General features: G+C 52.1%; 1 protein-coding gene across 1 annotated transcript; it reads right to left on the bottom strand.

Annotated features, from left to right (window-relative positions):
• Window positions 1–24941: 24941 nt before the first annotated feature.
• Window positions 24942–84577, bottom strand: LOC140399300 (inactive phospholipid phosphatase 7). Its single transcript, XM_072488800.1, has 2 exons — window positions 83980–84577; window positions 24942–28518 (listed from the first exon to the last, which is right to left on the bottom strand). Exons 1-2 carry the CDS (start codon window positions 84416–84418, stop codon window positions 28148–28150), a joined length of 810 nt encoding a protein of 269 aa, XP_072344901.1. The 5' UTR covers window positions 84419–84577; the 3' UTR covers window positions 24942–28147.
• Window positions 84578–133557: the final 48980 nt, after the last annotated feature.

Raw genomic sequence — 133557 nt, forward strand, 5'->3', positions numbered from 1 at the left:
GGGCCCCGGGCACTGCCCGTGTCGGGGGGGGGGCGAGCACTGCCCCGTGTCCGGGGGGGGGCCGGGCACTGCCCCGTGTCCGGGGGGGGCCGGGCACTGCCCCGTGTCCGGGCACTGCCCCGTGTCGGGGGGGCCGGGCACTGCCCCGTGTCCGGGGGGGGGGCGGGCACTGCCCCGTGTCCGGGGGGGCCGGGCACTGCCCCGTGTCCGGGGGGGCTGGGCACTGCCCCGTGTCCGGGGGTGCCGGGCACTTCCCCGTGTCCGGGGGGGGGGGGGGGGGGGGAGGTAGACAGCACCCGGAGGCAGCAGTGCACATGTTTTGGAAGAGACCAAACCCAAAGTCAGAGGAGGGTCAGCGTCCGGCAGGGGGCAGTGCCCAGCGCCCGCCGGGGACAGTGCCCGACATCCGGGGGGGGGGGGGGGGGGGGGGGGGGGGGGAGAAAGAGTGTCCAGGGGTGCCGGTTCGGGGCGGTGGTTGTGAGGAGGCAGTGTCCAGGGTTTGGGGAGGAGTTGGGGGGAGGGGGGTTGGGGGAATTGGGGTTGGGGGGGGGGGGGAAGAGTTGGGGGAGGGGGTTGCGGGAGGGGTTGGGGAAGTTGGGGGGGGAGGGGGTTGGGGGAGTCGGGGGGGGGTTGGGGAGTCGGGGGGGTCGGGGGAGTCGGGGGGGGGGGTTGGGGGCGTCGGGAGGGGGGGGTGTCGGGAGGGGGGGTGGGGGGGGAGTCGGGGGAGTCTGGGGTGTTGGGGGAGTCGGGGGGGTTGGTTGCGGGAGTCGGGGGGGTTGGGGGAGTCGGGGGGGGTTGGGGGAGTCGGGGGGGTTGGGGGAGTCGGGGGGGGTTGGGGGAGTCGGAGGGGGGGTTGGGGGAGTCGGGGGGGGGTTGGGGGAGTCGGGGGGGGGTTGGGGGAGTCGGGGGGGGGGTTGGGGGAGTCGGGGGGGGGGTTGGGGAGGGGGGGGAGTCGGGGGGGGGTTGGGGGAGTCGGGGGGGGGGGTTGGGGGAGGGGGAGTCGGGGGGGTTGGGGGAGTCGGGGGGGTTGGGGAGTCGGGGGGTTGGGGGAGTCGGGGGGTTGGGGGAGTCGGGGGGTTGGGGGAGTCGGGGGGGGGTTGGGGGCGTCGGGGGGGTGGGGGGCGTCGGGAGGGGGGGTGGGGGGGAGTCGGGGGGGTTGGGGGACTCGGGGGGGGTTGGGGGAGTTGGTTGGGGGGGGGTTGAGGGAGTTGGTTGGGGGAGTTGGTTGGGGGAGTTGGTTGGGGGGGTTGGGGGAGTCGGGGGGGGTTGGGGGAGTCGGGGGGGGGTTGGGGGAGTCGGGGGGGGGTTGGGGGAGTCGGGGGGGGGGGTTTGGGGGGGAGTCGGAGGGGGGGGGGGTTGGGGGAGTCGGGGGGGGGTTGGGGGAGTCGGAGGGGGGGGGGTTGGGGGAGTCGGAGGGGGGGGTTGGGGGAGTCGGAGGGGGGGTTGGGGGAGTCGGAGGGGGGGGTTGGGGGAGTCGGGGGGGGGGTTGGGGGAGTCGGGGGGGGGTTGGGGGAGTCGGAGGGGGGGTTGGGGGAGTCGGAGGGGGGGTTGGGGGAGTCGGAGGGGGGGTTGGGGGAGTCGGGGGGGGTTGGGGGAGTCGGGGGGGGGGTTGGGGGAGTCGGAGGGGGGGTTGGGGGAGTCGGAGGGGGGGTTGGGGGAGTCGGAGGGGGGGTTGGGGGAGTCGGAGGGGGGGTTGGGGGAGTCGGGGGGGGTTGGGGGAGTCGGGGGGGTTGGGGGAGTCGGGGGGGGGTTGGGGGAGTCGGGGGGGTTGGGGGAGTCGGGGGGGGGGGTTGGGGGAGTCGGGGGGGGTGGTTGGGGGAGTCGGGGGGGGGGTTGGGGGAGTCGGGGGGGGGTTGGGGGAGTCGGGGGGGGGGTTGGGGGAGTCGGGGGGGGGGGGGTTGGGGGAGTCGGGGGGGGGGTTGGGGGAGTCGGTTGGGGGGGGTTGGGGGTTGAGGGAGTCCGGGGGGGGTTGGGGGAGTCGGGGGGGTTGGGGGGGGGGGGGGTTGGGGGAGTCGGGGGGGGGGGTTGGGGGAGTCGGGGGGGGTTGGGGGAGTCGGGGGGGGTGTTGGGGGAGTCGGGGGGGGTGTTGGGGGAGTCGGGGGGGTTGGGGGAGTCGGGGGGGTTGGGGGAGTCGGGGGGGGGTTGGGGGAGGGTTGGGGGAGTCGGAGGGGGGGTTGGGGGAGTCGGAGGGGGGGGGGGTTGGGGGAGTCGGAGGGGGGGGGTTGGGGGAGTCGGAGGGGGGGGGGTTGGGGGAGTCGGAGGGGGGGGGGGTTGGGGGAGTCGGAGGGGGGGGGGTTGGGGAGTCGGGGGGGGGTTGGGGAGTCGGGGGGGGGTTGGGGAGTCGGGGGGGGGTTGGGGAGTCGGGGGGGTTGGGGGAGTCGGGGGGGGGGTTGGGGGAGTCGGGAGGGGGGTGGGGGGGCGTTGGGAGGGGGGGTGGGGGGGTCAGGGGGGTTGGGGGACTCGGGGGGGGTTGGGGGAGTTGGTTGGGGGGGGTTGAGGGAGTTGGTTGGGGGGGGTTGGGGGAGTCGGGGGGGGGGTTGGGGGAGTCGGGGGGGGGTTTGGGGGGGGGTTGGGGGAGTCGGGGGGGGGTTGGGGGAGTCGGGGGGGGGTTGGGGGAGTCGGGGGGGGGGGTTGGGGGAGTCGGGGGGGGGGGTTGGGGGAGTCGGAGGGGGGGGTTGGGGGAGTCGGAGGGGGGGGTTGGGGGAGTCGGAGGGGGGGGTTGGGGGAGTCGGAGGGGGGGGGGTTGGGGGAGTCGGAGGGGGGGGGGTTGGGGGAGTCGGAGGGGGGGGGTTGGGGGAGTCGGAGGGGGGGGGTTGGGGGAGTCGGAGGGGGGGGGTTGGGGGAGTCGGAGGGGGGGGGTTGGGGGAGTCGGAGGGGGGGGGTTGGGGGAGTCGGAGGGGGGGGTTGGGGGAGTCGGAGGGGGGGGTTGGGGGAGTCGGAGGGGGGGGTTGGGGGAGTCGGAGGGGGGGTTGGGGGAGTCGGAGGGGGGGTTGGGGGAGTCGGAGGGGGGGTTGGGGGAGTCGGAGGGGGGGTTGGGGGAGTCGGAGGGGGGGTTGGGGGAGTCGGAGGGGGGGGTTGGGGGAGTCGGAGGGGGGGGGTTGGGGGAGTCGGAGGGGGGGGTTGGGGGAGTCGGAGGGGGGGGTTGGGGGAGTCGGAGGGGGGGGTTGGGGGAGTCGGGGGGGGGGTTGGGGGAGTCGGAGGGGGGGGTTGGGGGAGTCGGAGGGGGGGGTTGGGGGAGTCGGAGGGGGGGGTTGGGGGAGTCGGAGGGGGGGGGTTGGGGGAGTCGGAGGGGGGGGGTTGGGGGAGTCGGAGGGGGGGGGGGTTGGGGGAGTCGGAGGGGGGGGTTGGGGGAGTCGGAGGGGGGGTTGGGGGAGTCGGAGGGGGGGGTTGGGGGAGTCGGAGGGGGGGTTGGGGGAGCCGGGGGGGGGTTGGGGGAGTCGGAGGGGGGGTTGGGGGAGTCGGGGGGGGTTGGGGGAGTCGGAGGGGGGGGTTGGGGGAGTCGGAGGGGGGGTTGGGGGAGTCGGAGGGGGGGTTGGGGGAGTCGGGGGGGGGGTTGGGGAGTCGGGGGGGGTTGGGGGAGTCGGGGGGGGGGGTTGGGGGAGTCGGGGGGGGGGTTGGGGAGTCGGGGGGGGTTGGGGGAGTCGGGGGGGGGTTGGGTTGGGGGGGGTTGGGGTTAGGGGGGGGTTGGGGGAGTCGGGGGGGGGTTGGGGGAGTCGGGGGGGGGTTGGGGGAGTCGGAGGGGGGGGGGTTGGGGGAGTCGGAGGGGGGGGGGTTGGGGGAGTCGGAGGGGGGGGGTTGGGGGAGTCGGAGGGGGGGGTTGGGGGAGTCGGAGGGGGGGGGTTGGGGGAGTCGGAGGGGGGGGGTTGGGGGAGTCGGAGGGGGGGGGTTGGGGGAGTCGGAGGGGGGGGTTGGGGGAGTCGGAGGGGGGGGTTGGGGGAGTCGGAGGGGGGGGTTGGGGGAGTCGGAGGGGGGGTTGGGGGAGTCGGAGGGGGGGTTGGGGGAGTCGGGAGGGGGGGTTGGGGGAGTCGGAGGGGGGGTTGGGGGAGTCGGAGGGGGGGTTGGGGGAGTCGGAGGGGGGGTTGGGGGAGTCGGAGGGGGGGGTTGGGGGAGTCGGAGGGGGGGGGTTGGGGGAGTCGGAGGGGGGGGTTGGGGGAGTCGGAGGGGGGGGTTGGGGGAGTCGGAGGGGGGGGTTGGGGGAGTCGGGGGGGGGGTTGGGGGAGTCGGAGGGGGGGGGTTGGGGGAGTCGGAGGGGGGGGTTGGGGGAGTCGGAGGGGGGGGTTGGGGGAGTCGGAGGGGGGGGGTTGGGGGAGTCGGAGGGGGGGGGTTGGGGGAGTCGGAGGGGGGGGGGGTTGGGGGAGTCGGAGGGGGGGGTTGGGGGAGTCGGAGGGGGGGTTGGGGGAGTCGGAGGGGGGGGTTGGGGGAGTCGGAGGGGGGGTTGGGGGAGCCGGGGGGGGTTGGGGGAGTCGGAGGGGGGGTTGGGGGAGTCGGGGGGGGTTGGGGGAGTCGGAGGGGGGGGTTGGGGGAGTCGGAGGGGGGGTTGGGGGAGTCGGAGGGGGGGTTGGGGGAGTCGGGGGGGGGGTTGGGGAGTCGGGGGGGGGTTGGGGGAGTCGGGGGGGGGGGTTGGGGGAGTCGGGGGGGGGGTTGGGGGAGTCGGGGGGGGTTGGGGGAGTCGGGGGGGGGTTGGGTTGGGGGGGGTTGGGGTTAGGGGGGGGTTGGGGGAGTCGGGGGGGGTTGGGGGAGTCGGGGGGGGGTTGGGGGAGTCGGGGGGGGTTGGGGGAGTCGGGGGGGGGTTGGGGGAGTCGGGGGGGGTTGGGGGAGTCGGGGGGGGTTGGGGGAGTCGGGGGGGGGGTTGGGGGAGTCGGGGGGGGGTTGGGGGAGTCGGGGGGGGGTTGGGGGAGTCGGGGTGGGGGGTTGGGTTGGGGAGGGGGGTGTTGGGGGAGGGGGGGGTTGGGGGAGTCGGGGGGGTTGGGGGAGTCGGGGGGGGTTGGGGGAGTCGGGGGGGGTTGGGGGAGTCGGGAGGGGTTGGGGGAGTCGGGGGGGGTTGGGGGAGTCGGGGGGGTTTGGGTTGGGGGAGTCGGGGGGGTTGGGGGAGTCGGGGGGGGGGTTGGGGGAGTCGGGGGGGGGGGGTTGGGGGAGTCGGGGGGGGTTGGGGGAGTCGGGGGGGGTTGGGGGAGTCGGGGGGGGTTGGGGGAGTCGGGGGGGGGGTTGGGGGAGACGGGGGGGGGGTTGGGGGAGACGGGGGGGGGTTGGGGGAGTCGGGGGGGGGGTTGGGGGAGTCGGGGGGGGGGGTTGGGGAGTCGGGGGGGGGGGTTGGGGGAGTCGGGGGGGGGGGGTTGGGGGAGTCGGGGGGGGGTTGGGGGAGTCGGGGGGGGGGTTGGGGGAGTCGGGGGGGGGTTGGGGGAGTCGGGGGGGGGGTTGGGGGAGTCGGGGGGGGGTTGGGGGAGTCGGGGGGGGGGTTGGGGGAGTCGGGGGGGGGATGGGGGAGTCGGGGGGGGGGGTTGGGGGAGTCGGGGGGGGGGGTTGGGGGAGTCGGGGGGGGGGGTTGGGGGAGTCGGGGGGGGGGGTTGGGGGAGTCGGGGGGGGGGGTTGGGGGAGTCGGGGGGGGGTCGGGGGAGTCGGGGGAGGTCGGGGGGGGGGGTTGGGGGAGGTCGGGGGGGGGGTTGGGGGAGGTCGGGGGGGGGGGTTGGGGGAGTCGGGGGGGGGGGTTGGGGGAGTCGGGGGGGGGTTGGGGGAGTCGGGGGGGGGGTTGGGGGAGGGGGGGTTGGGGGAGTCGGGGGGGGGGGTTGGGGGAGTCGGGGGGGGGGTTGGGGGAGTCGGGGGGGGGGTTGGGGGAGTCGGGGGGGGGGGGTTGGGGGAGTCGGGGGGGGGGTTGGGGGAGTCGGGGGGGGGGGTTGGGGGAGTCGGGGGGGGGGGTTGGGGGAGTCGGGGGGGGGGGTTGGGGGAGTCGGGGGGGGGGGGTTGGGGGAGTCGGGGGGGGGGGTTGGGGGAGTCGGGGGGGGGTTGGGGGAGTCGGGGGGGGGGTTGGGGGAGTCGGGGGGGGGGTTGGGGGAGTCGGGGGGGGGGTTGGGGGAGTCGGGGGGGGGGTTGGGGGAGTCGGGGGGGGGGTTGGGGGAGTCGGGGGGGGGGTTGGGGGAGTCGGGGGGGGGGTTGGGGGAGTCGGGGGGGGGGTTGGGGGAGTCGGGGGGGGGGTTGGGGGAGTCGGGGGGGGGGTTGGGGGAGTCGGGGGGGGGGTTGGGGGAGTCGGGGGGGGGGGGGTTGGGGGAGTCGGGGGGGGGGGGGTTGGGGGAGTCGGGGGGGGGGGTTGGGGGGGAGTCGGGGGGGGGGTTGGGGGAGTCGGGGGGGGGGTTGGGGGAGTCGGGGGGGGGGTTGGGGGAGTCGGGGGGGGGGGGTTGGGGGGGAGTCGGGGGGGGGGGGTTGGGGGGGAGTCGGGGGGGTGGGGGGGGGGAGTCGGGGGGGGGGGTTGGGGGAGTCGGGGGGGGGGTTGGGGGAGTCGGGGGGGGGAGGGAGGGGTTGGGGGCGGGGACAGGGGGGGGGGGGTCCCGATGTTTTTTTCTCTCCGGGATGTGGGGGGAAAATGGCGGCCGGGCGCCGCCGGAAACAAAGCGGCCGAAAGCCGCGGGATCTGAACCAAGAAAAGACTTTTTACCTCAGAAATACCGACCTCGGCTCGTTCCCGGGGCTTAAAGCGACACGATCCACACAGCAGGCAGCAACCGGCGCCGATCCGGTGGCCGATGGCGGCGGATGGAAGCGAATTCGGGGCCTACGCGAAAGGATTGAACTGAAACCGACTCCGGCCTCGCAAACCGGGCGCTGGGACTGAGTCGCAGCGCCGGCGCCCCACCTGGCGGCCGGAGGCGGAACTGCAACCACAGCGCCGGAGCCCCACCGGGCGGCCGGAGGCGGAACTGCAACCACAGCGCCGGCGCCCCACCTGCCGGCCGGAGGCGGAGCTGCAACCACAGCGCCGGCGCCCCACCTGGCGGCCGGAGGCGGAACTGCAACCACAGCGCCGGAGCCCCACCGGGCGGCCGGACGCGGAACTGCAACCACAGCGCCGGCGCCCCACCTGCCGGCCGGAGGCGGAGCTGCAACCACAGCGCCGGCGCCCCACCTGGCGGCCGGAGGCGGAACCGCAACCACAGCGCCGGAGCCCCACCGGGCGGCCGGACGCGGAACTGCAACCACAGCGCCGGCGCCGCACCTGGTGGCCGAAGGCGGAGCTTTCAACCACAGCGCCGGAGCCCCACCGGGCGGCCGGACGCGGAACTGCAACCACAGCGCCGGCGCCCCATCTAGCGGCCAGAGGCGGAACTGCATCACAGCGCCGGAGCCCCACCGGGCGGCCGGACGCGGAACTGCAACCATAGCGTCGGAACCCCACCTGACGGCAGGAGGCGGAGCTGCAACCACAGCACCCCACCTGGCGGCCGGATCGGGACCTTCGGTGACAGCGCCTGTGCACCGCCTCCGGCCGCCAGCTGGGGCGTTGTGGTTGCAGCTCCGCCCCCGGCCGCAAGGTGGGGCGCTGGCGTTGCGCTTCAGTCCCTGCTCCGATCTGCGAGGCCGCGGTCGGAGCTACAACCACTGCACCGGCGCCCCACCTGGCGGCCGATGGCTGAACTGCAGAAACTCAGAGTGCTATTTCCCATTGTTTGCTGATATTCCCAGGTTGATATTCCCAGGTTGATATTCCCAGTATTGACATTCCCAGTATTGAGATAATTCCAATGCTGATAACTCCAGTGTTTATGTACCCAGTGTTGATATTCCCAGGTTGATATTCCCAGTATTGACATTCCCAGTGTTGACAATCCCAGTTCTAATAATCCCAGTGTTGATAATCCCAGTGGTGAAATTCCAGTGCTGATATTCCCAGTGTTTATGTACCTGGTGCTGATAATCCCACTATTGAAAATCCCCATGTTCCATATCCAGTGGTGTAATTCCCAGTCCTGATATTCCCAGTGTTGATGATCTCAGTGCTGGTCATCTCAGTGCTGATAGTTCCCAGTGCTGATCTTCCCAGTATTAATAATCCCTGCATTTATATTGTAGCCATGTAAAATGGCTAACTCCCGATCAGAATGGCCAAACCCCGATCTAAAATGGCGAACGGAAGAGGCTGATGGGAAAATCAGCCAACAGGACTCAAACAGACAGCTGCAGGTAAAACAGTGTATTCGCCTCTGGGGAAGTCAGTCCAGACCGATACCTGCAGCCATCAACATCACAACAATGCAGCCATCTGCATTTTAATCAGCCATCCCCGGGAACAATTGATACAAAATAGTCACACAAAGCCGACCCAGACCTTTCGGCGCCAGCAGGGGCTGACACAAAGAAAGGTCAACGACCACCCCTCGATCAAGGAATCGCTCCAGCGTTGGAGAATATCGAACCAAGTGATTGGGACCAAGTCCAATCACTTGGAACCAGGTACAAGGTCCGCCCCGAGAGGCGGGAAGCCCCTGGGGACTGTAAGAATAGGGGCCAAGTTCAAATCGACCCTTCTTCTCCTGCTCGCAACCTCCGAGACCCTTCGACAAAGAAAACCGTAAGTGTTACTCCAGCGATCGCTACCAGATAGGCACTCCTGACTATCGACCTGTACCAGCTTTTGAATCCCGCAGGCTCAGAACCCATTCGAAAGGCCATTCGTTTCCCTGACCTGGTGGGCCATTTCCAAAGTTAAGTATTGGCCTGTTAGTGGTAGGTAGTAGTTTAGAAGTAGAATTAATATATAAGTATTAATTGCTGTATGTAATAAATGAGCGTTGATTTAACTCTTACTAAGCGGTGTGTTGGATTATTAATCATTACTCGGACTTGAACCACGTGGCGGTATCAGAAAGATACCTGGCGACTCAAGAGCAAAGGTGACAGAATTAGAGCAATTAAACTAAGGCTAAAACGAGCAACAATATACCCACAATGATATTCCAAGTGCTGGTATTCCCAGTATTGATAATCCCAGTGCTGATATTGCCAATGCTGATATTGCCAATGCTGATATTGCCAGTGCTGATATTCCCAGTGCTGACATTCCCAGTGTTTTTGAGAGATATATTCAATGATTTGGTGAATTTGTCTGCGCTTTATATTATTCCTTTTGATTATATAGAGCAGAAGCTGCAACAAAATAAATAAAGACGTGTTTAAATTAATTAGATGTCTGTACACATTGTCTTCTAATTTGCTAAGTGTAGCAGTTAGAGGCCGTGGCATTAAGTGTCAATCCCCTCTCCATCAGGGAAACCATCAGACCACTGGTTTCCCGCTAATCATTCCCTCCTCATCCACTGGGAAGTCAGGGGCTGTTCCCACAGGAACTGAAGAACTAAATGGAGAAAGGTGAGAGGGAACGCTGAAGCTACACTGGAGGGCAGACACTGAAATCCAGAGTGGAACCTGAGTCAGAATCGACCCCTCCATTGGTGAGCCGGGAGCCAGTGGCTCACTGGGGTTTCCCCGAGCCTACCCTCTGGAATTCTCCCCACAAGGATGCAAACGCGTTAGAGAGGATGCGGAAAAGATTGAGGAGCGTGGTTCCAGGGGTGAGGACTTTCACTTGCGTAAACAGGCTGGAGAACCGGGGGCAGCTCTCTGAGCAGGAGGTTGAGGGGGGGTTTAATGGAGGCGTTCAAAATGATGGAGGGTTTGGAGCGAGCAGGTAGAGACAAACCAATTTAAGAGATTAAAGAACCAAGCGATTATGATCTGGACTGCTCTGCCCGAGAGCGTGGCGGAGATAGATTGTCAGGTGTATTAAGACCTCACATTCTATATATATCCACATGGCTAATTTCTAAAAGTTCAAAGCTGGACAGGGGCACATTGTAAAATGGCTCAACCACTGCCTGTGACCCTCAAGCAATAAGAGCTAATATAACAGCTTCGCAGAAATTGACATCTCCGAACAGACCCCAATAGCCTCCTGTGGGTGCCAGAGACCAAATTCAAAGGGAACTATAGGGAGGCCATTGGGATGGGATGGCAGCTGATCTGAGTCAAGCTACAAAAATCCTAAATCAGCTGCCAGAATGATTTTTGCAATTTGTGTATTATGAGGAGTTTTCTGAAGTCAAGATAAATAACTCTCAGACCAATTGTGATGATTTTATGGATGAAAGTATTGAACATTTATTCGAATAATAAAAGAAAATAACACATAACAACACAAAAACACACTTACACAGTTAATGATGTATTTCAAACATTCCCGAAAACATTTTGCCTTAAACAAACTCAGAAACAAAACTGATGGCAACAGTCCTTATAGATTTTCTAATCTAAAAATTGCAGTAACTTTAACACACAATGCCCTGCTGCTCTTAGGGTGCTCGCTGAGTGTGGCAGAAAACTGCTGTTCACAGGTTTGGCTTCAACACAAACAATGTCTTGTTCGAGATCTCACAGCTATCACCAACACAGTTCCCTTCAATCCCCTTTGACCTTACCCTCTATTGCTTACTACAACCCTTCATCTCAGAATTGATCAACCCTATTTTGCCTCATCTATTTACAATCCTCCAATTGCATGTGTTCCTTTTTAAATACAGCCGTCAACTTTACATCACGTCTTTTATTTGCCTTTCGTAAAGCCATTTGCCTTCACACCTCCTTCATTGATGTTTGACCTTAGCAGATCACTGTGTCCAATTCAATTAAACTGGTCATGTCTGGGAGGCACGGTGGCACAGTGGTTAGCACTGCTGCCTCACGGCACCAAGTACCCGGGTTCGATTTCGGCCTCGGGTCACTGTCCGTGTGGAGTTTTTTCTTCTTTTTATAAACTTAGAGTACCCAATTATGGTTTTTCCAATTAAGGGGCAATTTAGCGTGGCCAATCCACCCCACCTGCACATCTTTGGGCTGTGGGGGTGAGACCCACGCAGACACGGGGAGAATGTGCAAACTCCACGATCCCGGACAGTGACCCGGGGCTGGGAGCAAACCCAGGTCCTCAGCGCCACAGGCAGCAGTGCTAATTGTCCGTGTGGAGTTTGCCCATTCTCCCAGTGTCTGCGTGGGTCTCACCCCCACAGCCCAAAGATGTGCAGGGTAGGTGGATTGGCCGTGCTAAATTGCCCCTTAATTCGAAAAAAATAATTGGATGTTTTAAATTTATTTTTTAAACGGGTCACATCTACACAAGCTTGTTTCCTTGTATATGACAAGGACATGATATTTCAGAAAATAAATATAAATTTTCCTCATGCCATTTACATTTTATAAGCCAGGCCCGACCAACAGGACACTATCCATCTGCTGGGTCAAAGAGCCCCCACAGCCTCTCTTTAAGAGTTAATGGTTGGAGCATTAACTATCTCAGGGATCCAGACAAAAGGTTATACACCCTTTGTCAAAGTCAAGCTGGACTTTATCCCTGAAGGTGGTGAAACCAGTAGTATTGCTCTGAGAAGCTGAGAGGTTCAGTCTACTATTTTTCCACACAGAAGTAGCGCCACAGAAGAGGAGCTCTGTCTGAAATAGTGATCATTATCACTGTGTCCTTTGCCCCATAAATATGTATTTCTCTATCCCTCTTTTGCTGTATGAGTGCACTGGGAGCCTCATAGCTACACCGCCAACCCACCCTACCCCCCTTTCCACTTTGAGTGTATGCAAATAAACTAACCCTCTGAGTTCATCTTATCTCGAGTTCGCTGTGGGGTTATTAACAGAAGCTTTGGCGTAAAGCATGGCCGGCGGCATGTTTTACGGCGCATGCATTGCCACGGGCCCGGCCATCCTCCAGTCAATTTTGTCATGGGAGCTGGGAGTTTTACCCGGCACAGCTGCCAGCCCCTCACCCATCCCAGGATCGGTGCGGGTTCGGAGCCAATTTTGGCGTCGTAAACGCCACAGTTCCTACGCCGGCGTCGGCACTTAGTCGCAAAATCGGAGAATCCAGCCCATGGCGTCTAGAGTCGATTCAAGGCTGAGTTAAACAGATTCTCGATCTACAGGGGAGCCAAGGATTATGGGGGACAGGAGTTGCGACCTCACTCAGATCAACCAATGTTCTTATTGTATCATGGGGCAGGCTCGGGGGGCTGAATGTCCTCCTTACGTGTCCTAAACTTTCTATGTTTTTAAAAAAACTTTGAACACTTTCGCTCAAACCACAGGAGATAATGGCTGTTTGATTAACAGTCACAAAGCATCCACGGCGCAGCGACACGGTGGCACAGTGGTTAGCACTGCTGCCTCACAGCGCCGAGGTCCCAGGTTCGATCCCGGCTCTGGGTCACTGTCCATGTGGAGTTTACACATTCGCCCCCCCCGGGGTTTTGCCCCCACAACCCAATGATGTGCAGGTTGGGTGGATTGGCCACGCTAAATTGCCCCTTAATTGGGAAAAAAATGAATTGGGTACTCTAAATTTATTTTTAAAAAACAGAGAATTATTTTACCCTCGGGGGTTGGGGGCCTTTAATATTTTTAAGGATGAGTGAGGTAGATTCTCAATTGACAAGGGGGTCAAAAGAGTGGTCAGGACATTGAGGACACAGTCAGATCAGCTAGGGTCTTACTGAATGGTGGGAGAGGCTCGAGGGGCTGAATGGCCTCCTTGTCCTCCTAAAGCTATGTCTACCTGAGAGGCTCCTGGTCAGATGTGGAGTGGAGCCCCTCAAGCAACAGCATCAACAGCAACAGGCTCGACGGGCCGAGTGGCCGACTGCTGTCCCGATCAGTGAGAGATATTTTCGGGCCTGTTTTACCGCGAGGCCTGTTTCGCATCTCATTGCTCTTCAGAAACACTTGCTGAGGTTCCGAAACCCCCTGACTCAACACTGGGCTCCCATTACCAGTGAGATCACCGCACTTGGCAAAGCAGCGAGAGGAGAGTGCGGATCTCCTCCTGTCGCTCGCTGTCAAACTGCGTGGCTATGAGTTACTCAGGCCTGCCTGTTAAACGGCAGTGTTTAACATGTTGTTGTTGATGATGGTGGGCAGTTCATCGGGGAGGGAGGTTTGCTGTTATTTTCCAGCTCGCTTGCCTCTCGTGGCTGACTGTTCTCTCCCCCAGGGGAGCATCTCCCCAAAGCAAATACAATCTCCTGATCTCTGCTCATCAACATAGTCTCTGACTGCGCCACTCCCAAACACAGGCAGAGGGCGGGATTTTCCAGACCGGCAGGATCACCTGGTCCGCCCGTATTGGGCTGTATTGCCTGTCCGATTGTTGACTGATGCGCGATCCCAACTCTCACGCGTGCCCGCCAATCGGAATATTGCGTGAGTCCGTGATGGCATCCGAGAGCGTGCCCAATCTCCTTCTGTACAGTCTCACGTGCTTCTGGGTTGGGAGTGCTGCGGCCTGAGCGACAGGGCCTGTCCTTTTTTTACCCGGTCTGGCCTACACGTGACTCCAGACCCACAGCAATGGGGAAGACTCTGGGTCTGTTCTCATTGGAGTTTAGAAGGATGAGAGGGGATCTCATTGAAACTTACAGGATACTGCGAGGCCCGGATAGAGCGGACGTGCAGAGGATGTTTTCACTTGTAGGAAAAACTAGAACCAGAGGACACCATCTCAGACTAAAGGGACGATCCTTTAAAACAGAGATGAGGACGAATTGCTTCAGCCAGAGGGTGGTGAATCTGTGGAGCTCTTTGCCGCAGAAGGCTGTGGAGGCCAAATCACTGAGTGTCTTTAAGGCAGAGATAGATAGGTTCTTGATTAATAAGGGGATCAGGGGTTGTGGGGAGAAGGCAGGAGAATGGGGATGAGAAAAATATCAGCCATGATTGAATGGCGGAGCAGACTCGATGGGCCGAGTGGCCTAATTCTGCTCCTATGTCTTATGGTCTAATGGACTCTTAACTGCCCCTCTGACATGACCGAGCGAGACACTCAGCTCAAGAGCAGTTAGGGATGGGCAATAAATGAGGGTCTCACCAGCGACACCCACGTCCCCGTGATAGAATTTTAGAAAAAGTTGAGTGTGCCAAAGCCTTGGTCGAACTATAATTGGTTGTCAGATTTTGAATGTTCTTACACTTTCTCCCTGAATTGCTGCAGTCCACATGATGAAGGTGCCCCCCCCCCACCCCTACCCCCACCCCCGTGCCGTTTTCAGGGGGGGGGGGGCAGGATTTCCATCCAGCAACCATGAAGCAATAGCTGGTAAACATCTGAGTTGTGATGGTGTGTGACATGGAGAATAAACCATGGAGCTGGCCGTGTTCTCATGCTCCCTTGTCCTGCTAGACATGTTGATGGTCATGGGTTTGGGAGGTGCCGCTGTAGGAGGCTTGGCTTTAACCCATTCAGTCTACTCCACTATTCAATAACACCAGAGTGGACCTGGGCCTCAATTCTAAGGACTCTTGTCTCTTTCACACGGGGGTGTCAGGGGTTGTGCCAGCGTTTACTGCCCACCCGTAATAGCCCTCAGGAAGGTGGTGATGAGCCAGGTGCCATGTATGAGGGAGGGAGCTCCAGGATTCTGACCCAGCGACAGTGAAGGAACGGCGAAACATTTCCAAATCAGGATTTTTTAAAAATTCATGGGCTATGTTGTGTTACGCTTCTTCATGTAGCATAAGCTGCTTCCTTGATGTATACTCCGACAAAGGAAGGTTCAGATTGGAGATAGGTTTAACACATTTATTGAACAGTTAACAATTCTCCTACTTGAGTTCGACTCTCCTGCTAATCTTGCTATAGTAACTCAGTCTAACTAACCAGTCTGCTCTAAGCCATGCGGTGGGTGTGATGCTTCTGATCTGCCCCTGTCTCTCTGAGTGTCGCCTGTGGAAAGAGAAAGAGCATGTGTGCCCTGTCCTTTTATATGGGTTGTCCCCTTGTGGTAGTGTCACCTCTGGGTGTCTTGACTGCCCATTGGTCGTGTCCTATTCTACGTGTTCATTAGCTGTATGTCTGTGTGTCATGATGTCTCTGGTGCTCCCTCTAGTGTTTACTTAGTCTTAGTGTATTTACATTAACCCTTGTGTATTTACAGTGATGCATATCACCACAGGCTAGGCCGGCATTTATTGTCCTTGAGCTGAGTCGTTATCGGGGCTATTTCAGAATCAACCACATTGCTGTGGGTCTGGGATCACATGTAGACCAGACCGGGTAAGGACGGCAGATTTCCTTCCCTAAAGGACATTGGTGAACCAGGTGGGTTTTTACAACAAATGATTCATCATCACCATTAGATTTTATGGAATTCAAATTTCACCATCTGCCATGGAGGGATTCGAACCCAGTTCCCCAGAGCACGACCAGGGGTATTACAAGTCCAGTGACCATTCCACTCTGCCACCATCTGGAGGGGCACCTGCAGGCGGCTGTGCTCCTCTGCATCTGCTGCCCTTGTCCTTGTCGGTGGTAGAGATTGTGGGTTTGGAAGGTGCTGTTGAAGGAGCCTCAATGAGTTGCTGCCGTGCATCTTGTAGATGGTGCTCACTGCGGCCACTGTGCGTCGGTGGTGGAGGGAGTGAATGTTGAAGGTGGGGTGCCGACCAAGCGGGGCTGCTTTGTCCTGGATGGTGTCGAGCTTCTCGAGTGTTGTTGGAGCTGGCGAGTGGAGAGTGTTCCATCGCACTCCTGACTTGTGCCTTGTAGATGGTGACCTCATTAGCATCGCGACATAAAATCAGCTGAATGTCCGACATGAGTCCCACCCTGCCTGCTGCCCCGAGGGGTCCCCAAGCAACAGAAACCCACCGACAAGCAGAATGACGGAAAATCGGTTCTCTTTATTTGCGGGTCAGGAGGAGGAGCAGCCCCCCCTCCACCCACCCAATAGTCCTCTGGCCCCCACTCTACATCTCTCAGGGGTTGCTAGACCTCCTGATCCCCCCCCCCTCCACCAGACCATGCTGGGATCCCCAATCTGCAGCCTGCTCTCCTCGCAATGACAGTCAGGGTCCACTCCCATGGGGTCCCGTGATGCAGCCCCCTGCTCCCACCGGCCGCCGTGTCTAACAAGTAAACAGAATGTAAATATTCCAGTTGCTGTCCCCCTCGAGAGAGAGTGAGCGAGAGAGAGAGGAAATAACCAGCTGATGAACAATAATGGCGAAACCTTTGCCTGAACTGGGACCTGTTCCGGTCTTTCCAACTCACATCCCTCTCGGTCGCCTCCTTAAAAGGAGCAGCGACATTCACCATCTCCGATCTAACTGCAGAATGAGATCGTTCTTCACAAGGGTCACCATCAAAATGATCTACTGACAACACTGAGTATTTATGCATTTGTGAGTGTATTTACAAAAGATATTGTCGCATGCGAGAAAAAGCCCCATCTTAAGTAAACAAACCCATGTTTATATACTCGTCGCAAAAGGTTTTAAAGCTAATGAAGTCATTGTTAAAGTGCAGCGACTGTTGGCATGTACAAACACGGCAGCCAATTAATGCACAACAAGATCCTGCAACCAGAAATGAGGGAATCTATTTTAGTGAGTGACAGATATTGAACCAGGACACAAAGCAGAACTCACCTGTTCCTCGTCAAAACAGCGAACAAATCAGATTGGATCTGTTATAACCTGCCTACTTACGATTGGCTGGGGACTAATGACTATCCCACAATCCTATGGGAGTATGAACTTCCCCAATGAGGGGGGCGGAGAAACTCCTAGTATAAATAAGCTGGCCAGTTCAGGAACCAGCAGGAAGGAGAAGGTAGCAAGGGAAGTTACTGCTACTGTTATGTATATATTGTTATAGTAAATAAACGTTATTATTTTGTATCCTTAAAACTCGTGCTGGATTCTTCGTGGCCCTTACAAAAGGATCCTTCTGAAATAGGGATAAAAGTCCATGCTATAATGTCACATCCAGAAGATAGGAAACCCAGCAATGCAGCACTCCCTCAGTACTGACCCTCTAACAGTGCAGCACTCCCTCAGTACTGACCCTCTAACAGTGCAGCACTCCCTCAGTACTGACCCTCTGACAGTGCGGCACTCCCTCAGTACTGACCCTCTGACAGTGCAGCACTCCCTCAGTACTGACCCTCTGACAGTGCAGCACTCCCTCAGTACTGACCCTCTAACAGTGCAGCACTCCCTCAGTACTGACCCTCTGACAGTGCAGCGCTCCCTCAGTACTGACCCTCTGACAGTGCAGCACTCCCTCAGTACTGATCCTCTGACAGTGCAGGTCTCCCTCAGTACTGACCCTCTGACAGTGCAGCACTCCCTCAGTACTGACCCTCTGACAGTGCAGCACTCCCTCAGTACTGACCCTCTGACAGTGCAGCACTCCCTCAGTACTGACCCTCTGACAGTGCAGCACTCCCTCAGGACTGACCCTCTGACAGTGCAGCACTCCCTCAGTACTGACCCTCTGAGAGTGCAGCACTCCCTCAGTACTGACCCTCTGACAGTGCAGCACTCCCTCAGTACTGACCCTCTGACAGTGTGGCACTCCCTCAGTACTGACCCTCTGACAGTGCAGCAGTCCCTCAGGACTGACCCTCTGACAGTGCAGCACTCCCTCAGTACTGACCCTCTGAGAGTGCAGCACTCCCTCAGTACTGACCCTCTGACAGTGCAGCACTCCCTCAGTACTGACCCTCTGACAGTGCGGCACTCCCTCAGTACTGACCCTCTGACAGTGCAGCACTCCCTCAGTACTGACCCTCTGACAGTACGGCACTCCCTCAGTATTGACCCTCTGACAGTGCGGCACTCCCTCAGTACTGACCCTCTGACAGTGCAGCACTCCCTCAGGACTGACCCTCTGACAGTGCAGCACTCCCTCAGGACTGACCCTCTGACAGTGCAGTACTCCCTCTGGAAGCTTATATTTCTTTTACCCTCAACACTCCCTGGGTCCTCTTTGTTTGGCGACTGAGATTTTTGCTTTATTGAGGAGAAAACTTGTTTTATGTTGTCGAGAACCTGATGACATTTTATCCAGGCGATGGGATTCATGTGCGCTGTACCCTTCCCCTACACCATCACACACCCCCCTCCCCCCATTCGCTAAACCCTGCCCATCACCCTGGCGCCTCTCAGCCACTTACCCACTGATGGGCAATCTCTGAGTCACTTGATCGTCCCCTCTTTGAAGCAGGCAGCAGCTGACGGTGCAGTGTTGAATGGTCTAATTGATCTGTGTTTGAGGTGTGTCTGGCAACTGATATGTGCTCACTATGCTTGTTTGGTTAAGCCTGGGTGATGGCCCGGAGCTTGCAGTTCAGGCATTTTATGATTGCAACAATATTTTACAACATTGTAGATAAACCCATCACACACTTGGGCGCGATTTAACAGAAAAGTTTCTAAATATCATTTCAGGTGGCATGGAGTTTCTCCACAATTCTGTCGATGAGTTCCCCATCGCTATCTAACAAAACTTTTCGTGCCCTGGGGGGTTTCTCTCCAGGCTATTCCACGCTGTCATTCTTCCCATTCACAGCACTGTCGGGAATGGAATTCTCTGCCGTCAGGGTTTTCTGTTCTTGCCGGCTGGCTTCCCGGCAGCGTGGGGTGGGTTCCATCGACAAGCGGCGGGAAGCGGAAATCCCACCGACAGTGAATGGCGCGATGCCGTGGAACCTGAGAATCCAGCCCAGGATCTGTAAAAGCCCCCTTACTCAAAATAGGCTGGGGCCTATCGGTCATTCCCACTCGACAGTTATGGGTGAAGCAAAGGATTGTTCACTTTTTTGAAAAATTGCATGAATGAGGGAATTTCAGCTATATTGTACTATAAGCATTCGGTGAGGTAAGAGTTAAAAGTCTGGGATAGTGTGTGTTTGACTGCTGAAATCATGTTTTAAAAGATTCTTAGGTTGAAAGACAACAAAGCTTTCGGGAGCCAGAGGTGCAATTAACCATCGTAAGAAGTTTGGGCTGATGCAATTTTGTTTTGATTAAGGGGATTCCCTGGGGAGTTAATTAGTTTTGTCAGCTTGGTGAGATGATGTCATTGCTGGGTGGAGCTTCATCGGGCTTCATCGGGCTTTTGGAGACCGCATTCTCAGTTCTGAGCTGGCTGAAGCTGTGTGCACAAGTGAGGCAGTTCTGCCCTCCCTGGAGGTTAGATTAAGGAGATTAACGGTGTTCAAAGCAGTGCAGACCTGTCTGAGGACAAGGGGCCAGCTGAAACAAGCTGGTCAAAACACCTTTTGAAGACAGACAGCCAGAAATTCTGACAGGAATCGTTTCCGTAAAGCAGCGTTAAAAGACCCCTTTCTCAGAGAATAACTCTGCGAAGGTAGTATCCCTCTGTGCCGCTGGTATTTAGGGTGGATTGTGAGCTGAGAGAGCTGCTTTCTTGTTGATTAAGTGGGAATAAAGATAACAATTAAGTATTCACTGTGTTGAGTAGTATTGTTTAAAGGGTAATTGTCAGCTATTTTCTGGGGTGATTTTAAAGATAATTTAATACTCTGTTAGTAATAAAGTTTGTTTCAATAAATCATATCCCTATTTCTTCCTGAAATCACTCTTGATAGTCTTACAGAATTAGAATATTGGGGTTTCTGGCCACTGTTGGGGTCTGGTCTGGGGTCGTAATACTGAGCAATGCCACGGGAGATCAGCATGCTTCTACTCACATTAGTGGGACAGCCCCTTACAAATGGTGCATGTGACATGAGCAAGGATTGACATCAGTGGAAAAGGACAATGAGTATGAGGGAGGTATGAACTCCACTGGGGACCAGCGGTGATAATCGACTTGATGCTGGTTTTTGCACATCATCCTCTTGGCTAGCGGGAGTGGCATTCTCTTCCTAAGGCTCTCCCCCTCGCTCCTCCTTTTGGACATTCCTTAAAACCCACCTCTTTACCCAGTCCGGAAGTGGCAATCTTTGGAGTGTCGAAAGACCCGGGAGTCCAGGGGGCGAGAGGGGCCGACGCTTTGGCCTTGGCCTCTCTGGTAGCCCGGAGACGGATCCTGTTGGGATGGAGGGACACGGGGCCGCCGAACCCGGGAGTGTGGGCGGGCGAACTCGCGGAATTCCTCAGGCTGGGGGAAAAAAAATCAAGTTCGCCTTGAGAGGGATGGTGGAGGGGTTTGGCCGGAGATGGGAACCATTTATCGGGATAGTTAAGAAGTCAGCATGGGGGGGGCGGGAAATAAAAGGAGGCAGAGTGTGTGGAGGGTAACGGGTGGGGCGTGGGGATCTGGTTATTCATTAGTTTTGTTACGTGATCATGTGTGTTCTCTTTCTGGTTTTGGTTATATTAATAAAAGCATTTTAACAAAATCTGCTTCTTTGATCAAACTTATTTGACCAAGTCTTTCTCTAATTTGTCCCTTTGTTTAATAACACTCACGTGAAGGGCCTTTGGTCACTTCTGTGTCATTAAAGTGTCTGTATAAATAGACACTGACTGGCACCAACCCAATCCTCATCAAATGCTGAGTACAGGGATCACTGCTGGTGGTTTCAATGGGGGGGGGCAGGGAAGTGAAGAGGGCATCAGTTTAGATTGACACCGTTCTGAGGCTGCCTTTACTGGGCTACTGAATCTATTACGCCACAGGCGTTCGAAACCAGCTCCCAAGAGGCGGGCCCTGTGGCCTGGCTCATTGCTCACTCACTGACCAGCCACAGGGCCCATCCTGAAGAAAGAATTCTTGGCTGATGTCGTCAACTCACTGCCGGGTCAACAACGTGCGTTGACCTTTTGGTCTTTGGTGTGCCGACGTGTCCAAAGGCCCTTGGCAGGAAGGCTGATCGAAACTGACAGCATGGTCAGGGGAATTCACCTTCAATTTCCCGGGGACGCCAGGGGAATCCTTGCGACTTCACTTGTGAGGCAAACCTAGATTCTCGGAGCTGGAAACCCTCAGCCAGGCCTGGCGGCACCGGCGGAGAGAGAAGCAAAAGCCGGCATGTTCGGTCACCCCCACTGCCGCCGCCCCGACGGGTGTGCCGGCAACGGAGGCGGCTTGGCCAATGCCCGTTTCCTCCTCCAGAAGCTGCGGGCGACATTCACGTGTCCGCCGGCCTGAGGTGCAAGCCCCACTTCAGATGACGCCGATCATACTTTGCGGATTTAATGGGGGCAAGTTTCCCCATGCAGGCCACAAGTGTCCCGACTGCTTTGACCGTTGAAGGTTAAGAGGACGGTTTTTGATCAGGAGCTCGGTGGAAACGAGGTTTTGGAGTTACATATTTCCAAATAGGGAGAAGCAGGCTGACTGACCCACTCCGAAATGAGCAGCAGTGATACAGCTTCTCTGAAACACAGAAACCACAAAGACCTCAGCCTCTCTGCTTCACATCTCACCGCCCGCTCTTGGCGAGCTGATGATCTGGACTTGGGAGGATCCCAGCCGCGCAGGAAAGGTCAGAAATGAGATGCGATGTGTGGTAAACCACTGTTAGTGTGTTATATGTATTGTGGTAAACTGTTCCCGTACTACATGTATTGTGGTAAACCACTGCCTGATGGCTCCTCTTGTGGCTCCTCCCCTCGGGCTCGGTATAAAGGTGGCTGACCTCCGGCCCTGCCCCAGTTTGGGGTCAGTGGCCAGGAGGCTTCCTGTTTAGCTTATTAAAGACACAGTTTCGTTCACTTCTCGTCTTGTGTTAATTGATGACTCATCAATTTCATAAGCTAAACAGAAAGCCTCCTGGCCACTGACCCCGAACTGGGGCAGGACCGGAGCTCAGCCACCTTTATACCGAGCCCGAGGGGAGGAGCCACAGGCAGAGCCATCAGGCAGTGGTTTACCACAATACATGTAGTACGGGAACAGTTTACCACAATACACATAACACACTAACAGTGGTTTACCACACGGTGGAAGATGCTGGGACTGCAGCCAGAGAGGACCCATTCAGGCGACTGACCTCTCACCTCGTCAGATCTAGGAGATCGTTAGAGCAGTCAAAACTAATTCATCTTAGTTTGCCTAATTCCGTGACGCCAACCAGGGTCTTACTGCAGAGGGTCCGACCACAACGCTCTAAGGACTAAAAGTGGCGCTCAGTAACCCAGGAACTGTGGCAACAGGGAACGCTGATTCCCAGGAGTTAGAGACTGAGTCTAAACTCAATGGTCACTCGAGCCACACTGACATCATTCCTTTGCTTGTCATTGGCCACCTATGGAATGAACTTCGAGGGGAAGGTCATATAGTCAGGGGAAGAAAGAGCCGAGGAAAGCCAAGGAGGCCATTTGGCCCAACATCCTTGTGCTGGCTCTTTGAAAGAGCCATTAAATGAGTCCCAGTTCCCCACTCTTTCCCATAGTCCTGCAAAGATTTCATTTTCATTTTTATACATCCCAATTCTCAGTGTCAGCCTCACCGAGCTTTCAGCAATGCGTTTCACGGACATGAAGCTTAATCCAGGTTTAATGGTTAAAGTGAGTTTTCATCTTTTAATTCTTAAATCATTGAACATTAAGCCAAGCCCAAATACAGCTGCTGACCTCTCCCCCACGCCCTATCAACATCTGTCTAAGGCCGCCTCGGGGTGCCATCGCTAAAAGGCTGTGTGATTGGTGCATTAGTGGCAAAGAGTGTTGGCTGACCACCACAATGCCTTCACTAAACATTCCAGACCTGTGTACTGAGAGTACATTCAACTAAATCTCTCTTCAGCCCTCGCCTGTTCACACAGTCCAGAAGAACACCAACAAATTGCATTTAGAGGGCACCTTCCATGTTCCACCATCCTTAACAGCTGTGTATGCAGACAAAACCTGACACCAAGTCACAGAAGGAGCTTGCCAGACAGACGAGCAAAGGTATGATCAGGTTTTAAAGAGCGTCTTAGAGGAGGAGAGCGAGGTGGAGAGATACACCGAGGAAATTCCAGGCCACGAACGAGATGGAGAGGTACTCCAAGGGAATTCCAGGCAGCCTCGGCAACTGAAGGTTGTGGAGCACATAAATCAGGAAGACAGGAAGAGGCCAGGATTTGAGGAGCCAGGATATCTCGCAGTGCTGTGGGAGGGGACAGAGATAGCGAGGGAGTGAGGCCTTGAAGAGAATTGAGAGCAAGGTGTAGAGTTGCTCGACTGGGGGTTTGAGCGAGTTAGGAATTGGATAGCAGAGATTACGAGCATCTTAAGCTTATGGGGGATGGAAGATGGTTGAAAGTAATTGTAGAAGAGTGAACAGACTGTGGAATTATGTTACTGAGCATTTACACGCACCAACTCAGTGCTTGATTCAGCTGTTTCTGATCCAGTGTCTTCTCGTGTTTGTTGCCCAGGTTCGATTCCCGGCTTGGATCACTGTCTGTGCGGAGTCTGCACGTCCTCCCCGTGTCTGCGTGGGTTTCCTCCGGGTGCTCCGGTTTCCTCCCACAAGTCCCGAAAGACGGGCTGTTAGGTAATTTGGACATTCTGAATTCTCCCTCAGTGTATCCAACAGGCGCCGGAAAGTGGCGACGAGGGGATTTTCGCAGTAACTTCATTGCAGTGTTAATGTAAGCTCTAATTTAGTGCAGGACTTACATCCTATAATAAACCGCGTCAAAAATCAGTTGTGGTTTTTTGGGGGGGATCTTACTTTAGGTGCCAGACTGGCCTTACACTTTACCAGTATAACACTTTTATAGATCATTTGAACCTTGGCTGGTAAATGCGGTATTTTTACGTGCGATGTTTGAAGCTTTATGTATAAGTTAATCAGCCTAGAAAGCCAAGACATCATTTCCAAGATCCAGGGGAAATATTTATTGGGCTCAGTTGTTTATTTTTATTCATCAGGTTGTGGGCGTCGCTGCCTTTGCCAACATTTATTGCCCATCCCTAATTGCCCTTGGGAAGTAGGTGGTGAGCCGCCTTCAGTCCATGTGGTGTAGGTACACCCACCGAGCTGTTAGGGAGGAAGCTGACGTTGATGATGAAGGAACGGCGATACATTTCCAAGTCAGAATGGTGCGTGGCTGGGAGGGGAACTTACAGGTGGTGGTGATCCCATGTGTCTGCAGGTGGAGGATGTCACGGGTTTGGGAGTTTATTTGACTCCACAGCTAAGACATTCAGTTGAGGCCCCGTCTGTTCCCTCAGATAAAAGACCTTGGGAGCGATTTTCCAGTTCTGTTTGATGCAGGAGCAAATCCCGTTGTGGCCGGGAACTCTCGTGAGAGAGCCATAACGGGATTTGCACCGGGGAGAGCTCAGAATGAGATCTTCCCCGTCCAATCTCTGTGGAGTCGGGCTTGCTGGCGTCTTCAGGCCACATCGCTCACAATGATGGTGCAAAACACTGCACCAAACCTGCTTTAAAATGTCAAAGTGTGGGAAGATCTGGATAGAAAACCTGCCTGTTTCTCCAGAAGGGTACAAAATGGGTTAAAGGGACATGGGGAACAGGTGGGGAGGTGAATTTGAGATTAGGAAGAAATCAGCCATGATCTGATTGAATGGTGAAGCAGGCTCGAAGGGCTGAATTGCTCCTAATTCCTATGTTCCCATGTTCTCTGGGGAGAAACACGGCGGTTTTCAGTCTGAACCTGACACTGCCATGTTTATGGAAAATTACGCCCCCTGTGTATTATTTTGAAGCAGAGTGGGGGAATTATCCCCATTTCCCTCGTCCATATTTACACCTCAACCAGCTCCTGAAAACAGATTCTCTGCTTGTTGCGGTTTGCGGGATCCTGCTGCCCCGTTTCCTGCATCCCAACAGTGACTACGCCGCAACGGGACTTCATCGCGTGTAGAGCTGATTGAGGCGTGCTGAGATTGGGAACGGCGCCAAATAAATGCAGGAAATGTTCCTGTTGCCCGGGACCGGCCGGCGTTCCTGCCTCGACCGAAACCTCGCCGCCGCCTCGCCAGACCCTGGATTTGGCGCCGGTGCTGGTGGCTCAGTTCGGCTGAGGGACACGTTCGCTCGAACGGTGACAGTGACCGGATTTCAAGGCAACAACCGCATAGTCAAATAGTTCTGGAACGTTCTGAGATACGCAACAAAAAGTGTGATACAGACGCACAAATTCTTTCAAACCCTTTGCTGGGAGCAGCAAAAGAAAATGGGAATAGTATTTTGAGAATATGAAAGGGTTTATTCAATTAACATGTTATAAACAAAAGAAAACCACGCTGATCCAAACAGTCGACACAATTCCCGTCTTTCTGTAAATATCGCTTGTTAGGTTTATGGGACGTCTTCCGTTTTTACCTCCCCAGCTCCTCGCTTCACAGTTTCGGTTCAGAAAGGGGGCAGATTTCGAGCTTCTTCAATACATCTCTTTGCATCAGGACGTGACCGTGGTAGTACCAGGTATTGCGGTACCTGAGAGGCTGATGACCATTGGTTAGACCCAGGAGTCTACCATTGGCTGTATTACGTAGCTCCGCCCTGAAGGCGGAGTATAAGAACCGGTGCCGTCCCAGCAGCCTTCACTTTCTGTACCGAAGCTGCTGGGGAAAAGGTTCTAGTAGATTAAAGCCTCAGTTATGAAATCACTGCGTCTTGAGTGTAATTGATCGCGCATCAGTGACCATCTCTGCCCAGGCCCAGCATTTATTGCCCACCCCTAATTGCCCTGTGGAAGGTGGTGATGTGCCGCCTTCTTGACCCGCTGCAGTCCATGTGGTGGGTACCACCCTCAGAGGAGAGGCTGAAAATTTTGCCCCAGCGACAGTGAAGGAACGGCCAATATATTTCCAAGTCAGGATGGTGAGTGACTTGGAGGGGAACCTCCAGGTGGTGCTGTCCTTGCCCTTCTAGGTGGTAGAGGTCGCAGGTTTGGAAGGTGCTGCCTTGGAGTCACAGAGTTTTACAGGACAAAAAGAGGCCCGTTGGCCCATCGCGTCTGCCCAGCCTTGGTGAGTTCCTGCAGTGCATCTTGCAGGTGGCACACACTGCAGCCACTGTGCTATGGTGGAGGGAGTGAATGTTTAAAGTCACGGACTGGGTGCTGATCAAGTAGATTGTTTTGTCCTGGAAGGTGTTGAGTTTTTAAAAATCAATTTATAGTACCCAATTCTTTTTCCTTTCCAATTTAGCGTGGCCAATCCACCTACCCTGCACATCTTTGGGTTGTGGGGTGAAGCCCATGCAGACACGGGGAGAATGTGCAAACTCCACACGGACAGTGAGCGGGGCCGGGATCGAACCTGGGACCTCGGCACCGTGAGGCAGCAGTGCTAACCACTGTGACACTCTGGTGTTGAGCTTCTTCAGTGTTATTGAAACTGGACAGAATCACTGGATTGTTACAACACAGAAGGCCACACGACACATTGTGTCTGTACTGGCTCTCCAAATGGGCAACTCACCTTGTTCCATTCCCCCGGCCATCACCCCCTCCCCCCTAACACCGCACACTCTCATCACCCCCCCTAACCCCGCGCACACACTCCCTTATCAGGTAAGTCCCATTCCCTTTTAAATGCTGTGCTTGAAGCTGCCTCTACCACATTCTCAGGCAGCGCATTCCAAACCCGAACCCTGGAGGGCATTCTGAATGAGGCGGCACGGTAGCACAGTGGTTAGCACTGTTGCTCCACAGCGCCAGGGTCCCGGGTTCGATTCTTGGGTCACTGGCTGTGCGGAGTCTGCACGTTCTCCCCGCGTCTGCGTGGGTCTCCTCCGGGTGCTCCGGTTTCCTCCCACAGTCCGAAGATGTGCCGGTCTGGTGAATTGGCCGTGATAAATTGCACAAAGCGTTAGGTGGGGTTATGGGGTTAGGACTGTGCAGACTCAATGGGCCGAATGGCCTCCTTCTGCACTGTCGGGATTCAATGATATTATGATACCGAGGGATGCACCTGGGATATTGGTGGTCTGGCAAGGTTCTGTGAGTATGACTTAGTCAGGCTGCTTGCCGAGCCAACTCTCCCAATTTTGGCAAAAGTCCCCAAGTCAATGAGGAGAACACTGAAGGCCTAGCTAGGCAGGGTGTGCCCTTGTTATTTTCAATAGGTCAGTGGCAGATAGTCCACCCAGTTTTATTCTGATTGTTTTTTTGAAGCATTTTGATACAAACTGAATGACCCGTTCGGGCATTTCAGAGGGGCTAGTTAGGAGCCAAGCATATTGCTGCATGTCTGGAGTCACATGTAAGCCAGGCTGGGTAAGGACGGCAGATTTCCCTCCCTAAAGGAACATTAGTGAACCAGATGGTCTTCTATCGCAATCCAGTGTTTCATGGTCACTGTCACTGAGGCTCGCTTTTTATTTCCAGTTTTATTTAATAGCTTTTAGGTTTTAGACCAAATGCGCCTTGAGTTGGCCAATGAACTGACACTAGGTGTGGTGAGCTGGCCCAATGGGCTGGAACCAGGCACCTTGAGCTGGCCTATGGGTGGTGGCCAGGTGGAGAGCTGGTTGCGTCTCCTGGAACTCAAGGTAAAGGTGCATGGAATTGCATTGAAGGACATTTATTTAATTGCAAGTTACAGGGTGACAACAGACCTTGGCGATAGTGAGACACTGCAGCAAAACAAGAGGTAGGGGAGATGAATACAGGCACCTGGTGTCACAGGGAAACAATGAAACAATGGGGCAGCATGGTAGCACAGTGGTTAGCACAGTTGCTTCACAGCTCCAGGGTCCCAGGTTCGATTCCCGGCTTGGGTCACCGTCTGTGCGGAGTCTGCACATCCTCCCCGTGTCTGCGTGGGTTTCCTCCGGGTGCTCCGGTTTCCTCCCGCAGTCCAAAGATGTGCAGGTTAGGTGGATTGACCATGATAAATTGCCCTTAGTGTCCAAAAAAAGGTTAGGCTGGGTTACAGGGATAGGGTGGAGGCATGGGCTTAAATGGGGTGCTCTTTCCAAGGGCCGGTGCAGACTTGATGGGCCGAATGGCCTCCTTTTGCACTGTGAATTCTATGACATCCTTTCAAATGTTTCTACAGATTGAAGCTTCTGTTACTGCTGTGATGAGAATGCTTTTCCTGTTAGGAAGGCTTCAGATATCATCATTAAAAGCCTTTTGCAGATTTGAAGTGGAAAGATATTGGCAGCCAATTCAGGCCCCAACACCCACGTCGTTTAAATACAAATACGAGCAAATCTCCTGGATTTTCAAGATACAATTCAAAAAAAAACACAATTTTCTAAAGAATCTATGAGGCAGAAATGTCTTTCACTTCTTCTGAAAAATGGTTCCTTTCGCCATGGGCTGGCTGAAGTGTTGAGATTTTCTTACCTTCACCGGGGGTGTCCAGGTGCCTTCCCCACTCCAACCCCACTCCCCCATCCACACCCCCTTTAACGTCTCAGCTTCCATGTTCGTGCTCATCATATCGGGATCACTGATATGAGGAACTGGCAGGCGCCGGACGGTAACCATAGCAACTCCACCAAATTGAACTGCAAGTAGCCAATGAAAAATCCACAGAAGACGTCAGTCAGGTAGTGCCGGCCAATCATGACACGGGAGATGCCTATGACCCCGGCCCAGATCACCAGGAGGATGCGGAGGGGGACAGCCAGCACCAGGTGGCTGAAGAAGAACCGGGTGACCATGGCAGCTCTGCTGGCTTGACCCGCCGGGAAAGCAAAGACATCCATGACGACGTAATCCAGGAGTCCGGGCATCGCGTCCGAAGGCCCTTTCCTCTTCACCAGCTTCTGCACCGCTGCCACCACCAGCAAGTCAAGGATCAAAGCTGGAAAGGCAAAAGGTCAGAGGGTCAACAAACGTTCTCCTCACTCAAACACCTTGGGAAGAAAAACATGAGAAAGGTTGTCACTGTGCGTAAAACAACTCAACAAGGTTCCATACACGCCCTCACGGGAGACCGGTTAGCTCTGTTGGCTGGACGGCTGGTCTGTGATGCAGAGTGATGCTAGCAGCATGGGTTCAATTCCCCGACCACCTGAGAACATAGAACATACAGTGCAGAAGGAGGCCATTCGGCCCATCGAGTCTGCACCGACCCACTTAAGCACTCACTTTCACCCTATCCCATTAACCCCTTCTAACCTTTTTGGTCACTAAGGGCAATTTAGCATGGCCAATCCACCTAACCTGCACGTCTTTGGACTGTGGGAGGAAACCGGAGCACCCGGAGGAAACCCACGCAGACACGGGGAGGACGTGCAGACTTTGCACAGACAGTGACCCAGCGGGGAATTGAACCTGGGACCCTGGCGCTGTGAAGCCACAGTGCTTGCCACTTGTGCTACCGTGCTGCCCAACCCTGAGGATAACCCTGAGGTTATCCATGGAGACCCCACCTTCTCGGCTGAGCTGTGGTGACCCACAGGTTAAATCACCACCAGTCAGCTCTTCCCTCTGGCCAATCTGGGTCTATGGCTGCTTCCATACATTCACAACAACAACTTATTATTCAGTCAGCACCTTGAACCTAACAAAACATCCCAATTACACACTGTTGGAGCATTATAAAACCAAGTACCACATGGAGCAATATTATGTCATATTAGATCAGATAACCAAAAGCTTGGTCAAAGGGGGAGTTTAATATTTTTTAAAAATCTTTTTTTAAAATTTAGAGTACCCAATTAATTTTTTTCCAATTAAGGGGCAATTTAGCGTGGCCAATCCACCTAGCCTGCACATCTTTGGGTTGTGGGGGCGAAACCCACACAAACACGGGGAGAATGTGCAAACTCCACACAGACAGTGACCCAGAGCCGGGATCGAACCTGGGACCTCGGCGCGGTGAGGCAGCAGGGCTGACCCACTGATCCACCGTGCTGCCCGGGGGGAGTTTAATTTAATGAGTATCTCAAAGAAGGAAAGTGAGGTAGAGAAATGGGGAGGTCTATGGAGAGAATTCCAGTGCTTGGGGCCTACACCAGCCTGTCCGTGGCTGGGATTTCCTGGTGCCTCTGAGAGTGAGCGGAGTTTTGGCTAGATCGCCAAATGTCCTGTTCTGGCCCGCAATGCGTCCAGCCATAGACAAGACCGAAGAACCCTGCCTGATATATTGTAGGCTTAAGTGAATTAAATAGAATGGGAGGAGGAACATAAGCACCAGCATGGGCCAGAGGGGCAGCACGGCCTCACTCTGTGATGTATGTATAATGACTCTGTGAGTTTGCTGTTGGCCCAGTTGGTCTGGATGATGAGGAAATCGGGTTTGTCCAGACACAGTGGAACAGGCCCCGGGTCAGCTCCAGTTCCCGCAACCATGTCTCATCGCACTCAGCCAGAGCTTAACCAGACGGCACAACTCTGGAGGCTCCAGTCACTGGAAAGGCCACAACGTCAAAAAAAACAAAGCGCCCCATCTTCACCCCAGTGCGGTGGGTGTCCTCGGAAAGCTGATTTTCTTTAAAGTATTGATGCGTCGTCAGAGTTCAAAACCTTGCCAGCTTTATCCTGCTGGAGCCTGCGCAATGCACATTTCTGCTGTATTTGCCGGTCGTACTGTCACTGCGATGGCCACATCAACTATCCCCAGATAATTATCACCCTGAATCCTTCGAGGAGCAAGTTAACGAGCGCAGTTATGTGGTGTTCAAACTATTTCTCTCGACCACATGTTTACTCCCTGTTCTTCAGCTCTCTCGTTCCCTTTTCCCTTCTCTTCCATTTCAGGGGCACTGTACATCATTATAACAGACACTTTTCATTGAAGGATGGTTTAATCAGTCTTTCCCATCTCTCCCACTCTGTACGGAGCGCACCGCCAGCTAAACACGAGCAAGTGTTCATGATTGAAACAGAAGCCTTTACAATCATAGATGTGGGCGTTGCTGGCTCGGCCAGCATTTATTGCCCATTCCTAGTTGCCCTTGAGAAGGTATTGGTGAGCCTTGAACCGCTGCAGTCTATGTGGTGTAGGTACATCCACAGTGCTGTTAGGGAGGGAGTTCCAGGATGTTGCCCCAGCGACAGTGAAGGAACGGCCGATATATTCCCAAGTCAGGACGGTGTGTGAATTGGAGGGGAACCTCCAGGTGGCGATGTTCCCAGGTATCTGCTGCCCTTGACCTTCAGGGTGGTGGGTTTGGAAGGTGATGTCTAAGGAGCCTTGGCGAGTTGCTGCAGTGCATCTTGTAGATGGTACACACGGCTGCCCCTGTGCGTCAGTGGTAGAGGGAGAGAGAGTTGAAGGTGGTGGATGGGGGCTGCTCTGTCCGGGATGGTGTCGAGCTTCTCGAGTGTCGTTGGAGTTACACTCATCCAGGCAAGTGGAGGGTATTCCATTACACTCCTGACCTGTGCCGTGTAGATGGTGGACAGGCTTTGGGGAGTCAGGAAGTGAGTTACTCACCACAAGATTCCCAGCCTCTGATTTACAACCACAAATAGGGGGGGGGCGGTTAACATCTGTTTGAGGGCACTCATTGCAAGACAGTGACTCGAATCTCGCATAATCTGGAGACTAACCACATGCCCTGGGGCCTGGTCAAAACTGGAAACCGAGGTCACATGGCTGGGAGCTCAGTGTCTGGACACTGATCATGTTTGAGGCTATTGTCTGCGTGCTTCCTGTCTCACTACCCTCACAAACTGACTCAGTGACAGTGCAGAAGCAGCAGCACTCGAGGATGTGCAGCTGCCAACGTGCAGAGTGATCCTGCCAGGAGCTGATGGCACGCAGCATTCTTCACACAGCCACTGACCATCCGTTTCCATCTGTGGAAGTGCTGACCCTGTGATATGGTTAACGCCTGTTGAATGGAAAACCTTCCTCCAGCGAAAGCCCCTGGAACTTTCCCCCACTTCTGTGCTCAGCCAATCAGCCTCCCCCACTCTGATTTACCACCAAAACAGAAATACTGCAGAGGCTGGAAATTAAAGACGGAAAGTTCTGGAAATACTCAGCAGGTCAGGTAGCATCTGTGGAGAGAGAAACAGAGTTAATGGGCTGGATTCCCCGATCACAGACGCCGAAATCACGTTCGGCGGCGGGGCGGAGAATCCCCGATGACGCCGAAATCGGGGACGGCGCCGCTTTGGCGATGGCCGGGTTCCCGACGACATGGGTCACATGTGGTCTCACCCCGCCATACTTGGGGCCGGGCACGATCCACCAACAGAGACCACACTGGGGAGTTGTAGCGTGCAGACATATAGTTTTACCGTGTTTAGTGGGAGTCGAAGGGTGTAAAATAGTTATTTATGCTGCCATAGCTACTTCTGTGCTATGTCTTAGTTACTTTGTGCTATGTTTTAGTTACTTTCATCATTTTTCTATTATGTTTACTACAATGGCGTAGCCTATTTATACTGTATTTTGACCCCACGACACTATTCCAAAGCAGAGCTCTTCCTTGAAATATTCCTTCCAATATTTATCCTTCACCCAACATCACAAAAACAGATGATGTTACCAAACCTCCTGTCTGTGGAAACACTTATTTAGTCTATCGAAACTCCTCACGATTTTGAATGTCTCTATTAAATCTCCCCGGAACCGTCTCTGTGCATTCAGAACACGGTCAGACAGGTTGTGTGTGTCAACCTGCAAATCCTCCCAAACACACCAAACACTGGCGATAGTCAGAGGCTTTTCCCCAGGGTAGAGGGGTCAATTACTAGGGGGCATAGGTTTAAGGTGAGAGGGGCAAAGTTTAGAGTAGATGTACGAGGCAAGTTTTTTACGCAGAGGGTAGTGGGTGCCTGGAACTCACTACCGGAGGAGGTAGTGGAAGCAGGGACGATAGGGACATTTAAGGGGCATCTTGACAAATATATGAATAGGATGGGAATAGAAGGATACGGACCCAGGAAGTGTAGAAGATTGTAGTTTAGTCGGGCAGTATGGTCGGCACGGGCTTGGAGGGCCGAAGGGCCTGTTCCTGTGCTGTACATTTCTTTGTTCTTTGTTCTTTGTTTGTAAGAGTGGGAGAGTCACCTGGTCTGCTTTGATGTGGAGTGGCGCCCCCTCACGTTATAAGCCCCTGGTGACAGACTAGCCACCTGTTCCAGCTATGGAAACAGACAAAAGTTTGCTTTAGTGCACCACTAGGTGTGGGAAGAGAATTGGAGTGAAGCTTCTCTGCTGTGAAGAATGTTTTGTGGGTTGGCCTCATGGCCCATTCTATAGAGGAAAGGTGTGAGAGTGTGTGTGAGAGAGAAAGTGTGTGTGAGAGAGTGTGTAACAGAGAATGTGAGTGAGTGAGTGTGTGTGAGTGAGTGTATGGAGAGAGTGTGAGAGAGTCTGCGAGAGAAAGAGTGTGTGTGGTATGAGAATGTGAGAGAGTGTGTGAGAGAGCGTGTGTGTGAGAGAGAATGTGTGTGAGAGAGAATGTTTGAGAGAGTGTGAGAGAAAGTGTGTGCGAGAGAGAGAGTGTGTGTGAGAGTGTGAGAGTGTATGAGAGAGTGTGTGAGAGAGTGTGTGTGAGAGAAAGTGTGCGAGAGAGAGTGTGTGAGAGAGAGTGTGTGAGAGAGTGTGAGAGAAAGTGTGTGCGAGAGAGAGTGTGTGAGAGAGTGTGAGAGAAAGTGTGTGCGAGAGTGAGTGTGTGAGAGTGTGTGTGTGAGAGAGTGTGAGAGAAAGTGTGTGCGAGAGAGAGTGTGTGAGAGAGTGTGTGAGAGAGTGTGAGAGAAAGTGTGTGCGAGAGAGAGTGTGTGAGAGTGAGTGTGTGAGAGAGTGTGAGAAAAAGTGTGTGCGAGAGAGAGTGTGTGAGAGAGTGTGTGTGAGAGAAAGTGTATGCGAGAGAGAGTGTGTGAGAGAGAGTGTGAGAGTGTGAGAGAAAGTGTGTGCGAGAGAGTGTGTGAGAGAGTGTGAGAGAAAGTGTGTGCGAGAGAGAGTGTGTGTGAGAGAGAATGTTTGAAAGAGAGTGTGCGAGAGTGTGTGAGAGTGTGTGAGAGAAAGTGTGTGTGAGAGAGAAAGTGTGTGTGTGAGTGTGTGAGAGAATGTGAGTGAGTGAGTGTGTGTGAGTGAGTGTATGGAGATACTGTGAGAGTCTGCGAGAGAAAGTGTGTGTGGTATGAGAATGTGAGAGAGTGTGTGAGAGAGCGTGTGTGTGAGAGAGAATGTGCAAGAGAGTGTGTGAGAGTGTGTGTGTGAGAGAGAATGTTTGAAGGAGTGTGCGAGAGAGTGTGAGAGGGAGTGTGAGAGAAAGTGTGTGCTAGAGAGAGAGTGTGTGTGAGTGTGAGAGAGATTGTATGAGAGAGTGTGCGAGAGTGTGAGAGAGAGTGTGAGAGAAAGTGTGTGCGAGAGAGAGTGTGTGTGTGTGTGAGAGAGAATGTTTGAAAGAGTGTGTGAGAGAGTGTGAGAAAGTGTGTGCGAGAGAGAATGTGGGAGAGATTGTATGAGAGTGTGAGAGAGTGTGTGTGTGTGAGAGAGTGTGTGAGAGCGTGTGTGAGAAAGTGCGGGGGAGAGAGAGTGTAAGAGAGAGAGTGTGAGAGAGTGTGTGTGTGAGAGTGAGAGAGGGTGTGTGAGAGTGTGAGAGAGAGTGTGTGAAAAAGAGTGTGTATGGGTGTGAGAATGTGAGAGAGTGTGTGTGTGAGAGAGAGAGACAGTGTGAGAGGGTCGCCAGTTTCAAAATTCGCTGACGCGAATGATTAATCTCACCCGTCCATTTCTGACTAAATCACCTGGAAGAGGGAAAACTATTCCCCCCCCCCCCCGCCCCCGCTCTCCGCATGATCACCATGGGCGAGACGCGGATAATGGAAAAGTCCATCGACCTCAGGTGGGATTGTCCGGTCACCGAGCTGGCGTGGCCGGAAAACTGGGTCCAGTGAATCAGCTGTCTGTGGTAAACCACTGTGTTCCTATATTCAGGGTTGTACAGTAGAACCTTGTCTTTAAAAAGTAATTTTTATTGAGGTTTTTACAAAATATCAACAACAGAATGAAAAAGGAACCCAATAGAATTAAATACAAAACAAAATAAAACAACCCCCATGCCCCCCTCCCCCTTATACATAAATAATAAATTAACACCCCGAATTAACACACAGCAAACATAGCAAATATATACACCCCCTCAGATCCCCCAGTGTAAACAAACAAAAATAAAATAGAACCTCCCCCTCCCCCGGGTTGCTGCTGCTGCTGACCATTGTCTACCGTTCTGCCAGGAAGTCCAAGAACGGTTGCCACCGCCTGAAGAACCCTTGCACCAATCCCCTTAAGGCAAATTTCACCCTCTCCAATTTAATAAACCCCACCATATCGTTGATCCAGGATTCCACGCTTGGGGGCCTCACATCCTTCCACTGAAGAAGAATCCTTCGCCGGGCTACCAGGGAAGCAAAGGCCAGAATACCGGCCTCTTTCGCCTCCTGCACTCCCGGCTCCCCTGCAACCCCAAATATTGCGAGCCCCCAGCACGGTTTGACCCTGGATCCTACCACCCCCGACACCATCCTCGCTACGCCCTTCCAAAATTCCTCCAGCATGCCCAGAACATATGGGTGTGATTTGGTGGGCTCCCTGAGCACCTAACACACCTGTCCTCACCCCCAAAAAACCGGCTCATCCTTGTCCCGGTCATGTGTGCCCTGTGCAGCACCTTAAACTGTATGAGGCTGAGCCTCGCGCACGAAGAGGAAGAGTTCGCCCTCCCTAGGGCATCTGCCCACGTCCCCTCCTCAATCTCCTCCCCCAACTCCTCCTCCCACTTACCTTTCAACTCCACCACCGAGGCCTCCTCCCCCTCCTGCATCACCTGGTATGTTGCCGAGATCTTCCCCTCTCCAACCCACCCCCCCGAGAGCACCCTGTCCTGTACCGTGCGTGGCAGCAGCAGCGGGAATTCCACCACTTGCCGCCTGGCAAACACCCTTACCTGTAAGTACCTGAAGGTGTTTCCCGGGGGGAGCCCATACTTCTCCTCCAGCTCACCCAGGCTCGCGAACTTCCCGTCCACAAACAGGTCCCCCAACATTCTTATCCCTGCCCTGTGCCACCCCGAAAACCCTCCATCTATTCTCCCTGGGACAAACCGGTGGTTCCCCCATATTGAGGTCCACACCGTGGCTCCAACTTCCCCCCTGTGCCGCCTCCACTGCCCCCAGATTTTGAGGGTAGCCGCCACCACCGGGCTCGTGGTATACCTCATTGGAGGGAGCGGCAGCGGCGCCATTGCCAGCGCCCCCAGACTCGTACCCACACAGGACACCGTATCCAGCCTCTTCCATGCAGCCCCCTCCCCCTCCATCACCCACTTGCGCGTCATCGCCGCATTGGCGGCCCAGTAGTATCCACAGAGGTTGGGCAGTGCCAGCCCCCCCCAACCCTACTCCGCTCCAGGAACACCCTTCTCACCCTCGGAGTCCCTCACGCCCACAGTTGTTACGGCAGAACCTGCGCTACAGGTTCACCTGGGCCCCTGCATGCTAGCCCCGCCCAGGAGCCGGGTTATAAATATGCGTGGCCTCCAGCTCGCAGCCATTTTGTCAGCTGCTGTAGGAGGCCACACTTCAGATACTAATGAAGCCTCAGTTTGAATTCAACTTCGTCTCCAGCCAAATTGATCGTGACTCAATTTATTAGTATCTGATTCAGAAGATGGACCTCCGGATTAAACCAGATCGCCTGCAGCTGGATCCACACGCAAGCGACGCCAGAAAGGACTTCCAGCACTGGCTAGCTTGTTTTGAAGCGTATATCAACGCGGCTCCGACCCCTGTTCCAGAGGCTCAGAAGATTCAAATCTTGTACTCCAGACTCAACTCTAAAGTCTTCCCACTGATCCAGGAGGCGCCCAATTACGCTGACGCTATGACTCGACTCAAACAGAGTTATGAGCAGAAGACGAACACGCTCTTCGCCAGACACGCGTTCGCAACGCGTACTCAACTACCTGGTGAGTCAATCGAGGACTCCTGGAGGGCCCTGATCCCACTAGTTCGGGACTGTGACTGCCAGGACGTTACAGCCAAGGAGCACTCAGATCTCCTTATGAGGGACGCTTTTGTAACTGGGATTGGATCCGATATTATCAGGCAGCGGCTCCTAGAAGGGGCCACACCCGACCTCGCAGAGATTAAAACACTAGCGCTTTCCATGTCGGTCGCCCTGCGCAATGTACAGTCCTACGCCCCCAACCGCGCGGCCCACTCCTCCTACGCTTCATGGGCCCCACAGGCAGCCGCCCCAGCGGGGGCGCTAACCACCCAGTACGCCTGCGCTACGCGCCAGCCGATGATCTCCGGGGGGCCCCGATGCTACTTTTGCGGCCAACAAAGACACCCCCGCCAACGCTGCCCGGCCCGCGCTGCCCTTTGTAAGGCCTGCGGGAAGAAGGGCGACTACGCAGCGGTGTGCCAGGCCCGCTCAGCGGCAGCGGTCCCCCCCCCCAGTCACGGACAATGGGCACCGCTATCCTCCCCTACTCCCCAGGCCACGTGCGAGCAATGGGCGCCGCCATCTTCTCCCCCGCACCAGGCCCGCTCAGCGGCAGCGGTTGCCCCCAGCCCCGGCCACGGACAATGGGCGCCGCTATCCTCCCCTCCTCCCCAGGCCATGTGCGAGCAATGGGCGGCGCCGTCTTCTCCCCTGCACAGCACGTGAGTTTCCTGGGTGCCGCTATATTGCTCCACCCCCACAACATGCATTCCATGGGCGCTGCCATTTTGTGACCCCCAGGACCTCCGGGTGCCGCCATCTTGTCCACCCCGCAGCACACGGAGACCAACGGCGTTTCAGGACCCCGACACAGCGGCCGCCTCACTACCCGACGATCAACCACGACTCGCATCCATGGTAATCGACCAATCCAGACCACACACTCTGACCAACGCATCCACCAGCGTGAAAGTCAACGGCCATGTGACCTCCTGCCTACTGGACTCCAGGAGCACCGAGAGCTTTGTACATCCAAATACAGTAAGGCGCTGCTCCCTTAAGGTACACCCTACCAATCAAAGTATCTCTCTGGCCTCCGGATCCCATCGCGTAGCGATCCGGGGGTACTGCACGGTCACGCTCACAGTCCAAGACGTAGAGTTCCACGGTTTTCGCCTCTACGTCCTCCCTAACCTCTGTGCTGCACTTATCCTTGGCCTGGAGTTTCTGTGCAACCTCCAGAGCCTGACCCTAAAATTCGGCGGACCCTTACCACCCCTCACTGTGTGCTGCCTCACGACCCTAAAGGTCGATCCTCCTTCCCTCTTTGCCAATCTAACTCCAGATTGCAAACCCGTCGCCACCAGGAGCAGACGGTACAGCACCCAGGATAAGGCCTTCATCAGGTCCGGGGTCCAGCGGTTGCTTCAGGAGGGTGTCATCGAGGCCAGCAACAGCCCCTGGAGAGCTCACGTGGTCGTGGTTAAGTCTAGGGAGAAACATCGAATGGTCGTGGACTACAGCCAGACCATCAACAGGTACATGCAGCTCGACGCGTACCCCCTCCCACGCATATCTGACATGGTTAACCAGATTGCACAGTACCGGGTCTTCTCAACGGTGGACCTGAAATCCGCTTACCACCAGCTCCCCATCCGTAAATCGGACCGGCCATACACCGCCTTCGAGGCAGACGGCCGGCTACATCACTTCCTTAGGGTCCCCTTCGGCATCACCAATGGGGTTTCGGTCTTCCAAAGGGAGATGGACCGAATGGTCGACTGGTACGGCTTGCGGGCCATGTTTCCGTACCTAGACAATGTGACCATCTGCGGCCATGATAAGCAGGACCACGACGCCAACCTCGCTAAATTTCTCCGCACCGCCACTCTCCTCAACCTCACGTACAACAAGGAGAAGTGTGTGTTTCGTACAAAGTGCTTAGCCATCCTCGGCTACGTGGTCCAGAACGGAGTTCTGAGGCCCGATCCCGACCGCATGCGCCCCCTCATGGAGCTTCCCCTCCCCCACTGCCCCAGGGCCCTCAAACGCTGCCTGGGGTTCTTCTCGATTACGCTCAGTGGGTCCCAAACTATGCGGACAAGGCCCGCCCACTCATACAGTCCACTCATTTCCCCCTGACGGCAGAGGCCCAACAGGCCTTCGCCCGGATCAGAGCTGATATTGCCACGGCCACAATGCAGGCTGTAGACGAAACACTTCCTTTCCAAGTAGAAAGCGACGCATCGGACGTCTCCCTTGCCGCCACCCTCAACCAGGCAGGCAGGCCCGTGGCATTCTTTTCTTGCCCCTTTGAACGCCTCAGCGTGGATTTCAAAGGCCCCCTCCCCTCCTCCGACCAACACACGTATTTCCTCAGTGTGATCGATGAATACTCCCGTTTTCCCTTCGCCATCCCATGCCCCGACATGACGTCTGCCACCGTCATTAAAGCCCTTAATTTTATCTTCACTCTGTTTGGCTTCCCCGCCTACATCCACAGTGACGGGGGATCCTCATTCATGAGTGATGAGCTACGCCAGTTCCTGCTCAGCAGGGGTATCGCCTCCAGCAGAACGACAAGCTATAACCCCCGGGGAAATGGACAGGTAGAAAGGGAGAATGGGACGGTATGGAGGGCCGTCCAGCTGGCCCAACGGTCCAGAAATCTCCCGGCCTCCCGCTGGCAAGAGGTCCTCTCTGATGCACTGCATTCCATTCGCTCATTACTTTGCACTGCTACTAACAGTACACCGCATGAACGTCTTTTTGCCTTCCCCAGGAAGTCCACATCCGGGGTATCGCTCCCAACTTGGCTCACAGCTCCGGGAACCGTGCTTCTCCGTAAACATGTGCGGCTCCACAAGGTGGATCCGTTGGTGGAAAGGGTGCACCTGCTCCACGCAAACCCACAGTACGCCTACATGGCGTTCCCCGACGGCCGCCAGGATACCGTCTCCCTCAGGGACCTGGCACCAGCAGGTTCCACCCCCACACCACCCCCATCGCCCCCGGCGCCACCCTCCCCTCCCCCGCCGCCCCCATCACCCCCTCTGGAACCGTCCGTCCTCTCCCTGCCCACCCCCGTTGATGAAGAGGATTTTGGCACGCTCCCGGAGTCAACTTCGACCACGCCAGCACCAACATCGCCGGCTCCACTTCGTCGATCCCAGAGGACGATCAAGGTGCCGGACCGGCTGAACCTCTGACCGGCCCACCGGATGACCAGAGACATTTTGTTTTCACTGATCTGTAAATATTAAAGATTGCGAATTGTATATAGTTATCCATTTTAACCACTGTGTTCCTATATTAAGGGTTGTACGGTAGAACCTGTACTACAGGTTCACCTGGGCCCCTGCATGCTAGCTCCGCCCAGGAGCCGGGTTATAAATATGCTCGCATTCAAAACATTGTCTTGTATCTTTGACTTTGTCTATATATATGTTTCTGGAACATACCCCTTCATTCACCTGAGGAAGGAGCAGTGCTCCGAAAGCTAGTGTTTGAAACAAACCTGTTGGACTTTAACCTGGTGTAAGACTTCTGATTGTGCTCACCCCAGTCCAACACCGACATCTCCACATCATAAATATGCGTGGTCTTTAGCTCGCAGCCATTTCGTCAGCTGCTGTAGGAGGCCACACTTCAGATACTAAGAAAGCCTCAGTTTGAATTCAACTTCATCTCCAGCCAAATTGATCGTGCCACACTGTCACTACAGGGAGATTCCCAATCCAGTGAATCAGCTCACACTACAGAGAGATTACCCATCCAGTGAATCAGCTCTCACTACAGGATGATTCGACATCCAGTGAATCAGCTCTCACTACAGGGAGATTCCCAATCCAGTGAATCAGCTCACACTACAGAGAGATTACCCATCCAGTGAATCAGCTCTCACTACAGGATGATTCGACATCCAGTGAATCAGCCCTCACTACAGGGAGATTCCCCATCCAGTGAATCAGCCCTCACTACAGAGAGATTCCCAGTCCAGTGAATCAGCTCTCACTACAGGGAGATTCCCCATCCAGTGAATCAGCTCTCACTACAGGGAGATTCCCAGTCCAGTGAATCAGCCCTCACTACAGGGAGATTCCCAGTCCAGTGAATCAGCTCCCACTACAGGGAGGTGTGTGTGTGCTGAGAGGGAGTGTATGAGTGATTGTAAGAGAGTGTGAGAGAGCATACATATGTGAGGGAGTATGTGAGAGTGAGTGTGTGAGAGTGTGTGAGAGTGTGAGAGAGTGTGTGAGAGTGTGAGAGAGTGGGTGAGAGTGAGAGAGTGTGAGAGAGCGAGTGTGTGAAAGAGAGTGTGAGTATGTGAGAGTCAATGGGCGCGATTCTCCACTCCCGCGCCGGTTGGGAGATTCGCCTGGGCCGCCAAAATTTCCGGAGACACCGGTCCGACGCCCTCCCGCGATTCTCCCAAGCAGCGGGAACGGGCCGGTCGAGTTTCGCGGGCCGCAGGCCGGAGAATCGCCGGAGACACCCAAAATGGCGATTCTCCGGCACCCCCGCTATTCTGAGGCCCGGATGGGCCGAGCGGCCAGGCCAAAACGGCGGGTTCCCCCTGGCGCCATCCACACCTGGTCACTACAGTCGTGGGCGGTGCGTGAACGCTGGGGGGGGGGCCTGCGGGGGGGCGAGGGGGGATCCTGCACCGGGCTTCACCTGGAATGTGGGGTGGCCCGCGATCGGTGCCCACCGATCGTCGGGCCGTCCTCTCTGAAGGAGGACCTCCTTCCTTCCGCGGCCCCGCAAGATCCGTCCCCCATCTTCTTGCGGGGCGGACTTAGAGAGGACGGCAACCACGCATGCGCGGATGACGTCCGTTATGCGGCGCCGGCCGTGTCATCTATGCGGCGCCGCTTTTACGCGGGCGACAAGGCCTGGCGCGGGTAGATGACGCGGCCCCGATACTGGCCCATTGTCAGGGCCTGAATCGGTCGGGACCGGGGCCGTTCCGCGCCGTCGTGAACCTCGACGGCGTTCACGACGGCGCGGCCACTTCGGCGTGGGGGTGGAGAATCCCGCCCAGTGTGTGCGAGAGAGCATGAGAGAGCGTGAGAGGGTGTGTGAGAGTGTGTGTGAGTGAGAGTGTGAGATTGTATGAGTGTGTATGAGTGTGTGTGAGAGAGCGTGTGAGAGAGTGTGAGTGTGAGAGTGTGTGAGTGTGTGAGAGTGTGAGAGAGTGTGTGAGAGAGAGAGAATGTGAGAGTGTGAGAACGTGAGTGTGAGAGTGTGTGAGTGTGTGTGAGAGTGTGTGAGTGAGTGTGAAAGTGTGTGAGTATGAGAGAGTGTGAGTGCAAGAGTGTGTGTGAGAGTGAGGGTGAGAGAGTGTGTGAGGGAGAGTGAGTGTGTGAGAGTGTGAGAGAGTTTGTGAGTGTGTATCAGAGAGTGTGTGTGAGGGAGAGCGTGTGAGAGAGTGTGAGAGTGAGTGTGAGAGAGTGTGAGTGTGTGTGAGTGGGAGAGAGTGTATGAGAGAGATCACGTGTGAGTATGTGAGATAGTGTGTGAGAGTGAGGGAGTGTGAGAGTGTGTGAAAAAGAGAAAGTGTGAGTATGTGAGAGAGTGTGTGAGAGAGTGTGTGCGAGAGTGTGTGTGTGCGAGAGTGTGTGTGTGCGAGAGAGTGTGAGAGAGGGAATGTATGAGAGCGAGTGTAAGAGTGTGAGAGAGCATACATATGTCAGGGAGTATGTGAGAGTGAGTGTGTGAGAGTGTGTGAGAGAGAGAGAGAGTGTGTGAGAAAGAGTGTTTGAAAGTGAGAGAGTATGAATATGTGAGAGACAGTGTGTGAGAGAGAGCGTGAGAGGGTGTGTGAGAGTATGTGAGCGATTGTGTGAGTGTGTATGAGAGTGTGTGTGAGAGAGAGCGTGTGAGAGAGTGTGAGTGTGTGAGTGTATGTGAGTGTGAGAGAGTGTGTGAGAGAGAGTGCATGTGAGTATGTGAGATAGAACATAGAACATTGCAGCGCAGTACAGGCCCTTCGACCCTCGATGTTGCGCCGACCTGTGAAACCGCTCTAAAGCCCATCTACACTATTCCCTTATCGTCCATATGTCTATCCAATGACCATTTGAATTCCCTGAGTGTTGGCGAGTCCACTACTGTTGCAGGCAGGGCATTCCACGCCCTTACTACTCTCTGAGTAAAGAACCTACCTCTGACATCTGTCCTATATCTATCTCCCCTCAATTTAAAGCTATGTCCCCTCGTGCTAGACATCACCATCCGAGGAAAAAGGCTCTCACTGTCCACCCTATCCAATCCTCTGATCATCTTGTATGCCTCAATTAAGTCACCTCTTAACCTTCTCTCTAACGAAAACAGCCTCAAGTCCCTCAGCCTTTCCTCATAAGATCTTCCCTCCATACCAGGCAACATTCTGGTCAATCTCCTCTGCACTATTTCCAATGCTTCCACATCCTTCCTATAATGCGGCGACCAGAATTGCACGCAATACTCCAAATGCGGCCGCACCAGAGTTTTGTACAGCTGCAACATGACCTCATGGCTCCGAAACTCAATCCCTCTACCAATAAAAGCTAACACACTGTATGCCTTCTTAACAACCCTCTCAACCTGGGTGGCAACTTTCAGGGATCTATGTACATGGACACCGAGATCTCTCTGCTCATCCACACTGCCAAGAATCTTACCATTAGCCCAGTACTCTGTCTTCCTGTTATTCCTGCCAAAATGAATCACCTCACACTTTTCTGCATTAAACTCCATTTGCCGCCTCTCAGCCCAGCGCTGCAGCTTATCTATGTCCCTCTGTAACTTGTAACATCCTTCCGCACTGTCCACAACTCCACCGACTTTAGTGTCATCTGCAAATTTACTCACCCATCCTTCTACACCCTCCTCCAGGTCATTTATAAAAATGACAAACAGCAGTGGCCCCAAAACAGATCCTTGTGGTATACCACTAGTAACTGGACTCCAGTCTGAACATTTCCCATCAACCACCACCCTTTGTCTTCTTCCAGCTAGCCAATTTCTGATCCAAACTGCTAAATCACCCTGAAACCCATGCCTCCATATTTTCTGCAGCAGCCTACCGTGGGGAACCTTATCAAACGCTTTACTGAAATCCATACACACCACATCAACTGCTTTACCCTCATCCACCTGTTTGGTCACCTTCTCAAAGAACTCAATAAGGTTTGTGAGGCACGACCTACCCTTCACAAAACCGTGTTGACTATCTCTAATCAAATTATTCCTTTCCAGATGATTATACATCCTATCTCTTATAAACCTTTCCAAGGTTTTGCCCACAACAGAAGTAAGGCTCACTGGTCTATAGTTACCGGGGGTGTCTCTACTCCCCTTCTTGAACAAGGGGACAACATTTGCTATCCTCCAGTCTTCTGGCACTATTCCTGTAGACACAGATGACTTAAAGATCAAAGCCAAAGGCTCAGCAATCTCCTCCCTAGCTTCCCAGATAAATCCCATCCGGCCCAGGGGACTTATCTATTTTCACACTTTCCAGATTTGCTAACACCTCCTCCTTATGAACCTCAAGCCCTTCTAGTCTAGTAGCCTGAATCTCAGTATTCTCCTCGACAACATTGTCTTTTTCCTGTGTGAATACTGAAGAAAAATATTCATTTAGCACCTCTCCTATCTCCTCGGACTCCAAGCACAACTTCCCACTACTGTCCTTGACTGGCCCTACTCTTACCCTAGTCATTTGTTTATTCCTGACATATCTATAGAAAGCTTTAGGGTTATCCTTGATCCTACCTGCCAAAGACTTCTCATGTCCCCTCCTGGCTCTTCTTAGCTCTCTCTTTAGGTCCTTCCTAGCTAACTTGTAACCCTCGAACGCCCTTACTGAACCTTCACCAGCATGTGAGTGAGTGTGAGAGAATGTGTGAGTGTGAGAGAGTGTGTGAGTGTAAGAGAGTGAGTGTGAGAGAGTGAGTTCGAGAGAGTGAGAGAGTGAGTGTGAGAGAGTGTGTGTGAGAGAGTGTGTGTGAGAGAGTGTGTGTGAGTGTGTGTGTGAGAGAGTGTGAGAGAGAGTGTGAGAGTGAGTGTGTGAGTGAGTGTGAGAGTGTGTGTGTGTAAGAGAGTGTGTGTGAGTGTGTGAGTGTAAGAGAGTGTGTGTGAGTGTGTGAGAGAGAGTGAGAGTGTGAGTGAGTGTGTGAGTGTGAGAGAGTGTGACTGTAAGAGAGTGTGTGTGAGTGAGTGTGAGAGAGTGAGTGAGAGAGTGAGTGTGAGAGAGTGTGTGAGAGTGAGTGAGAGTGAGTGTGTGTGTGAGAGTGTGTGAGAGAGTGTGAGAGAGTGACTGTGTGTGAGAGTGTGTGTGAGAGTGTATGAGTGTGTGTGAGTGTAAGAGAGAGTGTGTGTGGTGTGTGAGTGAGCGTGAGAGAATGTGTGAGTGTAAGCGAGTGTGTGAGAGAGTGTGTGAGAGAGTGAGTGTGTGAGAGAGTGTGTGAGTGTGTATGAGAGTGTGTGAGAGAGTGAGTGTGTGTGAGTGTAAGAGTGTGTGTGAGAGTGTGAGAGAGTGAGTGTGTGAGAGAATGTGAGTGTGTGAGAGAGTGAGTGTGTGTGAGAGAATGTGAGTGTGAGTGTGTGAGTGAGTGTGAGAGAATGTGTGAGTGTGAGAGAGTGTGTGTGTAAGAGAGTGTGTGTGAGAGAGTGTGTGAGAGAGTGAGCGTGTGTGAGAGAATGTGAGTGTGAGAGAGTGTGTGAGTGTAAGAGAGTGTGTGTGAGAGAGTGTGAGAGAGTGAGTGAGAGAGTGAGTGTGAGAGAGTGTGTGAGAGTGAGTGAGAGTGAGTGTGTGTGTGAGAGTGTGTGAGAGAGTGTGAGAGAGTGACTGTGTGTGAGAGTGTGTGTGAGAGTGTATGAGTGTGTGTGAGTGTAAGAGAGTGTGTGTGAGAGTGTGTGAGTGAGCGTGAGAGAATGTGTGAGTGTAAGCGAGTGTGTGAGAGAGTGTGTGAGAGAGTGAGTGTGTGAGAGAGTGTGTGAGTGTGTATGAGAGTGTGTGAGAGAGTGAGTGTGTGTGAGTGTAAGAGTGTGTGTGAGAGTGTGAGAGAGTGAGTGTGTGAGAGAATGTGAGTGTGTGAGAGAGTGAGTGTGTGTGAGAGAATGTGAGTGTGAGAGAGTGTGTGAGTGAGTGTGAGAGAATGTGTGAGTGAGAGAGTGTGTGAGTGTAAGAGAGTGTGTGAGAGAGTGTGTGAGAGAGTGAGCGTGTGTGAGAGAATGTGAGTGTGAGAGAGTGTGAGTGTAAGAGAGTGTGTGTGAGAGAGTGTGTGAGAGAGTGAGCGTGTGTGAGAGAATGTGAGTGTGAGAGAGTGTGTGAGTGTAAGAGAGTGTGTGTGAGAGAGTGTGTGAGAGAGTGAGCGTGTGTGAGAGAATGTGAGTGTGAGAGAGTGTGTGAGTGCAAGAGAGTGTGTGAGAGAGTGTGTGAGAGAGTGAGCGTGTGTGAGAGAATGTGAGTGTGAGAGAGTGTGTGAGTGCAAGAGAGTGTGTGTGAGAGAGTGTGTGAGAGAGTGAGCGTGTGTGAGAGAATGTGAGTGTGAGAGAGTGTGTGAGTGTAAGAGAGTGTGTGTGAGAGAGTGTGTGAGAGAGTGAGCGTGTGTGAGAGAATGTGAGTGTGAGAGAGTGTGTGAGTGTAAGAGAGTGTGTGTGAGAGAGTGTGTGAGAGAGTGAGCGTGTGTGAGAGAATGTGAGTGTGAGAGAGTGTGTGAGTGTAAGAGAGTGTGTGTGAGTGTGTGAGAGAGAGTGAGAGTGTGAGTGAGTGTGTGAGTGTGAGAGAGTGTGACTGTAAGAGAGTGTGTGTGAGTGAGTGTGAGAGAGTGAGTGAGAGAGTGAGTGTGAGAGAGTGTGTGAGAGTGAGTGAGAGTGAGTGTGTGTGTGAGAGTGTGTGAGAGAGTGTGAGAGAGTGACTGTGTGTGAGAGTGTGTGTGAGAGTGTATGAGTGTGTGTGAGTGTAAGAGAGAGTGTGTGTGGTGTGTGAGTGAGCGTGAGAGAATGTGTGAGTGTAAGCGAGTGTGTGAGAGAGTGTGTGAGAGAGTGAGTGTGTGAGAGAGTGTGTGAGTGTGTATGAGAGTGTGTGAGAGAGTGAGTGTGTGTGAGTGTAAGAGTGTGTGTGAGAGTGTGAGAGAGTGAGTGTGTGAGAGAATGTGAGTGTGTGAGAGAGTGAGTGTGTGTGAGAGAATGTGAGTGTGAGTGTGTGAGTGAGTGTGAGAGAATGTGTGAGTGTGAGAGAGTGTGTGTGTAAGAGAGTGTGTGTGAGAGAGTGTGTGAGAGAGTGAGCGTGTGTGAGAGAATGTGAGTGTGAGAGAGTGTGTGAGTGTAAGAGAGTGTGTGTGAGAGAGTGTGAGAGAGTGAGTGAGAGAGTGAGTGTGAGAGAGTGTGTGAGAGTGAGTGAGAGTGAGTGTGTGTGTGAGAGTGTGTGAGAGAGTGTGAGAGAGTGACTGTGTGTGAGAGTGTGTGTGAGAGTGTATGAGTGTGTGTGAGTGTAAGAGAGTGTGTGTGAGAGTGTGTGAGTGAGCGTGAGAGAATGTGTGAGTGTAAGCGAGTGTGTGAGAGAGTGTGTGAGAGAGTGAGTGTGTGAGAGAGTGTGTGAGTGTGTATGAGAGTGTGTGAGAGAGTGAGTGTGTGTGAGTGTAAGAGTGTGTGTGAGAGTGTGAGAGAGTGAGTGTGTGAGAGAATGTGAGTGTGTGAGAGAGTGAGTGTGTGTGAGAGAATGTGAGTGTGAGAGAGTGTGTGAGTGAGTGTGAGAGAATGTGTGAGTGAGAGAGTGTGTGAGTGTAAGAGAGTGTGTGAGAGAGTGTGTGAGAGAGTGAGCGTGTGTGAGAGAATGTGAGTGTGAGAGAGTGTGAGTGTAAGAGAGTGTGTGTGAGAGAGTGTGTGAGAGAGTGAGCGTGTGTGAGAGAATGTGAGTGTGAGAGAGTGTGTGAGTGTAAGAGAGTGTGTGTGAGAGAGTGTGTGAGAGAGTGAGCGTGTGTGAGAGAATGTGAGTGTGAGAGAGTGTGTGAGTGCAAGAGAGTGTGTGAGAGAGTGTGTGAGAGAGTGAGCGTGTGTGAGAGAATGTGAGTGTGAGAGAGTGTGTGAGTGCAAGAGAGTGTGTGTGAGAGAGTGTGTGAGAGAGTGAGCGTGTGTGAGAGAATGTGAGTGTGAGAGAGTGTGTGAGTGTAAGAGAGTGTGTGTGAGAGAGTGTGTGAGAGAGTGAGCGTGTGTGAGAGAATGTGAGTGTGAGAGAGTGTGTGAGTGTAAGAGAGTGTGTGTGAGAGAGTGTGTGAGAGAGTGAGCGTGTGTGAGAGAATGTGAGTGTGAGAGAGTGTGTGAGTGTAAGAGAGTGTGTGTGAGAGAGTGTGTGAGAGAGTGAGCGTGTGTGAGAGAATGTGAGTGTGAGAGAGTGTGTGAGTGGAAGAGAGTGTGTGTGAGAGAGTGTGTGAGAGAGTGAGCGTGTGTGAGAGAATGTGAGTGTGAGAGAGTGTGTGAGTGTAAGAGAGTGTGTGTGAGAGAGTGTGTGAGAGAGTGAGCGTGTGTGAGAGAATGTGAGTGTGAGAGTGTGTGAGTGTAAGAGAGTGTGTGTGAGAGAGTGTGTGAGAGAGTGAGCGTGTGTGAGAGAATGTGAGTGTGAGAGAGTGTGTGAGTGTAAGAGAGTGTGTGTGAGAGAGTGTGTGAGAGAGTGAGCGTGTGTGAGAGAATGTGAGTGTTAGAGAGTGTGTGAGTGTAAGAGAGTGTGTGTGAGAGAGTGTGTGAGAGAGTGAGCGTGTGTGAGAGAATGTGAGTGTGAGAGAGTGTGTGAGTGTAAGAGAGTGTGTGTGAGAGAGTGTGTGAGAGAGTGAGCGTGTGTGAGAGAATGTGAGTGTGAGAGAGTGTGTGAGAGAGTGTGTGAGAGAGTGTGTGAGAGAGTGAGCGTGTGTGAGAGAGTGAGCGTGTGTGAGAGAATGTGAGTGTGAGAGAGTGTGTGAGAGAGTGTGTGAGAGAGTGAGCGTGTGTGAGAGAATGTGAGTGTGAGAGAGTGTGTGAGTGTGAGAGAGTGTGTGTGAGAGAGTGTGTGAGAGTGAGTGAGAGAGTGAGTGTGAGAGAGTGTGTGAGAGAGTGTGTGAGAGAGTGTGTGAGAGAGTGTGTGAGAGAATGTGTGAGTGTAAGAGAGTGTGTGTGAGAGAGTGTGTGAGAGAGTGAGCGTGTGTGAGAGAATGTGAGTGTGAGAGAGTGTGTGAGTGTAAGAGAGTGTGTGTGAGAGAGTGTGTGAGAGAGTGAGCGTGTGTGAGAGAATGTGAGTGTGAGAGAGTGTGTGAGTGTAAGAGAGTGTGTGTGAGAGAGTGTGTGAGAGAGTGAGTGTGTGAGAGTGTGTGAGAGAGTGTGTGAAAGAGTGTGTGAGAGAGTGTGTGAGAGAGTGTGTGAGTGTAAGAGAGTGTGTGTGAGAGAGTGTGTGAGTGTAAGAGAGTGTGTGTGAGAGAGTGTGTGAGAGAGTGTGTGTGAGAGAGAGTGTGAGTGTAAGAGAGTGTGTGTGAGAGAGTGTGTGAGAGAATGTGAGTGTGAGAGAGTGTGTGAGTGTAAGAGAGTGTGTGTGAGAGAGTGTGTGAGAGAGTGTGTGTGAGAGAGTGAGTGTGAGAGAGTGTGTGAGAGAGTGTGTGAGAGAACGAGGATATCTAGCATTAGTTCTTTCTGAATTCCAAGCTGTCGTGGACGGTGGAAGGAGGCAGTTTTTGCTGTAAGAGCCGAGAGATATCACTGACTGCAATCTTTTCTGGGAGCTGGGTGACAGGCCGGGGAATCAGGGTAGTGGCCGATGCTGCTATCAATCAAAATATTACATATCACCCAAACTGGATCTGTTCAGCTGACCCACATATCAATAACTCTGAGATCACTGCCTTGTCACTGGGATGGGAGGCAGGATCATAGGGAGGCTTAAACATTAACCTCAGGTGGGCTGTTGTTCAGGACCTCCTACTATCTGACCAAAATAAACATCTACAGAGCTTCCCGATGACACTGATTGATATCCAGCCTAATCAATATCTGATCTTACAGCTCATTTAAATGTTCAACTTGTGACCTGGGAACACTTGGAAAGAATCAATGAATCTGGAACAATTGCAAAATTTCCACTTTCTGTTGATTTGGTCACCTGAAAAAACAAAAGCGAACTGCCTCGATTGCCGTGACTAGTTCAGAAAATGGAACGAGACAAGGCCATTCGGCCCATCGAGAGCCTAGTCTAGCATTCGCTTACGTCAGGCCTGACCTGCATCTTATCTCCATTTATCCGCCTTGGTTCTGTAACCTTTCATTCCTGTTACAAAGGGAAAAAAGCCTATCGGTCTCATTCTCTGAGACTTCCGATTGATGCCGGGGCCCCATGGCTTTCTGAGAAGGAGTTCCGGATTCCTCGGTGTCCCTGACGTCACCCCTGAATGGCTCGGCTCCCACTCTGCCCCCTTGTCCTGGACTCCCCCACCCCCCGCTCTGCGAAGAGAATAGTTTCTGCCGATAAATCCGATCAAATCGTCACAAACACCTTGATTTGATCACCCCTTAATCTTCTACCTTTGAGGGAATATAGCTCAAGATTTAACCTAATTTAGCCCTGGTATCATCCATTTTCCTGGTTTATTGAGTCCAAGAAGAGTATTATTAATTTTCTTTAAAATGTTTCGAATTAAGGGGCAATTAACAATAATAATCTTTATTATTGTCACGAGTAGGCTTACATTAACACTGCAATGAAGTTACTGGGAAAATCCCCTAGTCACCACATTCCGGCGCCTGTTCAGGTACACAGAGGGAGAATTCAGAATGCCCAATACACCTAACAGGCACGTCTTTCGGGACTTGTGGGAGGAAACCGGAGCACTCGGAGGAAACCCACGCAGACACGGGGAGAACGTGCAGACTCCGCACAGACAGCGACCCAAGCCGGGATCAAACCTGTGGGAAGAGTATCTATTTCTAAGTAGTAAAATAAATTTCCTGATCTTCAGGAACAAACAGTCGGCAACAGTAAAGGTGGACATTATTTTCCATCCCATCCCACCAGATCTCCCGGTCCCGTCAAAAGTGATGGTTTCCCCGGGGACGGGGTGCGCGAACCACGCAAAGCACCCCGGGCGCAATTCTCCCATTGGGAGACTAAGTCCCGCCGCCGGAGTGAAAACCGGAGTGTTTCACTCCGGCGTCGGTGGCCGTTCCCAGCCCCCTATTCTCCCGCCCCCGGGGGGCTAGGAGCGGCGTCACGTCATTTACGCGCGCCAGGCCTTAGCGCCGTGTAAAAGTAGCGGCGTGTAAAAGTAGCGGCGCATGCGCAGTTGCCGTCCTCCCCGAGGCCGCCCCCCAAGAAGATGGCGGATCGATCTTGCGGGGCGGCGGAGGAAAGGAGGTCCTCCTTTAGAGAGGCCGACACGCCGATCGGTGGGCCCCGATCCGTGGCCAGACCCCTTTTGAGGCCCTCCTGGTGCAGGAACCCCCCCCCAATAGGCCTAATCCCCAGCGTTCCCGCGCTGTTCCTGCCGGCAGCGACCAGGTGTGGACGGCGTCGGCGGGAAGCCGTCGTGTTGGGCAGGCCGCTCGGCCCATCCGGGCCAGAGAATCGCCGCTCGCCCGTTACAAACAGCGAGCGGCGATTCTCCCAGCGGCCAGCCGCGATTCTCGCCGCGCCAGTTTGGGGGGGGGGGAATCGCGGGCGGGCGTCGGGGCGGCGTGGCGGGACTCGCGCGGCGCCCCGGCGATTCTCCCACCCGCCGTGGGGGGGGGGGGGAGAATTCCACCCCACATTCCTCGGCGGGACCCGCAGAATCCGGCAGCGGCCATTGGCGAGCTGCCTCCACCACAGAAGTGCCGGAAGATCCCGGTCAACAATATTCATTTACATAGCAGCTTCCCAAAGAAAAATGCCCCTGGATTCTTCACAGAAGCATTATCAGTGAGACAATGGGCCACATGAGGAGCAGTCATCAAAATCCTTGATCAAGGAGGTTCAACCCACACCCTCAGAGAGGAGAGAGAGCGGGTGGGGCGGGGAGGGGTGGATTCGAGAGGGAATCCCAGAATCTTGGGGCTAGCACAGCCACAAATGGTGAGGTGAAGGGAGTGGGGCAAGGGGAAAGAGTTGGGGGGCTTGAGTTTGGAGTGGAGGGGGGGGGTAGGTTAGAGTTGCAGCGCTGGAGGGGGTCACATGGGGGGCGAAGCCACAGAGGGATTTAAACACCAGGAAGGAAATTTGCGAGTGGAAGCATTGGAGGGGTGGAGGCCAATGTGAGGCAGCCCCATTGTCAGACACCCAGAGAGTGAATAATTTAAGAACTGGGGGCGGAATTCAATCCCCCCCCCCCACGCCGGGTGGGAGAATCGCCTGGGTGCCGCACATGTCCCGCCACGCTGCCCCGACGCCCGCACGCGATTCTCCCACCCCCCCCCCCCCACCCCCCCGCGGCGAGAATCACGGCTGGCCGCTGGGAGAATCGCCGCTCGCTGTTTGTAACGGGCGAGCGGCGATTCTCCGGTCCGGATGGGCCAAGCGGCCTGCCCAATACGACGGGTTCCCACCGACGCCATCCACACCTGGGGCGAAATTCTCCGGTATCGGCGCGAAGTCCGCCGACTGGCGCCCAAAACGGCGCAAATCAGTCGGGCATCGCGCCGCCCCAAAGGTGCGGTATTCTCCGCATCTTGGGGGGCTGAGCCCCAACCTTAAGGGGCTAGGCCCGCGCCGGACGAATTTCCGCCCCGCCAGCTGGCGGAAAAGGCCTTTGGTGCCCCGCCAGCTGGCGCGGAAATGACATTTCCGGGCGGCGCATGCGCGGGAGCGTCAGCGGCCGCTGACAGTTTCCCACGCATGCGCAGTGGAGGGAGTCTCTTCTGCCTCCGCCATGGTGGAGACCGTGGCGAAGGCGGAAGGAAAAGAGTGCCCCCACGGCACAGGCCCGCCCGCGGATCGGTGGGCCCCGATCGCCCCGCGCCCCCCCAGGACCCCGGAGCCCGCCCGCACCGCCTTGTCCCGCCGGTAAGGTAGGTGGTTTAATCTACGCCGGCGGGTCAGGCATTTTAGCGGCGGGACTTCGGCCCATCTGGGCCGGAGAATCGCGGGGGGGGGGGGGGGCACGCCAACCGTCGCGGCGCGATTCCCGCCCCCGCCGACTATCCAGTGCCGGAGAATTCGGCAACCAGCGGGGGCGGGATTCACGCCAGCCCCCGGAGATTCTCCGACCCGGCGGGGGGTCGGAGAATCTCGCCCCAGGTCTCTGCCGCCGGGAACAGCGCGGGAACGCTGGGGGGGGGTGGCTTGTTTGGGGGGGGGGGAATTCCTGCACCGGGGGGAGCCTCAAGTGGGGTCTGGCCCGCGATCGGTGCCCACCAATCGGCGGGCCAGCCTCTTTCAAGGAGGACCTCCTTTGTTCCGCCGCCCCGCAGGATCCATCCGACATCTTCTTGCGGGGCGGCCTCGGGGAGGACGGCAACCGCGCATGCGCGGGTGACACCAGTTACGCGGCACCGGCCGTGCCATTTACGTGGCGCCGCCTTTACACGGCGCTAAGGCCCGTCGCGCGTAAATGATGCGGCGCCGCTCCTAGCCCCCCGGGGGCGGGAGAATAAGGGGCTGTGAACGGGCTCCGACGCCGGAGTGAAACACTCCGGTTTTCACCCCGGCGTTGGCACTTTGGAATTTTGTGAAGAATGCAGCAAGTGACAACCATCATGGACAGGAGTCAATCACCAGGGTGGTTCCAGTGATGAGGACCTACAGTTTGATTTGGGAAGATTGGGACTGTTCTCCTGGGAGAAGACAAGGCTGCGAGGAGATTTGTTAGTGACGTTGAAGATCATGAGGGGCCTGGCCAAAGCAGGAAAGGAGAAACAGTTGGCAGGATGGTGGACGAGGGGACACAGATTAAAAATAAAGGAGCAATGGTGACATGAGGAGAGAGGTTTTCACACAACACGGTTGTTAGGGTCTGGAATGACCAGGTCGGCATGGTGGCGCAGTGGTTAGCACTGCTGCCTCACGGCGTCGGAGACCCGGATTCGACCCCGGCCCCGAGTCACTGTCCGTGCGGAGTTTGCACATTCTCCCCGTGTCTGCGTGGGTCTCGCCCCCGCAACCCAAAGATGTGCAGGCGAGGTGGATTGGCCGCGCTAAATTGCCCCTTAATTGGGGAAAAAAAATAATTGGGTACTCTAAATTTATTTTTAAAAAGGACCTGGAATGATCTGCCTGAGAATGTGGCGGACGCGCATTCAACCAAGGCCTTCGAAAAGGGAGCTGGATAATTACCTGAAGAGAAAAACGTTGAGGGGGAAGTGGCGGGAGGGTGGGACCAGCTGGGCCAGCATGGGCACGGCAGGCTGAATGGCCTCCTTCTGTGTTCTAACCATTCGTTGGTACATTGGACATAAAAAATGCCCAGACCCCATCTCCTTCCCACTCATCCCCTGATCTATCGCCTACAATACAAGGGGGGTGAGGGGGGGGGGGTGAGAGGGCGGGGGGGTGGCGAGGGGTTGGCGAGGGGGCGGGACAAATTGTTCCCCGGGCCAGCCGCCCGAAGGAATATTAAATCTTTAAGAGCCCAATTAATTGGCACTTAAGGGCTTCAATTCTTTGAATCGTAGAATTTACAGTGCAGAAGGAGGCCATTCGGCCCATCGAGTCTGGACCGGCTCTTGGAAAGAGCACCCTACCCAAGATCCACACCTCCACCCTATCCCCATAAACCAATAACTCCACCTAAACTAACGGCAATTTAGCATAGCCAATCCACCTAACCTAATCCATCTTTGGACTGTGGGAAGAAACCGGAGCACCCGGAGGAAACCCGCGAAGACAGGGGGAGAATGTGCAGACTCCGCACAGACAGTGACCCAAGGCAGGAATCGAAGTTGGGGCGCTGGAGCTGTGAAGCAATTGTCATGATATGCAGGCACACACACACACATAATGATTTACAGAGAAGCAGCTAATGGACACAGAGAACAGGACATGACCAATAAGCAGGCAGGACACTCAGGGGTGGGATCTGACTATAAAAGATACGAGGCCCTCACACTCCGCCTCTTTCCACTGATGAACATCTAGAGAGTCAGCCAAGGGTGTTGTTACAATCTCACACCCCCACCACATGGCTAAGAGCTAGTCTGGTTCAGTCAGACAGGGTAACCACACTTAAGTTAGCAGAGAGTCAAACTCACAGAGAACTGTGCTAACTGTGCTATTAGTTCAATAAACCTGATTGAACTAACTTCAAGGTCTGGAGTATCTTTCTGATCTAAGCTGCACCCTGTTGCAGCCAGTGTTAGACCAGTGTACCTAACACGACAGCAACTGTGCAAACCATTGTGCGACCGTGCTGCCCAATTCGCAGGGTTCTGGGAAGAGGTGAGTGTACAGCACAGACAAGGCGGGCAGAGTAGCCTCCAGCCCCACTGTAACCACTCTGTGATTTGTGTTTGAATATAAATAACAACGGGGAACAGTATGAAGCTCTAAATTCACCTGGAAGAAGGAAAGTTTTAGCAGAGGCAGACGTAACTATAACGATAGGCTCCAGAATCGCTCTGGTGTTATTAAACTCTTTGATGTATCAGATTAATCACAAATCTGCATTTCTGATCTGCCGACTCATTTTCCATGCACTGTCTCGGAAAACACCGCTGTAGGTTAGAAATTATCGGAAGATCAAAGCACAAGAGACCCACAGAGACAATGCACACCTCCACACGCAGGATGTTTCAAGAAATGGAACATTCCAGAACACTGTCAGCTTTCAGTGTTGTAAACAGCAAAGAAGCTTCAAAGCCCAACACCTTCATAAACATTTACTTTCAAATTCAAAACTGCATTTCAATATTAAAAGCACAGACAATAATTACTCTGAGAACTCGTAGAGAGTGAGTAGCATTTGGTGCTACATCGAAGAAAAGCAGGTGGCGGTGTGGAGGGGGGATGGTGTGGGTGGGGGAGGGGTGCGGGTGGGGGGGGAGGGGGGTGCGGGTGGGGGGTTAGGGGGGTGCGGGTGGGGGGGAGGGGGAATGCGAGCAGGGGGAGGCGGGGTGGGAGTTCTCTCCAGTGTCCTGGCCAACATTTGTTCCTCGATCAACATCTGTATGATGGGTGAGCTGGTCACGATCGCATTGCCATTTGTGGGAGCTTGCTGCGCACAAATTGGCCATCACATTTCCTGCCATGGTCACGACGCCTCAGAACTATTTCATTGGTTGCAAAGTACTTTGGGAGGCATGAGATTGCAGAAGGTGCAACATAAATGCAGGCTTGTCGTCCTTTCTGCCCTTAGCATTTTACCCATTGATAAACCTGTCCTTATTTCTGATAACTGTGTTCTGTAAAGTCATTGTGCAGCGATAGGATGTAATTAACCAGCTATCCTGCTTGTTTGGAGCATGAAAAGGCCATTCAGCCCATCAAACCTACACTATCCAAGCCTATATGTTAATCCAGTCCTAAACCAGTTGGCAAAGTACGAAACAATGACACGAGAGTACTTTTCTTGATATGAGGTTTATTTACATTTTCCTGCTTCCTGCCAATCAGTGGCCCAGCATTCCCCTATGTATACACTTTTGAGTAACCAGCAAAATAAAGTAGACTCATTAATCTATTTAACAAGTTTGATTAAAGTGATAACCCCTTAAAGAGAGACTGTAACAGAAGACAAAATCTTGCAGGAAACTTATCGAATCAAATTAAGCTGCTGTGGGCACTGACAAAGCACTGCAACCCCCATGGTGTCCACTGGGGGTGACAGAAGTTTCTCTTGATACCCTTTTGAGCTTAATTATAAAAAGGTGGGCAAATTAACAAATTAACTTAATTAAAAGTGATAGCCACTTAAAGGGGAACTGCAACAGAGCAAGTCTCCAAAATAAACTTATCTAACTGACACCCTTTCTTCATACTCTCTTTATATGTGTTCTACGTACTTAATTATTTTAAAAAATAAATTTAGAGTACCCAATTGTGTTTGTCCAGTTAAAGGGCAATTTAGCGTGGCCAATCCACCTACCCTGCACATCTTTTGGGTTGTGGGGGTGAGACCCACGCAGACACGGGGAGAACGTACAAACTCCACACGGACAGTGACCCACGGCCGGGATCAAACCCGGTTCCACAGCGCCGAGAGGCAGCAGTGCTAACCACTGCGCCACTGTGCCGCCCCTAAGTACTTAATTAAACAATGTCCTTCACCTGTGCAACTTAACAATATAATAACTAAACCATCGACACTATACACATATTGCATTGGCTTAGATTAACAGATAACACGGCCAACTCTGTGTCATAGCTCATGGGTAAAGGACTCACTCTTCAGCACATTACCAAGGCTGACAGTACAGTGACGTACAGAGGGGAGGGATGAAAATAAGGAAATCTGACTTCCGAAACCTTTCAAGACCTCCAAGGTGCCCCCAGAACACCTCACCGCAAAATGAGTCATTTTCTGTTGTCCTCATGGTTGTAATGTAAAAGATATGGCAGCCAATTTACACACAGCAGGATCCGGCAAAGAGCAATGTGATCATCTGTTTTTAGTGATAGTGATTGAGGGGTAAATATTGGTTAGGATATTGGGGAGGGGGCAGCACGGTGGCGCAGTGGTTAGCACTGCTGCCTCTCGGCGCTGAGGTCCCAGGTTCGATCCCGGCTCTGGGTTACTGTCCGTGTGGAGTTTGCACATTCTCCCCGTGTCTGCGTGGGTTTCACCCCCACAACCCAAAGATGTGCAGGTTAGGTGGAATGGCCGCGCTAAATTGCCCCTTAATTGGAAAAAATTAATTGGGTACTTTAAATTTATAAAAGAAAAAAGGACATTGGGGCGAACGCCCCTGTTCATCTTTGACATAAGCCCCCTCTGGAGAGCGAAGATGAGACGTCTCAGTTTACTATCTCATTCAAAGGACAAAAACCTCCTGGTTTTGAGAAACATAATCCTTCCCAGTTCGAGCTCCATGGAGCCTGATGTTCCTCAGCCTGTTGCTCTGGATCTCAAGGTTTAGCATCTTAGACTATCAAGGAGGTTGTAGATGGCCTTGCAGGATGATCTTGCACAACTCTGGGCCTGCAAAGTGGGTTCTCGCTCCACGGAGCCGCTGCCACTCCCCCGGGGCAGCACCATGGAAGTCCGGGAAATCTGTGGGAAGACTGTGGAATCCTGCAATCCACCGCCAGTAAGGCAGCTGTGAGCTTGCACGACAGCCTTCAGGCAACGAAGACAGCCACTCTGAACCATGGCTGGGTCCACAAATTGAGCCAATAGAGTTGGCCACCATTTCCACACGAGAAAGATCGCGCTCTAAGCTCTACTCAAAGCCCTGTGCCAAGTTGGTGAAGGACTCCTCCAAGCTCCTTGAGGTTGAACGCAACGCTCTGCTTTTTCCCACTGCTTTTTGACCATGTGTCTGGAGGGCCCCCTGCTCCACGGCGCACCTCACCTCCCATCAGCCTCCTTCACCAAGATCTCCTGTGCAGCTTCTGAAAAGCTCGGAGGAAGCTTCCTCTCCTGTTATATTGTTCCTTGTTCCTTCCAAGGTGAAATTCCCGATTGCCATGACTCCCAGTGGCTTCACCACCAACAGTAAACCCCTCCCCACTGTGGTAGTCACCACTGTTGTATTGTATATACCACATACGAGGGGTGTTTCGGTAAGGCCCCTGTACTACAGATATGGGGGTAGATCCCTACCTGCTGGCTCCGCCCAGTAGGCGGAGTATAAATGTGTGTGCTCTCCGAGCTGCAGCCATTTCGGTAGCAGCTGCGGGAGGCAACACATTTCTGCGCAATAAAGCCTCGATTACACTCTACTCTCGCCTCGTCATAACTGATAGTGCATCACCCCCTTGAGAGACTGGGGTTAGGTTGAAGCGTTGCGAACCACACACAATATTGTACCCGTGCTGAGACTGTAGTTAGTGAACAGTGTGGTTAGGATTGGCATTCGTATTAAATGTCCCTTTTGCCAAAAATAGTGAACTAGATATATCACCTTATTTCAGTTACTTGCACTACTAGCTGGAGGTCCCCCCCCCCCTCCGAGTCACTCACCAATCTGAGTTGCAAACATATCGGCCGTCCCTTCACTGTCACTGGGTCAAAATCCTGCAACTCCCACTCGAACAGCAGTGTGGGTGTACCTACACCACATGGACTGCTGCGGTTCAAGAAGGCAGCTCACTACCACCTACAAGAGGGTATGTAGGGTTGGCCACTAAATGCTGGCCTAGCCAGCGAAGCCCGCATCCCATACAATGAATTTTTTAAAAAGGCAGCATCCATTATCAGAGTCTCCCCAATGTGGCTCCCTTTCATAGACAGTGACTAGTGGGGTACCGCAGGGCTCGGTGCTAGGACCCCAGCTATTCACAACATATATTAATGATTTATACGAAGGAGCTAAATGTAATATCTCCAAATTTCGTAGAATTTATCATAGAATTTACAGTGCAGAAGGAGGCCATTCGGCCCATCGAGTCTGCACCAGCTCTTGGAAAGAGCACCCTACCCAAGCCCACACCTCCACCCTATCCCCATAACCCAGTAACCCCACCCAACACTAAGGGCACTTTAGACGCTAAGGGCAATTTATCATGGCCAATCCACCTAACCTGCACATCTTTGGACTGTGGGAGGAAACCGGAGCACCCGGAGGAATCCCCACGCAGACACGGGGAAAACGTGCAGACTCCGCACAGACAGTGAGCCAAGCCGGGAATCGAACCTGGGACCCTGGAGCTGTGAAGCAATTGTGCTAACCACTATGCTACCGTGCTGCCCATTTTAAGACCTTTTGGGGGAATGGTGCGGAAGGCTCTACAGTAACATCCACCCGTTCTAACTTTCCAACACTGGGAAGGTGGCAAAAAGATGTGAAGACATTCAAAAGAAGTCCGAGGAATGTTTCGAGGGCTGAGGAAGTTCAGTTAGGTGGATGAATTGGAGAAGGCAGGACTGTTCTCCCCGGTGATGAGATGATCAACAGGAGATGGAGTTTCTCAAAATCACGAGAGGCCGGGACAGGGTAGAACTGGAATAACTGTTCCCATTGGTGGAAGGATTGCGAACCAGATGTGGTGATATGCCTGGAAGCAATTTCATAGATGGTTGGCGGTGCGACCTCCAACCAGCAGGTGGAGGTACAGGCACACCATGCGGCCTCGAGACAGTGGTCATGTGACAAGGCCCTCCAGTATAAGTGCAGTCATGAGGAGATGCTGAGGAGTACAAAGAAACGCCATGATAGCTTGCCCAGATCGTTATCTTACCACGTGTGATTCAGTAAAGATCCTAATTTGGGCACGTCTCAAGTGGGTTGGTACATTCCTTGCTAGATATTGATCACCAAACACAACACCAGTGGTCATTGATTTAGGGTGACTGCTGGGCGAAGCAACAGTGGCAACGTGAGGAGAAATGTTTTTACACGGTGCGTGGTCAGGATGTGGAATGCACTGCCCTGAGAGTGTGGGGGAGGCAGATTCAATTGCGGTTTTCAAAGGGGTATTGGCCCATTACCCGGACAGAAACAATTTTGCGTGGCTACAGGGAAAGGGAGGGGGAGTGGGGCCAAGTGAGTTACTCCCGCAGAGAACCAGTACAGACACAATGGGCCGAATGGCCGCCCTTGTGCTGTAACCATTCTACAATTTGATGAATCCAATGCATCTGTGGCTCCAAACCCAGTAGGAGTGCACCGGCACTGTAGACCAGGTAATCGTGCAGTGTAACATTCATTGACACGAACAAGTTACTCAGGCAAGGACAGAAAAACAATCGGGCAGCCCATTCTTCGGATGACACCCCGGGTCTCCTGGTAAACTCCGGAACAAGCTGACATAACTTATAGGCTGTGGGTTTTAGAGGAAAGGTTGAGAGGGCGGTGGATGCTCAATGCACTGAAAGCCCACGATGAATCAGAATAATATTGTTTTCCATCTCCATTCGGCTGGCCTGTGGTTGTATCCTTCCAGCTATTAATCATTTCCTGTTTCTTGTGTTCATCGAGCACTCTGATGTTTCCGAGCCTGTGGGGAACTGTGTTGGCAAAAGGGGCTAAGAGATATACGCCGGGTATCCGGACAATTTAATGACATAATGGGCTTTACATCTGTTACTCCATCGGATTAACTGTTCTGACAAGTCAAATCTTTCAACAGATTTCCACCATTCACAAACTAGCACCTTTTTGAAATGCGGGGCAAGATTTTATTGGAAAAGTAACAGCGTGCGTGCGCGCTCGCCGTTATTAATGCACGTGCCAGCAAATTGTGGCGGGCTGTGATGCCTGTGATTTGGGAATGGCCACAAAGGTCGTTGTCTAAATCACATCACCGGTTTCGCCAAAACTCTCGCTTAACCGTCCCATGAGTTTCAGGAAATTACTGATTGGTGACTGAACTTGCCCCCATTCCCCTGTCACCACCCCGTGCTCGCTGACCCCCATAGACCCCAGTCAACCGATGCCTTGTTTGAAAAGTCTCATCCTCATTTTCAAATCCCTCCATTCCCTCGACCCTCCCCAACTCCATGATCACCACCGCCTCACAATGCACGGAGATTACAGATTCCCTCTAACACTGGCCCCCTTGAGCACCCTCAATTTTAATCACTCCACCATTGGACCTTCAGTTGTCTGGTCTCCAAGCTCTGGATTTCCCTCGCTGCATTTCTTTCGAAGGGGCTCGTTTAGCACAGTGGGCTTTTAAAAATTATTTTTTAAATAAATTTAGAGTACCCAATTATTCTTTCCAATTAAGGGGCAATTTAGCGTGGCCAATTCACCTACCCTGCACATCTTTGGGTTGTGGGGGCGAAACCCCACGCAGACACGGGGAGAATGTGCAAACTCCACACGGACAGTGACCCAGGGCCGGGATCGAACCCGGGTCCTCGCCCCGCGAGGCAGCAGTGCTAACCACTGCGCCACTGTGCCGCGCCCGAAGTCCGTGATTTAACTAAAAAAATGCGGAGTCCGTTTTGGGCGGGATTAGCGGGCTCTAGTTTCTTTTCGAACCACATTTCCTGTACTGAGGAACGCCTCATTGCAGGAAGAGAAAATGGTGCCCCGATCTCCGGACCCCGACCTGACCTCCGGGCACCCCCAACACTCCAATTCACCTATAAGGGGGTACTCAGGGCCCGCTCCCCAGGGCCCGCCCCCCCCCACCTCATACGGGCTGGGCGTCCCTGGGCCCGATACCCAGCGTGGGCAAAATTCCAGCGTGGCACCCTGGCAGTGCCACCTTGGCAGTGACCCTGCCAGCGTTACAGTGCCCGTGACCGCCTGGCAATGCCACCTGGGCGGCACCAGCAGTGCCCAGAGGCCAGCTACCCGGGGGCCACCAATTGCCTGGGAGATACTCGCCCCAAGTTCTGTTTCACCTCATCCCCGTTTGGGTGGACCAGTGTTAAACGATGCCCGGCTGGGGCCTCCTCCCTGATTAAGCTTGGCCATGCCCCCACCCCCCCCAATGAAACAGCTGGGATTAGAGGGTGTCCAGAGAGGCAGTCTGGGCGGACCAGAGGCTTTCTGAGCATTCAAAAGAGACAGGCAGCACCCAGCACCAATCAGTGTGGGCAGCCAGGAGCCTGTGGTATCACCCACCAAGGACAGACTGCCAGGCCACCCCAATCCCAAGGGGGACACGCCAAGGGCATGACCTTGTAACCAAGGTGTTCCCCGTCACTGCCCTCGGCCTTGGCAGCCACCCCCCTTTTCTACATTTTAACAGTGAATCCAACTCATAATGTCCTCAATCTGATTGTGAAACACTTTGGGATGTTGTGAAAGGTGCTATGTAAATGCAATTCTTCTCTTTATCAGAGAAGAAAGACAGGGTTGATGTAGTTGGGTAAATTATATGTCAGACTGGTTAAAGATGGGGTTACTGGGCTACGGGGATATGGTTGAGGTGTGGGCTTGACAGGGATGCTCTTTCCAATAGCCGGTGCAGACTCGATGGGCCGAATGGCCTTCTTCTGCACTGTAAATTCCATGACTCTGTACGTATATGCAAATCTGGTTAAAGTAGAAGATAATCTGATTAAAATATTTGTGAATCTGGTTAAACTATACGTTAATTTGGATAGATTATATGTGAATCTGGTTAAATTATATGATCATCTGGTTCATAGAATTCCTACAGTGCCGAAGGAGGCCATTCGGCCCCTTGAGTCTGCACTGACCTTCCAAAATAGCACCTTATCCAGCCCCACTCCCCGGCACCATCCCTGTAACCCCGCCTAATCTTTGGTCACTAAGGGCAATTTATCATGGCCAATCCATCTAACCTGCACACCTTTGGACTGTGGGAGGAAACCGGAGCACCCGGAGGAAACCCACGCAGACACGGGGAGAACGTGCAAACTCCACACAGAGTCACCCGAGGCCGGAATCGAACCCTGGGGCTGTGAGGCAGCAGTGCTATGATAGCCTGGCTAAGTTATATCGTAATCTGCTTCTAAACATTAGTTTTGATCTCTGGGTTCAGTCACAAATGTGTTTAGTCGGTTCCTCGAGTTAATGCAGTGACAGCAGGTCTATTAAAAGATACTCTCGGATTGGGTTACATCAAACTGTTTATAGCAAAGTCCAGCTGGTAACTGGCACCAGCATTAATTGTTTATTCCCATTCGTCACGTCACGTTGTGGGAGTTTAATGAAGAGGGAATGTGGCCAGTTAAAATTAATCGTTCGGGATTAGTGTCAGGAGTTTGCGTGAGGCCTGGTGCACAATTTCTAGCCCGGCCAGATCGATGTTGATGAGAAATGAAAGCAGATGCTCCATGAGGCACTGAGCTTACCGCACGAGCGTGGAATAAATATAGGTCACCACACACTTAATGTTTTTTTAATTTTTCCAATTAAGGGACAATTTAGCGTGGCCAATCCACCTGCTTTGCACATCTTTGGGTTGTGGGGATGAAACCCACACAAACACGGGGAGAATGTGCAAACTCCACACGGACAGTGACCCGGGGCCGGGATCGAACCCGAGTCCTCGGCGCCGTGAGGCAGCAGTGCTAACCACTGCGCCACCGTGCCGCCCTATCGCACACTTAATTAGGCAGCGCTTGTAGAAAAGCAGAAACTAGCAGGGACTTAGCCATTCAGAGAACAATGCAGTATAGAAGGAGACCATTCAGCCCATTTTGCTTATGCTAGCCCTGTGAAAGAGCATCCCAATAAGTCCACTTGCCTGCTCTTCCCCCCACAGCGCATCAAATTTAATACCGTTCACGTCTACATCCATTTCCCCGTCGCAAGTCAGGATCAAATCTGCTTCCACCAGCCTTTCAAACAGCTCATTACAGGTCACAATAACTCACCTTGCCCTGACTCTCAGGCCAATTATTTCAAGTCTGTGTCGTCTGGTTACTGACCAACCCACCATGGACACATTCCCTCCACATTGCCTCGATTCAAACCTCCGATGAGTTTGAACCGCCTCAAGAAAATATTGAGGCGTTTGAAATGTGTTGAAGTAAGACATTTTTGGCCATCATATTTGTTGGTGAAGAGAAAGGAATAATAGACAAATTAAAAAATCAGAAATGCAGAAGGAAATTGCATCTTGTTATCAGCAAAGGATGCTGCCAGGGTGAGACGCTCCAGCCGGGGTGTGGCAGTGCTCCCAATGACAGTGCACCCAGTGTCACTGTTCCCAGTGTCAGTGGTCCCAATGACAGTGCACCCAGTGTCACTGTTCCCAGTGTCAGTGTTCCCAGTGTCAGTGGTCCCAATGACAGTGCACCCAGTGTCACTGTTCCCAGTGTCAGTGTTCCCTGTGTCAGTGGTCCCAATGACAGTGTACCCAGTGTCACTGTTCCCAGTGTCAGTGTTCCCAGTGTCAGTGGTCCCAATGACAGTGCACCCAGTGTCACTGTTCCCAGTGTCAGTGGTCCCAGTGTCAGTGGTCCCAATGACAGTGCACCCAGTGTCACTGTTCCCAGTGTCAGTGTTCCCAGTGTCAGTGGTCCCAATGACAGTGCACCCAGTGTCACTGTTCCCAGTGTCAGTGGTCCCAGTGTCAGTGGTCCCAATGACAGTGTACCCAGTGTCACTGTTCCCAGTGTCAGTGTTCCCAGTGTCAGTGGTCCCAATGACAGTGCACCCAGTGTCACTGTTCCCAGTGTCAGTGGTCCCAGTGTCAGTGTTCCCAATGACAGTGCACCCAGTGTCACTGTTCCCAGTGTCAGTGTTCCCAGTGGCAGTGCTCCCAATGACAGTGCACCCAGTGTCACTGTTCCCAGTGTCAGTGTTCCCAGTGTCAGTGGTCCCAATGACAGTGCACCCAGTGTCACTGTTCCCAGTGTCAGTGTTCCCAGTGGCAGTGCTCCCAATGACAGTGCACCCAGTGTCACTGTTCCCAGTGTCAGTGTTCCCAGTGTCAGTGTTCCCAGTGTCAGTGGTCCCAATGACAGTGCACCCAGTGTCATTGTTCCCAGTGTCAGTGTTCCCAGTGTTATTTTCACCAGTGAGTACAAAAATTGGTGCATAATGTAACTTAATCTTCAGGCCAGGAGTAAAACCCTTGTATTTCCAAACTTTTCAGCCTTCACTGGATATTACTTCTAGCAATATAGCAAAAAATATCATTCAGAACAAATCCGTACTGAGGGAGAGCCGCACTGTCAGAGGGTCAGTACTGAGGGAGTGCTGCACTGTCAGAGGGTCAGTACTGAGGGAGTGCTGCACTGTCAGAGGGTCAGTACTGAGGGAGTGCTGCACTGTCAGAGGGTCAGGACTGAGGGAGTGCCGCACTGTGAGAGGGTCAGTGCTGAGGGAGTGCCGCACTGTGGGAGGGTCAGTGCTGAGGGAGTGCTGCACTGTCAGAGGGTCAGTACTGAGGGAGTGCCGCACTGTCAGAGGGTCAGTACTGAGGGCGTGCTGCACTGTCAGAGGGTCAGTACTGAGGGAGTGCTGCACTGTCAGAGGGTCAGGACTGAGGGAGTGCCGCACTGTCAGAGGGTCTGTACTGAGGGAGTGCCACACTGTCAGAGGGTCAGTACTGAGGGAGCGCTGCACTGTCAGAGGGTCAGTACTGAGGGAGTGCCGCACTGTCAGAGGGTCAGTACTGAGGGAGTGCCGCACTGTCAGAGGGTCAGTACTGAGGGAGTGCTGCACTGTCAGAGGGTCAGTACTGAGGGAGTGTCGCACTGTCAGAGGTCAGTACTGAGGGAGTGCTGCACTGTCAGAGGGTCAGTACTGAGGGAGTGCTGCACTGTCAGAGGGTCAGTACTGAGGGAGTGCCGCACTGTCAGAGGGTCAGTACTGAGGGAGTGCCGCACTGTCAGAGGGTCAGTACTGAGGGAGTGTAGCACTGTCAGAGGGTCAGTACTGAGGGAGTGCCGCACTGTCAGAGGGTCAGTACTGATGGAGTGTAGCACTGTCAGAGGGTCAGTACTGAGGGAGTGCTGCACTGTCAGAGGGTCAGTACTGAGGGAGTGCTGCACTGTCAGAGGGTCAGTACTGAGGGAGTGCTGCACTGTCAGAGTGTCAGTACTGAGGGAGTGCCGCACTGTCAGAGGGTCAGTACTGAGGGAGTGCCGCACTGTCAGAGGGTCAGTACTGAGGGAGCGCTGCACTGTCAGAGGGTCAGTACTGAGGGAGTGCTGCAGTGTCAGAGGGTCAGTACTGAGGGAGTGCTGCACTGTCAGAGGGTCAGTACTGAGGGAGTGCTGCACTGTCAGAGGGTCAGGACTGAGGGAGTGCCGCACTGTCAGAGGGTCTGTACTGAGGGAGTGCCACACTGTCAGAGGGTTAGTACTGAGGGAGCGCTGCACTGTCAGAGGGTCAGTACTGAGGGAGTGCCGCACTGTCAGAGGGTCAGTACTGAGGGAGTGCCGCACTGTCAGAGGGTCAGTACTGAGGGAGTGCCGCACTGTCAGAGTGTCAGTACTGAGGGAGCGCCGCACTGTCAGAGGGACAGTACTGAGGGGGTGCTGCACTGTCAGAGGGTCAGTACTGAGGGAGTGTTGCACTGTCAGAGGGTCAGTACTGAGGGAGTGCTGCACTGTCAGAGGGTCAGGACTGAGGGAGTGTCGCACTGTCAGAGGTCAGTACTGAGGGAGTGCTGCACTGTCAGAGGGTCAGTACTGAGGGAGTGCTGCACTGTCAGAGGGTCAGTACTGAGGGAGTGCTGCACTGTCAGAGGGTCAGTACTGAGGGAGTGCCGCACTGTCAGAGGGTCAGTACTGAGGGAGTGCTGCACTGTCAGAGGGTCAGCGCTGAGGGAGTGCCGCACTGTCAGAGGGTCAGTACTGAGGGAGTGCCGCACTGTCAGAGGGTCAGTACTGAGGGAGTGCTGCACTGTCAGAGGGTCAGTACTGAGGGAGTGCTGCACTGTCAGAGGGTCAGTACTGAGGGAGTGCTGCACTGTCAGAGGGTCAGTACTGAGGGAGTGCCGCACTGTCAGAGGGTCAGTACTGAGAGAGTGCTGCACTGTCAGAGGGTCAGTGATGAGGGAGTGCTGCACTGTCAGAGGGTCAGTACTGAGGGAGTGCTGCACTGTCAGAGGGTCAGTACTGAGGGAGTGCTGCACTGTCAGAGGGTCAGTACTGATGGGAGTGCTGCACTGTCAGAGGGTCAGTACTGAGGGAATGCTGCACTGTCAGAGGGTCAGTACTGAGGGAGCACTGCACTGTCAGAGGGTCAGTACTGAGGGAGTGCTGCACTGTCAGAGGGTCAGTACTGAGGGAATGCTGCACTGTCAGAGGGTCAGTACTGAGGGAGCACTGCACTGTCAGAGGGTCAGTACTGAGGGAGCGCTGCACTGTCAGAGGGTCAGTACTGAGGAGTGCTGCACTGTCAGAGGGTCAGTACTGAGGGAGTGCTGCACTGTCAGAGGGTCAGTACTGAGGGAGTGCCGCACTGTCAGAGCGTCAGTACTGAGGGAGTGCTGCACTGTCAGAGGGTCAGTACTGAGGGTGTGCTGCACTGTCAGAGGGTCAGTACTGAGGGAGTGCCGCACTGTCAGAGCGTCAGTACTGAGGGAGTGCTGCACTGTCAGAGGGTCAGTACTGAGGGAGTGCCGCACTGTCAGAGCGTCAGTACTGAGGGAGTGCTGCACTGTCAGAGGGTCAGTACTGAGGGAGTGCTGCACTGTCAGGGGGTCAGTACTGAGGGAGTGCTACACTGTCAGAAGGTCAGTACTGAGGGAGTGCCGCACTGTCAGAGGGTCAGTATTGAGGGAGGCTGCACTGTCAGAGGGTCAGTACAGAGGGAGTGCCGCACTGTCAGAGGGTCAGTACTGAGGGAGTGCTGCACTGTCAGAGGGTCAGTACTGAGGGAGTGCCGCACTGTCAGAGGGTCAGTACTGAGGGAGTGCCGCACTGTCAGAGGGTCAGTACTGAGGGAGTGCTGCACTGTCAGAGGGTCAGTACTGAGGGAGTGCCGCACTGTCAGAGGGTCAGTACTGAGGGAGTGCCGCACTGTCAGAGGGTCAGTACTGAGGGAGTGCTGCACTGTCAGAGGGTCAGTACTGAGGGAGTGCTGCACTGTCAGAGGGTCAGTACTGAGGGAGTGCTGCACTGTCAGAGGGTCAGTACTGAGGGAGTGCTGCACTGTCAGAGGGTCAGTACTGAGGGAGTGCTGCACTGTCAGAGGGTCAGTACTGAGGGAGTGCTGCACTGTCAGAGGGTCAGTACTGAGGGAGTGCTGCACTGTCAGAGGGTCAGTACTGAGAGAGTGCTGCGCTGTCAGAGGGTCAGTATTGAGGGAGTGCTGCACTGTCGGAGGGTCAGTACAGAGGGAGCGCTGCACTGTCAGAGGGTCAGTACTGAGGGAGTGCTGCACTGTCAGAGGGTCAGTACTGAGGGAGTGCTGCACTGTCAGAGGGTCAGTACTGAGGGAGTGCTGCACTGTCAGAGAGTCAGTACTGAGGAAGTGTTGCACTGTCAGAGGGTCAGTACTGAGGGAGGGCTGCACTGTCAGAGGGTCAGTACTGAGGGAGTGCCGCACTGTCAGAGGGTCAGTACTGAGGGAGTGCCGCACTCTCAGAGGGTCAGTACTGAGGGAGGGCTGCCCTGTCAGAGGGTCAGTACTGAGGGTGTGCTGCACTGTCAGAGGGTCAGTAATGAGGGAGTGATGCACTGTCAGAGAGTCAGTACTGAAGGAGTGCTGCACTGTCAGAGAGTCAGTACTGAGGGAGTGCTGCACTGCCAGAGGGTCAGTACTGAGGGAGTGCTGCACTGTCAGAGAGTCAGTACTGAGGGAGTGTTGCACTGTCAGAGGGTCAGTACTGAGGGAGGGCTGCACTGTCAGAGGGTCAGTACTGAGGGAGCGCCGCACTGTCAGAGGGTCAGTACTGAGGGAGTGCCGCACTGTCAGAGTGTCAGTACTGAGGGAGCGCTGCACTGTCAGAGGGACAGTACTGAGGGGGTGCTGCACTGTCAGAGGGTCAGTACTGAGGGAGTGTTGCACTGTCAGAGGGTCAGTACTGAGGGAGTGCTGCACTGTCAGAGGGTCAGGACTGAGGGAGTGTCGCACTGTCAGAGGTCAGTACTGAGGGAGTGCTGCACTGTCAGAGGGTCAGTACTGAGGGAGTGCTGCACTGTCAGAGGGTCAGTACTGAGGGAGTGCTGCACTGTCAGAGGGTCAGTACTGAGGGAGTGCCGCACTGTCAGAGGGTCAGTACTGAGGGAGTGCTGCACTGTCAGAGGGTCAGCGCTGAGGGAGTGCCGCACTGTCAGAGGGTCAGTACTGAGGGAGTGCCGCACTGTCAGAGGGTCAGTACTGAGGGAGTGCTGCACTGTCAGAGGGTCAGTACTGAGGGAGTGCTGCACTGTCAGAGGGTCAGTACTGAGGGAGTGCTGCACTGTCAGAGGGTCAGTACTGAGGGAGTGCCGCACTGTCAGAGGGTCAGTACTGAGAGAGTGCTGCACTGTCAGAGGGTCAGTGATGAGGGAGTGCTGCACTGTCAGAGGGTCAGTACTGAGGGAGTGCTGCACTGTCAGAGGGTCAGTACTGAGGGAGTGCTGCACTGTCAGAGGGTCAGTACTGATGGGAGTGCTGCACTGTCAGAGGGTCAGTACTGAGGGAATGCTGCACTGTCAGAGGGTCAGTACTGAGGGAGCACTGCACTGTCAGAGGGTCAGTACTGAGGGAGTGCTGCACTGTCAGAGGGTCAGTACTGAGGGAATGCTGCACTGTCAGAGGGTCAGTACTGAGGGAGCACTGCACTGTCAGAGGGTCAGTACTGAGGGAGCGCTGCACTGTCAGAGGGTCAGTACTGAGGAGTGCTGCACTGTCAGAGGGTCAGTACTGAGGGAGTGCTGCACTGTCAGAGGGTCAGTACTGAGGGAGTGCCGCACTGTCAGAGCGTCAGTACTGAGGGAGTGCTGCACTGTCAGAGGGTCAGTACTGAGGGTGTGCTGCACTGTCAGAGGGTCAGTACTGAGGGAGTGCCGCACTGTCAGAGCGTCAGTACTGAGGGAGTGCTGCACTGTCAGAGGGTCAGTACTGAGGGAGTGCCGCACTGTCAGAGCGTCAGTACTGAGGGAGTGCTGCACTGTCAGAGGGTCAGTACTGAGGGAGTGCTGCACTGTCAGGGGGTCAGTACTGAGGGAGTGCTACACTGTCAGAAGGTCAGTACTGAGGGAGTGCCGCACTGTCAGAGGGTCAGTATTGAGGGAGGCTGCACTGTCAGAGGGTCAGTACAGAGGGAGTGCCGCACTGTCAGAGGGTCAGTACTGAGGGAGTGCTGCACTGTCAGAGGGTCAGTACTGAGGGAGTGCCGCACTGTCAGAGGGTCAGTACTGAGGGAGTGCCGCACTGTCAGAGGGTCAGTACTGAGGGAGTGCTGCACTGTCAGAGGGTCAGTACTGAGGGAGTGCCGCACTGTCAGAGGGTCAGTACTGAGGGAGTGCCGCACTGTCAGAGGGTCAGTACTGAGGGAGTGCTGCACTGTCAGAGGGTCAGTACTGAGGGAGTGCTGCACTGTCAGAGGGTCAGTACTGAGGGAGTGCTGCACTGTCAGAGGGTCAGTACTGAGGGAGTGCTGCACTGTCAGAGGGTCAGTACTGAGGGAGTGCTGCACTGTCAGAGGGTCAGTACTGAGGGAGTGCTGCACTGTCAGAGGGTCAGTACTGAGGGAGTGCTGCACTGTCAGAGGGTCAGTACTGAGAGAGTGCTGCACTGTCAGAGGGTCAGTATTGAGGGAGTGCTGCACTGTCGGAGGGTCAGTACAGAGGGAGCGCTGCACTGTCAGAGGGTCAGTACTGAGGGAGTGCTGCACTGTCAGAGGGTCAGTACTGAGGGAGTGCTGCACTGTCAGAGGGTCAGTACTGAGGGAGTGCTGCACTGTCAGAGAGTCAGTACTGAGGAAGTGTTGCACTGTCAGAGGGTCAGTACTGAGGGAGGGCTGCACTGTCAGAGGGTCAGTACTGAGGGAGTGCCGCACTGTCAGAGGGTCAGTACTGAGGGAGTGCCGCACTCTCAGAGGGTCAGTACTGAGGGAGGGCTGCCCTGTCAGAGGGTCAGTACTGAGGGTGTGCTGCACTGTCAGAGGGTCAGTAATGAGGGAGTGATGCACTGTCAGAGAGTCAGTACTGAAGGAGTGCTGCACTGTCAGAGAGTCAGTACTGAGGGAGTGCTGCACTGCCAGAGGGTCAGTACTGAGGGAGTGCTGCACTGTCAGAGAGTCAGTACTGAGGGAGTGTTGCACTGTCAGAGGGTCAGTACTGAGGGAGGGCTGCACTGTCAGAGGGTCAGTACTGAGGGAGCGCCGCACTGTCAGAGGGTCAGTACTGAGGGAGTGCCGCACTGTCAGAGGGTCAGTACCGAGGTAGGGCTGCACTGTCAGAGGGTCAGTACTGAGGGTGTGCTGCACTGTCAGAGGGTCAGTAATGAGGGAGTGATGCACTGTCAGAGGGTCAGTTCTGAGGGAGGGCTGGACTGTCAGAGGGTCAGTAATGAGGGAGTGCTGCACTGTCAGAGGGTTAGTACTGAGGTAGTGCTGCACTGTCAGTACTAGGAAATGCTGCACTGTCAGTACTGAGGGAGTGCTGCACTGTGAGAGGGTCAGTACTGAGGGAGTGCTGCACTGTCAGAGGGTTAGTACTGAGGCAGTGCTGCACTGTCAGAGGGTCAGTACTGAGGGAGTGCTGCACTGTCAGAGGGTCAGTACTGAGGGAGTGCTGCACCGTCAGAGGGTTATTACTGAGGGAGTGCTGCACTGTGAGAGGGTCAGTACTGAGGGAGTGCTGCACTGTCAGAGGGTCAGTACTGAGGGTGTGCTGCACTGTCAGAGGGTCAGTACTGAGGGAGAGCTGCACTGTCAGAAGGTCAGTACTGAGGGAGTGCTGCACTGTCAGAGGGTCAGTACCGAGGGAGTGCTGCACTGTCAGAGGGTCAGTACTGAGGGAGTGCTGCACTGTCAGAGGGTCAGTACTGAGGGAGTGCTGCACTGTCAGAGGGTCAGTACTGAGGGAGTGCTGCACTGTCAGAGGGTCAGTACTGAGGGAGTGCTGCGCTGTCAGAGGGTCAGTACTGAGGGAGTGCTGCACTGTCAGAGGGTCAGTACTGAGGGAGTGCTGCTCTGTCAGATGGTCAGTACTGAGGGAGTGCTGCGCTGTCAGAGGGTCAGTACTGAGAGAGTGCTGCACTGTCAGAGGGTCAGTACTGAGGGAGTGCTGCACTGTCAGAGGGTCAGTACTGAGGGAGTGCTGCACTGTCAGAGGGTCAGTACTGAGGGAGTGCTGCACTGTCAGAAGGTCAGTACTGAGGGAGTGCTGCACTGTCAGAGGGTCAGTACTGAGGGAGTGCCGCACTGTCAGAGGGTCAGTACTGAGGGAGTGCCGCACTGTCAGAGCGTCAGTACTGAGGGAGTGCTGCACTGTCAGAGGGTCAGTACTGAGGGAGTGCTGCACTGTCAGAGGGTCAGTACTGAGGGAGTGCTACACTGTCAGAAGGTCAGTACTGAGGGAGTGCCGCACTGTCAGAGGGTCAGTATTGAGGGAGGCTGCACTGTCAGAGGGTCAGTACTGAGGGAGTGCCGCACTGTCAGAGGGTCAGTACTGAGGGAGTGCTGCACTGTCAGAGGGTCAGTACTGAGGGAGTGCCGCACTGTCAGAGGGTCAGTACTGAGGGAGTGCCGCACTGTCAGAGGGTCAGTACTGAGGGAGTGCTGCACTGTCAGAGGGTCAGTACTGAGGGAGTGCCGCACTGTCAGAGGGTCAGTACTGAGGGAGTGCCGCACTGTCAGAGGGTCAGTACTGAGGGAGTGCTGCACTGTCAGAGGGTCAGTACTGAGGGAGTGCTGCACTGTCAGAGGGTCAGTACTGAGGGAGTGCTGCACTGTCAGAGGGTCAGTACTGAGGGAGTGCTGCACTGTCAGAGGGTCAGTACTGAGGGAGTGCTGCACTGTCAGAGGGTCAGTACTGAGGGCGTGCTGCACTGTCAGAGGGTCAGTACTGAGAGAGTGCTGCACTGTCAGAGGGTCAGTATTGAGGGAGTGCTGCACTGTCGGAGGGTCAGTACAGAGGGAGCGCTGCACTGTCAGAGGGTCAGTACTGAGGGAGTGCTGCACTGTCAGAGGGTCAGTACCGAGGGAGTGCTGCACTGTCAGAGGGTCAGTACTGAGGGAGTGCTGCACTGTCAGAGAGTCAGTACTGAGGAAGTGTTGCACTGTCAGAGGGTCAGTACTGAGGGAGGGCTGCACTGTCAGAGGGTCAGTACTGAGGGAGTGCCGCACTGTCAGAGGGTCAGTACTGAGGGAGTGCCGCACTCTCAGAGGGTCAGTACTGAGGGAGGGCTGCACTGTCAGAGGGTCAGTACTGAGGGTGTGCTGCACTGTCAGAGGGTCAGTAATGAGGGAGTGATGCACTGTCAGAGAGTCAGTACTGAGGGAGTGCTGCACTGTCAGAGAGTCAGTACTGAGGGAGTGCTGCACTGCCAGAGGGTCAGTACTGAGGGAGTGCTGCACTGTCAGAGAGTCAGTACTGAGGGAGTGCTGCACTGTCAGAGAGTCAGTACTGAGGGAGTGTTGCACTGTCAGAGGGTCAGTACTGAGGGAGGGCTGCACTGTCAGAGGGTCAGTACTGAGGGAGCGCCGCACTGTCAGAGGGGTCAGTACTGAGGGAGTGCTGCACTGTCAGAGGGTCAGTACTGAGGGAGTGCTGCACTGTCAGAGGGTCAGTAATGAGGGAGTGATGCACTGTCAGAGGGTCAGTTCTGAGGGAGGGCTGGACTGTCAGAGGGTCAGTACTGAGAGAGGGCTGCACTGTCAGAGGGTCAGTACTGAGGGAGTACTGCAATGTCAGAGGGTCAGTACTGAGGGAGAGCTCCTGTCAGAAGGTCAGTACTGAGGGAGAGCTGCACTGTCAGAGGGTCAGTGCAGAGGGAGTGCTGCACTGTCAGAGGGTTAGTACTGAAGTAGTGCTGCACTGTCAGTACTAGGAAATGCTGCACTGTCAGTACTGAGGAAGTGCTGCACTGTGAGAGGGTCAGTACTGAGGGAGTGCTGCACTGTCAGAGGGTCAGTACTGAGGGAGTGCTGCACTGTCAGAGGGTCAGTACTGAGGGAGTGCTGCACTGTCAGAGGGTCAGTACTGAGGGAGTGCTGCACTGTCAGAGGGTCAGTACTGAGGGCGTGCTGCACTGTCAGAGGGTCAGTACTGAGAGAGTGCTGCACTGTCAGAGGGTCAGTATTGAGGGAGTGCTGCACTGTCGGAGGGTCAGTACAGAGGGAGCGCTGCACTGTCAGAGGGTCAGTACTGAGGGAGTGCTGCACTGTCAGAGGGTCAGTACCGAGGGAGTGCTGCACTGTCAGAGGGTCAGTACTGAGGGAGTGCTGCACTGTCAGAGAGTCAGTACTGAGGAAGTGTTGCACTGTCAGAGGGTCAGTACTGAGGGAGGGCTGCACTGTCAGAGGGTCAGTACTGAGGGAGTGCCGCACTGTCAGAGGGTCAGTACTGAGGGAGTGCTGCACTGTCGGAGGATCAGTACTGAGGGAGTGCTGCACTGTCAGAGGGTCAGTACTGAGGGCGTGCTGCACTGTCAGAGGGTCAGTACTGAGAGAGTGCTGCACTGTCAGAGGGTCAGTATTGAGGGAGTGCTGCACTGTCGGAGGGTCAGTACAGAGGGAGCGCTGCACTGTCAGAGGGTCAGTACTGAGGGAGTGCTGCACTGTCAGAGGGTCAGTACCGAGGGAGTGCTGCACTGTCAGAGGGTCAGTACTGAGGGAGTGCTGCACTGTCAGAGAGTCAGTACTGAGGAAGTGTTGCACTGTCAGAGGGTCAGTACTGAGGGAGGGCTGCACTGTCAGAGGGTCAGTACTGAGGGAGTGCCGCACTGTCAGAGGGTCAGTACTGAGGGAGTGCCGCACTCTCAGAGGGTCAGTACTGAGGGAGGGCTGCACTGTCAGAGGGTCAGTACTGAGGGTGTGCTGCACTGTCAGAGGGTCAGTAATGAGGGAGTGATGCACTGTCAGAGAGTCAGTACTGAGGGAGTGCTGCACTGTCAGAGAGTCAGTACTGAGGGAGTGCTGCACTGCCAGAGGGTCAGTACTGAGGGAGTGCTGCACTGTCAGAGAGTCAGTACTGAGGGAGTGCTGCACTGTCAGAGAGTCAGTACTGAGGGAGTGTTGCACTGTCAGAGGGGTCAGTACTGAGGGAGTGCCGCACTTTCAGAGGGTCAGTACTGAGGTAGGGCTGCACTGTCAGAGGGTCAGTACTGAGGGAGTGCTGCACTGTCAGAGGGTCAGTAATGAGGGAGTGATGCACTGTCAGAGGGTCAGTACTGAGGTAGGGCTGCACTGTCAGAGGGTCAGTACTGAGGGAGTGCTGCACTGTCAGAGGGTCAGTTCTGAGGGAGGGCTGGACTGTCAGAGGGTCAGTACTGAGAGAGGGCTGCACTGTCAGAGGGTCAGTACTGAGGGAATGATGCACTGTCAGAGGGTCAGTACTGAGGGAGAGCTACTGTCAGAAGGTCAGTACTGAGGGAGAGCTGCACTGTCAGAGGGTCAGTGCAGAGGGAGTGCTGCACTGTCAGAGGGTTAGTACTGAAGTAGTGCTGCACTGTCAGTACTAGGAAATGCTGCACTGTCAGTACTGAGGAAGTGCTGCACTGTGAGAGGGTTAGTACTGAGGGAGTGCTGCACTGTCAGAGGGTCAGTACTGAGGGAGTGCTGCACTGTCAGAGGGTTAGTACTGAGGCAGTGCTGCACTGTCAGAGGGTCAGTACTGAGGGAGTGCTGCACTGTCAGAGGGTCAGTACTGAGGGAGTGCTGCACCGTCAGAGGGTTATTACTGAGGGAGTGCCGCACTGTCAGAGGGTCAGTACTGAGGGAGTGCCGCACTGTCAGAGGGTCAGTACTGAGTGAGTGCTGCACTGTCAGAGGGTCAGTACTGAGGGAGTGCTGCACTGTCAGAGGGTCAGTATTGAGGGACTGCTGCACTGTCAGAGGGTCAGTACTGAGGGAGTGCCGCACTGTTAGAGGGTCAGCACTGAGGGAGTGCCGCACTGTCAGAGGGTTAGTACTGAGGGAGTGCCGCCCTGTCAGAGGGTCAGTACTGAGGGAGTGCTGCACTGTCAGAGGGTCAGCACTGTGGGAGTGCCGCACTGTCAGAGGGTCAGTACTGAGGGAGTGCTGCACTGTCAGAGGCTCATTACTGAGGGAGTGCTGCACTGTGAGAGGGTCAGTACTGAGGGAGTGCTGCTCTGTCAGAGGGTCAGTATTGAGGGACTGCTGCACTGTCAGAGGGTCAGTACTGAGGGAGTGCCGCACTGTTAGAGGGTCAGCACTGAGGGAGTGCCGCACTGTCAGAGGGTTAGTACTGAGGGAGTGCCGCCCTGTCAGAGGGTCAGTACTGAGGGAGTGCTGCACTGTCAGAGGGTCAGCACTGTGGGAGTGCCGCACTGTCAGAGGGTCAGTACTGAGGGAGTGCTGCACTGTCAGAGGCTCATTACTGAGGGAGTGCTGCACTGTGAGAGGGTCAGTACTGAGGGAGTGCTGCACTGTCAGAGGGTCAGTACTGAGGGTGTGCTGCACTGTCAGAGGGTCAGTACTGAGGGAGAGCTGCACTGTCAGAAGGTCAGTACTGAGGGAGTGCTGCACTGTCAGAGGGTCAGTACTGAGGGAGTGCTGCACTGTCAGAGGGTCAGTACTGAGGGAGTGCTGCACTGTCAGAGGGTCAGTACTGAGGGAGTGCTGCACTGTCAGAGGGTCAGTACTGAGGCAGTGCTGCACTGTCAGAGGGTCAGTACTGAGGGAGTGCTGCGCTGTCAGATGGTCAGTACTGAGGGAGTGCTGCACTGTCAGAGGGTCAGTACTGAGGGAGTGCTGCTCTGTCAGAGGGTCAGTACTGAGGGAGTGCTGCGCTGTCAGAGGGTCAGTACTGAGAGAGTGCTGCACTGTCAGAGGGTCAGTACTGAGGGAGTGCTGCACTGTCAGAGGGTCAGTACTGAGGGAGTGCTGCACTGTCAGAGGGTCAGTACTGAGGGAGTGCTGCACTGTCAGAAGGTCAGTACTGAGGGAGTGCTGCACTGTCAGAGGGTCAGTACTGAGGGAGTGCCGCACTGTCAGAGGGTGAGTACAGAGGGAGTGCTGCACTGTCAGAGGGTCAGTACTGAGGGAGTGCTGCACTGTCAGAGGGTCAGTACTGAGGGAGTGCTGCACTGTCAGAGGGTCAGTACTGAGGGAGTGCTGCACTGTCAGAGGGTCAGTACTGAGGGAGTGCCGCACTGTTAGAGGGTCAGTACTGAGGGAGTGCCGCACTGTCAGAGGGTCAGTACTGAGGGAGTGCTGCACTGTCAGAGGGTCAGTACTAAGGGAGTGCTGCACTGTCAGAGGGTCAGTACTGAGGGAGTGCCGCACTGTCAGAGGGTCAGTACTAAGGGAGTGCTGCACTGTCAGAGGGTCAGTACTGAGGGATCAGTGGGCACTCTTTTGCTGTAGGACATGTTTGATCTCCCGTCTCCTGCCCGGTTTTATTAGTCCTGCATTGGTGTCATTGTACTGAGCCTTTTGTGAGGAACTTTGTTAAACGTTTACTGAAAATCCATAGATTGTATTCCTTTCGTCAACCGTCAGTTACTTCATAAAAAAATTTGATTAAATTAGTCAAACGCAATCTGTTTTGTCCAAATCCCTGTTGACTCTCCTTAATTAACTCAGACCTTTTCCAGGGCTTCGCCGTGTCCGTTACTGACATCTTACTGTTTACCCACCGTTGAAGATTTTTAATATATTTTTTTATAAATTTAGAACACCCAGTTGTTTCTTCCAATTAAGGGGCAATTTAGCGTGGCCAATCCACCTGCCCTGCACATCTTTGGGTTGTCGGGGTGAGACCCGCGCAGACACGGGGAGAATGTGCAAACTCCACACGGATGGTGTCCTCGACACTGTGAGGCAGCAGTGCTCACCACTGCACCACCATGCAGCCCCTATTTTTATATTAACTATTTTCATGTTCTCTCTTTGCCCGTCTTAATTTCCTCTCTCAGCTTACAGCTTTGTGCCTGGTCTACTTCTCTCTATTGGAACTCTCCTGCCATGCATCAGACACCCTCTTTTCCTGATTCATCAGAATCTCTGCCTCCCTCATCGCCCAGGGATCCCTGTCTTTGGCTCCCCTCGCTTTCTCTCTTGTCGGAATGAACCTAGCCCGTACTCAGAATATCTCCGCTTTAAAGGTCACCCATTGGTTCGTCACAGTGGTTCCTGTCAATCTTTGCCTCTATTTTACCATGGCTGGATGCCCTCAACATCCCACTGAAGTTAGCCCTCTTCCAATCTATATGAGATTGTTCCTTGTTCTTCTCCATTACTAATCTAACCTTTACCATCCAATGGTCGCTCTTACCCAAATGCTCCCCGATTACTGGTCCACTTGGCCCACCTCTTTCCAGAACACCAGATCCAGAAATGCCTCCTTTCTAGTTAAACTGATCAGGACCATTTTCCTGTGCGGAGTCTGCGCGTTCTCCCCGTGTCTGCGTGGGTTTCCTCCGGGTGTTCCGATTTCCTCCCGCGGTCCTGGGATGTGCAGGTTAGGTGGATTGGCCAGGCTAAATTGCCCTTAGTGTCCAAAAAGGTTAAGAAGGGTTATTGGCTTACGGGGGTAGGGTGGAAGTGGGGGCTTAAAGTGGGTCGGTGCAGACTCGATGGGCTGAATGGCCTCCTCCTGCACTGTATGTTCTATGTTCTATGAATGCATTTCAGAAGTTCTCCCCCCTCCTTACCCTTTACTCTAACAAAGTCCTAATTGATATTTATGTCATTATAAATCCCCCAATATTACCACTCTATATTCTTGCTTCGTCACATCACCCTTTGACATTCAATGGCATTACTATCACTGAATTCTCCCCAATATCAATCCTGGGGATTATCATTGACCACAAACTGGACTAGCTATATAAATACTGTGGATGCTTGAGCAGATTGGAGGCTGGGACTCCTGTGGTGAGTAACTCCACCTCCTGACCTCCCAAAGCCTGTCCACTTGCTTGGATGAGTGCAGCTCCAACTACAATCCAGGAGCTCGACACCATCCAGGACAAAGCAGCCCCGCTTGATTGCTCCCCTTCCACAAACATTCACTTCCTCCACCACTGACGCATAGTGGCAGCCATCTACAAGATGCACTGCAGGATCTCACCGAGGTTCCTTAAACAGCACCTCCCAAACCCATGACTAGCACCAAAGCAGGACAACATAAGAACTAGGGGCAGGAGTAGGCCATCTGGCCCTTCGAGCCTGCTCCGTCATTCAATGAGATCATGGCTGATCTTTTGTGGACTCAGCTCCACTTTCCGGCCTGAACACCATAACCCTTTATTCTTCAAAAAACTATCTATCTTTATCTTGAAAACATTCAGTGAAGGAGCCTCAGCTGCTTCACTGGGCAAGGAATTCCATAGATTCACAACCCTTTGGGTGAAGAAGTTCCTCCTAAACTCAGTCCTAAATCTACTTCCCCTTATTTTGAGGCTATGCCCCCTAGTTCTGCTTTCATCCACCATTGGAAACAACCTGCCCGCATCTATCCTACCTATTCCCTTCATAATTTTATATGTTTCAATAAGATCCCCCCTCATCCTTCTAAATTCCAATGAGTTCAGTCCCAGTCTGCTCAACCTCTCCTCGTAATCCAACCCCTTCAGCTCTGGGATTAACCTAGTGAATCTCCTCTGCACACCCTCCAGCGCCAGTACGTCCTTTCTCAGGTAAGGAGACCAAAACTGAACACAGTACTCCAGGTGTGGCCTCACTAATACCTTATACAGTTGCAGCATAACCTCCCTAGTCTTAAACTCCATCCCTCTAGCAACAACGGACAAACTCCATTTGCCTTCTTAATCACCTGTTGCACCTGTAAACCAACTTTTTGTAACTCATGCACTAGCACACCCAGGTCCCTCAGCACAGCAGCATGTTTTAATATTTTATCATTTAAATAATAATCCCTTTTGCTGTTATTCCTACCAAAATGGATAACCTCACATTTGTCAACATGTATTCCATCTGCCAGACCCTAGCCCATTCACTTAACCTATCCAAATCCCTCTGCAGACTTCCAATATCCTCTGAACTTTTTGCTTTACCACTCATCTTAGTGTCGGCTGCAAACTTGGACACATTGCCCTTGGTCCCCAACTCCAAATCATCTGTGTAAATTGTGAACAATTGTGGGCCCAACACTGATCCCTGAGGGACACCACTAGCTACTGATTGCCAACCAGAGAAACACCCATTAATCCCCACTCTTTGCTTTCTATTAATTAGCCAATCCTCTATCCATGCTACTACTTTCCCCTTAATGCCATGCATCTTTATCTTATGCAGCAACCTTTTGTGTGGCGCCTTGTCAAAAGATTTCTGGAAATCAATTGGCTCCCTGTTATCTACCACACTGGTAATGTCCTCAAAAAATTCCACTAAATTAGTTAGGCACGACCTGCCCTTTATGAACCCATGCTGCGTCTGTCCAATGGGACAATTTCCATCCAGATGCCTCGCTATTTCTTCCTTGATGATAGATTCCAGCATCTTCCCTACTACCGAAGTTAAGCTCACTGGCCTATAATTACCTGCTTTCTGCCTACCTCTTTTTAAACAGCGGTGTCACGTTGGGACCACCCCAGAGTCTAGTGAATTTTGATAAATTATCACGAGTGCATTTGCAATTTCCCTAGCCATCTTTTTTAGTATCCTGGGATGCATTCCATCAGGTCCAGGAGACTTGTCTACCTTTAGCCCCATTAGCTTGCCCATCACTACCTCCTTAGTGATAACAATCGTCTCAAGGTCCTCAGCTGTCATAGCCTCATTTCCATCAGTCACTGGCATGTTATTTGTGTCTTCCACTGTGAAGACCGACCCAAAAAACCTGTTCAGTTCCTCAGCCATTTCCTCATCTCTCATTATTAAATCTCCCTTCTCATCCTCTAAAGGCCAAGGGTGGCCGGGACCACCCCAGAGTCTAGTGAATTTTGGTAAATTATCACGAGTGCATTTGCACTCCAAAGATGTGGAGGTTAGGTGTATTGGCGACGCTAAATTGCCCCTTAATTGGGAAAAAAATAAAATAATTGGATACTCTTAAAAAAAATGTTTTTAAGCATGATCCCTCGAATGAAGAGCTTGTCGTATGAGGAACGGTTGAGGACTCTGGGAGTCTGCACTCGTAGGAGTTAGAAGCTTGAGAGGGGATCTTATTGAAACTTACAGGATACTGCAAGGCCTGGATAGAGTGGACATGGAGAGGATATTTCCACTTGTAGGAAAAACAGAGATGAGAAGGAATTTCTTCAGCCAGAGGGTGGTGAATCTGTGGAACTCTTTGCCGCAGAAGGCTGTGGAGGTCAAATCACTGAGTGTTTGTAAGTCATAGGTAGATAGGTTCTTGATTAATAAGGGGGTCAGGGGTTATGGGGAGAAGGCAGGAGAATGGGGATGAGAAACATATCAGCCATGATTGAATGGCGGAGCAGACTCGATGGGCCGAATGGCCTAATTCTGCGCCTAGGTCTTATGGCACGAATCCGAGCGCAACGGATGAATCATGCATCAGCCCAAAATCAGGCTCCGCATCGGGGAGCCAACCTCGAGGCACCCGATTCGCTCCGCTCAACGCAATCTGGATTTTACCCTCACCGGCCGGGATCCGGATCTGCATATTTAATGAGCCGTACGACTCATTTAAATACCCTGACGCCAGATTCACCCGGTGTCCGGACACACAGGCCTCACCTGGGAGACCTTACCGGGCGCCGTTTAGTTCTATTGCACACAAACGTGGACCAGTCGTAATGGCACCTGGGGGGGGGTCTCCCTGACCATCAGAGACCCCCAGGTAGTTGGGGACAGGGCAGGGTGCAAGCCTGACAGTCACCCGGCACCCCATCACTGCAACACTGCCAGACTGGCACTCTGGCAATGCCATCTGGGAACCTTGGCACCGCCAGGAGGCAGGCCTGGGGGGGGGGGAGGGGGGGGGGCGTGTCAGGTTGGTGAGGGTGAGGGAGGGTTCCTGGGGCTCTCCCCAAGGTTGGGTGAATGATGAGTTCACAAATATGGGGGGGAGGGCCTGAGAGTGGGAGGAGGGGGTGGGGGAGATTAGGGCAGCCATCCAAAATGGCGCGTTGAACAGCGAGGAGCCTTTCCTGATGGCAACTTCGGCTCAAATCCCTCTCAGCAGGTGAGAATCTATCCGAGGCCAAAGACAACTGCAACGTGCTGTTGGATAGCGGGATCTTTGTTTGCGCTGCAGCCACGGAGAAAGATCCCGCCAAACGTGCCGCTTAGTGGCCTTTTACTTGAGTCCTCTGAATCGCGCCCCAAACCTCCCGGCAGATTCGCTCCTCTCGCCTCTCTCTCAGAATATCCCCAAGTAACGTGATCATACCCTTTTCACTTCTCAGCTCTTACCAAATGGTTTTTCCCTTTCTCCCTCAAGGACATCCTCTTCCGAACACTAAAATGTCTTTCAGTATTGTCACTCCACCTCCATTTTATCCCTCCCTATCTCGGGGCGGCACAGCAGCACAGTGGTTAGCACTGTTGCTTCACAGCGCCAGGGACCCGGGTTCGATTCCCAGCTTGGGTTTCTTCCGGGTGCTCCGGTTTCCTCCCACAGTCCAAAGATGTGTGGGTTAGGTGCATTGCTCACGCTATAATTGCCCCATCGTTATCAACCGTTAGATGGAGTTGCTGGGTTACGGGGATGGGGTGGAGGTGTCGGCTTAGGTAGGATGCTCTTTCAGGGGCCAGTGTACACTCGATGGGCCAAATGACCTCCTTCTGCGCTGCAAATTCTATGATTCTATGATTTTTCTGAACATCTTTTATGCTCCCTATTCCTCTATTTTGCCTCTATCCTTTGGTGCTCGACCCCAACCCATCTTGTGCAAATCTTCCCCTATCCTGATAGATCTCAATCCATACATTCAAGGTGGAGTTAGACAGATTTTAGATTGACGATGGAGTCAAGGGTTAAGGGAGGCAGACAGGAAAGTGTAGGTAAGTCCACAATCAGGTCGGCCATGGTCTAGTCGAATGATGGAGCAGGTTCGAGGGGGACAAATGGCCTACTCCTGCCCCAATATTTTTGGGCTCCTATGCCATGTTCTCTGATTTAGGAATTTATCTGCCAGTGAGGGAACAGAACGACACTAAGAACATTGGGGTTAACTGGGCCCAGAAGAGCCAAAGCAGTGGCCAAGAATGATAGTTACTGATGGGACCAACAGGGTTGCCAACTCTGATTGGATAGGAGGTTTGGTCACATCATTTTCCCGTCAGCCGGTCAAGATGATTTTTTTTTCCTTCCGCCGTGCCAATTTCTTTATAACTAATCAATAAAACTGTTCAGAGTAGATAAAGTAAACGCAGCATTGTATTTAACAACCTCGTAATCTTTCTCCCCAGTTCCACCCTCACCAGCAGCCGTCAGATTAATCTATAATTCCTGGGGTCTCCCGGATAATCCTTGGGGGGGGGGGGCGGATTGGCAGACCTGCAGAGTGGAGTGTGGGTTTGGGCAGGGATAGTTGGGGGGGGGGGGGGGGGGGGAGTGGCAATTTAGCGCAGCCAATCCACCTCGCCTGCACATCTTTGGGTTGTGGGAGCGAAACCCACGCAAACACGGGGGAGAACGTGCAAACTCCACCCGGACAGTGACCCAGGGCCGGGATCGAACCTGGGACCTCGGCGCCGTGAGGCAGCAGGGCTAACCCACTGCGCCACCGTGCTGCCCTCTAAAGTAAGCAATCATGGACAGCATAGCTCAGCCCCCCCCCCCCGCCCCCGCCCCCGCCCCCGCCCGCACCACCACCACAAACACCTCCAGTAATCTTAGAGTGAGATCTGATCCGGCGCCCTTCGCACTGTGACCTTATCGCCTGACCCGTGGCGCTGTGGATCGCAGCTCGCGCCAGAATGGCCCTGAATCAGACTGCCACAAACAGAATCCTCACCAAAGAGAAGATTTAGCAGGACCTCTTGCCCTGCCGGCGTGCTGCTTTTTGTCAGGCAGAAGAGAGTGCCCCCAATCCAGGGCACGCCGTGACCCGTGACCCCAATGAGCTTGACAATAGGGCGGGCGCTGTTCCAGGCTGAGGAGCTGCTGGCGCACACCCCCATCCGTTTGGACAGGCAGATGTCAATGGCCAGCAATGAGTTAATGGCAATTCCCTTGAAGGAAGGGTTGAGCTGCATGCAGTCCTCCTCTGGCAACTGCGCCGACTCCTTGCTCTCGGTGGGCAGGGGTTGCTGGCCCGGCTGCCCGCTCACTCTCTTCGCTGAACTCCTCCCCTCCAGGCTGCCCCTCACGGGCTGGTTGAGAGACATGAACTCGGCTCTGTTTAAAACATTGTTCCTCTCCCGAGCCCGCGACCGGTTCTGCTGGGCCGGCATCGCAGATTATCTTCTTTTCATCCAGGCTTTTAAACAGAAACAGGACAGAGAAAAGCCTTCATGAGTCTCTGTTGCTGGTAACTGAGATTCCTGCGCTGAGCGGCTCTGATGCTGGATAAATTTAGACAGGAGGAATTCGCTCTGTTGACGGTGCAGCTCATCCAAGCGTGACAGCTGCAACCGATTGACATTCGGTCCAACCACTCAGCGATCTGATCTGTGGTCAGGTTGACCAATGCTGTAAGAGCAAGGGCTGATCCCTCGGTGTCTAATGGCTCCTGGCCCAGTTGCAGTGTTCAAAGTGCATCGTGGGTAGTGTAGTTCGTATTTCCCTTGAGGGGCAGTAGGGAACCCGTAGGACCCGTCGGGTCTGCACCAACCCTCTGAACAAGCACCCTGCCCAGGTGCATTACCCCCCCCCCCCCCCTCACCCTATCCCTGTCACCCCACAACCCCAGCTCACCTGCACATCTTTGGACACTAAGGGGCAATTTATCACGGCCAATCCACCTACCCCTGCACATCTTTGGACTGTGGGAGGAAACCGGAGCACCCGGAGGAAACCCAAGTCGACATGGGGAGACGTGCAGAGTCCACACAGACAGTCACCCGAGGCCAGAATCGAACCCGGGGCCCCTGGAGCTGTGAGGCAGCAGTGCTAACCACTGTGCCGCTCCGCAATCGCCAAAAGTGTCCGAATCGCAATGCCTTTTTAAAAAAACGAAATTTAGAGTACCCAATTCACTTTTTTCCAATTAAGGGGCAATTTAGCGTGGCCAATCCACCTACCCTGCACATCTTTGGGTTGTGGGGGCGAAACCCACGCAGACATGGGGAGAATGTGCAAACTCCCCACGGACAGTGACCCGGGGCTGGGATCGAACCTGGGACTTTGGTGCCGTGAGGCAGCAGTGCTAACCCACTGTGCCACCTCCGCCTCTCATTCTTCTAAACGGCAATGGATACAGGCCGAACCTTTCCCCATAAAATAACCCTCAGCCCGTCTAACTGAGCTGCTTCTAATGCAAATATGTCCTTTCTTGAATAAGGAGACCGAAACTATGCACAATCTCTAGATGTGGTCTCAATAATGCCCTGTACAACTGTGGTGAAATAGTCCTGTATATATATAAATTTACTTTTATATTCCATTCCCCTTGCAATAAAGGACAACATTCCACTTGCCTTCCGAGTCGGCCATCACGCTGCAGGCTAACTTTATGCGACACAGGTCGTTGGACACCCGTGAGGGGTCGGCCAGAGCAGATGGGCAGGAAGTGCATCCACTAGCAAAGGATCAAGACCCAAAGGGCACAGATTTATGGTCACTGCCAGAAGGAACGACACAGCGAGCAGGTCGGACCGGAACATTCTGTCTGACAGTGTAGTAATTTAATCGAGGCTTTCGAAAGGAAATTCCCAAGGAGATAAATAATTACAGGACAAAGGTGCGTACAGCTCAGTTGCTTTCATAGAGAGTAGTAAGGGCGTGGAATGCCCTGCCTGCAACAGTAGTGGACTCGCCAACACTAAGGGCATTCAAATGGTCATTGGATAGACATATGGACGATAAGGGAATAGTGTAGATGGGCTTTAGAGTGGTTTCACAGGTCGGCGCAACATCGAGGGCCGAAGGGCCTGTACCGCGCTGTAATGTTCTATGTTCTATGTTCTAGCTCGCACAAATATAAGGGGCTGAAAGGCCTCCTTCTGTGTTTTATGCCTTGTGGGTAATGGTGGCATAGCGGTGATGTCATTGGTCTGGTAATCCAGGGGCCCAGGCAAATGTTCCGGGGACACGTGTTCAAATCCCACCAGGGCAGCTGGTAGAATTTGAATTCTGGAACATACAGCTAGTCGCAGATATGTTGACCACGAAACTATCAACGATTGTGATCTAAACAGATCTGGTTCACTAATGTCCTGCGAAGGTGGGTGTTGTGAGAGGGTCAGTACTGAGGGAGTGCTGCAATGTCAGAGGGTCAGTACTGAGGGAGTGCTGCACTGTCAGAGGGTCAGTACTCAGGGAGTGCCGCACTGTCAGAGGGTCAGTACTGAGGGAGTGCTGCACTGTCAGAGTGTCAGTACTGAGGGAGTGCTGCACTGTCAGAGGGTCAGTACTGAGGGAGTGCTGCACTGTCAGAGGGTCAGTACTGAGGGAGCATTGCACTGTCAGAGGGTCAGTACTGAGGGAGTGCCGCACTGTCAGAGGGTCAGTACTGAGGGAGTGCTGCACTGTCAGAGGGTCAGTACTGAGGGAGTGCTGCACTGTCAGAGGGTCAGTACTGAGGGAGTGCTGCACTGTCAGAGGGTCAGTACTGAGGGAGTGCTGCATTGTCAGAGGGTCAGTACTGAGGGAGTGCTGCACTTTCAGAGGGTCAGTACTGAGGGAGTGTTGAACTGTCAGAGGGTCAGTACTGAGGGAGTGCTGCACTGTCAGAGGGTCAGTAGTGAGGGAGTGCTGCACTGTCAGAGGGTCAGTACTGAGGGAGCATTGCACTGTCAGAGGGTCAGTATTGAGGGAATGCTGCACTGTCAGAGGGTCAGTACTGAGGGAGTGCTGCACTGTCAGAGGGTCAGTACTGAGGGAGTGCTGCACTGTCAGAGGGTCAGTACTGAGGGAGCATTGCACTGTCAGAGGGTCAGTACTGAGGGAGTGCTGCACTGTCAGAGGGTCAGTACTGAGGGAGTGCTGCACTGTCAGAGGGTCAGTACTGAGGGAGTGCTGCATTGTCAGAGGGTCAGTACTGAGGGAGTGCTGCACTTTCAGAGGGTCAGTACTGAGGGAGTGTTGAACTGTCAGAGGGTCAGTACTGAGGGAGTGCTGCATTGTCACAGGGTAGTTCCTGAGGGAATGCCGCACTGTCAGAGGGTCAGTACTGAGGGAGTGCTGCACTGTCAGAGGATCAGTACTGAGGGAGTGCTGCACTGTCAGAGGATCAGTACTGAGGGAGTGCTGCACTGTCAGAGGGTCAGTACTGAGGAAGTGCTGCACTGTCAGAGGGTCAGTACTGAGGGTACTGCATTGTCAGAGGGTCACAAGTGAGGGAGTGCTGCACTGTCAGAGGGTCAGTACTGAGGGTGCTGCATTGTCAGAGGGTCACAAGTGAGGGAGTGCTGCACTGTCAGAGGATCAGTACAGAGGGAGTGCTGCACTGTCAGAGGGTCAGTGTTGAGGGAGTGCTGCACTGTCAGAGGGTCAGTACTGAGAGAGTACTGCACTGTCAGAGAGTCAGTACTGAGGGAGTGTCGCACTGTCAGAGGGTCAGTACTGAGGGAGTGCTGCACTGTCAGAGGGTCAGGAGTGAGGGAGTGCTGCGCTGTCAGAGGGACAGTACTGAGGGAGTGCTGCACTGTCAGAGGGTCAGTACTGAGGGAGTGCTGCACTGTCAGAGGGTCAGTACTGAGGGAGTGCTGCACTGTCAGAGGGTCAGTACTGAGGGAGTGCTGCACTGTCAGAGGGTCAGTACTGAGGGAGTGCCGCACTGTCAGAGGGTCTGTAGTGAGGGAGTGCTGCACTGTCAGAGGATCAGTACTGAGGGAGTGCTGCACTGTCAGAGAGTCAGTGTTGAGGCAGTGCTGCACTGTCAGAGGGCCAGTACTGAAGGAGTGCTGCACTGTCAGAGGATCAGTACTGAGGGAGTGCTGCACTGTCAGAGGGTCAGTACTGAGGGACTGCTGCACTGTCAGAGGGTCTGTAGTGAGGGAGTGCTGCACTGTCAGAGGGTCAGTACTGAGGGAGTGCTGCACTGACAGAGGGTCACTACGGAGGAAGCGCTGCACTGCCATAGGGTCAGTACTGAGGAAGTGCTGCACTGTCAGAGGGTCAGTACTGAGGGCGTGCCGCACTGTCAGAGGATCAGTACTGAGGGAGTGCTGCACTGTCAGAGGGTCAGTACTGAGGGAGTGCCGCACTGTCAGAGGGTCAGTACTGAGGGAGTGCTGCACTGTCAGAGGGTCAGTACTGAGGGAGTGCTGCACTGTCAGAGGGCCAGTACTGAAGGAGTGCTGCACTGTGAGAGGGTCAATACTGAGGGAGTGCTGCACTGTCAGAGGATCAGTACTGAGGGAGTGCTGCACTGTCAGAGGATCAGTACTGAGGGAGTGGTGCACTGTCAGAGGGTCAGTACTGAGGGAGTGCTGCACTGTCAGAGGATCAGTACTGAGGGCATGCCGCACTGTCAGAGGATCAGTACTGAGGGAGTGGTGCACTGTCAGAGGGTCAGTACTGTGGGAGTGCTGCACTGTTAGAGAGTCAGTATTGAGGCAGTGCTGCACTGTCAGAGGGCCAGTACTGAAGTAGTGCTGCACTGTCAGAGCGTCAGTACTGAGGGAGTGCTGCACTGTCAGAGGGTCAGTACTGAGGGAGTGCTGCACTGTCAGAGGATCAGTACTGAGGGAGTGCTGCACTGTCAGAGGGTCAGTACTGAGGGAGTGCTGCACTGTCAGAGGGTCACTACGGAGGAAGTGCTGCACTGCCATAGGGTCAGTACTGAGGAAGTGCTGCACTGTCAGAGGGTCAGTACTGAGGGCGTGCCGCACTGTCAGAGGATCAGTACTGAGGGAGTGCTGCACTGTCAGAGGGTCAGTACTGAGGGAGTGCTGCACTGTCAGATGGTCAGTACTGTGGGAGTGCCGCACTGTCAGAGGGTCAGTACTGAGGGAGTGCTGCACTGTCAGAGGGTCAGTACTGAGGGAGTGCTGCACTGTCAGAGTGTCAGTACTGAGGGAGTGCCGCACTGTAAGAGGGTCAGTACTGAGGGAGTGCCGCACTGTCAGAGGGTCAGTGCTGAGGCAGTGCTGCACCGTCAGAGGGTCAGTACTGAGGGAGCCCTGCACTGTCAGAGGGTCAGTACTGAGGGAGTGCTGCACTGTCAGAGGGTCAGTACTGAGGGAGTGCTGCACTGTCAGAGGGTCAGTAATGAGGGAATGTTTCACTGTCAGAGGGTCAGTACTGAGGAAGTGCTGCACTGTCAGAGGGTCAGAACTGAGGGAATGTTTCACTGTTAGAGAGGATCAGTACTGAGGGAGTGCTGCACCGTCAGAGGATCAGTACTGAGGGCGTGCCGCACTGTCAGAGGATCAGTACTGAGGGAGTGCTGCACTGTCAGAGGGTCAGTACTGAGGGAGTGCTACACTGTCAGAGGGTCAGTACTGTGGGAGTGCTGCACTGTCAGAGGGTCAGTATTGAGGCGGTGCTGCACTGTCAGAGGGCCAGTACTGGGGGAGTGCTGCACTGTCAGAGGGTCAATACTGAGGGAGTGCTGCACTGCCATAGGGTCAGTACTGAGGAAGTGCTGCACTGTCAGAGGGTCAGTACTGAGGGCGTGCCGCACTGTCAGAGGATCAGTACTGAGGGAATGCTGCACTGTCAGAGGGTCAGTACTGAGGGAGTGCTGCACTGTCAGAGGGTCAGTACTGTGGGAGTGCTGCACTGTCAGAGGGTCAGTACTGAGGGAGTGCTGCACTGTCAGAGGGTCAGTAGTGAGGGATTGCTGCACTGTCAGAGGGTCAGTACTGAGGGAGTGCTGCACTGTCAGAGGGTCAGTACTGAGTGAATGCTTCGCTGTTAGAGGGTCAGTACTGAGGGAGTGCTGCACTCTCGGGTCACAGCGACTAACATAACAAGACAGATTATCTGATCTTTATCACATTGTTGTTTGTGGGATCCTGCTCTGCACATGTGACTATACTTCCAAATGTACCTCAGTGGCTGTAAACCTAATAATAATAATCTTTATTATTGTCACAAGTAGGCTTACATTATACTGCAATGAGGTTACTGTGAAAAGCCCCTCGTCGCCACATTCCGGCGCCTGTTCGGGTACACGGAGGGAGAATTCAGAATGTCCAATTCATCCAACAAGCACGTCTTTCGGGACTTGTGGGAGGAAACCGGAGCACCCGGAGGAAACCCCACGCAGACACAGGGAGAACGTGCAGACTCCGCACAGACAAATTTGTGATGACCTGTGGTAGATGTTCGGTGTTATATAAATGCACATCTTTTTCTAACATTTTAAATTAACACTGTTGTCACACTTCTTTACACGCTCAGTAATGTCGTAATGAGATGCAAACAGATACTAACCCCTCCCAGTCTATACATATCTCCAGCCAAATAATTGAACTGCCAATCATCATTGTCCCTTTTCATTAATTAACAAACAGATTTGAAAGAATTCCAAGCTGAGCTATAATTGAACCAAACATTTATTCTGAGAATATAGAGTGGTTTTACTTTGCACACAGATGTTTAATAGGAGCATAATACATTGTGTGTTATTACTCACTCATTACTGCGCAGCACATCTGTGACCTGTGTCACCTCAAGGACCAGGGCAGTGGTTGCATGGGAACATCATTGTTCTTTCATTAATTGCTGTCTCAAAATCCTGACGCTCTCCAGCTGACAGCACAGTGAGAGCAGCCTAACCACACAGACGTACGGGGTCCAAGAAGCTGCCTCACTGCTAACTTCTCTGGAGCCAAGTAGGGATGTGCAGTAAATGTCGGTCACTCACATCCCTTCAATGAATGAACAAATTGTTCACCTCCCTTTGGCGCTGCAAATCTTCCAACTTGCCATGAGCAGCTGGAATATCTCTTCCAGTTTGTCTGTCTCTCCTATGGATATAAAATGCTCTTCCCGTGTAAATTCCCAGTGCTCACATTTATAATGGAAATTTCCTATGTAAACCTTTTTTTTAGAACATACAGTGCAGAACATAGAACATTACAGCATTACAGCCCTCGATGTTGCGCCGACCTGTGAAACCACTCTAAAGCCCATCTACACTATTCCCTTATTGTCCATATGTCTATCCAATGACCATTTGAATGCCCTTAGTGTTGGCGAGTCCACTACTGTTGCAGGCAGGGCATTCCACGCCCTTACTACTCTCTGAGTAAAGAACCTACCTCTGACGTCTGTCTTATATCTCGCTCCCCTCAATTTACAGCTATGTCCCCTCGTGCTAGACATCACCATCCGAGGAGAAAGGCTCTCACTGTCCACCCTATCCAATCCTCTGATCATCTTGTATGCCTCAATTAAGTCACCTCTTAACCTTCTTCTCTCGAATGAAAACAGCCTCAAGTCCCTCAGGAGGCCATTTGGCCCAGCAAGTCTGCACCGACCCACTTAAGCCCTCTCTTCCACCCTATCCCCGTAACCCAATAGCCCCTCCTCACCTTTTTGGTCACTAAGGCCAATTTATCATGGCCAATCCACCTAACCTGCACGTCTTTGGATTGTGGGAGGAAACCAGAGCACCCGGAGGAAACCCACGCAGACACGGGGAGAACGTGCAGACTCTGCCCAGGCAGTGACCCAGCGGGGAATTGAACCTGGGACCCTGGCGCTGTGAAGCCACAGTGCTAGCCACTTGTGCTACCGTGCTGCCCTAACTTGTTGTGCTGTAATTTCACCCTCCTGCCTGTTGTGGTGCTAAAACGCCTCAGTCTTACACCTGCCACCAGTTTGGCCTGCCCTGCACTGCAGAGAAACTCCTTTGCTGAAAAGTGGCTGAATCCTGAAGCAGTCGCTCTCTCTGCCTGAGAGTAGCGGAGACAACTTTCAAATTTATGTTCTTGCAAATGGTTAATGGTTTTTCATCAAACGACATGATAGTTTAGGATCAACCAGGGGTTGTGAAAGGTGCTATATAAATGCAACACTTCCTTTTTCTTTCACCTATATGACATAACTCATGGGATGTGCGCGTGTGAGTATTTGAGAGTGAGTGAACAAAGAACAAAGAAAAGTACAGCACAGGAACAGGCCCTTCGGCCCTCCAAGTCCGTGCCGACCATGCTGCCCGTCTAAACTAAAATCTTCTACACTTCCTGGGTCCGTATCCCTCTATTCCCATCCTATTCATGTATTTGTCAAGATGCCCCTTAAATGTCACTATCGTCCCTGCTTCCACCACCTCCTCCGGCACCGAGTTCCAGGCACCCTCTACCCTCTGCGTAAAAAAACTTGCCTCGTACATCTACTCTAAACCTTGCCCCTACATCTTAAACCTATGCACCCTAGTAATTGACCCCGCTACCCCGGGAAAAAGCCTCTGACTATCCACACTGTCTATGCCCCTCATAATTTTGTAGACCTCTATCAGGTCGCCCCTCAACCTCCGTCGTTCCAGTGAGAACAAACCGAGTTTATTCAACCGCTCCTCATAGCTAATGCCCTCCATACCAGGCAACATCCTGGTAAATCTCTTCTGCACCCTCTCTAAAGCCTCCACATCCTTCTGGTAGTGTGGCGACCAGAATTGAACACTATACTCCAAGTGTGGCCTAACTAAGGTTCTATACAGCTACAACATGACTTGCCAATTCTTATACTCAATGCTCCGGCCAATGAAGGCAAGCATGCCGTATGCCTTCTTGACTACCTTCTCCACCTGTGTTGCCCCTTTCAGTGACCTGTGGACCTGTTCACCTAGATCTCTCTGACTTTCAATACTCTTGAGGGTTCTACCATTCACTGTATATTCCCTACCTGTATTAGACCTTCCAAAATGCATTACCTCACATTTGTCCGGATTAAACTCCATCTGTCATCTCTCCGCCCAAGTCTCCAAACGATCTAAATCCTGCTGTAAGCTCTGACAGTCCTCATCACTACCTGCAATTCCACCAACCTGTGTGTCTTCTGCAAACTTACTAATCAGACCAGTTACATTTTCCTCCAAAAAATGTATATATACTACGAACAGCAAAGGTCCCAGCACTGATCCCTGCGGAACACCACTAGTCACAGCCCTCCAATCAGAAAAGCATCCTTCCATTGCTACTCTCTGCCTTCTATGAAAAATTAAATGAAATGAAATGAATGACCTAGCCAGTTCTGTATCCATCTTGCCAGCTCACCCCTGATCCCATGTGACTTCACCTTTTGTATCAGTCTGCCATGAGGGACCTTGTCAAAGGCCTTACTGAAGTACATATAGACAACATCCACTGCCCTACCTGCATCAATCATCTTTTGACCTCTTCGAAAACCTTGATCAAGTTAGTGAGACACTACCTCCCCTTCATATGCTGTCCCTCACTAATAGGTCCATTTGCTTCCAAATGGGAGTAGATCCTGTCTCGAAGAATTCTCTCCAGTAATTTCCCTACCACTGACGTAAAGCTCACCGGCCTGTAGTTCCCTGGATTATCCTTGCTACCCTTCTTAAAAACAAAGGGACAACATTGGCTATTCTCCAGTCCTCCGGGACATCACCTGAAGACAGTGAGGATCCAAAGATTTCTGTCAAGGCCTCAGCAATTTCCTCTGTAGCCTCCTTCAGTATTTTGGGGTAGATCCCATCAGGCCCTGGGGACTTATCTACCTTAATATTTTTCAAGACGCCCAACACCTCGTCTTTTTGGATCTCAATGTGACCCAGGCTATCTACACACCCTTCTCCAGACTCAACATCCACCAATTCCTTCTCTTTGGTGAATACTGATGCAAAGTATTCATTTAGTACCTTGCCCATTTCCTCTGGCTCCACACATAGATTCCCTTGCTTATCCTTCCGTGGGCCAACCCTTTCCCTGGCTACCCTCTTGCTTTTTATGTACGTGTAAAAAGTCTTGGGATTTTCCTTAATCCTATTTGCCAATGACTTTTTGTGACCCTTTTTAGTTCTCCTGACTCCTTGCTTAAGTTCCTTCCTACTTTCCTTATATTCCACACAGGCTTCGTCTGTTCCCAGCCTTCTAACCCTGACAAATGCCTCCTTTTTCTTTTTGACGAGGCCTACATTATCTCTCGATATCCAAGGTTCCTGAAATTGGCAGTATTTATCCTTCTTCCACACAGGAACATGCTGGTCCTGAATTCCTTTCAACTGACATTTGAAAGCCTCCCACATGTTAGATGTTGATTTGCCCTCAAACATCCGCCCCCAATCTAGGTTCTTCAGTTCCCACCTAATATTGTTATAAATAGCCTTCCCCCAATTTAGCACATTCACCCTCAAACCACTCTTATCCTTGTCCACCAGTACTTTAAAACTTACTGAATAGTGGTCACTGTTCACAAAATGCTCCGCTACTGAAACTTCTACCACCTGGCCGGGCTCATTCCCCAATACCAGGTCCAGTACAGCCCCTTCCCTAGTTGGACTATCTACATATTGTTTTAATAAGCTCTCCTGGATGCTCCTTACAAACTCTGTCCCATCCATGCCCCTAGAACTAAGTGAGTCCCAGTCAATATTGGGGAAGTTGAAGTCTCCCATCACAACAATCCTGTTACTTTTACTCCTTTCCAAAATTTGTCTACCTATCTGCTCCTCTATCACCCGCTGGCTGTTGGGTGGCCAGTAGTAAACCCCCAACATTGTGACTGCACCCTTCTTATTCCTGATCTCTACCCATATAGCCTCACTGCCCTCTGAGGTGTCCTCCCGTAGTACAGCTGTGATATTCTCCCTAACCAGTAGCACAACTCCGCCACCCCTTTTACATCCCCAGTGTGTTGAGTATTTGAGAGTGTGTGTGTGTGTGTGTGAGTATTTGAGAGTGTGTCTGTGTGTGAGTATTTGAGAGTAAGTGTGTGTGTTGAGTATTTGAGAGTGAGCGTGTGTGAGTATCTGAGAGTGAGTGTTTTGAGTATTTGAGAGTGAGTGTGTGTTGAGTATTTGAGATTGACCGTGTGTGTGAGTATTTGAGAGTGAGTGTGTGTGTGTGTGTGTGTGTGAGTATTTGAGAGTGAGTGTGTGTGTGTGAGTATTTGAGAGTGAGTGTGTGTGTGTGAGTATTTGAGGGAGAGTGTGTGTGAGTATTTGAGAGAGAGTGTGTGTGAGAGTATTTGAGAGTGAGTGTGTGTGTGAGTATTTGAGGGAGAGTGAGTGTGAGTATTTGAGAGAGAGTGTGTGTGTGAGTATTTGAGAGTGAGTGTGTGTGTGAGTATTTGAGACAGAGTGTGTGTGTGAGTAATTGAGAGAGAGTGTGTGTGTGAGTATTTGAGAGAGTCTGGGTGAGTATTTGAGAGTGAGTGAGGGTGTGTGTGTATGAGTATTTGTGAGTGAGTGTGTGTGAGTATTTGAGAGTGTGTGTGTGAGTATTTGAGAGTGAGTGTGTGTGAGTATTTAAGGGAGAGTGTGTGGGAGTATTTGAGAGAGTCTGGGTGAGTATTTGAGAGTGAGTGTTTGTGAGTATTTGAGGGAGAGTGTGCGTGTGAGTATTTGAGAGTGAGTGTGTGTGAGTATTTGAGGGAGAGTGTGTGTGTGTGTGTGTGAGTATTTGAGAGTGAGTGTGTGTGAGTATTTGAGAGTGAGTGTGTGTGTGTGAGTATTTGAGGGAGAGTGTGTGTGAGTATTTGAGAGAGAGTGTGTGTGTGAGTATTTGAGAGAGTCTGGGTGAGTATTTGAGAGTGAGTGAGGGTGTATGTGTATGAGTATTTGTGAGTGAGTGTGTGTGAGTATTTGAGAGTGTGTGTGTGAGTATTTGAGAGTGAGTGTGTGTGAGTATTTAAGGGAGAGTGTGTGTGAGTATTTGAGAGAGAGTGTGTGTGAGTATTTGAGGGAGAGTGTTTGTGTGAGTATTTGAGAGTGAGTGTGTGTGAGTATTTGAGGGAGAGTGTGTGTGAGTATTTGAGAGAGAGTGTGTGTGAGTATTTGAGAGAGAGTGTGTGTGAGTATTTGAGGGAGAGTGTTTGTGTGAGTATTTGAGAGTGAGTGTGTGTGAGTATTTGAGAGAGAGTGTGTGTGAGTATTTGAGGGAGAGTGTGTGTGTGAGTATTTGAGAGTGAGTGTGTGTGAGTATTTGAGAGAGAGTGTGTGTGAGTATTTGAGAGAGAGTGTGTGTGAGTATTTGAGGGAGAGTGTTTGTGTGAGTATTTGAGAGTGAGTGTGTGTGAGTATTTGAGGGAGAGTGTGTGTGAGTATTTGAGAGAGAGTGTGTGTGTGAGTATTTGAGAGTGTGTGTATGAGTATTTGAGAGTGAGTGTGTGTGAGTATTTAAGGGAGAGTGTGTGTGTGAGTATTTGAGAGAGAGTGTGTGTGAGTATTTGAGGGAGAGTGTGTGTGTGAGTATTTGAGAGTGAGTGTGTGTGAGTATTTGAGAGAGAGTGTGTGTGAGTATTTGAGGGAGAGTGTGTGTGTGAGTATTTGAGAGTGAGTGTGTGTGAGTATTTGAGGGAGAGTGTGTGTGAGTATTTGAGAGAGAGTGTGTGTGTGAGTATTTGAGAGTGTGTGTGTGAGTATTTGAGAGTGTGTGTGTGAGTATTTGAGAGAGAGTGTGTGTGTGAGTAATTGAGAGTGAGTGTGTGTGTGTTTGAGAGTGAGTGTGTGTGTGAGTATTTGAGAGTGAGTGTGTGTGTGAGTATTTGAGGGAGAGTGTGAGTATTTGAGAGAGAGTGTGTGTGAGCATTTGAGAGTGAGTGTGTGTGAGTATTTGAGAGAGAGTGTGTGTGTGAGTATTTGAGAGTGAGTGTGTGTGACTATTTGAGGGAGAGTGTGTGTGAGTATTTGAGAGAGAGTGTGTGTGTGAGTAATTGAGAGTGAGTGTGTGTGTATTTGAGAGTGAGTGTGTGTGTGAGTATTTGAGAGTGTGTGTGTGAGTATTTGACAGTGAGTGTGTGTGAGTATTTGAGGGAGAGTGTGTGTGTGAGTATTTGAGAGTGAGTGTGTGTGAGTATTTGAGAGAGAGTGTGTGTGAGTATTTGAGGGAGAGTGTGTGTGTGAGTATTTGAGAGTGAGTGTGTGTGAGTATTTGAGGGAGAGTGTGTGTGAGTATTTGAGAGAGAGTGTGTGTGTGAGTATTTGAGAGTGTGTGTGTGAGTATTTGAGAGTGAGTGTGTGTGAGTATTTGAGAGAGAGTGTGTGTGTGAGTAATTGAGAGTGAGTGTGTGTGTGTTTGAGAGTGAGTGTGTGTGTGAGTATTTGAGAGTGAGTGTGTGTGTGAGTATTTGAGGGAGAGTGTGAGTATTTGAGAGAGAGTGTGTGTGAGCATTTGAGAGTGAGTGTGTGTGAGTATTTGAGAGAGAGTGTGTGTGTGAGTATTTGAGAGTGAGTGTGTGTGACTATTTGAGGGAGAGTGTGTGTGAGTATTTGAGAGAGAGTGTGTGTGTGAGTAATTGAGAGTGAGTGTGTGTGTATTTGAGAGTGAGTGTGTGTGTGAGTATTTGAGAGTGTGTGTGTGAGTATTTGAGAGTGAGTGTGTGTGAGTATTTGAGGAAGAGTATGTGTGTGAGTAATTGAGAGTGAGTGTGTGTGTGTTTGAGAGTGAGTGTGTGTGTGTTTGAGAGTGAGTGTGTGTGTGAGTATTTGAGAGTGTGTGTGAGTATTTGAGAGTGATGGTGTGTGTGAGTATTTGAGAGTCACGATGTGTCTGAGTAATTAGGATTGACCATGTGTGTGTGAGTATTTCAGAGTGAGTGTGTGCGTGTATTTGAGGGAGAGTGTGTGTGTGAGTATTTGAGAGTGAGTGAGGGTGTGTGAGTATTTGAGAGTCAGTGTGTGTGTGAGTATTTGAGAGTGAGTGTGTGTGAGTATTTGAGAGTCAGTGTGTATGTGAGTATTTGAGGGAGAGTGTGTGTGAGTATTTGAGAGAGAGTGTGTGTGTTAGTATTTGAGAGATTCTGGGTGAGTATTTGAGAGTGAGTGTGTGTGAGTATTTGAGGGAGAGTGGGTGTGTGAGTAATTGAGAGTGAGTGTGTGTGTGTTTGAGAGAGAATGTGTGTGTGAGTAATTGAGAGAGTGTGTGTGTGAGTAATTGAGAGTGAGTGTGTGTGTGAGTATTTGAGAGTTTTTGTGTGAGTATTTGAGAGTGAGTGTGTGTGAGTATTTGAGAGTGAGTGTGTGTGTGAGTATTTGAGAGTGAGTGTGTGTGTGAGTATTTGAGAGAGAGTGTGTGTGTGTGAGTAATTGAGAGTGTGTGTGTGTGTTTGAGAGTGAGTGTGTGTGTGGGTATTTGAGAGTGTGTGTGTGAGTATTTGAGAGTGAGTGTGTGTGAGTATTTGAGAGAGAGTGTGTGTGTGAGTAATTGAGAGTGAGTGTGTGTGTGTTTGAGAGTGAGTGTGTGTGTGAGTATTTGAGAGTGAGTGTGTGTGTGAGTATTTGAGGGAGAGTGTGAGTATTTGAGAGAGAGTGTGTGAGCATTTGAGAGTGAGTGTGTGTGAGTATTTGAGAGAGAGTGTGTGTATGAGTATTTGAGAGTGAGTGTGTGTGACTATTTGAGGGAGAGTGTGTGTGTATTTGAGAGTGAGTGTGTGTGTGAGTATTTGAGAGTGTGTGTGTGAGTATTTGACAGTGAGTGTGTGTGAGTATTTGAGGGAGAGTGTGTGTGTGAGTATTTGAGAGTGAGTGTGTGTGAGTATTTGAGAGAGAGTGGTGTGAGTATTTGAGGGAGAGTGTGTGTGTGAGTATTTGAGAGTGAGTGTGTGTGAGTATTTGAGGGAGAGTGTGTGTGAGTATTTGAGAGAGAGTGTGTGTGTGAGTATTTGAGAGTGTGTGTGTGAGTATTTGAGAGTGAGTGTGTGTGAGTATTTGAGAGAGAGTGTGTGTGTGAGTAATTGAGAGTGAGTGTGTGTGTGTTTGAGAGTGAGTGTGTGTGTGAGTATTTGAGAGTGAGTGTGTGTGTGAGTATTTGAGGGAGAGTGTGAGTATTTGAGAGAGAGTGTGTGTGAGCATTTGAGAGTGAGTGTGTGTGAGTATTTGAGAGAGTGTGTGTGTGAGTATTTGAGAGTGAGTGTGTGTGACTATTTGAGGGAGAGTGTGTGTGAGTATTTGAGAGAGAGTGTGTGTGTGAGTAATTGAGAGTGAGTGTGTGTGTATTTGAGAGTGAGTGTGTGTGTGAGTATTTGAGAGTGTGTGTGTGAGTATTTGAGAGTGAGTGTGTGTGAGTATTTGAGGAAGAGTATGTGTGTGAGTAATTGAGAGTGAGTGTGTGTGTGTTTGAGAGTGAGTGTGTGTGTGTTTGAGAGTGAGTGTGTGTGTGAGTATTTGAGAGTGTGTGTGAGTATTTGAGAGTCACGATGTGTCTGAGTAATTAGGATTTACCATGTGTGTGTGAGTATTTCAGAGTGAGTGTGTGCGTGTATTTGAGGGAGAGTGTGTGTGTGAGTATTTGAGAGTGAGTGAGGGTGTGTGAGTATTTGAGAGTCAGTGTGTGTGTGAGTATTTGAGAGTGAGTGTGTGTGAGTATTTGAGAGTCAGTGTGTATGTGAGTATTTGAGGGAGAGTGTGTGTGAGTATTTGAGAGAGAGTGTGTGTGTGAGTGTTTGAGAGATTCTGGGTGAGTATTTGAGAGTGAGTGTGTGTGAGTATTTGAGGGAGAGTGTGTGTGTGAGTAATTGAGAGTGAGTGTGTGTGTGTTTGAGAGAGAATGTGTGTGTGAGTAATTGAGAGAGTGTGTGTGTGAGTAATTGAGAGTGAGTGTGTGTGTGAGTATTTGAGAGTTTTTGTGTGAGTATTTGAGAGTGAGTGTGTGTGAGTATTTGAGAGTGAGTGTGTGTGTGAGTATTTGAGAGTGAGTGTGTGTGTGAGTATTTGAGAGAGAGTGTGTGTGTGTGAGTAATTGAGAGTGTGTGTGTGTGTGTTTGAGAGTGAGTGTGTGTGTGGGTATTTGAGAGTGAGTGTGTGTGAGTATTTGCAGGAGAGTGTGTGAGTATTTGAGAGAGAGTGTGTGAGTGTTTGAGAGTGAGTGTGTGTGTGAGTATTTGAGAGTGTGTGTGAGTATTTGAGAGTGAGTGTGTGTGAGTATTTGAGGGAGAGTGTGTGAGTATTTGAGAGAGAGTGTGTGTATGAGTATTTGAGAGTGAGTGTGTGTGAGTATTTGAGAGAGAGTGTGTGTGAGTATTTGAGGGAGAGTGTGTGTGAGTATTTGAGAGAGTGTGTGTGTGTGAGTAATTGAGAGTGAGTGTGTGTGTGTGTTTGAGAGTGAGTGTGCGTGTGAGTATTTGAGAGTGTGTGTGTGAGTATTTGAGAGTGAGTGTGTGTGAGTATTTGAGGGAAAGTGTGTGTGTGAGTATTTGAGAGAGAGTGTGTGTGTGAATAATTGAGAGTGAGTGTGTGTGTGTGTTTGAGAGTGAGTGTGTGTGTGAGTATTTGAGAGTGTGTGTGTGTGAGTATTTGAGAGTGAGTGTGTGTGAGTATTTGAGGGAGAGTGTGTGTGAGTATTTGAGAGAGAGTGTGTGTGTGAGTAATTGTGAGAGTGTGTATGTGAGTGAGAGTGAGTGTGTGTGTGAGTAATTGAGAGTGAGTGTGTGTGTATTTGAGAGTGAGTGTGTGTGTGAGTATTTGAGAGTGTGTGTGTGAGTATTTGAGAGAGAGTGTGTGTGAGTATTTGAGAGTGAGTGAGGGTGTGTGAGTATTTGAGAGTCAGTGATGGTGTGTGTGAGTATTTGAGAGTCAGTGTGTGTGTGAGTATTTGAGGGAGAGTGTGAGTATTTGAGAGACAGTGTGTATGTGAGTATTTGAGAGAATCTGGGTGAGTATTTGAGAGTGAGTGAGGGTGTGTGTGTATGAGTATTTGAGAGTCAGTGTGTGAGTATTTGAGGGAGAGTGTGTATGAGTATTTGAGAGAGAGTGTGTGTGAGTAATTGAGAGAGAGTGTGTGTATTTAAGAGTGAGTGTGTGTGTGAGTATTTGAGAGAGTGTGTGTGTGAGTATTTGAGAGCGAGTGTGTGTGTGTATTTGAGAGTGAGTGTGTGTGAGTAATTGAGAGTGAGTGTGTGTATTTAAGAGTGAGTGTGTGTGAGTATTTGAGGGAGAGTGTGTGTGAGTATTTGAGAGAGCGTGTGTGTGAGTATTTGAGAGTGATGGTGTGTGTGAGTATTTGAGAGTGACGATGTGTCTGAGTAATTAGGATTGACCATGTGTGTGTGAGTATTTGAGAGTGAGTGTGTGCGTGTATTTGAGGGAGAGTGTGTGTGTGAGTATTTGAGAGTGAGTGATGGTGTGTGAGTATTTGAGAGTCAGTGATGGTGTGTGTGAGTATTTGAGAGTCAGTGTGTGTGTGAGTATTTGAGAGTGAGTGTGTGTGTGAGTGAGTGTGTGTGTGTATTTGAGGGAGAGTGTGTGTGTGAGTATTTGAGAGTGACTATGTGTGTGAGTATTTGAGAGTGACTATGTGTGTGATTATTTGAGAGTGACTATGTGTGTGTGAGTATTTGAGAGTGACTATGTGTGTGTGAGTATTTGAGGGTGACTATGTGTGTGTGAGTATTTGAGAGTGACTATGTGTGTGTTTGTATTTGAGGGTGACTATGTGTGTGTGATTATTTGAGAGTGACTATGTGTGTGTGAGTATTTGAGAGTGACTATGTGTGTGTGAGTATTTGAGAGTGACTGTGTGTGCGAGTATTTGAGAGTGACTCTGTGTGTGTGAGTATTTGAGAGTGACTATGTGTGTGTGATTATTTGAGTGACTATGTGTGTGTGAGTATTTGAGAGTGACTATGTGTGTGTGAGTATTTGAGAGTCACTATGTGTGTGCGAGTATTTGAGAGTCACTATGTGTGTGTGAGTATTTGAGGGTGACTATGTGTGTGAGTATTTGAGAGTGACTATGTGTGTGAGTATTTGAGAGTGACTATGTGTGTGTGAGTATTTGAGGGTGACTATGTGTGTGTGAGTATTTGAGAGTGAGTGTGTGTGTGAGTATTTGAGAGTGACTATGTGTGTGTGAGTATTTGAGAGTGACTATGTGTGTGTGAGTATTTGAGAGTGACTATGTGTGTGATTATTTGAGAGTGACTATGTGTGTGTGAGTATTTGAGAGTGACTATGTGTGTGTGAGTATTTGAGAGTGACTATGTGTGTGAGTATTTGAGAGTGACTATGTATGTGTGAGTATTTGAGAGTGACTATGTGTGTGTGAGTATTTGAGAGTGACTATGTGTGTGAGTATTTGAGAGTGACTATGTGTGTGTGAGTATTTGAGAGTGACTATGTGTGTGAGTATTTGAGAGTGACTATGTGTGTGTGAGTATTTGAGAGTGACTATGTGTGTGTGAGTATTTGAGAGTGACTGTGTGTGTGATTATTTGAGTGTGACTATGTGTGTGAGTATTTGAGAGTGACGATGTGTGTGTGAGTATTTGAGAGTGACTATGTGTGTGTGATTATTTGAGAGTGACATTGTGCGTGTGAGTATTTGAGAGTGACTATGTGTGTGTGAGTATTTGAGAGTGAGTGTGTGTGTATGTGATTATTTGAGAGTGACTATGTGTGTGTGAGTATTTGAGAGTGACTATGTGTGTGTGAGTATTTGAAAGTGACTGTGTGTGTGAGTATTTGAGAGTGACTATGTGTGTGTGAGTATTTGAGAGTGACTATGTGTGTGTGAGTATTTGAGAGTGACTATGTGTGTGTGAGTATTTGAGAGTGACTATGTGTGTGTGAGTATTTGAGAGTGACTATGTGTGTGCGAGTATTTGAGAGTGACTCTGTGTGTGTGAGTATTTGAGAGTGACTATGTGTGTGTGATTATTTGAGTGACTATGTGTGTGTGAGTATTTGAGAGTGACTATGTGTGTGTGAGTATTTGAGAGTCACTATGTGTGTGCGAGTATTTGAGAGTCACTATGTGTGTGTGAGTATTTGAGAGTCACTATGTGTGCGAGTATTTGAGAGTGAGTGTGTGTGAGTATTTGAGAGTGAGTGTGTGTGAGTATTTGAGAGTGACTATATGTGTGTGAGTATTTGAGAGTGACTATCTGTGTGTGAGTATTTGAGAGTGACTATGTGTGTGCGAGTATTTGAGAGTGACTCTGTGTGTGTGAGTATTTGAGAGTGACTATGTGTGTGTGATTATTTGAGTGACTATGTGTGTGTGAGTATTTGAGAGTGACTATGTGTGTGCGAGTATTTGAGATTCACTATGTGTGCGAGTATTTGAGAGTGAGTGTGTGTGAGTATTTGAGAGTGACTATGTGCGTTTGAGTATTTGAGAGTGACTATGCGTGTGAGTATTTGAGAGTGAGTGTGTGTGATTATTTGAGAGTGACTATGTGTGTGTGAGTATTTGAGAGTGACTATGTGTGTGAGTATTTGAGAGTGACTATGTGTGTGTGAGTATTTGAGAGTGACTATGTGTGTGAGTATTTGAGAGTGACTATGTGCGTGTGAGTATTTGAGAGTGACTATGTGTGTGTGATTATTTGAGAGTGACTATGTGTGTGTGAGTATTTGAGAGTGACTATGTGTGTGTGAGTATTTGAGAGTGACTATGTGTGTATGAGTATTTGAGAGTGACTGTGTGTGTGCGTATTTGACAGTGAGTGTGTGTGATTATTTGAGAGTGACTATGTGTGTGAGTATTTGAGAGTGACTATGTGTGTGTGAGTATTTGAGAGTGACTATGTGTGTGTGAGTATTTGAGAGTGACTATGTGTGTGATTATTTGAGAGTGACTATGTGTGTGTGAGTATTTGAGAGTGACTATGTGTGTGTGAGTATTTGAGAGTGACTATGTGTGTGAGTATTTGAGAGTGACTATGTGTGTGTGAGTATTTGAGAGTGAGTGTGTGTGATTATTTGAGAGTGACTACGTGTGTGTGAGTATTTGAGAGTGACTATGTGTGTGTGAGTATTTGAGAGTGACTATGTGCGTGTGAGTATTTGAGAGTGAGTGTGTGTGATTATTTGAGAGTGACTGTGTGTGAGTATTTGAGAGTGACTATGTGTATGTGAGTATTTGAGAGTGACTATGTGTGTGTGAGTATTTGAGAGTGACTATGTGTGTGATTATTTGAGAGTGACTATGTGTGTGTGAGTATTTGAGAGTGACTATGTGTGTGAGTATTTGAGAGTGACTATGTGTGTGTGAGTATTTGAGAGTGACTATGTGTGTGAGTATTTGAGAGTGACTATGTATGTGTGAGTATTTGAGAGTGACTATGTGTGTGTGAGTATTTGAGAGTGACTATGTGTGTGAGTATTTGAGAGTGACTATGTGTGTGTGAGTATTTGAGAGTGACTATGTGTGTGAGTATTTGAGAGTGACTATGTGTGTGTGAGTATTTGAGAGTGACTATGTGTGTGTGAGTATTTGAGAGTGACTATGTGTGTGTGATTATTTGAGTGTGACTATGTGTGTGAGTATTTGAGAGTGACGATGTGTGTGTGAGTATTTGAGAGTGACTATGTGTGTGTGATTATTTGAGAGTGACTATGTGCGTGTGAGTATTTGAGAGTGACTATGTGTGTGTGAGTATTTGAGAGTGAGTGTGTGTGTGTGTGATTATTTGAGAGTGACTATGTGTGTGTGAGTATTTGAAAGTGACTGTGTGTGTGAGTATTTGAGAGTGACTATGTGTGTGTGAGTATTTGAGAGTGACTATGTGTGTGTGAGTATTTGAGAGTGACTATGTGTGTGTGAGTATTTGAGAGTGACTATGTGTGTGTGAGTATTTGAGAGTCACTATGTGTGCGAGTATTTGAGAGTCACTATGTGTGCGAGTATTTGAGAGTGAGTGTGTGTGAGTATTTGAGAGTGAGTGTGTGTGAGTATTTGAGAGTGACTATGTGTGTGTGAGTATTTGAGAGTGACTATCTGTGTGTGAGTATTTGAGAGTGACTATGTGTGTGCGAGTATTTGAGAGTGACTCTGTGTGTGTGAGTATTTGAGAGTGACTATGTGTGTGTGATTATTTGAGTGACTATGTGTGTGTGAGTATTTGAGAGTGACTATGTGTGTGTATTTGAGAGTCACTATGTGTGCGAGTATTTGAGAGTGAGTGTGTGTGAGTATTTGAGAGTGAGTGTGTGTGAGTATTTGAGAGTGACTATGTGTGTGTGAGTATTTGAGAGTGACTATCTATGTGCAAGTATTTGAGAGTGACTATGTGTGTGTGAGTATTTGAGAGTGAGTGTGTGTGTGCGAGTATTTGAGAGTGACTATGTGTGTGTGAGTATTTGAGAGTGACTATGTGTGTGTGAGTATTTGAGAGTGACTATGTGTGTGTGAGTATTTGAGAGTGACTATGTGTGTGTGAGTATTTGAGAGTGACTATGTGTGTGCGAGTATTTGAGAGTGACTCTGTGTGGGTGAGTATTTGAGAGTGACTATGTGTGTGTGATTATTTGAGTGACTATGTGTGTGTGAGTATTTGAGAGTGACTATGTGTGTGTGAGTATTTGAGAGTCACTATGTGTGTGCGAGTATTTGAGAGTCACTATGTGTGTGTGAGTATTTGAGAGTCACTATGTGTGCGAGTATTTGAGAGTGAGTGTGTGTGAGTATTTGAGAGTGAGTGTGTGTGAGTATTTGAGAGTGACTATGTGTGTGTGAGTATTTGAGAGTGACTATCTGTGTGTGAGTATTTGAGAGTGACTATGTGTGTGCGAGTATTTGAGAGTGACTCTGTGTGTGTGAGTATTTGAGAGTGACTATGTGTGTGTGATTATTTGAGTGACTATGTGTGTGTGAGTATTTGAGAGTGACTATGTGTGTGTGAGTATTTGAGATTCACTATGTGTGCGAGTATTTGAGAGTGAGTGTGTGTGAGTATTTGAGAGTGACTATGTGCGTTTGAGTATTTGAGAGTGACTATGCGTGTGAGTATTTGAGAGTGAGTGTGTGTGATTATTTGAGAGTGACTATGTGTGTGTGAGTATTTTAGAGTGACTATGTGTGTGAGTATTTGAGAGTGACTATGTGTGTGTGAGTATTTGAGAGTGACTATGTGTGTGAGTATTTGAGAGTGACTATGTGCGTGTGAGTATTTGAGAGTGACTATGTGTGTGTGATTATTTGAGAGTGACTATGTGTGTGTGAGTATTTGAGAGTGACTATGTGTGTGTGAGTATTTGAGAGTGACTATGTGTGTATGAGTATTTGAGAGTGACTGTGTGTGTGAGTATTTGAGAGTGGATGTGTGTGATTATTTGAGAGTGACTATGTGTGTGAGTATTTGAGAGTGACTATGTGTGTGAGTATTTGAGAGTGACTATGTGTGTGTGAGTATTTGAGAGTGACTATGTGTGTGATTATTTGAGAGTGACTATGTGTGTGTGAGTATTTGAGAGTGACTATGTGTGTGTGAGTATTTGAGAGTGACTATGTGTGTGAGTATTTGAGAGTGACTATGTGTGTGTGAGTATTTGAGAGTGAGTGTGTGTGATTATTTGAGAGTGACTACGTGTGTGTGAGTATTTGAGAGTGACTATGTGTGTGTGAGTATTTGAGAGTGACTATGTGCGTGTGAGTATTTGAGAGTGAGTGTGTGTGATTATTTGAGAGTGACTGTGTGTGAGTATTTGAGAGTGACTATGTGTGTGTGAGTATTTGAGAGTGACTATGTGTGTGTGAGTATTTGAGAGTGACTATGTGTGTGATTATTTGAGAGTGACTATGTGTGTGTGAGTATTTGAGAGTGACTATGTGTGTGAGTATTTGAGAGTGACTATGTGTGTGTGAGTATTTGAGAGTGACTATGTGTGTGAGTATTTGAGAGTGACTATGTATGTGTGAGTATTTGAGAGTGACTATGTGTGTGTGAGTATTTGAGAGTGACTATGTGTGTGAGTATTTGAGAGTGACTATGTGTGTGTGAGTATTTGAGAGTGACTATGTGTGTGAGTATTTGAGAGTGACTATGTGTGTGTGAGTATTTGAGAGTGACTATGTGTGTGTGAGTATTTGAGAGTGACTATGTGTGTGTGATTATTTGAGTGTGACTATGTGTGTGAGTATTTGAGAGTGACGATGTGTGTGTGAGTATTTGAGAGTGACTATGTGTGTGTGATTATTTGAGAGTGACTATGTGCGTGTGAGTATTTGAGAGTGACTATGTGTGTGTGAGTATTTGAGAGTGAGTGTGTGTGTGTGTGATTATTTGAGAGTGACTATGTGTGTGTGAGTATTTGAGAGTGACTATGTGTGTGTGAGTATTTGAAAGTGACTGTGTGTGTGAGTATTTGAGAGTGACTATGTGTGTGTGAGTATTTGAGAGTGACTATGTGTGTGTGAGTATTTGAGAGTGACTATGTGTGTGTGAGTATTTGAGAGTGACGATGTGTGTGTGAGTATTTGAGAGTGACTATGTGTGTGCGAGTATTTGAGAGTGACTCTGTGTGTGTATTTGAGAGTGACTATGTGTGTGTGATTATTTGAGTGACTATGGGTGTGTGAGTATTTGAGGGTGACTATGTGTGTGTGAGTATTTGAGAGTCACTATGTGTGTGCGAGTATTTGAGAGTCACTATGTGTGTGTGAGTATTTGAGAGTCACTATGTGTGCGAGTATTTGAGAGTGAGTGTGTGTGAGTATTTGAGAGTGAGTGTGTGTGAGTATTTGAGAGTGACTATGTGTGTGTAAGTATTTGAGAGTGACTATCTGTGTGTGAGTATTTGAGAGTGACTATGTGTGTGCGAGTATTTGAGAGTGACTCTGTGTGTGTGAGTATTTGAGAGTGACTATGTGTGTGTGATTATTTGAGTGACTATGTGTGTGTGAGTATTTGAGAGTGACTATGTGTGTGTGAGTATTTGAGAGTCACTATGTGTGCGAGTATTTGAGAGTGAGTGTGTGTGAGTATTTGAGAGTGAGTGTGTGTGAGTATTTGAGAGTGAGTGTGTGTGAGTATTTGAGAGTGACTATCTGTGTGCAAGTATTTGAGAGTGACTATGTGTGTGTGAGTATTTGAGAGTGAGTGTGTGTGTGCGAGTATTTGAGAGTCACTATGTGTGTGCGAGTATTTGAGAGTCACTATGTGTGTGTGAGTATTTGAGAGTCACTATGTGTGCGAGTATTTGAGAGTGAGTGTGTGTGAGTATTTGAGAGTGAATGTGTGCGAGTATTGGAGAGTGACTATGTGTGTGTGAGTATTTGAGAGTGAGTGTGTGTGTGCGAGTATTTGAGAGTGACTATGTGTGTGTGAGTATTTGAGAGTGACTATCTGTGTGCAAGTATTTGAGAGTGACTATGTGTGTGTGAGTATTTGAGAGTGAGTGTGTGTGTGCGAGTATTTGAGAGTGACTATGTGTGTGTGAGTATTTGAGAGTGAGGGTGCGTGTGAGTATTTGAGAGTGACTATCTGTGTGCAAGTATTTGAGAGTGACTATGTGTGTGTGAGTATTTGAGAGTGAGTGTGTGTGTGCGAGCATTTGAGAGTGACTATGTGTGTGTGAGTATTTGAGAGTGAGGGTGCGTGTGAGTATTTGAGTAACTGTGTGCGCCTGAGTATTTGAGAGTAACTGTGTACACATGAGTATTTGAGACTGACTGCGTGTGAGTATTTGAGATTGTTTTAGGTATGTATTAGGGGTAATACGGTACTCCATGATGCCGAGGAGCTACTGGTGGACTGATGCTGGGTCCTGACTGGATCTTCCGCCTACTGGGCTCCACCCAGATAGGCGGGGTATAAGAACCCGGTTTACTCCCCGCAGCTTAATTCTGTGACTGAGCTGCTGGGGAACAAGTCTGCTCAATAAAGCCTCGATTGAAGTTCTCTACGTCTCGCCTCGTGTGTGATCGATGGTGCCACAGAGATCAAGGTTCGTTTGGGCATGTGAGAGTAACAGTGTGTGAGTATTTAAGAGTAACAGTGTGTGAGTATTTGAGCACAGTAAGAAGTCTTACAACACCAGGTTAAAGTCCAACAGGTTTGTTTCAAATCACCAGCTTTCGGAGCACTGCTCCTTCCTCAGGTGAATGAAGTGGTATGTCCCAGAAACATATATATAGACAAAGTCAAAGATGCAAGACAATGCTTTGAATGCGAGCATTTGAAGGTAATTAAGTCTTTACAGATCCAGAGAGAGGGGTAACCCCAGGTTAAAGAGGTGTGAGTTGTCTCAAGCCAGGACAGTTGGTAGGATTTCACAAGCCCAGGTCAGATGGTGGTGGGTGAATGTAATGCGACATGAATCCAAGGTCCCGGTTGAGGCTGTACTCATGTGTGCGGAACTTGGCTATAACTGGGCGACCGCGACAATCACCAGGCAGAAATGTTCCCTTCCAGTCGGGGAACACTTCAGCAGTCAAGAGCATTCAGCCTCTGATCTCCGGGTAAGCGTTCTCCAAGGCGACCTTCAGGACGCGCGACAACACAGAATCGCCGAGCAGAAGCTTGGAGCCAAGTTCCGCACACATGAGTGCGGCCTCAACCGGGACCTTGGATTCATGTCGCATTACATTCATCCCCCACCATCTGACCTGGGCTTGTGAAATCCTACCAACTATCCTGGCTTGAGACAACTCACACCTCTTTAACCTGGGGTTACCCCTCTCTGTAAAGACTTAATTACCTTCAAATACTCGCATTCAAAGCATTGTCTTGCATCTTTGACTTTGTCTACATATATGTTTCTGGAACATACCTCTGCATTCACCTGAGGAAGGAGCAGTGCTTCGAAAGCTAGTGATTTGAAACAAACCTGTTGGACTTTAACCTGGTGTTGTAAGACTTCTTACTGTGCGTACCCCAGTCCAACGCCGGCATCTCCATATCATGAATATTTGAGAGTAACAGTGTGTGGGTGTTTGAGAGCGAGTGTGCGTGTGAGCATGTGAGAGTGACTGTGTGTGTAATCATGTGAGAGTGACTGTGTGTGTCAGCAGGTGAGAGTGACTGTGTGTGTCAGCAGGTGAGAGTGACTGTGTGTGTCAGCAGGTGAGAATGTGTGTGGGTGAGTGGTTTGTCAGTTGGCTTGTATGAGAGTGAGTGATCAGCAGAGTAAGTGTGTCTATGGGCCATTTAAATGGGACCAAAGTCCATTAGTGAGTGTGTTTAGCCGTGTTTCCCGCGCTCAAGGGGCCTCAATGTGAAATACGCTGCTGAAGCTGCAAATAGCCCGGTTTTGTACACTGAGGAGTTCCGCTTTTAAATAGCGGCCCGATGTCCGAGGCCCCCAAAATGGCTCCCAATCCCGGTGGGAGTATTCCCAGCCTGATCGCAGAAAATGCAACTGTGGCACCTTGGCAGTGCCAACCTGGCACCCTGGCAGTGCCCCTGGTATTTCCTTGCAGCCCGGAATGGTTTTCTTGAATCTCCAGGTTCCGTGCAGCTTCAGGAACACAGCACGCGCAGCCTTTCTGGGGAGGGAGAGAAAAAGGGTCCTTGTCTTTCTGTATCCAGGGGTTAAACTGAGACTCCGTGAAAACTCTGCAAATCATTCCACTGGGATAGCGTCCAATCACCACCTGTTACCGGGCAGAGTGCGGCCTTTTGGGTCAATTCATTGGTCCCCAGCCGATCAATCAAACCGAGTCCCAGCCCGCCTTCTCCCAGGTGCCGACAAGTCTGAAGCTCTTGTTTAAACCAGCAGAGACTTAGTAGAGTGTTCTCTCCTGTAACCTCTGCATTCCTCATTCTCGCTGCTTGACTTAGCAATACATGTCCACTAATCACCCATGGGTCAAAAATGATAACGGCAAAATAATAGGAAGGCAAAATAAGGGGATAAACAGGAAAGTCCCTTACAGTCTAAGAGAGCAGGAATAAAATGGATACAAGCAAATTACTGCGGATGCTGGAATCTGAAACCAAAAGAGAAAATGCTGGAAAATCTCAGCAGGTCTGGCAGCATCTGTAGGGAGAGAAAAGAGCTAACGTTTCGAGTCCAGATGAACCTTTGTCAAAATGTATAAAATTCTGTATAAAATGGAGACTTGCATACAAAACACGCCCTAATGACTAACTCTAAGAAGCACAAAGGGGTAGAGGAAGGCATATCCGATCATATAGACAAAGGTCAGAATGGCCTACCTGAAGAGAAATCTTCACACAAAGCAGGGACCGAATATTATATGATAAATATATTATAAAGCAGTTTTGAAAGGGGTCTGGGTTCCATCTCATTTCCTCAGCAGCAATATTACCCATTCATGGTGTGTGGACTGCCTTCAGCAAACACTGACTGATCTGATTCCAACTCTTGACTTGGCCTCAAAGGAAATAAGATCAATCCCGAGTCTAACCAAATATATTGAGTTCAGCGCCTCCCCGCCCCTCCCCACCCCCCGTCAAAATTCCTTCCTGTGTTGTGGTTCCACACTCAACCCCGGAGAAGATGTTTTTATGTTAGAAACACGTCTGCAGATCCCGGCGCTTCCAGGTGAGTTGAAGAGAAAATTCCCGAGGGATGACAGGAGGGTTGTCCTCCCACACCGGGTATTTGTTACTCCATCAGTGAAGAGTGCGTTGTGAAGAATTCAGGCATTAGATCCTGTGGGCGGCCTTATAGAAAGACAGGGAGGTGGTGAAGGAGAGGGGTTTAAGGTGATCATTGGAGGATGTGTGTCAGTCAGCGATGAGGTTCAGGGATGGGGCGGGTGCAGACAGCCAGAGTTGGAGGAACAGAGAGTTTATTGAAGTGGGGGGGGGGGGGTTGAGATAGGGGGGTAGTGGCGCAGTGGTAACACCATTAATCCAGAGGCCCAGGACTATGCTCCAGGGACAGATTGTGCAATTTTAATTCAGTTCACCAATCTCAGTAATGATGACCATGGAACTGCCATCGATTGGCATAAAAACCCACCTGGTTCACCAATGTCCCCTTTCGGGCAGGAAATCTGCCATCCTTACCCGGTCTGGCCTACACGTGACTCCAGATCCACACTGCGGTTCAGCTGACGGCCCCTCTGATATGGCCAACCAAACCACTCAGCTCAAGGGCAATTAGAGATGGGCAACAAATACTGATTTTGCCAGCGATCCCGTGAAATAATTTTTTTTTAAAAGCCTTGGCGAGATTGAACATGAGGAATCAAATTTAAGCTTGGGGCTTTGGGGGAACGAGCAGAAGAGAGCGGGGGGGGGGGGGGGGGGGGGGGGGCGGGGGGGGGGGGGGCCTGAGATCTGGGGTGCAAGCGTTGAGACAGGATTTCCAACTTAGAACTTCCCATAGGGACTGCACGGTGGGACAGTGGTTAGCACTGCTGCCTCACAGCTCCAGGGTCCCGGGTTCGATCCCGGCCTCGGGTGATTGCTTGTGTCTGCGTGGGTTTCCTCCGGGTTCTCCGGTTTCCTCCCACAGTCCAAAGGTGTGCAGGTTAGGTGGATTGGCCATAATGAATTGGTGTCCAAAAGATTAGGTGGGGTTACTGGGCTACGGGGATAGGGTATGGGCCTGACCCAAGGTAGGGTGTCCTTTCAGAGGGTCGGTGCAGACCCGATGGGCCAAATGGCCTCCTTCGGCACTGTCAGGATTCTATTCCATTCTATCGCGGACAGGAAGCTCCCAACCTCATTGTGTAAACAAGATTTGTAGCATATAGTAAAGCTTGCTCCAAGAGAGTTCCCACCCAGCCGTTGTTTGGGAGACCATAAATCTCAGTGTGAAGACCAATGTAGCTGGTTCCATGTACAGCGATCGGGTCACACTCTTTCCAGGGCAGTAGAAAGGGAACGAGGGAAGTTCCATTTGGAGTTTACACGGGTAATCTATGAGTACAAGGATCAGGAAATTCTCAATGTGACAGATCAAGGATACACCAGGAACATGTTGCTCCCAAGATGTCCTGCTAGGGAATTTTCACAGTGCGTACAGTCAATGGAAAGGTTTGAATGTGTCACAGCTTGCTGCATTCCAAAGTGTTTAGCATCAAAAGTAGAAATTAAAGTCTTTACAGCGTTGGTTTCCCAATGTTCATGGCCATGATTCAAGACGTCGAGACCTATCCAGCTTTCACTGTGATCAGTCTCTGCAATTGGAGGCCAGGTTCCACTCAGAATAGAAAAGGCAGCAATTTGACACAGTGTCTGATCCCACAGGAGAATCTGTTACTCTTGAGGAGGGGGTGGTTGGAAGGGGGTGGGGGGGTGGGAGGGGGTTGGGGGTGGGGGGATGGGATGTCTCCTGTTCTCGGCTGGCCATTCAGAATTTTCATCCTTGTGCTCAAATCTCTTGGTTGTCACCTCCCTCCTCATCGCCCAGATCTCTCCGCTCCTCCACCCCTGGTCACATGTAAACGGCTGATTTTAATCGCTCTGGCATCGGGGGCTGTGCCTCGAGCTGGCCTTTTTATGCTTATTATTTTATGGGATGGGACATCGCTGGCAAGGACAGTATTTGTTGTCCATCTTTTAGTGCCCTTGAAGTGAGTGGTTTGCTCGGCCATTTCGGAGGACAGTTAAGAGAGAACCACATTGCTGTGGGTCTGGAGTCACATGTAGGCCAGACCGGGTAAGGATGGCAGATTTCCTTCCCTAAAGGCCTGGACACAAAGCTCTGGCGATTTCACCCCAAAATGCTCCATTTCTCTCTTTCTCTCCCCCCCCCCCCCCCCCCCCCCCCCGGAACTCGCTGCTTCTGAGAGGGGGTGGAAGTGGAGGAAATCGACGATTTTGAAAGGAAAATGGACAGGATTTTAAAGGATAAAGCCGACAGAGTGACAGGGACAGAGCGGGGGGGGGGGGAATGGGACTGCCTGGATTGCTCTACAGGAGGCCAGCACGAACGCGATGGGTCGAATGGTTTTCCTCTGTGCTATCATGACGCTAAACGGATTATCTACTCATAATCACGTTGCTGAGGGGGCAAGAGAGGCCGGCGCCTTGGCCTCTCTGGTAGTCCGGAGACGGATCCTGTTGGGATGGAGGGACTCGGGGACAGCGAACCCGGGAGTACGGCCTCGCGGAATTCCTCAGGCTAGAGGAAATTAAATTTGCCTTGAGAGGGAGGGGTTTGCCTGGAGATGGAAACCGATTATTGATTTCTTCAAGGATAGGTTTAAAAAATTTTTTTACAGTACCCAATTAATCTTTTCCAATTAAGAGGCAATTTAGCGTGGCCAATCCACCTAGCCTGCACATGTTTGGGTTGTGCGGGTGAAACCCACGCAAACACGGGGAGAATGTGCAAACTCCACACGGACAGTGACCCAGAGCCGGGATCGGACCTGGGACCTCGGCGGCTGAGGCTACAGGGCTAACCCACTGCGCCACCGTGCTGTCCAACAAACATGAGTATGTCCCAGTCTCAGCTCTCCAGCCCCTTAAACTGATTCCCGATCCATGTTAATATATTAGCTCCCAGTCAGATGAGTCCTAATCCTGTGCAGTGCACCCCTCTGGGTGGCACCTTAACGAGCGCTTTTTGAAAATCCGCGTGCTCTGCTTCCACTGGTTCCTCCGTATCCATTTTACGAGTTACGTCCTCGAATAAACACGGATTTGTCACAGTGACGCTGTGAAGCATTGTGGACGTTTAAAGCACTTTGTCTCTTGCCAACGCCAAATGGCCGTCTCTGACTCAAGCAATGGTCCATGCAGACCACACGCAGGATATAATTCTCCCACAAGACAGTGGACCACAATACATTTGGTATTGAGCAATCAGGACAAACATGCTTCATAATCGTACAATGAAACGAGTGTTCGGGGTATATTTGAATTCGATTTGAAATTTGAAAAGGAGAAACATTTTGTAAAGGATAACTTGAAACCACGATTTCACGAGCAAATACCACGGTGTCCAATACCACACAACGCCCCCCCATTTGCCCCGCCCCCCCCACCCCCCCCCCCCCACGTCTGCTCCAGCTTCAGAAGCTTTGTTCTATCGTGACGAGGTTGAAAGGGGGAAAATCCCCATGAGTTTCCGCACGCAGTGTCTCCCGATGATTCGTTTGTGCAAATCCAGAGAGATGACGCTGTCCCTTTGGAACCGGGGACGTCTCCGGGTGCAGCTAGTTTGCGTTAGTTACTTCTCTCACAGAATCCGGGTGAGAGGGCGGGAGCTTCTGGTCGCGACCGCCCGGCGACCGGCGAGTCCCGCCCGTGGTTCTCTCTGTTGCCCGCGTCTCGCCCGTGCCGTTCTTGCGGCGGACGGGGCGGAAGAATCCAGGCCAGAGTCTGTACAACAGCAAACATGGCGGAAAAACGCTAGACTGGGGCACGCACGGCATTGGCGACCATATTAAAGGTCGTAGTTGCGGCTGCGACACCTGACGTAACATGACCGCCACCGTGGGGTTACGGTGCAATGTAGATGTGGCAAAGACTAACAGGAATGAGGTACCTGCAGACCAAACGCTGCTGGGCAGGGGACAGAGTCAGCAGCCTGCCGTCTGCCGAAGATGATGGACGTGTGGAGGATCAAATCCGTTGGGGACGAGTCAGCTGCACCTGATGCACTCCCGCTGAAGGGTGACGAGACCCAGCCAGTGCGAGGCAGCTCCTGCCACACATGCCGGCGATCAGGTGTCACTGTTTTTATTTTCCACATTGACGCTGGTCGCCAAGCCGCTGATCGCCATGGAGACGCATATCGGCCCACAGGTGAGGCTGCCCTTTCCCTCCGCCTTTCCGAAATATGAGGAGCGAGGGGTCCTTCGCCTCACACCTCGAAGCGGAGATTTTAAGCCCAGACACAGCCACTTGAGAAGAGGAACAGCAAACCCGGCTCTTCTCCAATTATTCTCATTCCCCAGATACTACAGAGAAGATTTATTTTTTTTGTCTATTTTTAATTATTTAAAGCCACACATTGCATTCTGAGCGCTGTCTGTAGCAGGCTTTGATATATGATGCAGCAGACAGATTGTATGGCTCATTGTCCGTGAAGGAGGCAGAACGATACAGTCTTCCACAACCTCAGGGCAACATGAGGAGCTTCCAACAATCGAGGTCCTTTTTGAAGTGTTCACTGTTGTAATGTAGCAGCTAACTTGTGCACAGTGCACCCTCACAATCAGCAACGTGATTTTAGAGAAAAAAAAATTTCTTCAGACATTTATATATATTCATCAAACACAACCAAGACCAAAGAGATAACAAATAGGAACTCACATAACAAATAAATAACCAGTACCCCCGCACCCCACCCTCCCTGCCGTTACCCTGCCTTTTTTTAACCCGAAAGTGCCCCCTGACTCCCCTTCCTGACTTCTTAACTATCCTCGAAGAGAGGGCAGCGCAGTGACGCAGTGGTTAGCACTGCTGCCTCACGGCGCCGCGGTCCCGGTTTCGATCCCGGCTCTGGGTCACTGTCCCGTGCGGAGTTTGCACATTCTCCCCGTGTCTGCGTGGGTTTCACCCCCACAACCCAAAAGATGTGGGTAGATTGGCCACGTTAAATTCCCCCTTAATTGGAAAAAAATGAATTGGGTACACAAAATTTATTTTAAAAAAAGGTTTGCAGACTGTAACCAAGGAGATGCCACATGGAATCATAGACCTTACAGTGCAGAAGGAGGCCATTCGGCCCATCGAGTCTGCACCAGCCCTTCGGAAGAGCACCCTAAGCCCACACCTGGCTTGGTGTTTGGGCCCTCCACCATTTACAATCTAGGAGACTGAGTTTGATGTACCCAAGCTGGATGACGATGCAAAGTTAAACAGGGAACTGCGCAATGAGGATGATGCTGCGGAGAGATAGAGGCGGATTAGCGAGTGGGCAAGAATACGTCCGATGGAATACTAGTTGTGTCGCCGTACCGTGTCTCGGTTCTCTCAGTCTCGTTATGTTGTTCTCTCGTTGTCTCTTTTTCGTTCCCTCTCTCCTATTTCCAGTTGGCTGGGTGGCAGGTAGAACTGCAAACTGCTAATGGAAACCACATTTTCTCTGAGCCTCCGCTTTAGTGTCTTTGTAAAGTCGTCACAGTCCCGGGTGACCAGAGGCTGCTTTCTGCTTTGAGGGGGAGGGCTCACTGGCGGTGCTTTAACCTGAGGGTCACCACACCTCAGGCTAGGGGAAAGTTGGAGAAGGCCACTGTCCCCCTTACTGCCGACTGTTGATTGCATTCTCACTCAGAGTATCCCCTGAGGCCATTCGGCCTGTTGTTCCCATTCGCTCCTTCTGCTCATCATCACCTGAGTTCTGTTGCCAGAGGCAGTGGATATTCCTCACCATCACTGGGTCACTGGCTGCACAAACGTGACACCCTTCCTTGCCCCACCCCCTCCTCCCACCTCACCCGCCTCCCCTCCTTCCTCCTCCCCCTGCCTCCCCCCTCCCCCTCACTTGCTTCTCCTCCCAACTCCTCCCTCCTCACCCCACCGGTGCCTGAAAAAGACCAAAAAGTACTCTTTGGAAGAGCAAAGAACAAATGACTTGCATTTCTATAGCGCCTGCCACCACCTCAGCATGTCCCAAAGCACTTTAAAGCCAATGATGTACTTTGTGAACTGTGGCCAGTGTAGAAAACATGGGAGGCAATTAGTGTGCAACAAGGTTCCACAAGGTTGCACTGTCAGAGGGTCAGTACTGAGGCAGTGCTGCACTGTCAGAGGGTCAGTACTGAGGGAGTGCTGCACTGTCAGAGGGTCAGTGCTGAGGCAGTGCTGCACTGTCAGAGGATCAGTACTGAGGGAGTGCTGCACTGTCAGAGGGTCAGTACTGAGGGAGTGCCACACTGTCAGAGGGTTAGTGCTGAGGGAGTGCCGCACTGTCAGAGGGTCAGTACTGAGGCAGTGCTGCACTGTCAGAGGGTCAGTACTGAGGCAGTGCTGCACTGTCAGAGGGTCAGTACTGAGGGAGTGCCGCACTGTCAGAGGGTCAGTACTGAGGCAGTGCTGCACTGTCAGAGGGTCAGTACTGAGGGAGTGCCGCACTGTCAGAGGGTCAGTACTGAGGGAGTGCTGCACTGTCAGAGGGTCAGTACTGAGGCAGTGCTGCACTGTCAGAGGGTCAGTACTGAGGGAGTGCCGCACTGTCAGAGGGTCAGTACTGAGGGAGTGCTGCACTGTCAGAGGGTCAGTACTGAGGGAGTGCTGCACTGTCAGAGGGTCAGTACTGAGGCAGTGCTGCACTGTCAGAGGGTCAGTATTGAGGGAGTGCTGCACTGTCAGAGGGTCAGTACATGAGGGAGTGCTGCACTGTCAGAGGGTCAGTACTGAGGGAGTGCCGCACTGTCAGAGGGTCAGTACTGAGGGAGTGCCGCACTGTGAGGGTCAGTACTGAGGGAGTGCCGCAGTGTCAGAGGGTCAGTACTGAGGGAGTGCCGCACTGTCAGAGTGTCAGTACTGAGGGAGTGCTGCTCTGTCAGAGGGTCAGTACTGAGGGAGTACTACACTGTCAGAGGATCAGTACTGAGGGAGTGCTGCACTGTCAGAGGGTCAGTACTGAGGGAGTGCCGCACTGTCAGAGGGTCAGTACTGAGGGAGTGCTGCACTGTCAGAGGGTCAGTACTGAGGGTGTGCTGCACTGTCAGAGGGTCAGTACTGAGGGAGTGCCGCACTGTCAGAGGGTCAGTACTGAGGGAGTGCCGCACTGTCAGAGGGTCAGTACTGAGGGAGTGCTGCAGTGTCAGAGGGTCAGTACTGAGGGACTGCTGCACTGTCAGAGGGTCAGTACTGAGGGAGTGCTGCACTGTCAGAGGATCAGTACTGAGGGAGCGCTGCACTGTCAGAGGGTCAGTACCGAGGGAGTGCCGCACTGTTAGAGGGTCAGTACTGAGGGAGTGCTGCACTGTCAGAGGGTCAGTACTGAGGGAGTGCTGCACTGTCAGAGGGTCAGTACTGAGGGAGTGCCGCACTGTCAGAGGGTCAGTACCGAGGGAGTGCTGCACTGTCAGAGTGCTCATGACCAGGTTTTAGTGATGGTGTCCAATATGGAAACATAGAAAATAGGAGCCGGAGGAGGAAATTCGGCCCATTCGAGTCTGCTCCGCCATTCATTATGATCATGGCTGATCATCCAACTCAATAGCCTAATCCTGCTATCCCCCATATCCTTTGATTCCTTTAGCCCCAAGTGCTATATCTGACTGCTTCTTAAAACCATGTTTCAGCATCAACTACTTGCTGTGGTTTCCACAGGCTCACCCTTCTCTGGGTGAAGAAATTTCTCCTCATTCTGTCCTAAATGGTCTACCCCGAATCCTCAAACTGTGACCCCTGGTTCTGGACACCCCCAACATCGGGTGTCCTTCCTGCATGCACCCTGTCCTGTTAGAATTTCATCGGTTTTGATGAGATCCCCCCTCATTCTCCTGAACTCTGGTGAATGTAATCCTGCAAAAAATATTTTTATTGAATTTTACATTTGTACAGTAGACAGCAGGTGATCCAGATGGTTATTATGTACAATTTATATGTTTTTCTTTCATTAACCCCCTTGCACCCCCTCCCCCCCATTCCCCCCTCCTCCCTCTGTACTGACCCTCTGACCGTACAGCGCTCCCTCAGTACTGACCCTCTGACAGTGCAGCACTCCGTCAGTACTGACCCTCTGACAGTGCAGCACTCCCTCAGTACTGACCCTCTGACAGTGCAGCACTCCCTCAGTACTGACCCTCTGACAGTGCGGCACTCCCTCAGTACTGACCCTCTGAGACTGCAGCACTCCCTCAGTACTGACCCTCTGACAGTGCTGCACTCCCTCGCTACTGACCCTCTGACAGAGTGGCACTCCCTCAGTACTGACCCTCTGACAGTGCCGCACTCCCTCGGTACTGACCCTCTGACAGTGCGGCACTCCCTCAGTACTGACCCTCTGACAGTGCAGCACTCCCTCGGTACTGACCCTCTGACAGAGCAGCACTCCCTCGGTACTGACCCTCTGACAGTGCTGCACTCCCTCGGTACTGACCCTCTGACAGAGTGGCACTCCCTCAGTACTGACCCTCTGACAGTGCCGCACTCCCTCGGTACTGACCCTCTGACAGTGCGGCACTCCCTCAGTACTGACCCTCTGACAGTGCAGCACTCCCTCGGTACTGACCCTCTGACAGAGCAGCACTCCCTCGGTACTGACCCTCTGACAGTGCAGCACTCCCTCAGTACTGACCCTCTGACAGTGCAGCACTCCCTCCGTACTGACCCTCTGACAGTGCGGCACTCCCTCAGTACTGACCCTCTGACAGTGCAGCACTCCCTCGGTACTTACCCTCTGACAGGGCAGCACTCCCTCGGTACTGACCCTCTGACAGAGCAGCACTCCCTCAGTACTGACCCTCTGACAGTGCGGCACTCCCTCAGTACTGACCCTCTGACAGTGCGGCACTCTGTCAGTACTGACCCTCTGACAGTGCAGCACTCCATCAGTACTGACCCTCTGACAGTGCAGCACTCCCTCAGTACTGACCCTCTGGCAGTGCAGCACTCCCTCAGTACTGACCCTCTGACAGTGCAGCACTCCCTCAGCACTGACCCTCTGACAGTGCAGCACTCCCTCAGTACTGACCCTCTGACAGTGTAGCACTCCCTCGGTACTGATCCTCTGACAGTGCAGCACTCCCTCAGTACTGACCCTCTGACAGTGTAGCACTCCCTCAGTACTGACCCTCTGACAGTGCAGCACTCCCTCAGTACTGACCCTCTGACAGTGCAGCACTCCCTCAGTACTGACCCTCTGACAGTGTGGTGCTCCCTCAGTACTGACCCTCTGACAGTGCAGCACTCCCTCAGTACTGACCCTCTGACAGTGGTTAGCACTGTTGCCTCACTGTGTGGAGCTTGCACTTTCTTTCTTTTTAAATTTAGAGTACCCAATTCATTTTTCCCAATTAAGGGGCAATTTAGCGTGGCCAATCCACCTACCCTGCACATCTTTGGGTTGTGGGTTGTGGAGGCAAAACCCACGCAAACACTGGGAGAATGTGCAAACTCCATACGGACAGTGACCCACGGCCGGGATCGAACCTGGGACCTCGGCCCCCTGAGCCAGCATTGTTAACCACTGCGCCTCCGTGCTGCCCGAGTTTGCACTTTCGCGCCGTGTCTGCGTGGGTTTCCTTTGGGTGCTCTGGTTTCCTCCCACACAATGTCTTGGATCGTGTTTTCGGGATCCTTAAAGGGGGGGGGGGGGGGGGGGGAGCAGCCCCAAATCGTGGTCCACATAGGTACCAACGACATAGGTAGGGATAGGGATGTAAGGCAGGAATTCAGGGAGCTAGGGTGGAAACTTAGATCTAGGACAAACAGAGTTATTATCTCTGGGTTGTTACCCATGCCACGTGACAGCGAGACGAGGAATAGGGAGAGAGAGGAGGTGAACACGTGGCTACAGGGATGGTGCAGGAGGGAGGGTTTCAGATTCCTGGATAATTGGGTCTCATTCTGGGGTAGGTGGGACCTCTACAAACGGGATGGTCTACATCTGGACCAGAGGGGTACCAATATCCTGGGGGGGAAATTTGCTAATGCTCTTTGGGAGGGTTTAAACTAGTTCAGCAGGGGATTGGGAACCTGAATTGTAGCTCCAGTATACAGGAGGTTGAGAGTAGTGAGGTCATGAGTAAGGTTTCAAAGTTGCAGGAGTGTACCGGCAGGCAGGAAGGTGGTTTAAAGTGTGTCGTCTTCAATGCCAGGAACATCCGGAATAAGGTGGGTGAACTTGCGGCATGGGTTGGTACCTGGGACTTCGATGTTGTGGCCATTTCGGAGACATGGATAGAGCAGGGACAGGAATTGTTGTTGCAGGTGCCGGGGTTTAGATATTTCAGTAAGCTCAGGGAAGGTGGTAAAAGAGGGGGAGGGGTAACATTGTTAGTCAAGGACAGGATTATGGTGGCAGAAAGGACGTTTGATGAGGACTCGTCTACTAAGGTAGTATGGGCTGAGGTTGGAAACAGGAAAGGAGGGGTCACCCTGTTAGGGGTTTTCTATAGGCCTCCGAAAAGTTCCAGAGATGTGGAGGAAAGGATTGCAAAGATGATTCTGGATAGGAGCGAAAGCAACAGGGTAGTTGTCATGGGGGACTTTAACTTTCCAAATATTGACTGGAAACGCTATAGTTCGAGTACATTAGATGGGTCCGTTTTTGTCCAATGTGTGCAGGAGGGTTTCCTGACACAGTATGTAGATAGGCCAACGAGAGGCGAGGCCATATTGTATTTGGTACTGGGTAATAAACCAGGACAGGTGTTAGATCTGGAGGTAGGTGAGCACTTTGGTGATAGTGACCACAATTCGATTACGTTTACTTTAGTGATGGAAAGAGATAGGTATATACCGCAGGGCAAGAGTTATATCTGGGGGAAAGGCAATTATGATGCGATGAGGAAAGACTTAGGGTGCATCGGATGGAGAGGAAAACTGCAGGGGATGGGCACAATGGAAATGTGGAGCTTGTTCAAGGAACAGCTACTGCATGTCCTTGATAAGTATGTACCTGTCAGGCAGGGAGGAAGTGGTCAAGCGAAGGAACCGTGGTTTACTAAAGCAGTCGAAACACTTGTCATGAGGAAGAAGGAGACTTATATAAAGATGAGACATGAAGGTTCAGTTAGGGCGCTCGAGAGTTACAAGTTAGCTAGGAAGGACCTAAAGAGAGAGCTAAGAAGAGCCAGGAGGGGACATGAGAAGTCTTTGGTAGGTAGGATCAAGGATAAACTTAAAGCTTTCTATAGATATGTCAGGAATAAAAGAATGACTAGGGTAAGAGTAGGGCCAGTCAAGGACAGCAGTGGGAAGTTGTGCGTGGAGTCCGAGGAGGTAGGAGTGGAGCTAAATGAATATTTTTCGTCAGTATTCACACAGGAAAAAGACAATATTGTCGAGAATACTGAGATTCAGGCTACTAGACTAGAAGGGCTTGAGGTTTATAAGGAGAAGGTGTTAGCAATTCTGGAAAGTGTGAAAATAGATAAGTCCCCTGGGCCGGATGGGATTTATCCTAGGATTCTCTGGGAAGCTAGGGAGGAGATTGCTGAGCCTTTGGCTTTGATCTTTAAGTCATCTTTGTCTACAGGAATAGTGCCAGAAGACTGGCGGATAGCAAATGTTGTCCCCTTGTTCAAGAAGGGGAGTAGAGACAACCCCGGTAACTATAGACCAGTGAGCCTTACTTCTGTTGTGGGCAAAGTCTTGGAAAGGTTTATAAGAGATAGGGTGTATAATCATCTGGAAAGGAATAATTTGATTACAGATAGTCAACACGGTTTTGTGAAGGGTAGGTCGTGCCTCACAAACCTTATTGAGTTCTTTGAGAAGGTGACCAAACAGGTGGATGAGGGTGAAGCAGTTGATGTGGTGTGTCTGGATTTCAGTATAGGGTTTGATAAGGTTCCCACGGTAGGCTATTGCAGAAAATACGGAGGCATGGGATTCAGGGTGATTTAGCAGTTTGGATCAGAAATTGGCTAGCTGGAAGAAGACAAAGGGTGGTGGTTGATGGGAAATGTTCAGACTGGAGTCCAGTTACTAGTGGTGTACCACAAGGATCTGTTTTGGGGCCACTGCTTTTTGTCATTTTTATAAATGACCTGGACGATGGCGTAGAAGGATGGGTGAGTAAATTTGCAGATGACACAAGTCGGTGGAGTTGTGGACAGTGCGGAAGGATGTTACAAGTTACAGAGGGACATAGATAAGCTGCAGCGCTGGGCTGAGAGGTGGCAAATGGAGTTTAATGCAGAAAAGTGTGAGGTGATTCATTTTGGAAGGAATAACACGAAGACAGAGTACTGGGCTAATGGTAAGATTCTTGGCAGTGTGGATGAGCAGAGAGATCTCGGTGTCCATGTCCATAGATCCCTGAAAGTTGCCACCCAGGTTGAGAGGGTTGTTAAGACGGCATACGATGTGTTAGCTTTTATTGGTAGAGGGATTGAGTTTTGGAGCCATGAGGTCATGTTGCAGCTGTACAAAACTCTGGTGCGGCCGCATTTGGAGTATTGCGTGCAATTCTAGATAGGGTGGACAGTGAGAGCCTTTTTCCTCGGATGGTGATGTCGAGCACGAGGGGACATAGCTTTAAATTGAGGGGAGATAGATGTAGGACAGATGTCAGAGGTAGGTTCTTTACTCAGAGAGTAGTAAGGGTGTGGAATGCCCTGCCTGCAACAGTAGTGGACTCGCCAACACTAAGGGCATTCAAATGGTCATTGGATAGACATATGGACGATAAGGGAATAGTGTAGATGGGCTTTAGAGTGGTTTCACAGGTCGGCGCAACATCGAGGGCCGAAGGGCCTGTACTGCGCTGTAATGTTCTATGCTCTACAGTCCAAAGATGTGTAATTATGTGGATTGGCCGTGATAAGTGGACAAGTTGGGCTGAAGGGCCTTTTTTCATGCTGTAAACCTCTATGACTCTAAGTTGCCCCTAAGTGTCCAAAGGTTAGGTTAAGGAGTTGCAGGGATTGGGCCGAGGGAGGGTGCACTTTCAGAGGGTCGGTGCAGACCCGACGGGCCGAATGGACTGCTTCCTCACTGTAGGGATTCTATGAATTATTCCCAACAATCCTCCCCATCCCGTCACTTCTACTTGCAGATCCCTGGAATCTGTTCTTCCTTTCTCGGCACTTGTGTAACATTCACCTCAATTCATTTAATCTATTCTACACTTCAACCATAACTGTGCTACTTCCTTAAGGAGAAGCTACATCTCCTCAGCAACAATGATCCCTTTGGATCCCAAAGAAAAGAAGCAATTGCATTGAAATGGCACAGCTACAGGGGCCAGAGTCTGCACACTGCAATATTCTGATCTATAAATAGGACAAAACTACAGATTAAAAACAACTTATACAATTAGTGCCAGCATATTTGAACGCCACAAGCTCCTGTTAATATCAGCTCATATTTCATTCCACTGGCAAATATGAGGAGCACAGAAGAGAACTTTAGCAGAATATGTTGGTCGGTTTTGTTTATTTATTTAATTTATTAAATTTAAAGTATCCAATTCCTTTTTTTCCAATTAAGGGGCAATTTAGTGTGGCCAATCCACCTACCCTGCACATGTTTGGTTGTGGGAGCGAAACCCACGCAAACACGGGGAGAATGTGCAAACTCCACACGGACAGTGACCCGGGGCCGGGATCGAACCCGGGTCCTCGGCGCCGTGAGGCAGCAGTGCTAACCACTGTGCCACCCTGCAGCCCCGGTTTTGTTTATTTTGGTACTCCTGAAATTCCTGTGGATGAAAACCGATGGACGTTATAATTCCTTCCAATGTCAGAGTCTACCTCCAACCATTCCCATCTTCTCTGGCTATGTAGGGAGTATAATTAGACAGAACGGTCGCACAGCCAGCACAAGCACGATAGGACAAATGGCCTCCTTCTGTGCTATGCAATGGACAATGTACAGGTCTAGGATTCCACAACTATCTCCCCTTCAAGGATTTATCCAATTCCCTTTTAAAAGTTTCTGCTCAATCTGCTTCCACCGCCCTTTCAGTAAGAAGTTTTACAACACCAGGTTAAAGTCCAACAGGTTTGTTTCGATGTCACTAGCTTTCGGAGCTCTGCTCCTTCCTCAGGTCATCTCCGCATCACCGCCCTTTCAGGCAGTACTCCCAAACCGCAACTTGCTGTCTAAACAACAATTATCCTCGTCTCCCCATCTGTCCATCTGGTTATCTTCCCTCCCACCACTGGAAACATTTTCTCTCTATTTACTCGATCAAAAACCTACAATAATTGTGAACAGGTCTATACCCTTAATTGGGCGGCACGGTGGCACAGTGGTTAGCACTGCTGCCTCACAGCTCCAGGGTCCCGGGTTCAATTCCGGCTTCGGGTGACTGTGTGGAGTTTGCACGCTCTCCCTTGTGTCTACCTGGGCTTCCTCCGGGTGCTCCGGTTTCTTCCCAGAGTCCAAAGATGTGCGGGCTAGGGGAGGTTATGAGAATAGGGGGGGGTTATGAGAATAGGGTGGGGGGGATGGGCCTGGGTTGGGTGCCCTTTTAGAGGGTCGGTACAGACTGGATGGGCCGAATGGCCTCCTTCTGCACTGTAGGAATTCTACGGATTCTCTGGGCCCATTGGAAGCACAATGGTTACATGGTGCTTTTCAATAACTAACATGGATATTCCTTGAAAGTTAATTTTTATCAAGTTTCTGTTTCTCTAAAGCCAAGAACTAGGAATAAAAATAAATCCAGCAAGTCTATTTGATGCCTTTTGCAATAACATCACTGGTCTAATGAGAAAACTCTCCAAGGTCCAGATTTACGTATTTTATATCCAGTTCTTGTCCCATGGAACTCAAATTAATTTAAGAATCTTCCATTTGGCTCGAGTCTAATTGGGAGTGGAATTTGTGCTGTCACAGTGCGTGGGATATTCTCCTTGCCCCTCAAGGGAGTTAAGTTTGAATTGGCGAGACCATCCCATGTCTGCTCAACGGGGTTGGAAAGTGTTCAGCAGCTATTGTACTCAGTTGCTCACTTCACTTTGGATGGGTGGTGTCAATTAGCCATTACCCGGAGTCCCGGCAGCTAAATCAGAGATCCTGGGTCTTCCAGGTCGGATAAGGATTTAGCCGTGACACCTGAAGCCAGCTCAAAGATCCTGGTCTCCCAAAACTTGAATCGAACCAACAACAACTTGCATTTATATTGTGACTGTCACATGGTGAAGTATCCCATGGTGCTTCACTGAAACCTAACCAAACAAAATGGTGGACCAAATGGCTTCCTTCTGCACTGCAGCAATTCTGTGAAAATCTGACACTGAGGAGATATTAGGACCGATGGCCAGACGCTTGGTCAATGAGGTAGGTTTTAAGGAGTGTCTTAAATGAGCAAAGAGAGGCGGAGAGGTTTAGGGAGAGAATTCCAGAGCTTAAGACCGAGGCAGCTGAAGACACACCCATTAATCGGGCAGTGATGAAAATCCAGGATGTACAAGAGGCCAAAGGAGATTCTGTTGCACACCCTCTGGGCCACCCACACCCAGAACAGGAACAACACTGGGAGGGCCAGTAAGGAAACATCCTCTCTTTGGGAATGGCAGCTGAATGTGTCAGCCAAGGCTCAGTGAGTAGTCTGAGTCAGAAGGTTGTGGGTTCAAGCCCCCCGACCCCCCCCCCCCACCAGAGGCTTGAGTCCATTCCAGTGCCAATAGCAAGGTAGTGCTGCAGAGTCAGCGGTGCCTCCTTTGGGATGAGTCATTGAACTAAGGTCCTGCCTTCTCCCTGGGGTGGGTTGTAAAGGATCCCAGGGCAATACTTTGAAGAATAGCTGAGGAGCTCACGACAGTGTATCCCACTGACATCATTAACACAGATTATATTTGGCAGCGCGGTGGCGCAGTGGTCAGCACTGCTGCCTCAGGGCGCCGAGGTCCCAGGTTCGATCCCGGCCCTGGGTCACTGTCCGGGTGGAGTTTGCACATTCTCCCCGTGTTTGCGTGGGTTTCACCCCCACAACCCAAAGATGTGCAGGCTAGGTGGATTGGCCACGCTAAATTGCCCCTTAATTGGAAAAAATGAATTGGGTACTCTAAATTTATTATTTTTTTAAATTAACACAGATTATCTCCTCACTGATTGTGGGAGTTTGCTGTGCACAAATTGGCTGCTGAATTTCCGACATAACTACATTCCGCATGGTTGTAAAGTACTTTGGGATGTCCTGAGATTATGAAAGTTGCTGAATAAACAACATTGCTTTTGCTGTGGAATCTGTAGCGGAGCTAGGGTCTCACGCTACATTTTATGAAATATACATCCATCATCGTGGCTAATTTATAATATTTCAAAAACTGGACAAAGACTTTCAGATGAGTGAAGCCATGCACGGTAGCATTGGTAGCATTGTGGATAGCACAATTGCTTCACAGCTCCAGGGTCCAGGTTCGATTCCGGCTTGGGTCACTGTCTGTGCGGAGTCTGCACATCCTCCCCGTGTGTGCGTGGGTTTCCTCCGGGTGCTCCGGTTTCCTCCCACAGTCCAAAGATGTGCGGGTTAAGTGGATTGGCCATGATAAAGTGCCCTGAGTGTCCAAAATTGCCCTTAGTGTTGGGTGAGGTTACTGGGTTATGGGGATAGGGTGGAGGTGTTGACCTTGGGTAGGGTGCTCTTTCCAAGAGATGGTGCAGACTCGATGGGCCGAATGGCCTCCTTCTGCACTGTAAATTCTATGATGCCTGCCTGTGATATTCAAACAAAATAAACATTCTGGTAATATCAGGGAAGCTCACACCTCGTTACCCCCGAAGATATACTAATGACCCTGTGAACTGCAGAAACCAAATTCAAAGAGAATTATACAAAGGCCATCGACATTCCTAAGCCAGTCCTGGTCAATGGAGACGACTGGCTGATAGGATTGAGGATCCTGCAACCTTCTTTTGTCAGGAAAAAGAGCCAGTTTTTAGTAATCAATATTATTTTTTGTGGTATTAGAAACAAGGTAGTGCTTTAAGTGAGTCTAAATCTGTGTTTTTGTGTAAGACAGAGTTAAAATTTCAGTCAACTTCATGTTAAACTAAGGTGCCTGCATGTCTGAGTTTTGGTTTCATTCAAAACTGTGGGTGCATTGTGTATGACATGAAACCAAACAGGGTTTAAAGAAAGACTAGGCTGTTGCTTGGTAACCAGGGGCCCACACTGAAACGCATAAGCACTTGTAGGTCACGTGGAACCAGGCACCTGGGAAGATAGCAGCTCTCACAGAAACGGTCAGCAGAGGCAGGACAATGGACTAAGGGGCAGGCAGCAAGCCCCAGAAGCTGAAGAACATATAGGTCTAGAAACCAGGGAATGAAAGAGAACTCCCAGGAAGACTGAAGTCAGAGGAACAAAGGACTGGAATTTGAACAGGGTCCTGTTCACTGAGGTTTAAGGTAGAGCTGTGGTGTCCCAACGTGGTCAAGTGACTCGCAAGAAGCCAGACATCTGAAGCAACCCTAAGGTTGAGAGAATAGAATCATAGAATCCCTACAGTGCAGAAGGAGGCCACTCAGCCCATTGAGTCCGCATTGGCCCTCTGAAAGAGCACCCTATCTAGACAAGCCCACCCAATCCCAATAAACCCAGTAACCCCACCTGATCTTTTGGACACTAAGTGACAATTTACCATGGACAATCCTCCTAACTTGCACATCTTTGGACTGCGGGAGGAAACCGGAGCACCCGGAGAAAACCCACGCAGACACGGGGAGAACGTGCAAACTGCACACAGACAGTCACCCAAGGCTGGAATTGAACCTGGGTCCCTGGCGCTGTGAGGCAGCAGTGATAACCACTGTGCCACTGTGCTGCCCTGTATTATGACACCATAATACAACCTGTGAAGCTGTGGTGTTCTATTGGTGCTGCTGGGTGCCTGAGGGATTCTGTAGAAGCTTGCATGCAAGTGGTGATCCAGGACAGAGGACTACTGAAAGGAGAGACTGAAATCCTGGAAGTGGATCTTTGGTGAAGGTATTTAAGAGGAAGCATTGTTTGGGAGAAGATTCTACGGTGTGTTTCTTTGAGAGTGGAGTTTGGGAAAACTCACGTGGAAGTCAGAGTTCTAGTGAGACCAGTGTGACAAACATCTGGGGTGATTTGATGAGAAATCCACAGACATAGTGGATGTCCACAGACAGGCTGGCATCTGTCACTTGGTTTCAGAGTGTGGTGTATCTGACCACAGCTGGACTGTTGGTTTGCATGGACTGTATACTTATTGAGATCATTATATTATAGTATAAGGTATATTTTGTAACTTGTGTTATCCTTAAAAAACATTTGTACATTTGTGAAAATATAGCTGAGGTGAAGGAATAGTGTATCATTTTCTATATAAATTTAGAGTACCCAATTCTTCCTTTTTCAATTAAGCACCAGGGGTGAACAGCGCCGGCTGGACTCTGTTGGATCGGCGCGGCCGCTCGGCCCATCCGGGCCGGAGAATCGGCGGCCCTGTCGATTCCAGCGGCCCGGCCGGTGCCATACCAAACGTGCCGGCGCAGTTTCTCCGCACCTCGGAGAATCACGCACCGGCGTCGGGGCGTCGGGGGGCTGTGGCGTGGTTGCTGCGATTCTCCGGCCCGGTGCAGGGCTCGGAGAATCGCCCCCTTTGCGGTGTCTTCTCCAGGCGCAGGGAAGGGAGCGGGAGGGTTGTCATTCGGGTGGCGACAACTTATTTCAGGGACGCAGGTGGCACGGGATTGGGCGCGGCTTCGTAAACTCAATTTCGACACTCCCGAGCCGATATGTCTACAGTGGGTTTCTGGGTGGAGCGTCGATATTCAGGGTGTCTCTGGGGGGTGTCGATATTCAGGGTGTCTCTGGGGGGTGTCGATATTTACAGGGTGTCTCTGGGGGGTGTCGATATTTACAGGGTGTCTCTGGGGGGTGTCGATATTCAGGGTGTCTCTGGGGGGTGTCGATATTCAGGGTGTCTCTGGGGGGTGTCGATATTTACAGGGTGTCTCTGGGGGGTGTCGATATTTACAGGGTGTCTCTGGGGGGTGTCGATATTCAGGGTGTCTCTGGGGGGTGTCGGTATTCAGGGTGTCTCTGGGGGGTGTCGATATTCAGGGTGTCTCTGGGGGGTGTCGATATTTACAGGGTGTCTCTGGGGGGTGTCGATATTTACAGGGTGTCTCTGGGGGGTGTCGGTATTCAGGGTGTCTCTGGGGGGTGTCGATATTCAGGGTGTCTCTGGGGGGTGTCGATATTTACAGGGTGTCTCTGGGGGGTGTCGGTATTCAGGGTGTCTCTGGGGGGTGTCGATATTCAGGGTGTCTCTGGGGGGTGTCGATATTTAAAGGGTATCTCTGGGGGGTGTCGATATTCAGGGTGTCTCTGGGGGGTGTCGATATTTAAAGGGTATCTCTGGGGGGTGTCGATATTTAAAGGGTATCTCTGGGCGGAGTGTCGATATTTACAGGGCAGGTCTCTGGGGGAGGTGTCGATATTTACAGGGTGTCTCTGGGGGGTGTCGGTATTCAGGGTGTCTCTGGGGGGTGTCGATATTTACAGGGTGTCTCTGGGGGGGTGTCGGTATTCAGGGTGTCTCTGGGGGGTGTCGATATTCAGGGTGTCTCTGGGGGGTGTCGATATTTAAAGGGTATCTCTGGGGGGTGTCGATATTCAGGGTGTCTCTGGGGGGTGTCGATATTTAAAGGGTATCTCTGGGGGGTGTCGATATTTAAAGGGTATCTCTGGGCGGAGTGTCGATATTTACAGGGCAGGTCTCTGGGGGAGGTGTCGATATTTACAGGGTGTCTCTGGGGGGGGTGCCGATATTTACAGGTCGTCTCTGGGTGTGTGGTGATATTTAATGGGTGTCTCTGGGGGAGGTGTTGATATTTAAAGGGTATCTCTGGGCGGAGTGTCGATAATTACAGGGTGTCTCTGAGGGGGTGCCGATATTTACAGGGCAGGTCTCTGGGGGAGGTGTCAATATTTACAGGGTGTCTCTGGGGGGGTGCCGATATTTACAGGTCGTCTCTGGGTGTGTGGTGATATTTAATGGGTGTCTCTGGGGGAGGTGTTGATATTTACAGGGCAGGTCTCTGGGGGAGGTGTCGATAATTACAGGGTGTCTCTGGGGGGTGCCGATATTTACAGGGCGGCTCTGGGGGTGTGGTGATATTTAATGGGTGTCGCTGAGGGGAGTGGCGATATTTACAGAGTGTCTCTAGGGGGAGGTGTCGATATTTACAGCATGTCTCTGGGAGGACTGCTGTTATTTGCAGGTGGTACCTGGGGGAAGTATCGATATTTAGAGGTTGCCCCGGGGGCGTGTCTCCATTTCCAAAGGATTTCTGGATTGAATCTTGATATTTACAGGGAGGGGCATGGAGGGGGAGTGCCAATATTCACAGTGGGTACCCAGGGGAGGGAGGGGGGGGGGACTGTTGATATTTGCAGGAGATCCCAGGGTGGTGTTGATATTTACAGGGGGCCTCCGAGAGGAATGTTAATATTCACAGGGGGTGTCCCTGGGGGGAGTGTCGATATTTATAGGGGTCTCTAAGACCCGTACCAGCCTCCCGAACAGGCACCGGAATGTGGCGACTAGGGGCTTTTCACAGTAACTTCATTTGAAGCCTACTTGTGACAATAAGCGATTTTCATTCATTTTATTTAAAGAGTGCCAATATTCACAGAGGGGGAGGGTCCCTGGGGGGGGGGGGGGGGGGGGGGGGGGGGGGGGGGGGGGGGGGGGGGGGGGGGGGGGGGGGGGGAGTGTCGATATTCACAGCGGGTTCCTTGGGGGGGGGATGTTGATATTTATAGGGGATCTCTGGGGGAGAGTCGATATGTACAGATGGTTACTGAGAGAAATGTCATTATTTACAAGGGGTCTCGAGGGGAAGTAATGGTCCTTGGGGGAGTATGAATATTTACAAGTGGTCCCTGTAGGGACAGTGTCGATATTTACAAAGGGTGGGAGGGCGAGTGCAGATATTTACGGAGGACCCCTGGGGGGAGGGGAGTGTCGCTATTCACATGGGGTCCCGGTGGGGGCAGGACTGTTGATATTTACAGATCCCTGAAGAGGTGTTGATATTTACAAGGGGATCTCTGGGGGAAGTGTGGATATATAGCACGGGGCTCCTGGGCGAGGGGGAAGTGTTGATATCTACAGAGGGTTTCTGGGGGCAATGTCAATATTGACAGAGGATCACTGGGGGGGGGGGCAGTATTTCTATTTACAGGGGGGGCCAGTCACTGAGGGGGTCTCTGAGGGAAATGTCGATACCTCAGGGAGGTCCCTGGGGAAGTGTCAGTATTTAAGGGGGGTCTATGGGAGAAGTGTCGGTATTTATGGAGGAGTCTCTGGGGGGAAATGTCGATACTTCAGGGAGGTCCCTGGGGGGAGTGTCAGTATTTAAGGGGGTCTCTGGGGGAGTGTTGATATTTACAGAGGGTTCTCTGGGGCGGTCAGTCACTGGGTGGGTCAGTCACTGGGTGGGTCATTCACCTGGGGGGGTCAGTCATTGGGGGGTCAGTCACTGGGTGGGTCAGTCACTGGGGGGGGTCAGTCACTGGGGGGTCATTCACCTGGGGGGTCAGTCACTGGGGGGGTCAGTCACTAGGTGGGTCAGTCACTGGGGGGGGTCAGTCACTGGGGGTCATTCACCTGGGGGGTCAGTCACTAGGGGGGGGTCGGTCACTGGCGGGGGTTCAGGCACTGGGGGGTGTCATGGGGGGGTTGGTCACTGGGGGGGTCAGTCACTGGGGCGGGGTCAGTCACTGGGGGCGTCAGTCATGGGGGGGTCAGTCACTGGGAGGGTCACTCACTGGGGGGGGTCAGTCCTGGGGGTCAGTCACTGGGGGGGGTCAGTCAGTGGGGGGGCCAGTCACTGGGGGGGGTCAGTCACTGGGGGGGGGTCTGTCTCCAGGGGGGTCAGTCACTGAGGGGGCCGGTCACTGGGGGGGTCTGTCTCTGGGGGGGGGGGTCACTGGGGGGGTTGATCACTGGAGGGGTCAGTCACTGGGGGTTCAGTCACTGGAGCGGTCAGTCATGGGGGGTTAATCACTGGGGTGGGGGTCAGTCGCTGGGGCGGGGTCAGTCACTGGGGGCGCCAGTCACGAGGGGGGTCACTCACTGGGGGGGGTCAGTCATGGGGGGTCAGTCACTGGGGGGTCAGTCACTGGGGGGTCAGTCACTGGGGGGCC

This window comes from Scyliorhinus torazame, chromosome 22 (genome assembly GCF_047496885.1).
Source record: "Scyliorhinus torazame isolate Kashiwa2021f chromosome 22, sScyTor2.1, whole genome shotgun sequence".
Taxonomy (NCBI): Eukaryota; Metazoa; Chordata; class Chondrichthyes; order Carcharhiniformes; family Scyliorhinidae; genus Scyliorhinus; species Scyliorhinus torazame.

Coding starts and splice junctions, on each gene's coding strand:
- LOC140399300 (XM_072488800.1), bottom strand. CDS start 84,418: ATGCCGGCCCAGCAGAACCGGTCGCGGGCTCGGGAGAGGAACAATGTT. Junction 28,519..83,979: donor CCTGCTAAATCTTCTCTTTG/GTGAGGATTCTG, acceptor TTGCCTTTCCAG/CTTTGATCCTTGACTTGCTG.